Raw genomic sequence first — 143527 nt, 5'->3', positions numbered from 1 at the left:
GGCGGAGCCAGAAAAAATTCTCAGTAGCATAAAAGTAACACTAAAATTTTTTATCTACTTTTTTTCTAGTTTTTTAAGCAAAAAAAATATTCACTAACAAGTTAAAATAAAAGCCTTTCTTTTAGCTTGCTTCAAATGGAATTTTATGGTTCACATATTTTTTTAGAATATTAATTCATGAACCAACTTAAAGAATCACGTAATTCTTTTACTTCCTTCATAAAAAAATTCCAGAGACACACTCGAGATTATATCAAAATTCTATGGATACTATCGAAATTTAAGAGAGGCAGTGAGAGCCCATGCCCCCAGTGCCCCCACCTTAAATCCGCCACTGCTCTATAGTACACACACTAGATGCATACATATACAGGTTACATGTTGATCAGGTCACCATTCTTCTCAGGATTTGCTTTGTATTCTAATTCTACTTCTACTTTTCCATTTATTCCCAATAATTCGGATTACAAAGTTTATCCATCAGATACATATCTAAGAATTATCAGTGGCCATGACCAGTGCATTCTAAATTCTAATCACAAACAAAGTAGACAGCCTCCAGCTCCAGGTTAAGACTTAACAGTAGATTGAATATGGTACTCCATATAATTGAAGTTGCCAAAAAAGAGAAAAAAAAAAAGGGGAAAGGTTGATGCTTGAGCATAACGATAATGATAATCCTGTTCATAAGCTTCACTTGGTTACTTTAGATCCTAATAAAAAGAGGCCCCTACCGTGAGGGCTAACCCATTTGCCTAAATTGGTTGCCAGAAGGCCAGGGAAAGAAAGGGATGGAGCACTTTTTTTATTGGACTCTAACAGACAACTCTTGCTAATAACATGGCCCATTCTACCTCTTCTAGTTTCCTCCTAAAGTGGACCTTCCTCGTTGTTATTGATTGGTAGCTAAATTGCGGGATCCTTTTTTTTTTTTTTTCCCAAGCCAGAAATGACTTTTACGGTATTTTACAAACCTAGGTCCACAGGAAATCACAAAAGCCGGTAACTCTTGTGGTTCCTGAGGAGACTTATAAACTACCCCAAAACCCCCCCAACCCTCGATGTGGGATAACAACCTAAGCAGTTGAGCTGCTGCTAAGACCTAAAGAGACCTCACTCAACCCGGTAGAGGCTGTTGTCTTTTTTCCAAAGCTAGAAATGACTTTTACGATATTTTACAAACCTAGGTCCACAGGAAATCACAAAAGCCGAGGAGACTTATAAACTACCCCAAAACCCCCCCAACCCTCGATGTGGGATAACAACCTAAGCAGCTGAGCTGCTGCTAAGACCTAAAGAGACCTCACTCAACCCGGTAGAGGCTGTTGTCTTTTTTCCAAAGCTAGAAATGACTTTTACGGTATTTTACAAACCTAGGTCCACAGGAAACCACAAAAGCCGGCAACTCTTGTGATTCCTGAGGAAACTTATAAACTACCCCAAAACTCCCCCAACCCTTGATGTGGGATAACAACCTAAGCAGGCGAGCTGCTACTAAGACCTAAAGAGACCTCACTCAATCCGGTAGAGGCTGTTGTCTTTTTTCCAAAGCCAGAAATGACTTTTACGGTATTTTACAAACCTAGGTCCACAGGAAACCACAAAAGCCGGCAACTCTTGTGGTTCCTGAGGAGACTTATAAACTACCCCAAAACCCCCCCAACCCTCGATGTAAGATAACAACCTAAGCAGGCGAGCTAAATTGCGGGATCGACTAGCGTAGTTTCTCGTCCGCAATTCCCTACCCTATACCTACCATTGCTATTGGAATAGTTAAATCAAATTTATTAAAATCTTAGTAGTTTTAGAATTAGATTTATTATTTGATACACCTTCCGTCCTATTTTGATAATCTTCTTTTTTCTTTCATCCATCTCAAATTATAATCCACCTTTTAATTAAATTTTAATTTTTAAAATATTTTTATTTAATATATTTCATTATCACTAAATATAACCTACCTTATTGAATACAGTCAACATTTTTACCCATAATTACTTTAATATATATCTTGAATGATGTAATATAACCTTATTATTGCTGTTGAAATAAATGGTTCTAAAAATAGTTAATCCAAACAGAGTCATTACTTTTTTTAAAATAAAATTTAACTAATCTATCTTTCTTAATCTGTGGGACTCATGGAATATCCTGACAGGTGCTCACGAGAAACTAAAATTTTTTTATTTTTATTTTTTGGAAGGACACGAGAAACTAACTTAAAACCAACTTTTGTATTTTGAGGGTAGTTTAATTCCTTGTGCCTTGATGCGATATATAGTTCCGATCCCTATTCTGCACAGAAAACAGAAATGGCGTCCAACAACGTGGCTCCGATTCCCCTCGACACCTACAATCTCGGCTTCATCGGTGCCGGCAAAATGGCGGAGAGCATAGCACGCGGTGTTGTCAAGTCGGGTGTTTTACCCGCTTCCAGGATCCGAACTGCTCATCACCGCCCCCAGCGCAGCTCAGCTTTCGAATCATTTGGGGTCACCGTTTTCGAGCACAATCATCAGGTTCTTCACGTTCTCGTCGGAAAGCTGATCGACTATTTAGTCCCATTTTTCCCGTTTTCTTTAATAAATTATTCTTTGGATTCTGTGTGTAAAAATTTCGTCAATTTTCTTTTTCTTTATTTTGAGTGATTCTAATTGCTGGTTGAGATTCAAGGGAAGCGGAAAGATCAATTTTTGTGTTATTCAATCTGAACCTTTCTAGCCCATTTGCTGAGTGAAATTTTCCTTTTTAAGGTAGAGTTATTACAAGAAATGAAGAACCTTTCTTCCTTTTTGAAAAAAAAAAAAAAATTTCCCTGGTCGATTTTTTATATTTGTTTATTTATTTATTTATCTTTTTTGGACTCTGTCATGTCAAAATTTTGAACTATAGAATTTAATAGAACCTTGTGTGATGTTTCATTGGATTAGCGATACATTCTTGGACTATTTCTGATGTTTCTTACGTTTTCATGTTTACTAAGAGCAGGTAATTCATGACTGTGATGTGGTCGTACTTTCTGTGAAACCTCAAATTGGTAATTCCAGTTCCAGTTTACCTTTTCCGGTTCCAGTTTGCCTTTTCCAATCTGAGCTATGTTCTTGGGTTTTTTTTCCAGAGCTCCTCGCAAGCTGCTACTTGATTTTAAAGCAAATACATTCTTTGGATTAATTTTCGTCTTTAATTCATGATATTGTTTGATGATTTGTTGACAAAGGGCTATTATTTTCTTCTTCCAAGTTAGTTAAGCTGCTGGTTTCTAATCTAAACTAACTATAAGCACAACTTGGCAATCATTTTAGCATTTCAGAATGATGTCTGGTTCTTGAACATTTTTTAATTCTCCATCTTTCCAGGAATATTAGGAAGTTTTGCGGGATTCCAGCATAGCACTTATTTAATGTTTTGCATTAGTCAAATGTCACTGTTCACAATTGATAACTGAACATCCAAAGTTGCTTGTCCAAGTTCTTTATTCAGGCAGGATGAGTAAACATTTTTGTTATGTTGTTTTTAAATTGTTTTGGCATACGTATATTTGAAGTAAGTGAAGTTAACAATTTGACTATCTACAAATTGCAGTTAAGGATGTGGCACTGGAGTTAAAGCCACTTCTTTCTGAGAAGCAGCTTTTGGTTTCAGTAGTTGCAGGAGTTAAGTTGAAGGATCTTCAGGTTTGTCTCGTAGAAGCCTTCTTCTCCCTTATTAAGGCTTCTAACAAATTTAAATAAATCTATCAAGTCCCTAGATTTCAATTTCTAGTGGTCCAAAATATTTGTTCACTGCTACAGGAGACAGGAAAAGAAAAATTAAAAGTAATTGGTGCACTTGATCAAACTTTAACTATTCAGTTGTTTGTTGGTATGGTCTTATAGTGCAGCAGTTTATGCTTCTGTGATTCTTTGGGTGACTTTCTGTATATGTGTTCATTTCATGTCCTTCTGTTTCTTTGACTTCATGTTTACAAGTGATTGTTCTATAAAGATAATGTCACAGAATAATTAATCAAAGCAAGAATAGCAGACGACTTATCTGAAAAATTAGCAAGGAAAACACAGGACAATATTTAGTTTTTAATTTGCTAGTGGCCTACATTACCAGGATTAATACAAACTTTATGACTACTGGTACATTTGGAACATAGGATATCCAATCTCTGTGAGCTTTCGAGCATGTTAAGAGGATCTTGATCAATGACCTTTTTGAGAAATTTTGGAAACATTTTATAAACATAAGGGAAAAATACATGTTGTTTGTAGCAAAAGTGGCTGTTCTCTACTTAATTCGGGGTTGTCTGAAGTAGATTTATGGATGTGTAAATTTATAATCATACAGTTTGCTTTAACAATGTTAATGGTGGTTGGAGAAATCCCTACATTAATTGATTGAAAATCTTGTTTGTTGAGAACTTCAAAGGTTTTCCTTAAATTTGGTGATCATGGGCTGCTTCAGTTATTCTATATTCACTTAGGAACAAGCATAGTATTTGGTTGAGGAAAGAACATAAACGGGCAACAATATCTTTCTTTGCTGATAAATTGAACTGATATGTATGTGTTTAACTTGGTGAGGTTCCTTGCTAGGTGATTTTACTTTCAAACTATTGAAATTACAGATTGTATGAGTTATCTCTTTTCCTTTGCTTATATTCCAAAAAAGAAATAATTTGTTTTTTTTCAACATTATGAAGTATTTCTATAGAGAAATTTCAGATGTTGAAATCATGTTTCTTTTGCTCTTGTAGTTTTTTTTGTTACTACCTGGGAGAGTCTACTAATCATGTCACTGTTACTGTGAATGTGTTTTCTCAATTCTGAATATGTTGAATAACTTGAACAGGAATGGGCTGGCCATACCCGGTTTATAAGAGTAATGCCAAACACTCCAGCTGCCATTGGTCAGGCAGCATCTGGTATAGCATTGTCTTCTGTAGCCTATATTGCATTTCATTCCTTTGAACTTTCTTAATTACTTTGAATAGTAGTTTTGCAGTTTGAGGTGCATATCATCACGATTTTGCTTTTACCCCCCCTCTCTCTCTCTCTCTCTCATTAGCTTTAGCATTCAGCTTCCTCTTGAAACAGATATTCCTTTATGATAAGCATCTTTATCAGATACAGCGATCAAAATCATTTATTTTGAACTTATTTCTCTTTATATAGTTATCAGCCTGGGTGCAACAGCCACAGAGGAGGATGGAGAGTTGGTATCTAGATTATTTGGAGCGATTGGTAAGGTGTGGAGAGCTAATGAGAAGCTTTTTGATGCTATAACTGGCCTTAGGTATGTTGCTTTTCTCTTGGTCCTAACATTGTGTTTGTATTTTTAGATGTGGTCCTAAGAATAATTTGAATGCTTATATTAAGGCTCTAGTGTCAGCAAAGGGGTTAATAGTTCCTGCCTCTATAGTGCTCATAAAGATGCATGCCCTTGCACTGTTTAGTTTATTGGAAAAAGATTTAGTTTCGATTTGTCTAACTAGGAGTTCTGTTTTCTGGATATGTTCAGTGGAAGTGGACCAGCCTATATCTATTTAGCCATAGAAGCTTTAGCTGATGGAGGTGTTGCTGCAGGTCTACCTCGAGAACTAGCGCTTGGTTTAGCTTCTCAAACAGTAAGTGATGTAGTATGTAAGACCTAATATGTACATAGTTGTGTGTCAGAAATATATTCCTCATTTCTAGGATATAATATCTTTAATTTTCAAATGGCTCGATTGTAAGATATCATTGATACTGTAATGTCCACTGCTCCTTTCTGCTAGTTGAGTATGATGTCATTTATCTATCACTAGCTTATATCATGTGATGTTATATTTTTTGTCCTTTTCCTTTGAATTTTTTTCTCATGAAAGTGAAAATTGACATTAAAAATCTCATGGTCATCTCAGATATATGTTTGCAGTTTTTATAAGGATTAATCTTTCCTACACTGACAGTGTATACATTGTCAGGGTTAGATGAATAACAACTATGCAAAATTTGAATTTCAAATTCAACTAAACCGAAATAAACATGCATGTCAGATTTCATGTCAGTTGAACAACTAGAGATGATTCTGTTGCAGGTACTAGGAGCAGCATCGATGGCTATTAATGGAGGGAAGCATCCTGCTCAGCTAAAAGATGATGTTGCGTCACCTGGTGGGACAACCATTGCTGGAATTCATGAGCTGGAGAAGGCTGGATTTCGTGGGATTTTGATGAATGCTGTTGTTGCTGCTGCAAAACGTGGAAAGGAACTTTCACCGAATTAGTTCAATTTGGGATTTGCAAAAGCTAGACTTGTTCAGGGGTAGTTCGAGGGCTTTTTGTTTTCTCCCCTTTTTTGATGTATAGACAGAGGTAGTTCAAGCCACTATATTCGTAGAAGTTTTTGGATGAAGCAAATAAATATAGCGTAGATCTTAGTCCGTTTAATTTAATTATTCGGCTTTTGGATCTTTCCAAGTTGATGCTTTTTTTTTTAACTACCATTTGCCTCTTCCTACATTATTTTGAATTATATAATCCTTATACTTGTCTATGCTGAATTGTTTCAGGATATTAGCCAATTAGTATTTAAGCAGGATTGCAGTCCCTTGTAGCCTTCCTAATTTCAGTTCTTCATGGGATGTATTCAGTTTTATCTTCCCTCATTTCTCTCCTCTTCCAGCATTTCAAAACTTAAAGAAGTGAATGTTCAGGCTACCTCTCCATTGAGTTCCCCTAAGAATCTTCTCAAAATGCTTATTGACCTTACCTTTACTCTGTCGTGGAGAGAGACCATAAGCTTTGCTTGATCAGCTCTCACTTAAGAGCAGAGGGACAGTGGATTTGGTAATTCAATTTTGTAACTGAGAAAAGCAGCGGGAGCTGCAGAATATGGAAAACTCAATGGTCGACGTGTATAAATGTGTTATTGGTGTTGCTCAATCTCCCAGTCTGCTACCAGTAATCATTGCACGAACACTCTCCTCCTTTAAACTGATGGAAACGATTTCTATCCCTAACAACTATTTCTCGGTCATAAACTTTTGAGATTAACTTACTAACCTGGTGACAGTCTTTACAAACTCTTAGATTCTTTGTGATACGAAGAGTTTCCCCTGGTTTGGCCCTTAACAAACCAAAAGCAATAGCCAGTTTCTCGCTATGGTAGTACAGGGGATTCTCCCTTTCTTCCTCGCTGATGTCGTGCAATACTCCGTCAGTAACGGGCACATATCCTACAGATCTTAAGCGATCCAATATTTCATTAACCTTGGCATATATTTCTTTAGCTTCAGGATGAGTCCTTCCTCCTGCAATAAACTCGTTGACAGCGCCTTCCAATTCAATCGCAGAGCAGCCTGGAGCCTTTTTCACTCCCCTGTCGTTCATCAACTTTCTCACATAAGCAACATCTTCCCATCTGCCTGCATTGGCATATAGGTTAGCTAGCAGCACGTAGCGCCCGCTATTGCTAGGCTCTAGTTCTATTACTTGCTTCCCAATTTCCTCTCCTAGCTCAATGTTCCCATGGATTTTGCAAGCCCCCAGAAGAGCCCCTAGTACACCGACATCAGGTCTCATTGGCATCTCATCTATAACCTTTCTTGCTTCCTCCAGCAATCCCGCTCTTCCTAACAAATCAACCATGCATCCGTAATGTTCCATTCCCGGTTCAATGCCATAAACTTCTGTCATATATCTAAAGTAATACTTTCCTTCATCAACTAACCCTGAATGAGCACAAGCACTTAACAAGTTGACAAATGTGATATAATCAGGAGCTAAATTCTTCTCCCTCTCCATCTCCTTCAAAAGCTCAATCGCTGCCACACCTTTACCATTTATTGCCAGTCCTCCAATCATACAATTCCATGAAGAAATCCCTTTACTTTCCAACCTTTTGAACACCTCAAAAGCCTCATCCAAGCATCCACATTTGCAATACATATCAATAACTGTCGTCTGCAATTTTGAGTCAACTTCAATCCCACTCTCTTTTATGTACCTATGTATCCATTTTCCTTGCTCTAAAGCGCCCAGTCCAATACAAGCTGACAACATACTTGCAGCGACAAACTTGTCCATCTTCACATTCTCTAGTCTCATCTTCTCAAACAATTCAAATGCCTCGTGAAATCTACTGCTCTGAACATAAGCTGCAATCATGGCATTCCAAGAAACTGCAGAATTTTTTCTTTTATCAACTGGCATGGACTCGAAAACTTTGTAAGCCTCATCAAGACAGCCCAGTTGAGCATATCCATCGATCAATGTAGTCCAAGAAACATCATCCTTATAGACCAATTTATCAAACACCCTTCTCGCATCCTCCAAGTTGTTGAAATTCACATACATATGAATCAAATTATTTTGCGCAAAACCATCTGATAAAAACCCATATTTAATGACATGGGAGTGAACTTGTTTGCCTTCTTGAATAGCATTATCTACGCAACAAGCTCTTATAAGAGGAGGGAAAGTGAAGTTGTTGGGAATAACTGAATCTTCCAACATTTTTGTATAAAAAGTAATGCAGTTTCTGGGCAAATTTGATTGCAAATAGCCTCTGATAATGGTGTTATATATGAAAGGATCTGGGCTAGGCAATGTATGGAAAACTTTGAGAGCATAGTTCAAGTCCTTGGTTTCAGAAATGGCACAAAATTTGATGACACGGCCTATGGTGTCGTTGTCTGAGGAGAGACCTAACTTGATGATTTGGGCATGGTGTTGCTTGATTTCGGCCATTGTTGAGCACAGGTCTAGACGGGAGGGGGAGTAGGTGGTCTTGGAGATGGGAGGTGGGGTGGAATGTAGGAGCTGTAACGAGGCCATGGACATAACGCTCGATTCATGGAATTATCCTCCCCTTTTATGTAAGAGAAGTGGTGGCCAAATAAGGGTAATTCGAATTTCCCCCGCAAAAAGTAAAGAGTATTTACACTTTATCCTCTCAATCATTCAATTGCATCAATCATTCCCCTTTAAAGTTTTTAGTTCTTCACATTTGCCCAGTTTGCCTACTATACGGTTAATTAGTATCTCAATGGGAGCAAAACTGCTAAATTTTTAATTTTTTTTTGAAAAAAGGTTGTGTACCCTAATATGTGAGTGAAATATGAATATCAATCTTTTTCTATTTGTTGAAAGTGATTTAACATCCATTAAGTTTTTAAGAAATTTGTCATTTTATTTATTCATTAGATTGGTTGGCTTTTTTACCAGTGGTATGCTAGTTATATACGAATTCTAGGTGACTAAAAATTATCTAAACTTCTTGATGTCTGTCATGATTAGTAAAACTTATGATTCTTAATTTGAGTGAAATCTCAAGATTACTATTTTATAACATTAATACTACTAACAACAAAGAAAACAGGAAAAAAAGAAGAAACTACTCACGTAGGGAAAAATATTAGATACACCATGTACATTACTTGACAACGTGCAAGTACCAATCAAGTCACAAAATATTATGATGAGTTATTCCTTATATGTATCTACAAAACAAGGAATGATACGCCATCATTAATCGATGATGGGTGATTAATACTAATACACTATGTAACATATTACGTAACATAATGTAATACACTCAATACTTTTCTCACTTATGTAGTTTACATACTCTATAGTAAGTATGTAGGATTTTTTCTACAAATGACATAATGGGTTGGGGTGTAAATGAATCTAATAAAGCTAAACATCCTGGTATTCAAGTTTGTTTGATTATTTAATGGAGACTAAAATTATGTTCAGACTTTGTTTGTTTATATATTGAACCGAAATCAAACGAATTCTTATCAAGCCGAACTCGAGTTGAGCTCGAGTAACTTGAGTGTTTTTTGCCTATAAATTTCAATTTTATGCAAATCAAATTAAGTTTGTGCTAAACTTGAAAATTTATCGAACGCAAAATACTGTTTAAGTTTGGTTTAATTGGTCGACAAACCAAATTCCAACAAATTCTTACCAAATCAAATTCAATTCGACTTGAGTAGTTTGACTCGTTTTCAATCCTAATGATGAATCAAATAGCCAAACAAAGTAACGTCCATTTATAAGCATTTCTAAAAGAAATGCACTTTTGTACTTGAGGGAAAAAAATGTACTAATTTGAGCAAATTAAAAAGTGAGAGAGGTTTACTGACGCAATCCAACAACTAGGGGATCCTTAAAAGTTATGATGAATTTTGAGGGGGGAATGGGAAAAAAATTTGAGAATCCATCCACAAAGGAAAAATATCCAAGTATCCAACCAATAGTGTTGACCTGAGAAAAATCGGATGGTGTAGCGGACTCGACTGTGTTCGCGTGTCTTGCACGTGCTAATGGCGGGCAGTTCATCAGGCTCAGCTTCGGAAGATTTCTCGGTGCTAGTTTTAGCTTCCGATTTAGGTATAGATGGTCGGCCGTTTTTGTCCCAATCGGACCGCGAAAATCGAGAAGAACAGTGGCATGATTGCCAATCTTATGAACAAGAAGACTTCTCCGATCTCGAAGCCCTTCAATTCTTCCGCCTTGAATCTGGCTCCGACAAATCCGGGAATCGTATCTTTCGTATCGTCGGAAAACACTTCCCTGGTACCTAAAATTAACCAACATAATTTTAGATACAATCGCCCATCAACCTTTATAGTTATTTGTATTAGTATTAATCGTTTAGGTTTGGCTAGTATACTAATTGGGTTTTTTTTTTTTTTGTTCAATTTGAAATTTAGAGTTTTATTTTCTTGATTATTTCTGAGCTGTGGCCAGTGAGTTGTGATTATAGGTCTATCAGTTTTAGCTTGTATTTTTAGGTTTGTATGCTGACTTTTAGTTGTTTTTCTGCTAAAAGTTTTCTTTTTCTTTTGCTTTTGCTTATTAATTTGAGAACTCTTACTTTCTTTTTGCTTTCTTTTTCTTTTCTTTTCTGTTTTCTGGCCTTATGTTTATCTATAGGGAAATCATGAATTTGCTCGAAATTTCACCCTTTTGGAGAACTATGAGCACATGGGTTTTTTCCCCCACTTTTCTTTTTCTTTTTCTTCTTTTTTGGAGTTCTGCTGGTGTGCTTTTAACTGCGGGCGTGCCATACTATAATGGGATGTCATTCTGTTATATTTGCTGTAAGTCTTCTTTGCAGTTCTTAGTTTTGTACTATCGAGGCAAAGCGTTGATTTCAATAATCATCTTTTTGCTTGAACGTTTTGTTGATTTTTAACCTTTTATTTAACATAGATTGTTTCGGAGTAAGTGAAATTAATTGGGTTCGATTTATTTTTCAGCTCCTGTGATTAGTGGAGAACGGCTGAAGAAGTATGTATTCCACAAGATAGCAACTGAGCTGCCAGAAGGGCCTTATTGCATCGTTTACATGCATACTACAGTGCAAAGTGATGACAATTCACCTGGCCTCACCATCTTGAGGTGGATTTATGAAGAGCTACCCTCAGATCACAAGGACAGGCTTCAGGTTGTATACTTCATTCATCCTGGTCTGTGGTCAAGGCTTGTCTTTGCCACGCTGGGAAGGTTCTTCTTAAGTGGAGGGTGAGTTCTTTCTTGAACTTTTCTAATCATTTTGTGTAAAAGATTTAGACTATGTTGCTACATGTGGTGCTATCAAAATCTCTGGAAGCTATATGGTCATTATCTGAGTGCCTATTCATTGTTTATTATGATAGCAGAAAGAAACATTATGCAGAGGCAATTAGTTCATGTCCAGTAATCTAGGTCATATACCTCCAGTAATTAGTCCCTTAACTTCTAATGTTCGATTGATGCTGCAGATCCTGAATTATCTCATATTGGAACAACCCACACTACTTAAAAGACCAAATTTTGAACATAATCCTGTTTAAAGCTGATTTGTCAATTTAACATGCAAACAAATCAGAATGTAGATTATTGGGAGAAGAGAACTGCAAATTAAGTAGCATATGGGACTTGAAATTATTTCTGTGGTCAAGCAGCACAAATGCCTAATTTTACAAACTTGTTGCTGAATCTAATTACTTCTGAATGTTTCCAGATTTTGTTATTGCATGTTTGTTCATGATACCCATTGCCTTCAGCAAATACTGGTGCTGCGTGTAGATTCAACAATTTTGCTGCATTTACTGCCCTTTGGACAAATTATGATGGCTTACTTCTATGAACCTCTTCTGATTCAATTTGGACTAAGGGAGTCTTGTAACTGAAGTTATGACTCAGAAACATGGGTCTCGCTGTGTCATGCATGTTGCTCACTGGTCTTTTCTTTTGTTTGAGTGTAGATTGTATTGGAAAATCAAATATGTAAGCCGCTTGCAGTATCTCTGGGATGACATAAAGAAAGGAGAACTGGAGATCCCCGAATTCGTTCTGCAACACGACAATGTGCTAGAGACTAGGCCTTTAACTGACTATGGAATTGAACCTGATCCTTTTCATGTAACTGAGATTTCGACTATGCCCTACTCATTTGGAAGACATCGGGCAGACTTGCCTTCTAGAGAATACATGTAGTATTTCTGACTGGAAATTATGTGTACAATTTGCAGTCCAATATGCTACAATATCTGTGTAGCATGTTTACAATATCTGTATGCCAAGTTAAGCTTGGTATGATGTTTGAACCCTGCAGGGCATATCTTCGTAATTTCAAGCTAGACGCCCTCTTGTCTTTTTCCCCTCTTTCAAAGTTATGGGGAAACATGTGAGCAGGAGATTTCTTGAATTGGTGATTAATAGTTGCTTTCTCTGTGCAGTTTAGATTCCTTAGTTTTTCGTTCACTTTGTATATGTTCAATCTTTTGGTGCCAAGAAAATTACTTAAAAACAGTCCGGATTCCCAGTGTGCATTAAGAAGATTACGAATATATGCATTCAAGATATAAGGGCATTTATTCGTAATTTCATGCTACATGCCCTCTGTCTTTTTCCCCTCTCGCAAAGTTGTGGGCAAATATAATTATGTGAGCAGGAGGTTTCTTGAATTGGTGCTTAATAGTTGCTTTCTCTGTGCAGTTTAGTTCCTTTAGTTTTTCATGCACTTCAATTTTGTCACCCTTTTGGTGCCAAGAAAAATACTGGAAAGCATTTCAGATTCTCCATGTGCATTTTAAAATTCCTTCAGGACGTTGAAATGCATGTTGGTGTTTGGCTGTTTGCAACATGGTTTTGTCTTGTGTGCTGGTTTTTCTGTTCTTTGGTGAGTTCAATAAATCTTTTGGCCTTTGTTGGTGAAAGAGTAAAAACTTCCATTTTCATTCCCTGAGGCACTATGCAGCCTAGATTAGCGAGTAAAAAGGGTCTGGCGAGGTTTTTTTCAGTGTAACAGGCTTACAGCATTTAGTTCTGGAGGAGAGCTATTTTCGGTGACTGGACAAGCACAATTTTGTTCAAGTTAGCTGTGGCAGGGTCTCTCTGAGTTTTTCTCGCCTGTTTGAATAAATCACTCTTTTTTTTTTGGGGTTTAATTTGAACTTGATTTGTCAGAGAGCAAACGGGTGTTGTCCTTGATCTTACAAGGCTAAACCTGTGTGAATGACCTAATAAAAAAATTGAGAATTATTCTCAAGAACAAAAAGGATAATGGCCAATGAGTGTATGGATTCATTTTAGTTTGGCTGAAAATTTTCAAACATGATACCAGAAATTTATCATGATGTTCCCTTCTTTCGATTCACTCACAATCCTTAAAATGACCGGCAAAACTAAGAATTTCCGCCTAATTGAAAACCCTTTTCTTAAAGGAACATATTGCCTTGTACATCTGTAATTCGGTTCATAATAGTTTAACATGATGCATTTTGGGCGTTATAACCTTGCTCCAGCAGAACTGAATGCGTGCAATATGTCTTCCATTTGCCTAACCAAAACTCTGGCTCGGCAAGATGGTATAGGAATAAGTGCTCATTGGTCAAGTAAATGAAACATCATAAACTCAATTGCATCATTTCATCCTTTGGAAACTAATACTGAATCTTCTCCCCTGCTGTCAGATTTAGAATTTGAATCTTATACTTTGCAGCTAGGAGTTAAAAAGGCGTGAGGAAGAGTGTATATATTAAAAAAAAAAAACTAATACTGTATCTTTGTCAAATTTCTGGTTACCTAACATTTAGGTATCATTAAAACAATTAGGTTCTCATTTTTCCCCCCTGCCCATTCCCTTGTCAATTAGCTGCTAGTAAAACAAAACATTGATCATATGTTAACTAAATATTTCAGTGATCTGCCACGGTAAGGAGACTACAACAAACAACCGCAATTGAGTTTAATATCTCTAATCATTGTCAATCATTAATAGCACTTCTTCTTGTTCTTCAACTTGACACATCTTAATTGACATGGCAATGACGTCTTATACACTTGTGGATCATAATATACGACGAAACAACAATCATGGCCAAGATATGTTCACCTTTACATGACAAAATCTTTAACATTTTGGATTCATTTGTGCATACATTCATCTTACAAGAAGTTCGAATTTATTGGAGACTATGACTGCATGATGCAGTTTTGGGAAAATATTTACCATCCCTTTTGAGTACGGTATCTATAATTCTAATCCACTCATATCTTGTCACATTATTTAGTGATTTAAACTCTTGAAATAATTTAAAAATTGGTATCTCTTCTTCTATACATTTAATCTTATCGATACGATATCCAAAAGGGACAGTAGAACTCTCCACAGTTTTGACCCTCAATAATGTAAGAATGATTTAAATGAGTTTAATCATTTTCTGTTTACTACATTAAATTTCACAAGGTGTTAATACGTTAAATCTAAATAAACTCATAAACTCGTATCCATGGGGTAATTGTATTTATACAAATTTGATTGCACACTATTGATAACATTTGTGCAAGGTTATAGAGTTTTACAAGATTTTTCTAACAAATTTCTCAATCCACACTTATCAGTGGACCTAAATTTCATATAACTTATTATTTGAATGCACAAATTCACGTTTACTACCCCACATGTAAACACTTTTCCCGAATTAAAATCTCACTTTTGCAAAATCCAACTATAAAAAACAAACATCATCTGCTATAGCCACTTGATCATTCTCTTTTGCCATTTCCATGTTCTCTTCTTATGTCTTCTCATCAGCTCCAGCAAGTGTGTACTAAAACCACTCATAAACCCCACATCTTAACAATTGTTTAGGGGAAAAAAAAATAGAAAAAAGAATCCAAATGCTTCGAACTCTTCATCTAAAACGCTCTCTCCAATCGCTCCTCCACCACCACCCGACCACCCTTAAATCCCCCAACACAGCCCTCCTCCGCCATTGCTCCACCGCTTCCACTCCTCCTCCTCCTCCACCTCCATCACCACCTCCGCCACTGCCTTCCTCAGCCACTGATGCTGAAATCCGGAAGTACCTCGGCTACACGCTCCTCGTCCTCGGCTGCGGTGCCGCCACCTACTACTCCTTCCCATTTCCCGAGGACGCCAAGCACAAAAAAGCCCAACTCTTCCGGTACGCTGCGTTACCGGAAGACCTCCACACGGTCTCCAATTGGAGCGGGACCCACGAGGTCCAAACCCGGACATTCCTCCAGCCCGAATCGTTGGAGCAGCTGGAGGAGATTGTGAAGAAAGCCCATGAGAAGAAGCAGAAGATTCGGCCTGTAGGCTCGGGATTGTCTCCGAATGGGATCGGGTTGACCCGCTCAGGAATGGTGAATCTGGCATTGATGGATAAGATTTTGGAAGTGGATAAGGAGAAGAAAAGAGTTAGAGTCCAAGCAGGGATAAGGGTTCAGCAGCTTGTTGACGGGATTAAAGATTACGGGCTTACTTTGCAGAATTTTGCATCAATCAGGGAACAGCAAGTTGGTGGTATTGTTCAGGTGGCCTTCTGCATTTTTTCTAAGGCTATTTGCGCTCATATTTTGTTGGGTTTTGAGTAGATTTTTGTGGGTTTATGTTATGATTGAAGTAGATTATTGGCTTCGTTTAAAATTGCCTGCCCAAAGTCTAATTGCTCATTTTAGCTGAATTCCAGAATGTGTTAATTAAAAAAGAGTTCTTTTTTTGGGGGCCCATTTGATTTTGAAGTGTGTGTTCTAACTCACATAGTACTGTGTAATGAAATTAGACTATCAACGGTTAGAGTTGGACTGATCTATATCTCATCAAAAGTTCAAAATAATTTCTTTCTTTTTTTTGGGGGGGGGGGGGGGGTGTGGGGTTGCTAAATTCAAGGACCAAGCTGTAAATTGATGAAGGGGCAATGCGGATTTACTGGGAAGTTTGAAGTTTTACTTACATTTAGCTGAATTCTTTGATGTCATGCCAAGTTAATTTTTCATGGTGTCTTCCAAGTGGAATTTTTGGCTCGCTATTCTGCCATTCAGTTTGACAAACTAGATAATATCATTAGTTCATTTTGTGTAAATTTTGAGAATTAAGGGTGCAAAGAATTGCAGACCTGGGAATATGCTTCTTTATAGTTCACTTAATTGGATAGTTTATTTTGCTCTTTACAGTCAAGATAAGCTACCTGCTTAATAGCATTATGAGACTCTGGAAATTCTCTCTCTCTCTCTCTCTCTCTCTCCAAGTGCAATGTTTCTCCTGCCAAGCACTTTGATCAAATTAATTCTCAAGTTCAAGTGAAAACAAACAAGTGCTTTGGCCAGCTCATCATCTATTTTGCTTCTTTAATATACTGCTTTAGGCAACTGCAACATTAAAGTGAAAAACTTGCCTTCCACATTAAGGCCTTAGCGATACTTTCATTATCTGAAGTTTTTTGTCATTGCAAATTTTTAGGTTGGTGCACATGGTACTGGTGCAAGGTTGCCTCCCATCGATGAGCAGGTTATCAGCATGAAATTGGTTACTCCTGCAAAGGGAACCATTGAAATTTCAAAAGAAAATGATCCAGAGCTCTTTTATCTGGCACGTTGTGGACTTGGGGGCCTTGGAGTGGTTGCTGAAGTCACTCTTCAGTGTGTTGAGAGACAGGAGCTTGTAGAACACACATTTGTCTCTAATCTGAAAGATATCAAGAAAAATCACAAGTAAATATTTTCAATTATTTGATAATGAAATTTCAATCTCTGGAGTAAACTGTCATACTTAACATATTACTGATGATGACATATGGAATCTGCATGCATAATTAACTTCTCATATCATGAAATTAACTAGATAAAATAGAGGGCAATGGCAGCAGATATATCAGCATGCTTCATTGAGTGGATGCTTGTATTGAATATTATACGTGTATTCAAATGAATGAAGTGCAGACCTACTTATGCTTTGCACCAAGGACAGCCTTTAAACTGGATTTGCCTTTTATCCGCTTGTGGTTTAGTCTAATCACTATATTCAGTTTTACTCGCGACAAGCCTCATTCTCATTCATCGTAGTCTTTTGAATGTCTATCTTGCTGAAACACTGACCTTTGTTCTCGTTGTGAATTCTGGATATTTAAGCCGCCAGAGCAGGCTGAAACCAATCTAATATTAATGGTGTTTACCTTCTGCAAATTTAGTGCAAATGCCTGCTGCTAGACCTGTGTTGAGTGAAACTGAAAAACATGACATTTTGACTGGGAAATGGGAGCACCTTATGCCACTCTCTTTATTTGCTCTTGCTAATTGTTCCAATAGCTTTCGCAGATTTCACTATAAGTTATATATATATTTTTTATTTTTCTGACCGCTCATCGTAATTTTCTTTTGCAGGAAATTTTTATCAGAGAACAAGCATGTGAAGTACTTGCATATACCATACACGGACACGGTTGTAGTTGTGACTTGTAATCCTGTTTCTAAATGGAAAGGTCCACCGAAGTTCAAGCCTCAGTTTAGCCAGGAAGAAGCTATACAACCTTTTCGAGATCTCTACAGAGAGTCTCTAAGGGAGTACAGGTAAAAAATGCATTGTTGACTCTTTTAAATCAGAAATTGCCTACGTCATTATTCCCACTGAATTGTGGTTTGGGCAGATCATTCTCGTTTGCATGGTTATGTCATCTGCTGCTATTTCTTTCCTATTTGGTGCTCTTTGTTTAGTCTTCAATAGGATATGCTTGACTGGTAAACAATTGGTGCCATTACTTGAACTTTCCTCAAAGAATGAAGTATTTGCACAAGAAAGAAATGAGAAAGACTCGTACAATCATTTCCTCAAAAAGTTGAACTACTGATTTTATCCTTGTCAATTTGGTCTTTGTGTCTAGTTTAGCCAATGAGTTTCTATCTTTTTCGCAGAGTTGGAGTAAATGCCACTGCAACTTCAAGTGAAAATGAACCAGACATAGATGAGCTCTCCTTTACAGAACTTAGAGATAAATTACTGGCTTTAGATCCCCTCAACAAAAACCATGTCATAAAAATCAACCAAGCTGAGGCCGAGTTCTGGAGGAAGTCAGAGGGATACCGAATAGGCTGGAGTGACGAAATTTTGGGCTTTGATTGTGGTGGGCAGCAGTGGGTCTCAGAAATCTGTTTTCCCACAGGAACACTATCCAAACCTAGCATGAGTGACTTGGGATACATAGAAGAATTAACTCAACTCATAGAGAGGGAAAATGTACCTGCTCCTGCACCCATAGAGCAGCGATGGACAGCTTGCAGCAAAAGCTTCATGAGTCCTGCTCATAGTCCAGTGGAGGATGATATTTTCTCATGGGTAATGTCACTATCCTCTCTCGCTGTCTTTTTGACCTGCCATTGGGACCTAGTATTCCTTGTATTTGCTAATTTGCATGAGTAATATGCTACTGTAAGTTTTTAAGAAATCCCTTTCAACCATAGATGCCAATATCAAATCATTTTCTTCTTAAGCTGGGGATTTTTCCTGCTTGTCTTCAGTTATTCCTGGTCTATTTGGATTAGGATTCAATCTGATGTGCTGTTTAGTTTTAGTAAAGATTGATGATTGGCGGCAAAAGGAGTATTACAGGAAGAAACATGGTCCAACAAAAGAGATACTGACAGAGTTAGTATCAAGTAATGGTGATGGTTGAACAAAGATGGAGAGGAGAATGATTGAGTTGGGTAGTAGTATCTTGCATTTTCTTTCTTCATTTCCTGTTTCCTATTCAGTTTTATTTTATTTGCTGCACATAGTTGATATAAATCTTTGCCTTAACTATAATAAGTAGAAGCAACTATCCATGTTGCTGAATCACATATAGTGTCATGTGCTATTCATCAATTGGTTGGACCTGAGGGGCTGTATCTGACTCCATATTCTGAAAATATGGAGTAAACTTTTTTTAGCCTCCATTTATAGTTGTTAAATAGTTTAAATATGCTAAGGCCTTGTTTGATAACGCAATTCAGCACTTAAACTTAATATATTTAGATCTTAATATATTCAGACGCGTTTGATAATTAAAATTTGAACATCTGAATTAATTAAGTGCCACTGAATTTCTTAGGCAAAACTTGCTCTCAAAAATAAGTGATAAACTATTCACTTATCATTGAATATGACATACACTCAAATGTATTTGATTTAATACTTAACAATTCAATAACTTAATGGATTCAGATTTCAGATTTCAGTTTTCAGACTTCAGTTTTATCAAACACACCCTAAGTTGACTTAGCTGATCTGTATCTATTCAGTTGTATCTTTAGAGACTAGATTTTTCAACTATATCATATTCTATAAAAGGCTCAAAATGGATGAGAAATCGGAAATGCCTGGGATGTTTGGTACACAGCTTATGTTAATTGTTTTAAAAATTTAGGGGAGAATGACATGAGTGTATCGTGGAAGCAGCAGAGCCAACTGCATGGAAAGTTTAATGGAGCCCACTAATCTACCTTGTAATACTAAAAGTTTCTTATCCTCTCATATGTTCATTTCTTCACCATTTCATGTTTTATTTTTATGTGCATTCGCATTCTAAGTTCTTATGCATAACTTGTAGTGGAGGTGTAGACACTAACCCTGAAAAGGCAGGATTTACTCTCTGTGTCCCTATGTCATATAAAATAGCCTCTTTGGATGCTAGGCTGAATGTATTTGGCATTCACAGATCTAACAGTTTTAGGAGTCTTGCCCATCCTGCATAACCTTTGTTATCCATACATTTTCCTTATTACTCCTTTATGGATGACTGATGGAATATTTAGTTTATAATTATATTAGACATGATTGTTTCTTATTTTAATGTATTTGTGTAGACTTTTAATTTATGTTACATGCCCAAAACATAAGCCCACAGGTATATGTTTGCTGTACACAAGTCTCAGGCTCCATATTGCTTCTTCAACATACATTTCACTGCATAACTGTTTAACCCATCTGGTCACAAGTTGAAGCAGTAAAGTTTGTTGTTTACATGAGCTGCAGGTCTCACCAAGATCCCCTAATGATATAGCCTCAGCTTAGTAATTTTCTGGATTGGATACCTTAAGGAAGTTGCTTCAGTAACCTTCCTTTTTGTTTTCTCTGTCTTCTCATATTATTAATAACTTATCGCGCTCACTAGAAAAACCAAACTGAAGGAGAACACCAGGAGTGGGAGACTGGAAGGATAAAAAAACATCTTGAATTCTCTTTTTAAAACTGACATTGGCAGAATAATTAGATTTGCTCACTTTTCTTGAATATTGTTATCAATAGAAGTGCTTTCAATCTGTTTGATTATCGCCGGTCATAGATATTGAAGTGCAATTTCAGCTCTCTCTATTTGCAAGGAAAATAAAAATTCTCCTCTCTATTTTCCAGAAATGCCTTTTCTACTACTCCCTCCATCTCATTAAAAGTGTCATAATTGGAAAGAAAAGCACAAATATCACAATCACAACTGCTATTGTTAAAAAGTTGGATTTCCCAAACATGACTAAATAATTGGGACAGAGGGAGTATTATTCGTTGCATTAGTTATAGTGGGACTGGTGAATAAGCATTAGCATGCATCACTATAGTGGTATTTTTTTTTAAATCTTCTCATCCAGTTCATTTTTCTATTACCAGGTTGGAATAATTATGTATCTTCCTACCACTGATGCTCGACAGAGAAAACAAATAACAGAAGAATTCTTCCACTACAGGCATCTTACATACAAACAATTATGGGATCGTTATTCTGCTTATGAACATTGGGCCAAGATTGAGGTATGAATTGAAGGCTAGAAAGTTCTTTTTAATTTCGTGTTCGGATAGAGGTTGTATAAAATTGAGGACTTGAACATGGAGGTATATATATGTAATTGCAGATTTCCCACTTTTGCTTGGTTACATATTTATTCTAATTTTGATCCTACTTTATGGCTTGTAAGTACATGCTTATTCCAGTCTGCAACTTTCCAGTAATGTTACTCTTAAAAATGGGAACAGAGCTAAGAATAGATGGGTTTTGGGTAGGAAAAGGGAAGAATTTGGGAGGAGCTTGGCAACAGAGGTGTGTGCATATTTTTAGCCTTCAGCAGATGTGAGGAATTTGTTATGACAAACTCAACGTCCCTATTTGATATTTCAAAAGTAAAATCTTTGAGGTCCTGTTATAACAGATACAGAAGACTATTCATCTTATTGTTAGCGATTATATATGTGGGAAAGTGCTACCTGTTATACAACCATAGAGACTTCTCTGCTGCATAAGAGGCTAAATTTGAGACTTGAGGACAAAATGTACTATATAACTTTGTAAGAACTAAGAACAGAGCAGCATATGTACAATTCAGCCACAACGATAGCTGTTGACCTTTAAATGAGTCCATAAACTCCATTGGTCATATATTTTACGTGTATTCTTTTACCAGTAAAAGCTAGTAATCCAAGTGGATGGTGATATTCCATTTTATGCTTCTTGTTATCTATCTAAGGGTCCCATTCTTGACAATTGGGTGTTTGTTTGGAGTTCATTGTGATTGTTGACATTTTTGGTGCGTGCAGGTGCCGAAGGACAAGGAAGAACTTGCAGCTTTGCAAGCAAGGCTAAGAAAGCGGTTTCCAGTGGATGAATACAATAAAGCACGGAAAGAGCTGGATCCTAACAGAATTCTTTCTAATAACATGCTGGAGAAGTTGTTTCCTTCATCGGACACGGTTTGATGATTGTTGAAAGCTTCCTGGTTACTTAGAACTTGTGTACTTCTGCAGATATCTGATATAAGAAAATCATCATATTGACCCCCTCTCTCTGTTTTTGCTTTGAGCTGCACATGTTTAGCCGTTGCATGTGGTTTGTACATGATATGGTAAGACACTCGATCAAAAAGTATATTTTGCCTTGGCCTCTCAATGCTGGTGCTCACTCAGTTCTCAAACGCTTAAACTTGCGCTTTTAAGTTCAAAGAATTGAGGCTTGTAACTTCGTTTTGCTGCTGTTATATGGTTCAAAGACTATTTGATTTACCAAATGAAGGGAACTTTTAGAACAACAGATTCAACACATCAGGTAAAGAGTAAACAGTAAGGTATATGGGGAGAAATGGCTGAAACCGGTTTTGGGTCATCAGTTAAAACTAGGTTAATTTGGCCACTTTTAGATGGATACATGCCTGGATCACTAGTTGTGAAACTGGAAAAGTGGGGCAATCAACTTTTGAGGAAGAGAAACACAATATTTATTGATCGTATGATAAATCACACACACAAAATTTTACAGTAATAAATCGTCAGAATACATGATTACATAACTCAGCAAATACACTAAAACACGAAGAAAAAGTAACGCAGATGTAGCGCCAATCCCATCATAACATTTTAGTCACAACACATTTCACAGATCCAGCAGCAACACAGCGTAAAAAGACTGCACCCATAAACAACGAAACACTGATCAGACTTCCAAGGTGAATATGCAATTAAAAGCACATTTCACAAATCCAGCAGCAACAGAGGGCAAACAGGCTGCAAAAATGGTGAACAAACACTCGTGAAAGTTAGCAATAATAACAGGCCAAATCTTAATCCGTATCTCTTGTTTTTTTTCTTGTGGTTCTGTTACTAATCTTTATTGTTCTTGGATATGAAGATAAAAAGGTGTGTATAGACTTACCATCCTTCAATAAATCCCCTTTCTCCTTTTGGTTTGGATTGTGGCCAACACCTCTTCTTCTTCTTCTTCCCCATCGTAGGATTCTCAGTTGGATAACCTTCAAGCAGAAAGTAAAAGACAAAATCAAGAAAGCTTCTTGAACCCAAACAAAGCTAAGAAAAGAACAAAAAGACGCCCATAAAAAGATCTTTCCAGTTCCATCCCCTCCCCTCTTACTGGAGAGTAGTGGGGAACAGGGAAGGAATCGCCCTGTCGAAGGGGACGTGGGGGGAGAGTATCAGTAGGAGGGGCAGAGGAACTAACCCGGAGGAACCTGGTTTTCTGTCCTGTCCATTTTGGAAGAAGAAACAGTACAAGCAAAGAAGAATCAAAGGGTGTATGTATATATATATATGTGTCAAATGCGCAACGATGTACTATTGAGTGTCTCTGTGGTTGTCATTTGGCCTCTAAACCAGGCTGAAGCATATATATATATACCATTTCACTCTCCATGGATAAGGGTACAATTAAACCGAACCCGTGTTTACTCAGCTGATTTGTTGTATTCTATTAAAATGATGCACCGTCCAGACTTTTCTAGGATAAAAGAATAATACAGGTATGAGAGATAAAGAAACACGTAATTATGCACCGTTGAAAAGGAGAAAGGAAAACAGAAGGGACGTAATCTGAGCACTACTCTCGGTTTCCTGCTTTATAAAGTCTATGAATGAATGAAAGAGTTGTCAAAAGCCACTAGTTTTAAGCAACCAGGGTGTAATATTCCAATCATCTGCCTTTGCATATTTTGCTTTTTTCACCCCTCAATAGATTCTTTGCTTCATGCAGGCACAATCAAAAAAGCAGAGAGTATCCCAAAATGAAACCAAAAGCTGTGAGAATACTTGGAAGTTTTTCACACTGGTTTGGATACTTTTATTCACCAAAAAAAAAATCCCTAAAAGGAAAAATATTAAACTCTTGGGGATATATTCCCTGGAAGTGTGAAAAGAAAAGTAAAAGGCAAAGATAAACACGGTTTGCCCACGGGATTATGTCAGGGGACAAGAAAATAGAAGGCAAGAAAAGGAGGGAATGATCAGGGTTGTGACAAATGGTTCTCATTTGGGATTCTTTAATTAATTGAGATTGGTATAAGATTTGAATTGTGATTACTTAAGAAAGAATTAAATTGCTGAATGAGTTTGACATAATTGTGGTGAAAACTACTGCTCCTTTCTCAAAGTCATGAGGATTTCTAGTTGTCGGATAAATATTGGGTAGGAGTCATTTTCATGAGCTCTTTGTTTGCCTTGTGGCGATTTGAGGTGTCACCACCCATTTTTCGATAAGATTAGTGGCCCAAGGAAGAAATTTGGTCAAGGATTGTGATAATTCAGTTCAACATTTAAATTTAATGGATTCAGATATTAATATATTCAGACCATTTGATAACTAAAAATTGAACATCTGAATTAATTAAGTGGTACTACATTTTTTAGGCAAAACTTGCTCATAAAATTAAGTGATAAACTATTCACTTATGACTGAATGTGATATGCACTCAAATGTATTAGATTTAATACATAACAATTTAATAATTTAATGAATTTAGATTTCAAACTTCAGTTTTCATAATTCAGTTTTATCAAACGCACTCTTAGCGTTCATGAAAATAAACTGTTCCTTAATTAATTAATTAATCATGGGAGTTGTAATTTTATTAACTTCTATTGATGGAAGTCATATTGTATATTGACACACTTTCCAGGTTTTCAATTGCATTGACTTCTTGATATTCCTTTCACACTATATACATCTTCTTTAAGAAAGTATTATTGCTTCTTAGGCTTTTGTATGGAGTAATAGTGGAAAAAAAAAAAAAAAAAAGAGATGGTAACTTTATAAAGCTATCCTGATTGGGAAGATCAAATAAATAAATAAATAAAAACACAATTAAGGATTATCCCCAAAAAGGGAAAGTCCTATCAAGAATTTCCTTCCTCCTCTATTTCCGTTTTAAATGTTTAGAGTCTCCTTTTGAATCAAAATGAAAAACAAAAATGAAAATGCAGTTAGTGAAAAATGATGATTCTTGCTGGAAACTTTCATCAGCAAATGTTTTATTATAAATGACACGTAGGGTAAATTGCCAAAAGTCCCTCTTATATTTGGATGATCTCATTTTAGTCCCTCAGATCAGATGTGAAATCTTAAGAAATTGTTGAAAAGCAGTCCACGATCGTCTTTGTCATCTTGTGAAATCTTAAGAAATTGTTGAAAAGCAGTCCACGATCGTCTTTGTCATCTCGTGATGAAGTAATACAAACGTTCTTTTTTCTATTAATAGGTAGGAAATAAGTATGTGAATTCTAATTTGCTTCCTTTATTTTATGCCTTTCAATTATTAGCAAGTACGTCCTCGACATGTTTCATGATATTTCGAAGGAAAAGCCAAAAACCCTAAATTTTTCCAAACCTATTTTTTTATATTTGCTTACTGTACATGCTTGTTGTTAATCAAGACTATAGACCCCCATAAAAAAATTTTTTTAAAAAAAAACTAGACTATAGAAGGTCAAAGGTGTACAAGAAACTTTCTTTTTTATATATATATAAAACAGGAACCAATATTATTGCTAAATTAGTTGAAAACCGTCTAGCACGAGTTGTTTGATAAAGAAAATCATATTAATGATAAAAAATACATACACACAGATATATTTGATCTGAAAAATCATCAGATCATCGCGTGAAAAACAATCAAATATCAGTTCAAAGACAAATGAGGTAAGACATTTTAGACATTTGCCTGTACACTAACGAATTAAACAAGTACTAATCCTTCTTGTCAAGGGAACGAGGACTCCAACAGGATCTGAAATGGAAAAGTGTTTTGCTGGCTAATTCAAATTATTCAATGGGCTGCCCCCAGGTGTTGTTAATCGACAAAGCTACGTGTATAGTCTCTTTCTTTATGATCGCTACGTGTACAGTCTCAAATTTTCCGCAATCCAATGCCTGAGTGAGCCGTAGAAAACCAAGACAAAGGTCAAAACCGCGTAACTTCGTGCGGACAACACAGCCTGAAATGAGCAAAGAGGAATATAGGCTAGGATAACGGAGATTGAAATAAGCTATAAATTAAGAGAATAATTTATTTTTAAGAATTTTTATAAAAAAATATATTATAACAATTTGATGCACGTGAAATCATTCATAAATATGTTTACCAAAAATGTAAAATTTTCCTGCAGAAAATCACAATCCAAACAAAACTTGATTGAATTTCGAAAACACTCTTCACCCGTGTGTGTGTGTGTGTTTTTATGTGTGTTTTTTTCCGGTTTAGTAAGACTCATTTCTCAATACACTAACTTGATAAATGGGATTATAAATTGTGGAATTCTTGATTACGAAGAAATAGCACTAGTACGTGGTTTAAATATTGAGGTGGGTGCAAAATCTTGAGCGCCTCCTGCTTTTCATTTTTGTCTGTTTGGTGGGGTTAAGCCTTGAATTTGAATTGAAATGACCCATTTGAAGTTGAGTGCCTTGAAAGGGATTACAAAGAACCCAATAATTTAAGCAGTGGTTCAATATAGTAAATTGAGGATTTAAGCATCAATGCTGATTTTTCAGGCCTCTATACAGTGCAGGATAAGTGTGTGTCTGCTTGAGTATAATTCACCATCATCTTCCACTAGATATTTATTCAAGATGGTCTTCTAAATTTGGAAGATTCAACCATTTGAGCAAATATTGACTTGGAAACATGGGTGAATGCAATAGTTTAAAAAATTAGGGGCTTTGTTAATGGGTGTCCATTGGGCACTAGTTAACGCATCTAAATACCACGTAAACTTCATATATATGGACATACTAATAACTAATACTCTCTCTTATATTTACATATTTTTCCTAATTAATTTTATCTTTCTACAAATCTCATACCTAAAGTGCAGTCTAATAAGCATCCATTGGACACCTATTAGACGAATTCTTCTATTAATTAAATTGACCAAAAAAAAAATCAAGGGATCGATTCCTCTAACCAAGCAATGAGGAAGGGCTTTAATTCCCTTCCCGTGGCTACAAACCCAAGAGCTGGTGTATGTCTCGATTTAATTCTCACTAAAATGGGAATCATAATATTACCTTATGTGTTAGTTTTCATCCCCACCAATTATGGGTTAGATTATGATATTGCTGAATTGTTGAGTTGTAATCCTCTAGAATTAATCCCACCGTGAGGGTTGATTATACTCTTAACAGAAAACTACAAATGATATGTAGATCCCTAGCAGAGTAGTTGATTACCAAGAGAGATTTAAAGTTCTACTTGGGTGTAGATCATGAGATCAAATTCCTTGATCTGCATTCTAATATTCAGGTATTCCTGAAAATATTGTGCCAACGAATGCATAGATATCCATCTAGACCGGTGGTGATTCACCGGATTCTTCTTAATCTCTTTAGGTCCCCTCCTTCCCCTCTAATGTAGAATAAGAGTATGAGTAATTGTAGCATAAAAAAAAAAAAAAAAAAAAAGATACGATCCCTGGCCCAGTTTCTTTTAGGTCACGTTTGGGCCTGCTTGGAGTCATTTAAATCCCAGTCCGAGAGATCGCTACCTGGATTTCAGCATTGTAGTTGCATGCGTCATTTGTTTACAAATGAGAGGCCACACTTTTTGGGCCCAATCCTTCCCGACAAGCATAGTGGTTGAGCGGCAAACATTGGGCTCATTGAATCCTAAAACAAATTTTTTCATGGGTCTGGGTCGAGGACTCATTAACAAGTCCATGTTATCGAATCCTCAGTTATAATCTGTTTGTGATGATTAAATTCAAGGTTAAAAACCCCTTCAGAGAGCTGGGGGAAAAAAAGTGAGGAGTAAAATGTAAAATTAATGTTTATATTAGTTTTTTTAATTTTTTTAATAGTTCAGGCGCGGAAATTAGAAGTCTTGATCTCAAGTCTCAAAATTATGAGTTAAGCTGTAATTGATAAGAGTTAATCACTAAGGTTAGTCCAGTGGCTAAGAAAACACTCTTAAAGCTCCCTTTACTTATCAGATTTAGGATTCGAATCATGAATCTGGCAATTGGAGATAGGAAGGGTGTGAGGAGAGGGTGGAAAGGTAAAAGGAAAAAAACAAGATTTAGTTATAAATTATAATCGATTATGGATTAGTTGTAAGTAGTTGTAGTATTCCACAAGCGTGGTTTCGTGTAATGTATTGGAAGAAAAAAAATATTAAACTCAGAATCCTCCAACTTTGCTTTGCTGGGCATATTTCTTCCGGGCCCTGAATTGAATCAACATGCTCTTTAATAATTTATTTTCCAAATCTTTACAGACAAATGGGAATGTTACAGGCCCTTCACAAGAATTTTCAAGTTTTATATATGTTTGTGATGCTATTAGAATCCATCTTTTTTAAGTTCACAAGAATCACAAAAATGTAAGTACCATGCCATTTTAAAAACAAAATGAATCAATTTAACCCTTTGTCAAGCTTCCTTTTTTTACTAATTTTCCCTCTTGTAGTTATTGTTTCCATAAAGTAATGAACAGATTGTTGAATTTCCCATGCATGCTGATACAATGGCTGCAGACGGTTTTTGTGTAAACGGTTTTCCATTTTTTTTTGGGGTCAATTGGATATCTTTTGGTGTCTACATCTTCTTTTAATTGATGAAGAGAAAAAGCAACATATCTTATCATCTTTTGGCTCGATGAGGTGCCGAAAAAAGACCGTTTCAAATCATTTGTCCGGATTTTGTCTCTGTCCCGTCTATTACGTTTTTGTTTAACTACCACGTGATTGCATGACTTATCTGAAACAGATGGGACAGACGATTGCAAGCGAAAAAAAGACACCAAAAGAGTAAAACAAAAACAAAAGGGAAAAACATTCTCATTTCTTTACTTCTTTTGCATTTATGGCCTACGAGTAAAATCGGTCCAATTTTGCTACCTCTCATGTAAGTTCGTATGCTGAGAAACCTTTTATACACGACTGAAAGTATGGGTAAATGAAGTCTCAAATACACTAATCTTAGAAGCTTCCACGTTATTAGTTCAAATAAGTGATCTACATTTGTTTTCTGTTTCCTTGCCATCACTGGTATATACTGAATGCTACATGGGAACCTTAATGAGTGACTAAATTCCCACTTAAATCACTCATTTGTTTTTGTCATTAAATTTACCCCAGAACATACATTACGTGATAACTTCACAAATTATGATGATTGTTCGCTTTGTAAGACGTTTTACTATTCCTCCTCCTCCTTCTTCTTCTTTTTTTCTTTATTCAATAAGAGAAGATTTCAAACATTACAAAGGAAAAGACTTGAGAATCGAATCAAAGACATTATAATCATCAGACTAACATTTCTACCAGTTAAACTGAATATTGCGAGCTACTACTTGTTGGTCAAGTAGATGAGGAAGCCAAACTCACCAAGTCTCTTTATCTACATAATTCTGTTAATAACTTCTCTCAACGTTACAAGAATAAATATTTTGTTAACCATTTGTGCTATTCGCTCTAAGCACAGCGGTAACTAAAAGTTTACCTTGTGTGTGCGGTTGTTTTTTTTTGGTTTGCGGCTGCCTTTGCCTTATAACCTTTTATCTATGCATTATGTAAATCACTATGGTGATTCAAGTTCGCTATGCCTACTTAGCACAGTTACACCAATTCAGAGCATTCCCATTAATAAGTTCACCAATTGGGTAGTATTACACTGCACTCTTGTAGAGTTTACTGTGTTTTTACACTTATTATCATTATTTTTTTTAAGTGAAAAGTCAGGATCCCCTACTTACAAGGTTTAGAAACTCTTTATTATAATTTTTTTCCACTTTATCACCTAACTCAACCATAAAAGCACAGTTCACTTAAATCTTCTTCTGAATACTCCCAAAATTAACTTATGGGTTAAAATAAAAAAATCCTATGTGGTATATCTAATATATAAAAAAGCCTCACGTAGTTTCAAAACATACAAAACGACACCTTATGTTTTGAACTAAATTGTAAATTAACAGAATTTCTTAAATTTAAAGAAAACGACGGTTTTGACTGTTAAATTTATAGAATTCCGTTAAGTTTACCGAATTCCGTTAAATTTTTCATTAAATTTATTAGATTCCGTTAAATTTAACAAATTCTGTTAGTTTACAATTTAATTCAAAACATGAGGTGTCGTTTTGTTTATTTGGAAACCAAGAAGAGTTTTTCTGTGTATTAGATAGATCACATGGGACTTTTTTATTTTTAACCCTTAACTTATACAAGGAGTTTGGCATCAGTATGATCTTGCAAATCAAAGGAAAAGTAATAGAATCATACTAAATCTCAATAGAGATCGTCCTAATTCACCATATTCTATCTGTCTCTATCTTCACATAACTCGAGATCTTATTAAAAAAAAAAATTATAAAGGTCTTTTTTCATTTTTCACTTTTTCTGAGTTGATTTTGCAAATCTAACTGGCAAAAATTACTGAACCAACCAACCAGCAGGAGATTAAGAATTTGTCATTGCCCCGTCACTTCAGAATATGTTGGCCACTTATTTCTTTGTGATCCAAAACATACGTCAAGAGAAATTTTTAATAGAAATGACTTGGAAATCAAGCCTACTCTAGATTCCATTTCTCTAGTTGCAACAACGTCAACCAACTTTCCCATGAAAATTTCTGCCAGGATCACATAGCCCTTTCTTACTCTCTCTCTCTCTCTCTGTTTTTTTTTTTTTGGGGTATATCATATCCTACTGTTTTTCACCTTTTGCCCAAAAGCGTACGGACGATGGCTGCAGTAAAGAGCACAACAAGAACAGAAGTGACTTCACCTTTTAAGTTTCGTTTAAAATAAGACTAATGACATACAACAAGTTGATAAAGTTTCTTTTGACTTTGAGCTTCAAGAATTGTGAAGTAAATTAAATATGGTAAAGGGTTCACGAGATTTATATCACTATCTTGACGACACTGGAATTATTGCTCAATTCAACTATTACTTGTGCACAAGTGATGACCAAGAAACATCTTTCATTGGTACTAAGACCATGAAGATCTGATGATTGTTGAGACACTGTTGTCAAAAGTTCTCCTTAAAATACTTTAAATAGATGGTTATTTCATAATGTTGAAAGTGTTGGGTATATTTTTTTTTTGGGTATTTTTTCGTTCGGAAAATCTTATACAAGTCCACCTACAAAAAATGATGAAAAAGCATAACGTTCCTAGATGACACAGACACAAATGCAAACATGGACATACTTAAATCAAGGATGTAAATCAGCTTGTTTCTCTAGCTCAAATCGCTCAGTATAGAATTTTCTTTAGCAAATTTCATATTTGTATCTGCCGTTTAAGAATGCTATGATATTGGATCGCTTTTTACAGGTGAACTCTTCTAATTATCCTTAATTTGCAATAAAAGAACGAACTAAAATAAAGTTACATAGCCGTGGTTTCTATTAGTTACATTATGACTAAATTATTTGCTTAATATCTCAAACTTAATCATATTTCTTTCCCTCAGTCCTCCAACTCTGACAAGATTGCACCCCAGCGACCATCTAAAATATCTTGCATCAAAAAATAGTAACAGTTCGAATATAAGCTTGTGTCTATGACTTCCAATATGGCATCTCCTGCTACCAAAGACCATTTGCATATTTTTCTGGCAATATATATATATATATATATATAACATATTTCTATTTTGGACCTTGAAGGCACAGTAGAAGCATATCAAAAAAGAGTAGAAGTTTAGTATAAAATTCTAACCTTCCTATCCACCCTGAACTGCCTATACCTAAGGGTCAAAAATTTGCAAATAAGATGACACCAGCCCCAGACATAACAGATTAACCCATAAATATACAGTAGAAAAAGTCTTATTGCTACATATGGCTTGGCCGACATCTCAAAATTTTTGTGCTTTCCCCGACATCTCAAAATCCTTTATGTGGATGAACTCACATTTGTGCTTTCCCCGAGATGGTAAATAGTTCTCAGCTGCAGAAATTTTTTAGTTGATAAAATAGCCCTTTGTTAATTACCTGCCATAGATTCCCTAGCCGTTTTGGCATAACCTCTTGCAATACAACGTCCAGTTTCAATTTGGGGGGTTTCGTTTACTGGAATTGGTCTTTACCAATTTTTCTGTTACATTTGTGGGGAGTCATGGGACCGATAACTATACTCAAAACTTTATTATATCATGAACACTAGAGAAAATAAGGTTAATGATATTCACACACAGTCTTGTCATGCATTTGGTCAACTATATATACATAGTTGTCATCTGGTCTTGAAAAAACGTTCAAAAGAAGTGCAAGAAACTGGTGGAAATGTGTAAATATCAAATTAATTTGGTTACGAAGTAACTTATTTTCTCACAGTAATATAAAGATACTTCTATTTGTTGGGATGTTGGGCCAAATACTAATAGCAACCAAATTCAAGGTAACTGCCTGAAAAATGATTTTGCAATCGCGTGACAATTAAAGTGAGAACCTGAAATCTGAAAATAATAGACATGATCACTAGTAAATTCCTTAAGACTGCTAAGCCAGTGGGAGGGAATCAAGAAAGTCTTGGTCTAGTGGTTAAAATTGAAACTCTAGGATTTAGAGTTCATGAGCTCTAATTCTCCTTCCCCTTTTTTATTTTTTAAATTTCATCCCTCCTTGCTATATATATATATATATATATATAGAGAGAGAGAGAGAGAGAGAGAGAGAGAGAATTTAACAAAGAGACACTCTATAATTTTGCTGCCCTAAATTTGAAATACTTGACGTTAATTGCACACCCCAAAAACTATACTATACTTTGACGTTAGCATGTAGGCAATATTATGATCTTTATAAATGTTGCTAAGAAAAGTGGTATCATGACCGAGCTCAAAACCAAATTGCCTTGACTTCCCACTCCCATATATATGAGGCTTTTGTGAATTTTTTCCACCAGAGTAAAACTCATAAACATGATTGATTTAGACATGTTTCATAATTTTTCATTCTTCAGTTGTTTCCCAACTATTGTAGATCTTTTCCGATTGACAAAAGGCCCCTTCAAGATTTTGCGCCATGTGCATCCAAGACATAATCTACCGCTTTTCTTTTCAAAATCAGTTCGTTTAAGCAGTAAAGGCACCATATTTTTTGGTTTTTGTTAGGAAAAAGACGCTATGAGATTTTGTTTCAAGCAAGAGATATCAAAGTCGTGTAATTATCTTGATCCTCAACTTTTGACATTTCTTGGAACATTTTCTGTCCAGGATTTCTTAGAACATTTCTGGAGGCCGTTTAATTCCTCCAAGATTCTCAATGGTTTAGTTGGATACATCTCTATTTCCTTCTCTCTCTCCTTAATATAGGACCAATTATAAAAATATTATTGTACTTGAAAAGAAAATAAATTGCATACCTAAGTACAAGACACAGTTATCGGGTCTACCACTTTTTTTTTTTTTTTTTTAATTTGTGTTGATTTGTTCTATTTCATATTTGAGAAACTAAATGGGATTGCATTTAAGAGGATCAAGAGATAAACTGAAAAAAGTTATACCTCGTTTCTAATTAACACGAGAGGCAAACCCTAATTATTTTGTACTTTACATGGATCCTTCTAACAAAAGCATTCACCACCATTATGATTCGAGAATATAATTAAGTTGTAGAGATACTAATCGCATCTAAATGCTATATTCAAATTGAGAAATGTATACATTTCATACATTTCAGATCGCATGAGATATTCAATACCAGTTTCCAGTAACAATTCAGTACCACTTCTATATTTATGTCAAGTATTCTATTTATTTTAATTGTCATGTATCGTATATTTAAGTTTCCTTTCTCATCACGTGATGGGACCGACACTGAATTTGGCACCCGATAGTGGCACATAGATCCTAACTGATTCAAACATCTCTAAAATAACAAAGACTGATAAGATATTTAGATATCTTAAATGACTGCAGAAATTAATTATGTACTTAAAAATTTGTCTCCCCATTTATTTTGCCCATCTTACCCCTAAATAATTAAGGATTTGATGTCTCTCTTTTTCATCTCTTGTTTCAAAGAACTTCTAATTTGTAAGGCTTATAATTGTCTATCAGTTCATAACCAACTGCGATAGATAAATGGGTTAAAACTAAGAAAAGAAATGAAAAAAACACATAATGTTAATACAATTATTTCATCTAAAACTGATTTCCATCAATTCTCTTTTACAAAAAGAAGAAGAAGAATTATCAGTGGAAGTTCAATACTAGTTCAAACATCAACCTGTTGCCTCCACAAAATCTACAAGTCTTAAGTGCCTAAATTGGATTTCAGAGGGGCAAAAAAATTAAACAAAGGATGAAATTAACAACATATGCACAATGCCAGCAAACTAATCAAATGAAGGATGGATCTAAGATAATTATGCAGAATATGGCAGGTCTAAAATGTGCAATTTATTGACGGTTCAGTGCCGCAAATCATGCATGGGAAGTAAGCCATGGTTAAACAACAAATGTTTCTTTCGAGACAAGCAAGGCTTGAGTTGACAATCCTGCATATTTCGATAGCTTTATCCGACAATTAACTTAAAGAACAGGTTTGGGAAAACTACATTTTATCTAAGCTAGTCCATGTTGCTCATATAAGTACATTTCTTTTGAGAAGAATGTCAAATTGTAATTGGAATGAGGAGATTATTAATGACATTTTATGTTTCCATAGGATTACTTCAGAAACCAAATAGAGAATACTAGTAAATTGTAGTAGATGACATGGTCATATAACTGCTCAAATCGCAGTTTTTTCCATTCCACCTCTTCATGTTGATAAGAAAATTGTTAACAATCATCATTATACAAAACTGCAGGCTAACCACATAGGTTTTTCTTTCATTTTTCTTCTTTTTCTTTCGGGGTGGTAAAGGGGGATTCGGACATCGCATTATATGTTCAAAAAGCGCATTAACTCCTCAAGGAAGAAACAAAAGCAAGCATTTAAAGGCAGAACTTATTGGATTTCTTGTTTTTAAGGGACGTGACAAGACAATGAAAAAGGAGTCCGTACTAAAACAGAAACTGATGATATATACACAAGGGTTAAATACTTAGACCCCAAGCTGGACAAGAAGAATTGCAAAGATGATAAATGATTGTCAAGAAGGAGAGACAAGAATGGATTTTGAGCAACTCTCTGAGATGTTACTTGGAATCATGCTAATCTGTATGCTATTTCTCAAATTAATGAAGGTCTAGTTATAATCTTAAGTTATGAGTCCACAATTACATTATATACTACCTCCTAATCACGACAAATTATTCCTTTATTGAACTCGATAATTCAATTACTATTAGATGTATACTATAGCCAAAAAGATAATTAGAAATCACATCTGAGAAATGCTATGTCATATTATACTGCAATTTGATTGTTTTTTCCCTCAATTTTTAATGTCAAAATGACTCGCAGAAGCGACTGTTTCTTGATATTTCCGTGAAAATTAACCAAAGTTATTTTCCTTGTACCACTTCATAGTATAAGGTAGCTATATTCTTGTACCCAAAAGAGTAAGACCATGTATCTTATTGTAACTTGTACCAATGAAAGAATCCACAGCGTTCAAGAACATGACCCTTGCCCCCCCACCACCGTCCCTATTCCTTTTCCCCCAACACAAAATCCCGTTTCCGATGCTCTTTATCTAGGGACTTAGAAATGGCCTAGAGAATGGGTGGGGTAAAAGAAAATGTACAGAAGCTTCAACTATCCTCAACGAGAATTTAGTGGTTAAATTAAGCAAGAGGATGTTCAATTCCTAGGGTTTCATCTCTTTATTAAGTTTTTCAATAAGTTAGAAAGCTCAAAAAGGAAGGAGGAGGAGACAAAAAAGAGGATTATGGAAAGAATCCGGCATTAGATATACCAAAAAAATTGAGCTGTCGTGTGGTCACATTCAATGTTACCTTCATGCAAGACAGCCAATCAATTTGTCCCAATCCGACCGATGTCTTTAAAAATATCTAATTAGACACAATTAAAGCCAATCAAGTTTCTCCCAACCCCCATGAAGGCATTAGGGAAAGAAAAAAAGAGTAAAAGCAGAAAGACAGCTCATTTCCCTCATTTGCATTATTAATTGTCCCAATGTCCAAACAAAGCCCTCAATGAACTAAAGCCCCACCACCACAAGAAATCAAACATCCATTTAACTTATCATATCAGAGTGTGCATATGTATACTTCTAATTTTTTACCATATAGCCAATTCATTATGGTGCTATATTTACATAATATAAATTGTAGATAAAAATATTAATACTAAATGGCAATAATAATGAATATATGCTTCGACATCTAATAGTTATTCTATAGTATTATGAGAGGTTGGCACTTGGGTGAGGAGACTAGAAAAGTAATACTAATAGATCATTGAAAATTGTCCATGACATTAGATGTACCAATAAAAACAAAAGGAGTTGACAGGCCGGGGATTGAAAAGATTGATGACCTGCGTCCTCTCCATCACTCAGCAAAACTTGGATTCTCCTTGTCCCATCTGGTGAGAAAAATTCCATCCATCCCTAATTGCCACCACATGCACTGCGCATCGTTTATCATTGGAAAGACCTAGAAAATATTTAAAAAAAAAACCCACCACAGAGAAATAATAGAAAAACCCAAAACCAAAAAGAAAAAAGAAAAAAAAAATTAACCAAGACAGAAGAGTAAAAGTAGCGAGAAGAGAGTTTTTTTTTTTTTTTTTTAATATAGAGAACCTAAACAAAAGCAGACCGAAAAACTGACAAAAGATTATATGTTGACTCAAAATATAAAATAAATCTTCATGGGTTTTGATCAACCTTTTTGTGCTTGTCCGTCCATCCCACTTCTGAAGGCTGGCCAATAAATCAAGAAAGATAGGTTCAAGAAGAGGAAGAGAGAGATAGAGAAAGATCTAGAGAGGGTTCTTCCACTTCCTCGACAGTTGATGAAGCTAAATTACTAATAATCATGAGAATGATGGTGATAAATCGATGGATCACAACCACCTTGGGAACCATGGCGACTCAAAGCTTCTCTTTGGCTACCGTGGCTACTGTGATGTTCATCTCCGTCAGTCATCTTGCACCCCATTTGGCCAGCTGATGCAGCTGCACCAAGATTCAGATAAACCATTCTCGAATCAAGATTCAAGTTGGCCATGTTGCCACTGCTACTACTACTCGTATGCTCCTCGCTCATTGGAGGGTAGATTGTAGCCGAAGCTGGCGCATTTGCATTGCCTTCCTCCCGAGAGATCACCATAGCAGCTGATTGAACTAGCTCCAGACAAAGCCTGAGCTTGTTTGGTTCGATATGAGTTAGCCCCGGGACAGCACCCTTGAATAGAAAATCAGAAGTTAGGGTTCGAAGGATGTCTAACGGAGTGATCCCATCGACAGTTCGGACATTTGGGTCGGCATGGTGGTCAAGAAGGACCGCCACCATGTCTGGGGACACCATTTCGGCTGCAATGTGAAGTGGGGTTTTGCCTGCTGGCCCAGCTGGGTAGTTAACATCAGCAGCTCCAAGCTCAAGCAACGCTTTTACCACCTCTCGGCTACAATTCTCAACTGCATAATGTAGGGCCAATGCATCATCCAAATTAAGCCCTTCTCCCATTACCATAAGCTTGACAAGTTCGACGTCAGACGAGTCGAGTGCCCGTCTCATTCGGCGAATTTTCTGGCCCTCGAGCTCAGCTGCAGCACTGATATCATGGTTGTGGTGGTGGTGGTGAGGCATCAGAGATCCTCGAACAAGCGATGTTTTGAGGCGGAGCTCTTCAATCTTGGCTACTACATCGATGGGAAGGTGTTTAGCAAGGACTTCTGGTGGTAGGCCAGATTTTGCTACCAAATGTGAACAAGTAGTCCAGAGTTGGTGCATGTCTTGTTTTCTTGAAGCTATTAACACTTTCATGACATCATCAATTGAGGCCTTCTCAACCATGCTGGCCAATTGCTTCTGAAATATGTACCAAAAATAAATGTGGTCTGAGTTAAGTACTAACAAAATAACAAATTAGTGGCTAGCTAGTCATTTCATAGATTTGACATGTTATGCAGAAGAAGTTGCAGAATTGGTTAAAAAAAAAAATTGCAGAATTGGTTGAGTTGAGAAGCCATGTGTTTGTGCGGAAAGGTGATGCTGTAGGGTGGGCTAATATATTGTTCATTTTTGCACTCTACCTAAAAATCCAAATGAGGAAAGTAAAAGAGTTGTTTGGGAAAGATTTGGTTTAATCACTGTTGAAAGACAAGACTAGAAATCAAAGACGCAAATTTGGAAAGTAATGGGTTTGGAACATAATGGAGAAAGCCCAATTCAAGAAACTACTAGTACTACAAGTGTAACTACATGAAATCAAGACCAAACTTATTATCAAGTGAAAAATACAATGAAACCGCCTTATTTTACTCAAACTCAGAGTTTTCACAAAAAAAGGAAGAAAAACAACAGACAAGAAAATGATGCTTCATGCTTGCTTATACATCAGCTCGTCTCAGATGCATAAGCATGAAAGACGGCATAATCGAAAGAAAACGAAGACAAGTAGTAGTTTGATCTGATCATCATCAGTGCTGGCTGCCACACAACTGATGAAAGAAATCTAGTACTCACTGACAAAATAAAAGAACTACTAACTAGATTTCTCAGACAAGGAAACAACAAAAAAAAACAAAAACCACTAATAAACACAAACAATTTCCACCCAAGTATCTATATTATACTACACAACTATTCTGCCACCCCCCCAAAAAAACACAAAAAAAAATTGAAAAAAAATGAAAAATCAAGAATCCCGTTAACCCGAAATCTTCCAACAGTTAGGCAACCTTTGGGTGTTTTTTTTTTAAAAAAAAAAAAGAGTTTGTAGGAAAAAGTATTGGAAGAGAGAGTGACACGGGGGGTGTGTGGTTGTGAAGAAATTAAAATTAACCTGAGTGAGCAATGCGAGCTGTTCAACACCAAAAGATCTAGCGGCAGCGAGAGTATCAAGAGCAAGATCAACGGCTGAGGTGCAATGTGTGTGCCAACATCCTCTCTCACCACAATTAGGCCTTGGCTCATGTTTCTGAGGCACAATTGAGACTTGTCCACTATACAAAAACTGAAGCATCAGCAAGAAAACTTCATACCCAACCGAGTTCACTGGTATCACCTGCGAGTTTGACCCTCTCGGGGACGATGCCAAGGCGCCGGCCGGGCCGCCCATCCTCGACCCCGATGGGTCCAGACCCGCCGGCGTGTCCGGCCCACAAAAGAATTTCCTAAAGAATAAGCTCCTGGCTGCAAGAATACACCTGTGAGCATGGACTAAACGACCCTCTACGCTGAAGGTTACATCGCTGAAAGCTTGACCGTTGATCAGCAGATTCAGATAGTCTAAGGATAAAGATCTTAAGGAGTCCTCTAGGGACATTTTTCTTTCTTCTTTTTTTGTTTTGCTTTCTTGTTTCGCTTCTCAGTTGCTGGTAAATGAACTAAATAGTTGTTTTCTTGTAGGCGATAGATAGGACGAAGAGGAGGAGAAGAAGAGAGGAGGAGAAAAAGAGAGAGCGATAGCTTAGCTTTAGCTTTACTTAATCATTCATCTTTTTTCTTCTTCCCTACTTCTTGGTTCTATTCTAGTACTTGTCTATTTTGATGAAGGGAAGTACTGATAAGATGAGTGAATATTTCACACTACTATTTCTTGTGGATGGTCAGATATTTTTGGGAGAGAAATAGGAAGAGAGAGAGAGAGAGAAGGAGGGGGTGGGGGATGTGAGGCAACTGAGCAATATGGATGGCTGTTCTGGGCGGCTGTTATATTTTTTTTTAAACACGGGAAAAAAATAAATGAGTAGTAGTAGAAGATTACAAGTTAGTGGGGTTTTTAATTGTTTGACAAATATGTAGATTAATTTTAAATAATGGTTTTTAAAATGTAAGATTGGAGAGTTGAGAGGGAGGATTTAGAGGATAATTAAATTAAGTCTGATAAGATATAGTAGCTCTCATGTTGCTTCTGCCTAATTAGACAAAAGAGAGAAAAAAGAATGGTATAAAGTTCATGTTGTTTCTTTGGAGAGGATGAACAGAGAAGAGAAGCACATGGAGTTTGGAGTTTTATAGTAGTGTAAATCTTGCGGTTATAAATTAATACTCGTCCAAAATTGTGGTATATGTAGTGCATTAGATTTTGCTAATTTATTCATTTTGGCAGAGAAGAGTAGTGCTTTTTATTTTTTTTCCTAATAATTCGTTTATTTACAAAAGCATCTTATATAATTCGAGGGAATATATTTACTGCATTATAGTGCACTTCTCTTAAATTTTTCCCTTGACAAATTGTCGGTAGAAAAGACTTGACTTTGCTCACCGTGGTTAAAGGTTTTCTAGAATAGTATGTGACTATCATCTCATAACCAGTTATGGCCACCTCAACTAGTTTTCCTTACAAAAAAGGTTTTGTGCTTATGGCCATCAGAAAAATCGCCAATCTTTTTCTAAAGCAGGGATATATCGATCCACTTATTGCTTGAAAAGTAGTAGTAATTCTTTGTGTATATCTTGATAACATGTACGTGTTTATGTCCTCTGACTTATTAGTAGTAATTTGAACCTAATACCTCTAATTTATGGAATCTCAATCTGACGACTAAGATAATAAATAACTTTATGATATTATATACACATTTTTTTTTTGTATGAATGATGAAAAGAAACGAATACTACCACTTTATATTACATGATCCACATAATTTGTAATTTGTATATCCTAGTAATCAGGGTACACTCCTTTTTTTTTTTTTTAACAAATCATAACATAGCATCGTTTATTGAGAAGAATTATTTTCATAAGATAGCATTTCCTACTGAATAGAAAGTGCAAATATGTATACTTCTGCCAAAGCAATTTGTTTTACTATTGATATGCGGAAGAAACCACAAATATGGAAATTATCATGCGGCTCTGTTTGGATTGTAAATTATTTGAGATATTTTTACTGTAGCACTTTTTGTGATGTGATGTATGTGAGATAAAAAGTTAATTGGGAAGGTAAAAAGGTGTATTGGAAATTGTAATGATGATATAAGCAAATATATTTGACCAAATAAATTGTTGTCCAAACAAACCTACGTATGAATTTTTAAATAATACCTTACAAGTATTAAATTTAAAATTCTGGCAAAGACTACCCGGAACATGAGCTGAGCATGTATTTTTAAATTGGTTTGCAGTTTGCACTAAATTGGTTTTCAAACGAGATAAATCAATCTGTCACCCAACTTTATCAATATATTCTCTTTCATGGGCTGATTAAGGTAAATCACTAAATCTGGCAGTACCAGTAGCATTTCCCTTACATACAACCTCTTGTTTATTTGAATGTCAAAAACTGGAGGTCACTTCACAGTTTTTGCCCAACAAGAAGATATGCCTAGTCTTGTCTATCATTCTTTCTCTTCTTTATTGAGGTCAAGTCAGGTCAGTTACATGGATTTGTTATTCTAGAATGCAGGCTTTTTACTTATTGTTCAGAATTGGCTTTTTAAGAATGAAACCTTCGTTGTTCTAGAAATATTAAACCTTATGGACCATAAAATTGGTTGCCAGTAAGTTTAAATTAACCTTCATAAATTTTTTTTTTTTTTACTGTCAATAATTGCTATACATGAGAAACCCATCTTTTGTCAATGAGATCTTGACCGTTCTCTATGTCTCTCTTTTACACTTCCACTTCTCTTTACATGTTTTCTATTTCTAAAATCTAGACCTTGAACTTAACAACAAAGAGAACTCTAAGAGTCACGTCGTCCTTACCATCCAGTCAACTCCAGTGATTCTTATAAGTATCTAAACGCTTCAACAAATTTGTTTTCCCTCATTGAATAAAGGGTTAAAAAAAAAAATTCCTCTATGGTATATGTAATATACAGAAAAGTCCTCCATGATTTCAAAACATACAAAACGACACCTCGTGTTTTGAACTAAATTATAAATTAACAGAATTCGTTAAACTTAACGGAATTCGATAAACTTAACAGAAAATTTAACAGAATCCGGTAAATTTAACGGCAAACTTAACGGAATCCGATAAGTTTAACGGCTGAAACCGTCATTTTCGTTAAATTTAACGAATTCTGTTAGTTTACAATTTAATTCAAAACATAAGGTGTTGTTTTATATATTTTGAAACCACATGGGGCTTTTCTGTATTTCGGTATATCACAGGAGGCTTTTTTGTTTTTAACCCTAGCTTGAATAAATACTTAAACGAACCAAATGCCTGAAGAAATTTGTTAATGGTTATCTTCAAATGCCCTGAGGTTAGCTCAGATTAAATTTATCAGCTTGAAATCTAAGCATCCGTTACTTTAGAAAGTCAAACATCACGCAAGGGGAGTATCTAGGATAATGATGAGAACTAGGTCTCATGCCCTCAATAAGCAAGTTATTTGTTCATAAAATAACTTGTTTAAGTCAAAACAACAGACTTATGGAGAGTAAAGATACATCTTGCGAAGAAATAACAAATGTATAAATTTCTCTATTTTATGTGAAATTCCATTTTTCTTTTAATTGCTCAATAATTAAGTTTTTGGATAAAGAGAATCCCTTCAGTTGAATTAAGAAAGGATATTTTCATGGTTAAGACACTTGTTGGCTCCCTTAATTGACACACATATATAGACAATGAACAAAATTTTGATTAGGTGCTTTACCATAGAGTTAACTTCTGTAAAATCAAACCAACTATGTGTTCAAAGGGTGATTGAGGAGATTTGTCGTTATGTAGTACACTGGTAGAATGTGTCAAACACAAAAGACAACTGGATTCTTAGCCTAAATCAGGATTTCCCTGAGACTTTTTTTTTTTTTTGGAAAATAGAAATCATAGAATTAGTAAATAGTTACTTGGATATAGTTACTTGGAAATCATAGAATTAGTAAATAGTTGCTTGCATACAACACTTCTAAAAAGGCAAATTTTCTGCTCTTGTATACATTCAAGCTATACTCAATAGAATGATATTTTACGCAATAGATCAAAACAAGATGGAAAATTGGATTTTCACAAACTTAAAAGTGCAGGAGGAAAATTGCATCTGAAAATAGAATTCCCTTCAGTGTTTTCTTTATCTTTTGAATTGAAGATTACTTGGACAATTTTTTTTAGATTCATACTGTAACACCTTTTTATGCTGTAATATGTATGTTGGACAACAAGATGGTTAAGAAAACAAAATAGTGCGTGGACAACTTGTTTAGTGTAGAATAAAAGAATTTTTGTCAAATAATTAATTATCTAACCAAACAGAGTAATTATTATACTTTATCTCATTTTCTTGTTTCTTTTTCTTTCAATCGTACATTTCTATATGAACAATGTGTTGTCAATGTCAGAGCAATGAGATAAATGACTGCAACCCTACACTAAAACTAATCCAAAGATAACTTTGTCCCCATAAAACAATACGAAGGAAATGCCAATAGATTAGAGGTTGAGGGAGTTTAAGCTCCAAAGTCCAAACAAACAAAGCCCCACAACAAAAGCCCCTTATCCTTCTCAACAGTGCTTTGCTGAACCATTTGTGCAGATTCTACGGGGAACGGCTACCTCAATGAAAGCATCCACAGGAAATTGAAATGCCAGCAATACCGAAAAAAAAAATGCATCCAATAAAAAAATTGTTCTTACTTGATCAAGCATGTGATCTCCATTTGGTCAAAAAAAAAATTAATGTGATCTTTATTACTAACATTTAATTATTTACATGTGGCCAAAAGAAACTGTGACAATAATCTGGAGAGAATTGCACGTCTATTGATTGTTACCAGGAAAAAGTGGGGAAATGGTACTCAATTCTTTACAAACTGTGTACTTTCTGTTGGTTGATACAGCCATTTTCAAAAGAAAAATTGCTACGTTTTTCGTGAACATATTTTCCAATCACCTTTTTAACTCACATATATCAAATCGCTACAGTAATTTTTCTACAAAAAATCTAGAAAAATGCAATCCAAACACAACCGAAAATTTTGTGATAATAGTCTGGAGAGAATTGCTTGCCAATAAGCTGATTAATGCTTGTCTATTAATTGTTACAAGCAAGAGAGAAGGTAAATGGTACTCAATTCTTTACAAACTATATGTACTTTCTGTTAGTTGATACAGTATGATATATGGATGTCTTGAAGTAGAGGGTCCCTATTCCTCAAAATAAATAAATGAATAAATGAAGGGACAGGGTCCAAGAAGACATTAAGAAACCAGTGTCCCTCCCAAAAAAAAAAAAAAGGCTTCTGCAATTGCAATAATGTAATTCCAAAATCAAGTTTTGTGGCTTAGATCTAGCCACATTAAGTAGCTTCAATCTGAGCTATTCATTGCAAATTCATTTATGAAAAAAACATTTGCGTCCCCTTTCATTACTATTGAATAAAGATAAAAGAGGAAATGAAAGACAGAGAAAGATCGAAAGACTGGAAGTAATGGAAAAGTTTGCTAAAATTTAATGCTTTAAAAGAAATGCTTAGAAAGTGCAAAGTTGAAATATCCCGTTTATTGCACATATTGGAAAAATTTTGAAATATCATGTTATAAGGAAAAAATTTAAAATTAATTATGAGATATTGTAATTTGTAATGGTCGATCAAATAAAAGTATTGTGGATCACTTTTATTTTTTGTCTAAAAAGAATAATATACCAAAATTTTGTTCAATACAGGAGTACAAATTCTGAAATTCTATTTTTGTCGTCCCCAAATTACAAAAGAAAACAAAACATCACTTCCCAGTAAATTTTGAATTTCTTTTTCCAACACTATTAGTACCACTTTTATTTTCTTGCCTGCAACAACACGCAAATTAAATATAAAAAATAACCAGAAGAAACATATTGGTGGTGATTATATACTTATTGTGCAGTACAGAATATATATAATTTTGTTTGATGTATTATCCTAGGGGAAAATTACAAAAACCATACCTTTGTTTTACTCGTAGTACAGAAAAAAAAAAAATTAAATACTACCAAAAGAAACGAGAGAAAGAAAAAGAAAATGGAAAAAATGGGAAATTGAGGCGTCTAGGGGAGCTAGGGTGTGGGGTACAGGGGAGGTTGGGGCATAGGGAACCGTGTCGGCCGGGTCTCGGGGGTCATATTGGGACCGCTGCCAAGAACTTGTAGTTAAATCCGGGTTTAGGACTGTCATGCACGTGCGACATGACCTGACACGTGCTAAAAGTTTTTCTTGAAAATTAAGCCAAAAATAAATGAGTAATTAAACAAGGTGCTGGCAATAATTCCCAGCAAGCTTTACTTTTTATTTGGATTGCTATTTTTTAAAGTTTTTATAGAAAAATATACTGTAATGATTTGATATATATTAGATAAAAATGTGATGTATATTAGAAAATTGCAAAAAAAATTTTAAAGAAAAAAAAATCCAAACGAGTCCGTGAGACTTTTTAAAATTTATTTTCTCCTAAACACATTCTGTGAGGGTGAATTTTGAAAAGTGAGACTTTTTAAAATTAATTTCTAAATGACGAAAAGCATATTTAGCGAATGTAATTTTTTCGTAAAAGACGCATTCGCTTAATGCTTTTTAAAAATTGTATAATTATGTATTTCTTAAACAACGCATGCAGTGAATGCATTATTCACAATATGCATTTATTACATATGGTTTTTTTTTTAACTTTTACTATTTGACAACTCTTATAAAACATAAACACGATTTGGGAATTTCTTCCATTTCTTGATCATCTTTTTTATTTTATATACATCAAATTAAATAAAAATTTCACAGTAAATAATGCAATTTTAAAAAATATTTGTCAATCCAAACCAATTTGTTTCTTTTTCCGTTTTTGGTGTTTATACTTTCACTACTACTCATACAACAACTTAAAAAAAGCAAAAAAAAAATGTTTGGCCAAAAAAAAAGTATGGTTAAGAAAGCTTGTGGGATGTGTTGTTTTTTACTCTCACAAACAAAAGAAATCCATTGGATTGACAACACATTACTGACTGTCTTATGATATGAAGTCGTCCGATTTGACATTTGACTTGTCATTTCAAGGTCCCCCATCCCACCCATCTCTCCTGCTGCCCCTGTCTTGTACCTGTATTTGGTATGTATTATACTATATGCACGTACGATGCACATATACGTATTTTATGATATGTCTTTCGTGTATAATGTTTAACCTAAATCATTTATCTTTTTTTTCTATTACTTTTTAAGTGTTGTTGTAAATTTGCCCCATTCATTTGACAAATTTCAACTTGACATCTTAAATAGAAAAACATGTACTTTTACCACTGGCCTTAGACAGATCAGAAAATTTTTTGCATGTTTAGACCAAAGAATTTTGAGAGTTGACAAGTGAAGGCTTCTTCTGATTAGCAACAATCTTATGATTTTAAAGGCCAAAATTAAGCTACGCCAATCTAGGGAACTCTTTTATGAAGGATGAAGATTGCTGCTTTTCTCTAGGTAGCTTTTCCAACTACAAATGTTCAGGTTACCGTTTGGATGCCATAAATTGGGAAAAAAATTTTAAATATTTTTTTTGCTTAGATCATATATACAATTTTCGACTATCTTTTTATATCACATATATTATATTATAAAAAGTGCTACCGTATTATTCCAACTAATTTTTTTCAAACAATCTCGTATTCAAACACACCTAAATACATGAAACAAAAGTTTCTAACATTAAGCAGTGAAACACTCCCAGCCAATGAATTCGTCTTACAACACTATTTTTCCTTTGCTAGTTTTCAAGAAGAATGAACAGAAAAATAAGGAACAAAAAAACAAGTATGTTAGACTACCATACTTTGTATAGTAGTAAGATGTGAACTTGTTAAGGCAAATTATTTCTAATGACAACCAACATTTGTATTGAACTTTTCTGGATTGATCAATTAGACCCCTTGGATAGTAACGGGCCCGTTTGGCAAGTGAGTTTTTTAGGTGTTTGTAAAAAACTTTACTGTAACTTACTGTAAAAGTTTTTTAAAATTTTTTTGAAGTGTGTAAATTTTTGAATATTTTGTAGTGTATAGTTTAAAAACTTTAAGAAATTTTTGGAGGTTACTGTAGCTAAATTGTAACAGACAAACTTGGCAAAAAATTCAAGTGCCAAACAGGGCCGTTGATATATAAGTTTGACCCCACATCTTTAACTCATATCACTAATAATCTGAAGAAAAGACATGCATATTTTTGTGATTCAAGAGACCAATGGCATATAAGATGAGATCACTTCTAACTTGTTTTTTTTTTTTTTTTTTTTTGTTTTCCAAACGATACTTCTAACTTGTTTAAGTTGGGGAGTTTTTAGATAGTTTTCTGGTGCATAATTAATTGTTATTGTTTTCTTAATATATGATGTGAAAAATGAAAACGACGTTATTTTATTTAGATTGTTTCTTTTTTGTTCAAATATCTAATACAGCTACTTAACAGTATGGATATGTTCTGCTCCTCATAGGATCCAGATACTAAACTTAGCAATTGTATGAGAATTAGGTGTTTAAAAAAAAATGAGAATCAGGCCAAGTTACAGTTGAAGACTTAACCGCTTGAATTGTGGAAACTCCAAAGATGGAGTTGGGTCAAATTTGCATGTTTAATAACAATTGAGGGACCTTCGCTCCTGTTTGGATTGTTATTTTTTTTTGAAATTTTTATAAAAAAAAATATATTGTTGTAATTTGACATATATAAGGATAAAAAGTAATTGAAAAATATATTCATATAAAATGTAAAAAAATTTTCTTGAAAGGGTGATTGTATTTGTTAATTACTTCCTTTGTGCTTGTAGTACAATACTGATATTTTCAAACATTGTAAAGATATTGGGCTTCAGACTGTAGTAAAACGAATAACGTCCTAACACGAAGAGGGCAAACGTGGGTCAAATGAAGATATCACTGCATGCTTGATTTTTTGAAATTGAAAAGAAAACAATTCATATAGAATTATCATAGTAATGTTTGAATATGAATGAATGGCTATACTCATCTTTAACTTTTCTAAGTTTTGTGCCTCAGTTTTGTGGATTATATTATTAACTATTTATTTTAGCTTGTATTTGCTTTCATCTTTAATGAACACAAACAAACACAAGCCATTGCATTTTACATGATTGATGAGGAGCATGTTCTTGATTTTATTATGCAAGCCCATAAATCATTTGAGAGCTAGGAGACAAGGGTCAATTTCTCATGGCTTTACCTCAAGCACATTGACCCTTATAGGCATCTAGTCAACGGATTATTTTGGACATTTTCTCCCTGGATTGTTGTGTGCTGGTGATTTGATGTTGGTGAGCTGTGATTAGATATTGGAAAAAGGATTGAAGTTCCATTTAGGGGAAGTGGGTGAAAATTTCAAAATATTCTCTACTTGTGGTGAGTTAAGGGTCAAAATAGTTAGAATTGGTTTTCCATATATACAAAGGAGCTAGGGGGGGTACTAGTGGGTTTTAGTCAGCTCAAGGCCTTCCCATTCATTTGGGAATCATCAAATTGCACATTCCACCAATGAAGTCTCTTTGAAATCTCTCATGATGGCCCTCAACCTTAGAGTTTTGGAGGAGACACAATTGTATTGTATATTTCAATTGGAAGGTCGGCCAGCTTTGACTTAGTGAAATGATGTGCCAAAAGCAGCATATAAAACGTATAGGTTTGACAAAAATATATATTTGGTACGCAAAATAATTACAGATGGTACACTTATACAAATGCTTGTCCCTTCTTGGTCTTGGTGGATATAATTGCTCAATAGACTCCATAGGATCCCAATCTAATGGCGGTGCAACACAAGAAACATTTTATTCCAAACATCCACTCAAAAAGGAAATATAAAGTATAAAAATGATCAAAATAAAGAGTTAGGTACCATGGCATAGAACAAAATACTTTTAACGTATCATTGGCCTTGTTTCGAAGGCAAGTTTTTTGTCAAGTTTGTTTGCTACAAGTTTTTTAAAAACTTTAGCTACAGTAATCTCAAAAAACTTTTCAAAATTTTTAAACTATACATTTCAAAATATTCAAAAATTTACATATTTCAAAAATTTTTTAAAAAACTTCTACAGTAATCTACAGTAAAGTTTTAGACAAATACCCAAAAAACTCACTTGTCAAACGGGGCCATTGTGTTCTTAAAAAACAGGCATTGCCCGGATTCTAAAAGGACAACAACTTTTGCAACTTGAGCCTTTTAAATGTCTTGTGTAGCACAAAGTGCTTTTTTTTTTTTTAATACATTATGGTAGGCATTCTTATGTAGAGAAAATTCAAATATCCACATGTAATTCATTCATGTAAAGTCCATAAATTTAAAATCAGGTGGCGTTTTGGAATGCTTAAGAACTTAGTGGTACAAGAAATCAAAAGATCTCAAGTCATTGATATTACCTGCACTTTGTAAAAGTGTCATATCTCATGCTGCTTTCATCTTAAACAAAAGCTACTTCTTCTCTAATACTTTTGAAAATAGTTCTTTTGAAAATGGATTAACCATTATGCATCCACTGTATTATCATAGAAGGCTAAAGCGTGTCAAGGTTTTGGCTAATTTAATCTGTAGAGTTAGTAAAGATTAAACTAGAACAAAGATAGATTAGTCGTTTGTAGTCCCCAGGTTTCGACAAGTTGGGACAGAATCATTAAGATAATGTATTTATTAGTGATTAGCTTGCCCCATAGGTTTCCTAATAAGGGAAAAAGTTGCATAATAATTGTACGGATATATTATTCTTAGAACTCAGAAATGAACTGTTGATTCCACTCCTAAAACAACAAGAAATGATGGGAGATAGATATTTTAAAGTGTTCAGAAGTTGGTGAATACTATATTATGATTTAGGAGATAAAAGTGAGAGCAACACAACTGTTCTTATGAATAGAAAAGCCTTCCAAAAAAAAAAAAAAATAGAACTGCTGGATCATAATATGATATTTGAGTTTTTTTGATAATTTGGGATCAAATGCTGAAACCCCAGCGGAGCATCTTTTATAGTGTTAAAGGTTAGGCCCCCATGTAACCAAACTATTACAAATGTTTAACCAAATACAAATATACACTATTGAACTAATAATATATGATTTAACTAGCCCAAAATATATACTCCTCTGTCCCATAAAGATAAGATCATTTTTTTTATGTCTGTCCCAAATTATAGGATTATTTCTTTTCTTTTTTAAAAAAAGTAGTTAGTTTGTTATATTTTACTAACATATCCATATTTAATGTACATAGTTATTAGAAATTTTTACAAAAAAAAAAAAATTAGTTGCCTTCTAATGGCTTCAAATTGAAAATTTTGATTGTTTGGCAATTTTATTCTTGCTATTCACTTTAGTCATACATGTAACATTAATTAGATTGATTCTTGCATTGAAAAGCTAAAGTACTCTAAGTTTTGAGAACAATATAGTAATATGTGTCTCTTACTTTGAATGAATGATCTGATATTAATAAGGGATATTTGAGGAAAGTATGAACAAAAAATAATTATTGTAGCTGTATTAACTAATTTTTTTAATTTGTGTGAAAAAAGAAATAGACCTATTTTTATGGGACGGAGGGAGTATATATATATATATACACACATAATTTCTGTTTATTACTTGTCTATTGTACATTTGTTAGATGTAAAGTACTCTGTAAACTAAAAGATTTTACCAAAATCTGAAGTTGTCTATAAGGAATTGAATCTGAGTAAAATAGGGACAGCTGAAGGGACTAAATCTACATTTTTTACATTCTAAATTATACCTTTCATGCTATTAGCACTAATATTTATGCAAAGTGGGAATTTAAAATAATGTAAGTTCGGAGTTTGAACTTAGTCCCTCCAACAGCATTCTGGCACATGTTTTTGTATTGATTATCGTGGGTCGGAGTGGCTTGAATCGGTGGGTACACAGCCTTGCTTATATCCATGGTTCTATGATTAATTTCCAAAAATGGAAAGGATCTACAGATGAGATGTAATGATTCATTCCTTGCTTTATTGGGGAAATTTTAAAACAAGTATATTAAACTTGTTTACTTTGAGAAAGGGGCCATAAAAGGAGGCAACAACTGTAAAAAAGAAAATGGCAAGTGGATCCAACTTCAAGAATTAAAAAATACTATAAGGTGAAACTGTTAAAGTGGTGACTTTTAAAGTTTTATAATGATTAAGGTCCCTACAATACCAAAAAAGAAAAACAAGATTGATTTAATTAATTGCTTCGAATTGAAATGTAGTCGGCCATTCCAAAGAATCGATTCTTGATTTTCCATTTCCATTGGGTAGTACTACATATTAACAGGGTAAGGGATATTGTTTATGTTATCCCAATTGACTCATATTAATATTATATTACCAACACTAATATTATATATATATATATGCTTCTACAATCTCGTTTAGATGTATACGAAGAAATCTTTGTTACTTGTTAGTAGAACAAATTAAGAAGCCAAGGCACCGTTTGGTTTGAAGGAAAGGAAAGGAAAGGATATTGATGAAAAAGAAAGGAAAGAAAAGTAGAGGAGAGTAGTTTCCACCTATCCTATTTAAATTAAGGATGGAAGGAAAATAAAGGATACACTGAATTTTTGTTTGGATTGAAGAAGGGAAAAAAGGAAAAAGAAAAAGTCAAGTGTTAATTTACGAAAAAGACAGAGAAAAAATGATCTTTTTTTTCTAAAAGAAATTAAGTTATTTTAATTAGTTTAGTTTTATTTCTCTCCGTTTTCGCCCACTTTTAGACAGAAACTATAATTCAATATAACAACTAGACACTTTCCCTTCCTATCATTTACTCTCCCTCCTCAAAAATCAACCAAACAATGAAAACCAAATCCTTCAAACTCCTCTCTTTTACTTTCCCTCCCACTTCCTTAATCCAATTTGTGCCTAAGATAAATGATACTTCCAACTTGTAAGCCAATGTCATCTAGGTAGAAAACAAGGGTGAATGGTACATATTCTTATATAGCTTGACACAAAAGTGTCAAGGGCCTTAGTCATCTTGTTTGCTTTTAGGAGAACATATCTCGTAAATGCAAAAGCAAAGGGCAACTTACCAAAATCCACTTTCTTTGACTTCCTCTACTGTTCAAGCAGCCCTGCCATCACACCACATGAAGTGCACGTAATTGATTACAAGTTAGATTGTCATTGTGGCCTCTGATAATTGTGGAGAAGAAAAGATTTTGCTATGGCCTCTTCTTCTCTTACACGCACCACACATACTCATATGATCTCTCTTTGATCAATCCACAAAGAAAAACACAAACACACGCAAATTGACTCATAGTATGTTGTCACTTGTCACGAAACCATCTTTACCTTTCAACAATCTCTTCATACAGCTTAATGATACAATGGGACAAGATCGACATATTTTTTTTAAAAAGAAAGAGAAAAAAGTCAAGGGCAATCAAGAAGAATGAGGTTCAATTCAACCTAAAAATGTATACATTGATGGAGCTGGGCATTCTAAAGAGGGAGGCAAGAGAAGAATTGTAAAAGAGACCATTGATGAAACTGAAACTAAACTGATGGGGACCTACACCTTTATCTTAAGTACATATTGAAAAGACTCCATAAGGACCAATAGTTAATGGGCAAATATCTCATGGCTTAATTTCGAAATTTTCTCTAGAAATTTGGAGTTGGACATTCAAAAATTTTTTTTTTTTTTTTTTGGCATAGTATCAGAGTTTAAGTAGTGGACTAATTGATTTGATTTCATATCAAATTTCGGACATGTACATACATAGCAAGGCATCTTGATGAGCTCATTCATAACTCTACAAAACTCTTTTAAGTATTTGCTGTGTAGTAATTGTGAATCTAATGATCAAGTGCATCGATAGAATTAATCATGAGCGTACAAGATAACTTAACACGAATCTCAAGTACTTTGCCCGATTGAATCAATGAATAGGCCCCTTCATAATTTCCTACAATAAGCACACAAATCTGGCATATTCAGTTTGGAATTAATAGAATTAAAAACAAAAAAAAAAGGATTTAGTAGCTCCAGATGCTCATGATCATGAAGCTTTGGCTTAACAAAGAAAGAAGATCGGTAAACCCTTTTCAACATGACTACGTATTTACAGTCTATAATCCACCATAGAAGCCAGTTTTTGTTAAGGATGCCCAGTGAAGTGTTCAACACTGTAGACTTTACAAGCTTGTCTGGGACAAAAGATATGATCAAGCTATGAAAATTCATGTTTAGAAAGGCAGTCCTACGGCAATATTTTCAAATTCATCCAATCCCTCTTAGCTTTTTCATTTATTGCATTGATCAGCTGGCCGGATATGTATTTGACTCGATCAAAGGCTTAGCTGCAGGAACAGTGAATTTTAGTTGCTGGTCTCATCACTTTTTTCCTCCTAGTATATCGTGAGATTTGAACCAGAAGCACCATTTTCTTGCTTAGATCTTTTGATTGTGAAATCCACTGATAAAGTAAACCCTGACAATTGCCATGATTTCTAAGCCATAGTGAGTAGAAAACCTCACTAAATAACCGGCAACGAGTGCTTTTTGGGATGATTTTTGTCACTTCTGATTTTCTTCTTCTTTATTATTATTATTTTTATCTTCTTGACATTCATAAGTCTTTTATCTCAAGAAAAGAAAAAAAAAAAGAAAAAAGAAATGGCAAAGGTCGAAGAGGACTTAAATAATCCTGCAACCTTTTATTTCAACGAGTATTAAAAGTCTTTAATTCTTTGCTAAATAGCAGCATCCATGCAATGATAGTTGAAACAGCCAGGTAAAGATATCTCCTTTCATTATATTCCTGGTAGACAACCCTCCTATGTTTTTCTTTTTTGCTGTAGAAGCCCAAAATGAAGCTTGGCTTAATTACTTAAAAATTAGCTTGGCTTAATTAAGCTTAATGGACCATAACCTAATTTTTTTTCCTAATGGACCATAACCTAATTACCCAAACGAATCTTGGACATACATGGGAGCATCTGACAATGACTACTAGAGGGGCAATATAGTGGAGTGTACACGTACCTTAGGTCATGACAGAGAAATTATAGCCTTTTGCACTTCACCATCCATATTCCAGGACCTTGTCAAAAGATATATTAGGGGAATAAATCTGTTGTAGTTTCCACTAATTATCCACTTGGGCTGGATTCAAAGCCTCAATAATTATAGGGTAAGCACAGTAGAAAATATATTGCACAATTACAGACCTTATTCCTGATATTGGAGAACTAGTAATGGTTATTGGACCATTATTGCTGAGATTTATTATAATCTCCCCTGGATTTTTACAATTTCCTAACCTCCTCTGTCGTTTTTCTAATCCGAAAATTATCCCTACGAAGTACTAATAGAGAAAGAAGAAGGAGATAAATTTAACAGATAAGTCTAGAAATTTTCTTCCATCCTAGCATAATAGGGGAGTCTAAAGCTAATTTGGATAAAATAGGAGAGTATTCAACAGATTCAACGAATTCAAGAAAAGTTTGCAGGAGTACCATTTGCTGATGATGAAATGAAAAATGCATAACTACTTTCAAGGCAAGAGCTATATTTTTCCTGAGAATGGGCAATTTGTCCCTCAACTTTCCAGAGTTTCAAGAATAGGTTTGAAAATATGCCCTTCTCCTTTGACATTGTCCCTCCCCTCCCTGTATTTCGAAACATCCTCATTTACCCTCACATTGGCTCGCTAGACAATCAATTTGTTTTAAACATCTTTCCTATGGTACCAAATGTTTTAAAGTCACAAAACTGATTACTACATGAATGAAAAATAATTTACATGTTCTTTCTTTGCATAGTTATAACATCATTTTGGGATAGAATACGGCCACCAATAGTTACAAATCCTAGTTTAGCCACTATGTACTTTGTTTTGCATTTGGCATAAGGCCTTCCACTTACAATAATCTAGTAAATTAAATTATTAGACTTGTGGAGCTCGAAATTTGGTCGAGTGAGCTTGTTCTAGAGTTAGATTCAATTTTACTTTTTGATGACGATATAAAATTATAGAGTAATTCCCAGTGTGAGTGTGTTGGATAGGAGATTATTTGGAATAATACTATAGCAGTTTTTATGATATGTTGTATGTGAGATAAAAAGATAATTAATGATATAAAAAAAAGTGACTGAAAACATATTTATAATATAAGTAAAATACATTTTGAAAAATTTTGGGTGTCCAAATAATGATAATAAATCCATAAATAGACAAAGTCATTTTGGTTACTAATTTATTCTCTGTCTACTAAGTTTCGATTCGATTTTCCTATTGTCAAAGTGATCATTATGTTTAAATTCTATAACATCCTTATATTTCTTGATGTTATAATTTAAAATTGATGATAGGTTTAAAAGATGCAAACTTCTTTCTTTTATTTAGAGAAACTCAATCTTTTTGCTTGTATATCATCATCAAAATTCATGGATTTAGTGCCTCTGAACATTGGCCTGCTTTTAAATTATAGTTATCAATACTCAAAAGAAAAAAGAGGAATAAAATCTCTGAATTTTCTCTTCGGTGAACAATTTCCATTATATTGTTGGTGATTCATTCAAAACCTAATTACTTCTTAATCAAGAGAAGGAATTTCCAGTCTATTACTCTACCAATTAGTGAGAGAAGATTGGCTCCTTCCATCAGAATAAGAACGGTTATTTCTCGTTGCACTTGAAGGAAACAAATATATACAAGACCCTCAAAAAAGAATAATTCAAACGTGTCCACGAACATCACTAGATGAGTAACCCTCGATATAATTCGTGTACATAAAAACATGGAAAGCAGTTTCTTTTTCTGTTTGGCAATGAAAAGAATAATTTACTTAACAACAATTATTAGTACTAGCACTATACTTGTTTTTGCCTTGTATAAGTTTTCTTTTTTTGGGATAATTTCACAAATCTCCCTTAAGTTTATGACAATTGTAGATAGTACACTTCACGTTTAAAAAATTATACCTGCCTCCCTTCATGGTGTAAAATGACAAATTAACCTTCATGAATTACTCAATTTAACATCTCCATGAAGGAATTTTATTTCTATGGAGAAAAAGCACCCAGGGGTAATATAGGATAATCGACAGAGATATTTTGCTTATATCAGCAAAGTGAGCCCCAAACTACGTCTAAAGTATGTTTATGTAATTTTTTAAGCTTAGAGAGTACTTCTTGAAATCGACATAAATCTAAGGGGAGGTTTGTAAAATTATCCCTATTTTTAGGTCTACCAATAGCATACTTGATGATTAAAGGTCATTTCTATCCATTTATAACTCACCAAAGAGTTAATTTGAATTGGAAGTGTGAGCAAATAACACTTCAAAATTCCATCTGCCACATTCAAGATTTTGTTAAGTACTACATGCATATACGTCAAATTTGCAAACTATCCCAAAGTCGAATTGTATTGGTATTGTAATGGAACATACCATAACATGGTCTCAATCGAGTAAGTTAAAAACTGCGATCTTCCCAAGAAAAAATTAGAGGGAAAAGAGGGGGCGCCCAAAGGAGTCGTCGTGGAGTCGTGGTCATAGTGATTCCAGATGATGTGACAATACCATAAATGCATGTGAGAGTGATGGAAAAACCAAGAAGTAGTATGATTTTGACTCATGACCCAGACCTCTCCCTGTCAGTTTCATTCATCAGCCATCATCACCCTTTCTTTCCACCCTTCCTTCCCTTCCTTCCCTCTTTTCTCACCATGCCCTCTCCAATTGGGAGTCAGTTGGTCAGTCCTCAGTCTTCTTCACCAACGGCTATCATCAACCGTACGATCAAAGTTACATATAAAATCGACACGTATCACCAACCCATGATCTCTCATTCGCCTCTGATAGCCCCTTCAACAACAGTTGCAGACCTTGTACTACTCGACCGGACTGGACTTCTGAACAAGCCTTCCTTTCTTCTTCATCTTTTCTTGATTTACTATTTTTCTTTTTTAACTAGAATAGATTTTTAGTGGCTTGAATAATTATTACTAATTGTATATATTTATGGGCTGGCACTGACTTTAACGTGCAAAATCTTAAATGAGGTATGACTAGTTCTACTGGTAGTAATAATAATAATAATGCTAGCTAGTGCTACTAAGTCTAAGGGCTAGCTGAGGTAGATATGGACACCGACGTCCAATCAATCGGTTTTTTTTTTTCGATTTTGTTATTAGAAAAAGAAGAGGAAAAAGAAGAAGAAGAGGAACGAGTGTATAACTGAACAAGTAATAATTGTGTCAAGCCTTTATTTCATTCCTTTTGCCTCTCTTTCTTGCCTCATTGATCAATCTTTCTCTCTGAGTCGTCTGTTGTTTCCTGTGGATTCTGCTGGCCTAAAAGGAAGGAAAGGGAACTGCAGTAGTGGCCTTCTGCAGCGCCTTGTGCACAGCAGATCACTGCAGTACAGTTTACTATTAAAAATGATCTTCCTTGTTGATGTGTCTATCGAGCGTGTGCATGTGTGTCCTAAAATTCGGCATTCTCCTTCTATTGATTGTTTTTCTCCTTCAGCCAATGAGAATACATGAGAATATATATACATATATATATACATATGTATATACATATGTATGTGTGAGTGTGTGTGAAGTTCCTGTACTATAGAAAGGGGTTTGTTGACTGTTATCATTACAAACAACACATGTTGACTTTGCATGATTGTCCTCAGTAAAAGATTAATTCAAACTAGTTGTGTAATTGAACTAGTAATATGACGCTCATTTTTATGCAACATTGAGTCATCTAGGCCACTCAGGTCAGTTTAATTAATCCATTACGGTTTGGTAATAAGCTGAGGAAAGTGTAATTTTAGAGAATTTTTAATTCTGTTCTTAGCAGACATGTGGAAGACTTTTTCCTTACAACATTTTTTGATATGTTACAAAAGATATTCTCTACAGATGTAATTCAGAAGAGAGGGGGGCGGGGGGGGAATCAGTGATGAGCCTTTAATCTTTTAGGTATGGGTTAGATGTAAGTGATGATGCGCCTTTTCAACTTGGCAGACCATCAAGTGGCATATAGAGAAATGTCTATCTTTCGGACGAGATGAATGTTATAAATTAAGGCCAGTTTTACTAGTTGAATATAACCATTTAGTAAATGAATTGTTTGGACAGTGAAATTATTTTAAATAATATTTTACTTGCATTATAAACATATTTTCTAATTCATTTTTTTATATTTTCAATCACCTTTTTATCTCACATAAATCACATCACAAAAAATATTACAGTAATTATTTCAAATAATAATCTATCCAAACAACGATTTTGAGCACACTGTTTATTATATGTATGGAATTGTACTTTATTGTACATATGGATTGTGGTGGACCTTGGAAAAAAGCATCAATAAATAAAATCTTAAGATCCTTGATTATACTTCAATGGAGTTACCCTATAAATGACCAATAAACATGTAATGCAAGAGAATGTCCTCAAATTGCAAAGGATTTAGTAATCAGGTATCAAATAGGTCTAATTCTTGAGCTCATAAATCTAGGGAAAAAATGGGATAGACAGCTATGTTGGTGTACTTCATCACAGGACCTGTATATACTTGAAAGGCAGCAGCATTAACCAGCAGAGGGCAGAATGGTGCATGTGGTGACAAAATGCCTTGGTAGAGTCAGACCTAAGAAAGTTGCAACTTAGTTTTATTATGACTTGTATAGTTTCAGAGATTATATTTTGCATGTAGTTCTGAAGTTCTGTGGGTGCCCATTTGTTGATCTCTTTTGTGTTATATTAGTTGAAAATTATTAGAGGATAGGACAAGAATTTTAGACCTGTGGATATTAGAAGATGGGCTCTTTTAATATATATATTTATTTAACACTAGTTATTTAAAATCCCCATGTTTCAAGATGTTTTAGACTGCCTATAAATTGTGGTTTGTTTAACAGATTTGATTCTTATACCTTTCATGCTTATTCTACTTGTTTGAAAACTGAATTAAGAGGGAAGCAAAAAAAAAGTGCCAAAACCATCTTCCAAACTAGCCAAAAATTAAAACCTAATAAAGTGCCAAAACCATTTTCCATACTTCTAATCAAACAACAGAATATATACACAAAATTCATGCATTTCCTGTTCATGCAAAAAATAATTAATGGAAATTATGTGTATACATATGTCGATAAAAGGGTGTTAAGTAGCAACCTTAAAAACGTGAAAAAAGAGTTGAGTACAATAGGAGAAGCAGCCAAGGGGGAAAACCACTGGTTCTCGTGCTGGCAGCAGCTGCAATGACTTTTACATATGGCAGGTTTTGAGGAGGAATTCCGCCACTGCTGCTGCTGCTGTTGCTGTTGGCATGGCCCTATAAGTACAAAGGGAAGATGGGGGAAGCTGCTAAATGCTAAGGCAAACCCGACAAGCGTGGGGTTGTCTTGTCATGTCAACCCTTCATTAAATTTAGTGGTCTTTTCTGATCTGCACCTTATTTTTGGCATATTAATACTAGTCGACAAGAGAAAAAAGCAAAATTCGCATTCATTGCTTTCCTCTGTGTTGAGACATACTTGTAGTACTACTTAGTAACGCAATTTCATTGACCACAATAACTTAATTTGAATGTGTATATAAGTCCTCCTGATCAGTATGCATGTCTATTTGGCCATATTCGTATATTTGAATATTCATTTTTGCACCAAAAAGGAATAAATATAGTACATGGAATTCGTGCACATCTTCAAAAATATGTATATGCACATATCATATGTTCGTGGGATTTGGGGCAACAGGGTTATATATATATATATGCAAGATAAAATTTGGATAAATTTGATTCTGATCATCGTTACGTATATGACACGCTCCCGAGACAAGCTGTGTAATTATTGGACGGTTGATATTGAAAAGAAATCTCAAGATAATTCAATATTCACACTATATGCAAGATACACACCAATAAAGTTATATGAAATCTACATCTACAACAGTGCATGTGGTTCCATATATGTAGAAACATTTTCATATTTTGTCGTGGTTATAAGATGGATCTCAACTGTTTCACTGGGAAAATTCCAAAATGGATTTGCAAAGTATATATGAGCATGTTTCACGTATTTCACTCCAAGAAGATCAGTTCTGCTGCAAAGACAAAATCTTTACAATTTATGATTCAATTTCAAGGGCTACGGATAGATACTCAACAGTGGTGGGATACTTGATAATCAATCCCAAGTACAAATATTTATGAATTCCAGGCTTCCATCAAAGTTTCTTGCAGACTCATCTCTTTTTAAGCACTGTTTGATAAATGTAACAGTAGGGTTGATCATATTATGGTTTACCTAACTTCAGCATATACGTACGTGTTCAAGTGAAATGTCATCGTTCTTGATCAGGCTTACAATTTCGAATTAGTTTCTGTTTGAACAACCTAACATAGAACGAAAAGTAAACTCCTTGCCTTGATGAAAGTCATTCCCAGCCAATCAAAAATCTTTTTTTGGGGCACAGAGACAAAAAGTAAGGTCCATTCGGTGCTTCTTGATAGAATGGGGTAATGTACCTAAAGGAGCAACCTGGCACTTTGCACGTCAATTTCAATATTAGGACTTTTATCTTTACATGGTAGACAGGAAACTTAGCAATAGTTATTCCACATTCAATGGATTATTGCTTTTCTACTTTAGTGAGCCTAGAATTGGAGAGTTGACAAAGTGCGAAGAGAGAAGCACAAGTTCAAATCCTGTTGATGGTAGTTCGGTACAAGGATTCTAGTAGAATCTATAATTTTGTAAATTTGCAGACATATAAAGAACTCTCTCTCAATCATTAGTGGCATCGTTTGAGATTTTAAATATTCACGAAAGTGTCTATAATCAAAAGATGAAAATAACTATAATATAGAGATAAAGAGGTAGGATAATAACAGATTTAAGAAGATTGGTGCTTGAGATTGATGAAAGTTAACTTGCTTGTCACATTTGTAATAGGGGTTGAGGTTTTGATATTCAAAGAAACAAGAGGCCTTTTGAATAATTAAAACTATTAAGATGCTTGAATAATTTTATTTTAGGATTAATTCCAATAAACCCCCTTGAAAAATACTTCTTCCTCACACTGCCCCCTGAATGTTTAATTGGATAAATTCAATTCATGTGCTATTACAATTTTCCTAATTTGGTACAAACAATTGGGTCAAACAATCCAATTTCAAGATGAATTTAGCATGTTCAACGCACACGATATTGTGAATTGACCAAATTACCCTTGAATTTTTAATCCCTTGCTCTTCATGAAAATTTTTTCAAAAGAATCTAGATTTGTTTTGGTACAAAACGACCTAGAGAGTTATTCCCCATATGGCTAAAAATTCTAATTAGTGAAACTCTTGGTTAATCATAATTGAATTTAATTTTATGATATATTAATTAGCTTATGGCTACTATCTTTGATATCTTTATTATAATTGCAAAATATATTTTAAAAATGTAATTAAGTGCACCTTATATTTCATTTCGTAGGTTCAAAAGCTTTACAATGAGTTTGACATTCATAGTACGTTTTGACTCATTTAATTAGTTCAAAAGTCTTTGTGTGAAATGTTATATAGAGTGGAAAGAGTATGTTGCTCAGGTTACGGAACCATGTGCGTTGTACATGCCAAATTTAGGCCAAATTCGGCTATTTGACCTAATTGTACCTGGTTGAGAGATTTGTAATATCACAAGGTATGAATTGAATCAATTAGACATTCGATACGACAACGTGAGAAAGAGACATTTTTTGAGGGGTGTTATTGGAATTTTCTGAACCCTCTTGGTGAGCCCCACAAGTAAAAATTCAGGGGGGATTTTCCTTTTTGTGAGAGATGGTCCAAATGGACCCGGTTCTCATAGGGTCCAATTGTACCTTGGGGACCCAATACTTGCTCCAACTCTATTCGCTCACATTCAGATCCCATGGGACGACATCAAACGACAGTCCACACCCAAAATGATGCATAAATCACAAATGGGCTTTATATTTCTTGGTTTGGTGATCCCATCTGAATGATATCTTGGGCTGTAGGTCTTCTAAATGGGTTCTTTTGTTTGTTCTCGGGTCTAGTGTCATTTACTCTTTCCGTCCCCTATTGAATGTATCATACTTTCTATTTCGAGATGTCCCAAAGCAATTGTTATGTTAGAAAAGTTAAAACACCTTTTAACCACTCTTTCCAATATAACTCTTCTTTCTTATCATATACATTCTTATCATATACATATTAGCATTCAAACTTAAATTGAATTTGTAGACGTAAAATTGAAAAGAAAAACACAAATATCACAATCAAACCACCATTCGTAAAACCAACTTCCTTTAGTGGAGTTGGCCACCACATTAATTGTGGGGTGGGAAGTCAAGGGTTCAAACCTTGCCTCCCATCAATGTCCCTCAATATGAGGTTTGTTCTAAATCCATACGGGTGTGTGGTGCACCCATCTGGTCTAATGGTGGTTCAGTCCCCATCAGGTTCCCCCTGGCTCAGTTGGGCCACCCCATAGAGTAGGTTTCCCCTCCCTTTAGGAGTAGGAGTAGGCTAAGTTAGGCTAGATGTGCCGTTAAGCTAAAAAAAAAAAAAAAAAAACCACCATTCGTAAAAAGTTGGATTCTCCAAACATGACTAAATAAATGGGACGGAAGGAGTATATACAATAAATTCTCCTTTACGTTTAAATGCTCCAAGCATCAAACAAGAAGAAAAAGCAGCATGAATGAACAATGAACAAAATTGTTTGGATACTACACAGGCTTCTAACCACAGAATTCATTCGAAAGTTACAATTCTGTTGAAAAAAACAGAGATTTCTGTATCTTCCTCCCGGTGCCATGAAAAAAGAGCTGCACCTAAGAATTTACAAAATCAATCTACTAATGATCAATAAACAGTCTATTCTGACGATAACTTTTACCTAAAAAAGTCTGGTCTGACTTTTTCTATAGTACAGGAATCGATCTGTATGTAGTTACAACAGAACAACAACCGGCTACGAAGCTCTGCAACTTAAACAATGGCCCAAAACTTTTTCCGGCAGAATAAAACTGGTTCTGGTCTTTTCTGATCATCTTCCAAAAGATGCACTTCAATGTCCCAAAGAAACTTCGGGGCAAGATCTTTTACTTGTGATATAATTGGTTCTTCATCTCTAATAATAATGATACCCTGAAAGCAAAACATTAACCAATCTTTACCATCACCTGGAATAAATCAAGCAATGCAAAGATCACGGTAGTCCAGAAGGCAAGTTAGTGGATTAACATACGCAGCTGCAGTAGTGGTGAAGCTACCAGAAGTCCTTTAGTTACATTACACATAACCTTATAGTGAAGAGGTCTACTGCTGGTACACTAAGCCCAAATTTCGATGACCAAAAACAAAATATAAATCAAGAGAGGCAGGTTCTCCAAGGCAAATGACGGATATGATATCCGAAAAACAACTAAGATGCTGGTTCAGATACACACCGTACATGGTGTAGACACAGCAGAAGGAAATTAATGACAGTTCAATATTGGAGGTTGAGCAGAAAATTCAATGGTAGAGCGATAGTTACTGGAGCATGTCCATCACACATGCTAGAGGAGACTATAATCACTGTGGCATCTTAAAGAGAGAGAGGTTCAGTTTCTGCTCTAAAAGGTGCTATACTGCTCCACAGAAGCAGCAAGATAACACAACAAAATTCGGATATTACTGTCAGTTACTATTGACTAGGACCAGCAATTTCTTAACTTAATGACTCTCCAAGACTTTAAAAAAGTTGACAAAAATAGGCACTGCATGGCAGAATCAGATAAACACAACAGGAAAAGAAACAACGTGATGCTACATAAATGGCCCAACATGTTATTTCTCTCACAAGAAATCAAGCATAAAAGATACAATGAGATACCAGCACCACCAAGTTCATTTATTTCATGCAATTTGCCAATAATAGTCCTTCCTAACACAAAGTTTTCCAATACCAGGTATGCTTGTGTGATTGCTCTGAACGTACTCGTCCAAACACTCGATATGTAAAAGATTTCCACCTATAGCCCTGATATCTGACTGGTAAATATTCCCTCCACCTTAAAGCAAGTGTATTATTTTTGCTTTTCAAGACACATCAGATTGATCCTTAATAAATTTCATAAGCCCCATCTAGTTCTTCATAGATCTTGGCTGGAGAGGATCCATATCCATTATGTTGGTACATGCAAGGGCAAATCATAGTAATAAATCTGTCTGAAAGTCTTAATTTAGTTTAATCTCTCTCTCTCTCTCTCGATTGCGCGCAGACATCATACACAAACACGCATGCAGAGACAACATATGGTGAAGATTACATAATAATTTTCCTCATTTTCCATGAAGCAGAACAATAATCCATGTCAAAGCTTTATTCAATCGTCAAAGGAATATTTGGATTCTGATTAGAGGTGTAGACCTTCTTTTCTTTATCATTGTTTGACTTGCATCATGAAAAGCCTTGGATTATGATTTCACACCCCATGTAAAATACGCACGCACCAATTGCTCTCTCTCTCTCTCTCTCTCTGTCCATAACACTAACATGCACATACACAATCCTTTTGTATCACAACTTCTTTTTTTTTTTTTTTCATTTTCTAAAAATGTCTGCACAGGTAACCTTACTGAGCACTAAGTCGACCTGACTGTTTGATTGTGCAGTTATGAAAGAAAGAAGTGAATCACCAAAAACTTGTTTACCTCAGGTCGTACAATGCGGTCCATCTCTAGTATGATGTCCTCAACTAAGCAACCTTCTCCACTACTTTGGTAGTGAGACAAAAGACGGTTGGCATGCAAGAGGTCATATGAACGGGGATAGGTTGAAAATGGCTCACACCTAGGAATTCCAATGCAAGATTTTATCATGAGTGTTACGTGAAGTTGAGTGAGGATAGTCATGTTCAACAATTTGAAACCAGCATACCAGTCATGGAAAGCACCAATTAGACCACGGTCATAAATAGCAGGCAAGGTATTCTTCATGCTTGAAGGAACAATATTCATCACCCAGATTGGCCATGTACTCATAGCAACTGCGAATCCACCAAGAAAAGCACTCGTGTCCATGGCATTGCGTATTTTGTTCTCTTCAATATTCATCAATCTCCAATACTGTCGAACTTGATCTTGCCAATATAGTGTGTCTGCTAAAAACTTTCCTTGATCAATGCCTGCAGAAAATAGTTACACAAACAATGATTCCTTTAGGAAGTGATGTCATAATCAACTAGCAATCTCTCAAATGTAGGGTAAGTTGACCAGAATTGGTCGATATGATTACTTAAACAGCAACACTATACAATATTACTTCAACAACCAATTTGTGTTTAGATATAGATAGAAAACAAGAAACACAGATGCATAAGAAATTGACACAGTAAGTGGACACCCATTCTCAATTAGGATAAGCCCAACTAACCCAGAGAGCATCTTCCATGCAAGGTGTCTCTCCTGAACTTGTACAATTTGCTTTAATTTGCTAACCTTGTGGCTAAAGACTGACAGTAACTTTAATCAGGCTAAAAATAAATATCTTTAGGTCATATAAACTTTTAAATTCGGACTGAAAAAAAATAATTATTTTGGGATCTCCAGATATTAGTGATATATCTGTTTACAAATTGTATTTCTTATACTTCTATAATAAAATCAGCACCATAAATTTTCACAACATAAACATATCTATTTAGATTCTTCACATCTCAAATTTGAAGTAAAGATGGGGCACAAAATTATTTAAATTAGAAGAACTTCTAATGCTTGCTACATGTCTTTATTCATGTGCACAATCATATACCCCTACATAACAAAAGCAAGCCTTTGTCAAACATCTATTTATCCGATAAATTAAACGAAGGTGGTTTTGCTAGTCAACTGGGTGACCAGTACTTGCATTACATCCTAAAGCAATAAGTATAAGAGCCATACCAGTAGGTAAAGAAATACAATATGTCGCACACATATGTAAAGTGGACAAAATTGACTCGCCCCAAAAGGAAAAAAGGAAGTGGGCAACATTGTTGTTTGCAAAACCACACTTCCATTAGCAGCAAAGCAGTAGGTTGTTCTTGATGATGAACTTTGTTGTCAGCATATAAGTTATTAAACGAGGCACATATATAGTATTATCTTGTTTGAATGCAGTAGCAATATGTGTGCTTCAGAACTGGGGACATTCATGCAAGGCATAAAACTGAAGATCGTCTTCTGATGTCAAATGATTGACGAACATTTCACTTCCCAAGCTTACTGAAGAATCTACACAAAGCACGCAGAAAAATGATAATAAAAATAAAAATGAAAAAAGAAACCAAGAAGGAAAAAGGTGCCACTTCCAAGATACATTTAAACTCTCTAATTTGATTTTGCATGCCTATCAAGAGGCCTTATCTCTTGAGACAAAAATTTACTGTAATGAGATGCATTTTGTTTGTTATTCTTTTAGATAAGTTTCAATCGAGAAGCAGTCCAAGAGACACCATTACATGAAGATAACACATATTCACTCACTTTAGTAGACATACAGCATTTAAACTTAATGTCAAGAAGCAGAAAGGATCAGCAGCAAAAAAATTTAGTAGGCTATAAAAGAAGAGGACCAACAAACCTATCCCACTAAGAGTTTGAGAATATTGTGAAAGGCGTTGTGGCAAAGGAGGAAGTTTCTGCGCTCTGTTAGTCAGGCTTATACAGTTCCTCAGAGGTGTATTCCAAGATGGTTTAGAAGCATCCTCGAGATCGCAAATGTCAACAAGCTTCAGCTGTGCATTGTGCTGGAGGCATGAATCATTATCTGGTTTCATCCAGATTGCCGTCTGTACTTCCCTAGCAATGAGCTTCCAGCACATTGCAGAAGTCAGATTAACCAACTTATCCCAAATCACTGGAAAATCCTTATCCTTTCTATAAGCTGGAGGAGCTGAATAGACAAAATATCCATTTGATCTCAACAGGCGATTTACCTCTTTGATTAGAATACCATCTGCAGACAAGCAAATGAAAGTTTTCAAAAGATGAAAGGAATGTGAGGAAGCAATTTAAGACTAGACACATATTTCAGAGGTTGAAATATGTTGACAAAAACATTAGAAAAAGTTTTGAAGGTCATGCTCTAACATAAACACCACTTATCTCTTATCTTCAGATTCTAAAAATCACTTGATCAACTATGCATAAGGATAATAATAGTTAAAAACACATTGATCAACAAGAAAAAGTGTTCGCATTCTCAATTTATTCCATCTAGACTCCATGCTTATAAAATTTGGTCTTTTAGTAGAAAGGCCACATGCCCGTGCAGGGGACTGATGATTAAATTACAAATTGCACACTAAGAATTGAAAAACTGCTGTTTGTGTCTTTTTTTTTTCCTCAGCTGAATTGCATCTCAATTCTATACTTGACATAAATGCTAACACATCAATTTCTACACCATATGCATGCTAACAAAAGTTTCACAGTCATGGTTTCATCATCAAAGTACTTCAGCAAAGCCAGATACTCCAAGTAAAGGTTTAACTGCAAAATGCTGATTGACCCTAAACAAGATATTTGGCATTAAATCCAGCACAAATTTTATTATCTAATTTCTGCTTTTGGAATTTTGATCTCTGAATGACACGGAAATGTCAAACTACTATCAACAAATAATCATTTGGTCAGTTAAATTGCATTAACTTTAAAGCTAAATACTGCAGAAATCATACGTGTTCTACGACATCTTCATGTACTTGTGATTTTATATGACTCAAAATTTACCATTCTCGTGCCAATCAACCCGGCATCTAGAACAGTGAATCATTTCAAAAGAGCTAGTGGGATATGGTAGCTGTTTTGTGGATAAAGAAGATATCATTGCACCGATTCCTCGTTCCAACGCAAACTGGATCTGATTTTCATGGCCATCTTTGGGAGCAAAGGACATGGTTTGTATATTTAAGGGCAGAAGATAGGCAGAAAAGCTAGCCACACCACAGCCAACATCCAGTACCTGATATACTCCTGCAGAACGCAGGTCACCTGTGTAATTTGTAGTCATATTTCCCAACCTGCATGAACGACATAATAATGAAAAGAGAAATGCTTTTCAGATATGAATTAAGGTAATTGCCTGCCAGGACAAAAGCCTAAGAAGTTTGACATGATCAAGTACAACAAACTTAGATGAGGGATCAATGTTTCAGGGTCAGCCATGACTAAGCTTCCCAAAGTGTATAGCCTCACATATATACTTTAGGGGGTGGGGGGGGGGAAGCGGAACCATTTGATAAAGTGCAGATAAAAGTGTAACAATAGTACATCATACAGTTCTCCTACGCTTATAGATGGAACTACGTTTGAAGCTAGCATCTAATTTTCCTCTTTGCCTATGAAGTGGGGGATTGCTAAATACAAATGTTGTGAATATGGGGAATAAAACTTGAAAGGCAGAAGTAAATGCAGTTTAACAAAGTAAAACGGCATTAACCTCTGTATGTACTCAGAAGCCCCATGCTTAAAATGAGTACCACCACCTGGAAACCACCAAAATTGATCCTTCTCATGCACCCAGTTCTGTCCCCCTTTCACCTCAGCAAGATGAGTATGATTCACATTACTTCGCCAAACATAGTCCCTACTGGTTGGCCACCTTATGGGTTGCTTGTAATCAGCAGGAGGAGGCACCAAACAAAACAAGCGCCTATTAAGTGGAGGGCAATGCCTTTCCAGCTCTTCTCTCCTTGACAGATCTAATTTTGGCAACAATTCCTCAACATATGCTGGATCATGGCAGGGAATGTACTCATTGAATGTTATTGGGCAGACATTTATCCCGGTTTCTGGGATGGTAAGTGGTATTGTGCGATAAGAAAGAGTTACTTTATTTGTGAACTCAGGCCCTCCTGCAAGCACAGAAATAAAGTATTGGAAGTACATTGATAGATCTCCAGAAGCAGTCAAAGACAATTCATTTGGTTTCTAGCACAATGATTACACATCCTTGATATGTCACTTTTTTCTCATAGCAAATTCTTTACTTTATTTTCCAATAAAGACAGGATATTTATATCAGAGAGATCCAATCTGTCTGAATCATAGAGATATGAAAGGATATACAAGCAAGAATAGAACTTCATATCTACCCACCTAATCCACCTCAGCATTCCCACCCTCTGACAAACCAATGCAACAGAGTCAATTACATAAGCTATGCTCAAAATAGTTGAACTCTAAGCACTGATTCGGTAGCAGGATTTCATACCGAAATAATCCCCCAACAATCACATTGACTTCAAAATTGGATCTTTTGCTTTTCTATTTGTTTCCTGAATTTCACTTCAAACTTCCCCTTTTCTCAATTAAAATTCTACCATCAAGTAGCCCTCCAAATAAATAAATTCGACTAAACTGCCACTATCTCACTTAACAACCACAGCCCTCTAAAATGGCTATCTATTTCTTGTACCCCCATTGCACTAACTGCACTCCCCCAGAATCTAAATCAAGAATCCAGCTCTGCCAAATCGGGGTCCAACAAAATCTAAGCTAAAAGAAACCTATACACAAACTTCTTAATTAACGTAATGGATAATCCCCCAAACAAATAAGTACAACCTTGCTTGAGTTAGAATAGATAAAGAAAAATCTAGAAAGTTCTACCACTAACCAGAGGATGGCAGCAATGCTGTAGTATTGGAAGATTGAAGCTGCTCTTCAAGTGGGACATCGTTGAAATTGACATTGCCCCCGCTGCCCGCGTTGCTGCTCCGGCCGAAAAGGGTGCCGGTGTAAAATGAACCTATCATCACTAAAAGGGTCACCATTATCATCTGCCCAACCTTCCAATCAAAGGCCCTTATATTCATGCTCATATGCCCCGGACTCTGGCCATGACCCGCCATCTTTCTAACCTCTTTCTCCTTTCAAAACGTGGGCTTGGAGTCAAATTTGAGCAGAGAATTTAGCCAACGTAGTCTGTCTCCGAAAACACGGTTGAGATCGAGAAAGAAAAGAAAGAGATCTCACCAGCCGTGTTACTGAACCTCTGTCAAATTACGAGATTACCCCCATACTCTTTCAAGATTTGTCCCACATCGGAAAAAGTCATAATAAATGCACATCACTAATAAGAAAAGCTGAAGGACACATGGCACGACCTTACTTGAACAGGATCTGTTCTATAGGCTCGTACCTCTGTGTCCTTGAGTTCTAAGGAGACAGGAAACCAAGTCTGGTGGATGAACTATGACTGCTTGACCAGAGCGTGATTAACAGCTCTTGCAGCCTGGTTGTTGGGCCACAAGTGCGGTAGAGGATCGTTCCTAGCTCTTGCTTTGCCATGGACTAGGGTGGTCTTGCAGTTGTCTGACAGACTCCTCTCCCTCCCTTTTTGTTCGTTTGAATTATTGGTGTTTCAAGCATTTCTTTTTGTTGGTATGAATTATGGTTCAGATTTGCTTGTTAGTAGCTTTTAGTGTGTCAAACTTTTGATCAGATATTCAATACTAATTAATGATGGTTTGGTGGACTATGAATCAGATTTGCAGCTTGGAGGGAGTAACGAAGTATTTGTATCCAACAAGCATTGCAAGCAACAGAAGTGGAATGGAAGTTTATTTCTTTCATTATGAGAAGCATCAACTCAGCTGTACATGTTTGTAGCCTACATAAGCACATCTTGCATGGTTCTGTTCAAGATTTCTAACGTCTGCTGGATGCAATCCGCATAAGGATGTGATCTGTCTCCTGAGACAAAACCGTGAAGAAACCCCTTTGCTTCTATGCAGCTCCAACCAGGTAGCTTCATCAAATCTTTGGATTTTATTGTGCTCCTGAAATCTTCAACTTCAAACCACTTCTCTGCACTTGCTTTTATATTGCTGATAAGGGTGTGGTATCCAGCATTATCAGGTTCTAATTCCAGGAGCCTATTTGCTGCATAGTCAGCAACTTTTTTGTCCATGTAAACTCTAGAGGCGGCTAGAAGTGCACCAAAAATCCGACTATCTGGAAAAGGAACCAATTTAAAAATGAGAGCCAGGCCTTCTTTTATCATTCCAGACCGACCTAACATATCGATAATGCAGGTGTAATGGTTCAAATTAGGTTCAACAGAAAATTTTGATCTCATGCAATATAAAATCTGGCAGCCTTCACTTAATAGGCCGGAATGGCTACAAGCAGATAGTATGCTTAAGAAGGTCATGTCATTTGGATTTAATCCTTCCTCCACCATTTTCTGAAATAGTTCTAATGCTTGAACACCCAATCCATGCATTCCATAGCCCTCAATCATTGATGTCCATGCCACAAGGTCTTTACCAACCATTCTGTCAAAGCAAACGCCTGCAGCAGAAAGACTTCCACATCTAAGATACATATTTACGATAGAAGTTTCCAAGGCTGTTGTAGCAGCAACAGAGTCAACAAATGACTTCCTTATAATGTATCCATGTATCCCTTTGCCCAATTGTACTGCCCCCATGTGGGTATAAGCAAGAATAAGAGTTCTCAGTATTTCAGCGCCTGGCCGAACACCTACAAGTAGCATTTGCTTAAACAATGCAATACACTCTTTAAACAGCCCATTTTCAATAAACCCCAGCATCATAGTATTCCAAGTGATAGAGTTTCTGTAATGAACTTCTTGAAATAGCTTAGCAGATATATCCACCTCCCGATGCTTTGCATAGAAATCCAACAAACAAGCCCTCAATTTATCATCAAAAAGTCCCTTCTTCAAAGCTAGACAATGTATTTGTCTACCTTCAAACAGATATCCACATTCTGCTAACCCTGAAACAAACACAGTCAACGTCTCGCAGCTAGGATCTACTTCACCAGACATTTGTCGAAAACAACCAATCATCCTCGTAATATCTCCTTTATAAGTGTACAATGACAACATTATATTCCAAGTAACTACATCCCTTTTATCCATTTCTCCAAAAAGAATTTCAGCATCAGAAACACTATCAACGTGAATATACATATTCAACAGCGAATTTTCCACAGAGCGATCAAGCAATAACCCATTTTTAATGATATATCCATGAAGTTGTCTCCCTTCGACCATACTAGGACATCCTTGCAGCAGGCCTAACATTGTCACTGCATTGGGTTCCACCTCATTTTGCATTTTCCCAAACAATCTGAAAGCCCCGAAAAAATTGTCTTCACGAACGTAAGCCGAAATCATTGCTGTCCAAGAAACAATATCTCTGTCAGGCATTTCATGAAACAACTTGCAAGCATCTCCAAAACGCCCACTTTTACTATAAACCGCAATCATCGTATTACAAAAGTAAACATCACATCCGAAACCCATTTGCATAGCTAAGCCATGAATCGTTTTCCCCAGCCAAAAAGCTTCGAAATCCACCAAGAAAACTGCTTTGTTCATTATTGGAAATGTATAACTGTCATGTTCAACTCCCATTTCTCTCATTTGCTTATAAACCCAAATTGCAAATTCACTAAGTCCTGAATTAACAAGAGATTTCAGAGCCATATTCCACAGAAGAGTAGAATTGGGTCTTTTTATAGACTTTAATATTGCCAATAAACTATCAAAATCATCGAAGTTAGTGTATAAAGAAATCAACTTTGCAGCAATTTCGTAGTCGGGTTCATCACAAACAATCCCATTTGAGACTATTAGAGAAGAATGGATTTGTTTTAGGCTTTTAAGGTCTTTACATGAAACAAATTGTGAGGAGAGCGGGATTGTCAGGTGGTGATAATGGCGAAGTTTTAAGAGATTGGTGGGAAGTAAAAGCTCAGAACTTTTATGGGCTGAATGGAGTGGAACTTTGGGATGTGGAAAACAGCATAAATGAAGCGAAAGGATTCCATTAACACGAAAAGGACGAATCTTGGATGAATTGTGGACAAGCTGTGATTACAATTAGAAGTTGGTTTGACAGTTTTATCTGTCTTTTGAAACCAAAAAAAAGGCGCCTTCTTGATCTTGAATACAACTATATATATGCAAGCAACTGAAGCAAGGTCGAAAAAGAGATGATCTAAAATAGAGTGGGGCTTTTCCACTTGTCAGCTTTAATGTTTTATATATGAGGCTATTTCTTGAGTGCTATGATTCTAGTTATAAGCAAAAATACAACTTAAAAGAGGCCAAATCAAGAAAATAAGCATCATGGAAAAGCAGAACAGTTTATTGTAAAAAGGAAAGGAAAAAAATAAAGAAATAAAACTGAACTAATAGGAAACGTGAATCAAGGAAAAAGTTTATTATCCTGAAATGGAATATTAAAACGGAACTTGTTGAAAGAGGTCAAGTCAGAGTTCTCTATCAAGATATATAATTGACAAATCATACTATATTTCTTCAGTAAATAAGAGAGGCAAATTTTATATTTCATAACATGTACCACTACACCTTTTCATCTGGCTAAGCAATTTCCTAGTATTTCATCTATACCCTATGGTACTTTTGATGCTAACATCTTTTCTCAAATATTTAACTAGGCTAACGCTCCTTCCACTGATTTGGCAGTCCTAATGAACAGTGTGTTGAGACTTGAGAGGGATGTAAAGTCCATATATATATATATATTTTTTGAGGGTATGTAAAGTCTAAATTCATTGTAGTGTTGCGTACCTGAACTTGTCTTAATTCGAACTATAATTAAATGTTAATTGGGGAATCATATTATCCCTACAATCGAAAAAAGGGAATTAGGGGTGAAGATAGGATCAACAATGTCATCAGATGGACAAAATTGTGTTTTTTTGTGCACATTCCATTGCGTTTAATTTCCTGAATTGTGAACAAGAATGAACTTTATCTGTGTCCTTGAGTTGTAAGGAGACAGGAAGCCAAGTCCGGTGGATAAAATATGACCCCTTGACAGGAGCATCCTGCAATCATGGTTCAAAGTTACAGTCGTAGTCGTGGCTCAAACCGTTTCACATCGATCTCGATATATCGGTCGCGGTTTTGGTGAGATGCAAATTTTTGAAATATTTAATATTCTAAAAATTATTTAAAAAATATGACAAACAAAAATAATAAAATAAATTAGCAAAAATAATAAAATTTCGAGTTGACTCGGAATGACTCGGGGCGATTTGATCATTTCTATCCATCTCGGAGATATCTCGACCGAGTTCTCAATTACTCGATCCAGTTCTCGACGATTCATTATGTCGAAATCATTTTGTCCCGGTATTGGATCGGAAAGTCCCGTTCCGGTGACGACTTGGCCGAGTATTTGAACCATGCCTGCAATTCGATTTCCAGGCTGCTGGGGCAGTAGAGGATCGATTGTTCCCGGCCTTTGCTTCGGCATCTGCTGGGGTGGTCTGGCGGTTGTCTGACAGACTTCCCCCATTTCTTTACTTTGCAAGTTTCTTTCTGGGTCATCATCGAAGGTAGGAGAAGGCAGGCATTTCCCACAGAAAGCTTACCTTGCAGACTTGCAACAATTTTTGTCCAGGTATTCTTATTAGAAGGCCAAAATAAAATATGTGAATTCCCAACTGCAATTAGGCATTAGCAGGGTTCAACAGCCAACCATAAATTCCTTCTTTACCGAGCTTGCAACATTTCCCCATTAGTGGCTAGTTTTTGGCAAGTGAAAAAAGTGGAAATTTTGGCAAATATACTTACAAGATTGTAAGCATTATCAAGTTACTGGTCATTTCCCAGGCTGTCTGCTGGGAAAATCAACAGCATAGTGAACTCTGGAGATGTTAGCTAACTGTTGTAGGAAATTTAGACAAGCATTAGTAGCTATATAGTTAGGTATGCATCATTGGTTAATGAACCTGTAACAGAGATAATATCCCACCTAAATAGTAGCAAGCATTTTGACTCACTAATGGGGATTTTAGATGCTAGTAAAATCCATCAGTATGTTCAAAAAGTCTACAATCTATTCTCTAAAAGATGACAGAAGAACACTTTCTGAGATTCTTTTAGAAAATGACGAATCAGTATAGAAACAGCTGTATTTGCCGGCAAATGCAAACTGTTTCATAATGCTGAAGATTTTTGCTCTTCAGTTTCAGAAACTTCTTTTGTTTGTTTGATTTTTCCTGAAGAAAGTTTTGATACCAGACATGACGAGAATCTCTACAAAAGATGCATATCTCCATGTTGCATTCTGTGACCGCTTCTGTTCAGTAGGGATTTAGATTTCAGTCCATGCAGTTGCTGAGTCCAATTTCTCAGAAAAAGAAAGAAAAAGTTCTTGAATTGCTCACATGAGCAGGGGAGGCAAAATGAAAAAGTATACCAAACATGAGAAAATCAAAGCTTGTGGTCAAAACATCTGAGTTTAGCTAATATTACGGATATTTTGACCTGGCTTAAACAATCAAGCTTTGGATGACCAAAGGTAATCAATTCAATCGGCAACAAAAGAAGTACAATCAATGTCTTGCAGTGTTAGTCTACCCATATATAACTCGCTTATATGTTCAGAGCAAAGGGGAATGCATTTCCTATTCAGACTATCATGAATTGAGCCAATCCCTGAATGACAATTTTTTCCATCCATTGCTCTCTCGTTGAGATGGTTTTGCAATAACCGAATCCGGTAGACAGTTGTCTCTGTTCTATCACAGAAATGAGCCACACAACGGTACGGAGGCTCATCAGAAGCCAGTTTAATCAAAGCTGTTGTCAAGGGGCCGTCCACAGGCCAAGGATCCGAGAGATTCTTATCTCCCATCATCTTCACCTCTCTTTCTGTAGGGAAATGAATTTCTTCAGCTCCATCAAGGTCAGACACTTTCAGATCCTTAGTGTAATGCCTCATAGCTTCACGTTTAGTAGATTCATGCTTCTCTGCTAAGGTCAAGATACATGAGAACCTCAGATGGTAAGTTACAACAGTTTTTAGCATCTTGAAGTTGTGACAGCAGCAAAAGAAATCAAGCCATCTTCTTCCAATGCCAGCATACCACTTGATGATATCAGTATCTTGAAGAACCATGAGTAAGCTAATTGGCCTAGGACGACCCATATGATTGGTAAAACCAGCCATCTTAACAGCTTTCCTAATCAGTTCTATGGGTGCATCAACTTTAACCCGTAGCGTTGTCAAATCCTTGATAGTTCTTTCAGCATATTTTTGTTCCTCTTCTTCCTCTGCTCTCCTTTCTTCTTCCTCCAATGCTTTCTTCGCTTTCACTGGCTTCAAATACTTGTCGACCTGCTCCTGAAAGTTGTCATAAGCATCCACAAGTTCTTGGGGCAATTGGTCTCTAATCCTTTTCAAGGAGAGGAAATCACCAGCTGACAGCATACGGTGCCATTCCCATCTTTCATCCACAGATTGCAGATACTCTTGCACCACTTCGTCTGCCCAAGTTCTAAAAATCTGGTTTACTTCATTCTCGATCTGAAACTCGAATTTGAACCCATCACTATGTTTTAACTTCTTGTACACATGGCTCATTATTTTCATCCCCAACTTTTTCCTATTTCTCTCTTTAGCATTTCTCAATTCCAAAAGTCTCACTTCTTTCTGCCTGAGGTACTTCTTTCGTGCCCTAATGGCCTTTTCTGATGGAGCTGGATGCAAAACTGAAGGCGTGACAGCCTGAAGTTCCATCCCCAAAAAATCAATCTTCTCAGAAACCGCGCTATGAATAACCGTTCTCCCTCTATCAACCTGCAACCCCAAATGCTCCTCCAAATACTTAATAAACCTACTCTTCAAATCCATAGTCAACATTTTTGTCCCCGATGTGATCACCAATATCTCATCCAGATACCTAACGACATAAATCTTCAACGGCTTATAATGAAGGCTGTCAGCTGATCCAGCGACAAGCTCATTAGCCTCAAATTTCGGATTCTCCTTTTTCGTTTTAAGCCGTAATTCTTGAATTTCCTTATCAAAACTATTAAAGTAAATGTTGATCAAAATGCAACTCAATCCACATTCCTGAGGAAACCCTCTACCTAAATAACAACTTCCTAACTCGATCCTAACCACCTTCAATTTAAACAACGTCTTAATCATATCAACCAAATACTCGTCCTTAATTTTCTCCCCTATAATCAGACACAACTTATCAACATGTTTTGCATCAAACATTTCGTTGCTATTAAACGAAACAGTAAACCACCAAGAGGGATTCTCCACAGAGTTCTTTAGATACCGAATCGCGGTATGCCGGCCCATATTCAGGCGGCCACCATAAGAAAATGTAACAAATCTATCATCATATACAGTTTCAAGAACCATTCGAATGGCTTCAATCACAACTTTAAGCTTCAAATTGGGAAGAACAAGTGAGTTACCTTTGTGGGACGATGGAGGGATGGTAAAGCAGCAAGAATCAATCTTGAATTGGTTAGTTTTGAGCTGGGACGAGAGTTCTTCAAGGGAGAAGAAATGGGCTGAGACTGAATCAAGAGTAATAGACTCGGAGGAATTGGGCTTGAGATTCTGACAAGCTCTGAAGAGGACCGAAGGGCATGCGACGACTTTCTGGAGGAGGTTGTGGAAGTTGCCATGGCTGTAATTGGAGAGAACTAGGGAATTCAGGTCTGGTTTCGTGAGGGGTTTTGCGGGGTTTGGGTTATGAGCAAAGGAAGTCGTTGAAAAATGGATTCTTGGAGAGAATGGGAATGGGAATTTAGCAGTGGAGTGACATCTGGTTATGGAGTTCCTGAAGGTCAGGAGCATTGAACAACAGCACGAGGTATAAAACTGTTTGAAGTATTTTCAATAGTTTTCTTGAAAGTGGTTTTTCTGAGGTTTTTAGTCGTTTGGCTTTTGGGGATTATGGCTGGGTAATTGCTGCGTCAGGTAGGCCAAGGTTGGAACAAAATTAGACCTTTTTAAAAAGAAAACAAATCAATTTTCCAGAATACGTTCGACAAAGAGGTCACGATTCTATTTGACAAATAAGTACATAATTAAATTTGGATTAGTTTTTCATACACTAGTTATACAACAATTTTGTTATACTAATTGCTTTAAGTAACATTAATTTCTAGTCAAATTTGAAATTCTTTTATATGTGTGTGTATGTGTGTGTATATATATATATATTGATATATATATATTGGCATGCATCTCTATATTGTTAGTATAAAAAGTAATAAAAGAAAAATGTATTCAGTAGTTTAGGTCCGTTTGCGTTAAAGAACATATACATTGACAATTACTGTCGTCCCTTTCAAATAATTCTACACAATTACACTTCTAACCATGAGTTAAAAATATTTGCAGCTCAAAAACCAAGCTGTGTAGTTTTCATGTAACCAAATTGTTGTTTGAATGGCATACAAAAATTTTGTATTGCTTGAATTTATCTGTAACCTGCTTCAATTTGCACGAAAAGTTAATAGATTGATCTTTTATCCACGACCCGTTAAGGTTTTGAAACCATTTAAAATGACAATCTTAGTAAAATAATAGGTTTAATATTTATTTTCTAGCACTGTGTATTTCGTGTTATATCTTTTTATCTATAGTTTTGCATTTTGGCTTGAGTTATAGTTTTTTCTTCCATCTTTCTCATGTTTTAAGGATGTTTCTTGTAATTTAAAATGATGAATTAACCCTTTTGGACCATGATGTACTACTTGAATAGATAACATTTTTTTTGTTGTCAATTTTTTTTTTTTTTTTACTTTTATGGAGTATTTGGCCATTTAAGATACTTTTTCTTGGCCTTAAGATGAGTCTTAAATTTTAATAATTCAACAAACTTTCTTAAACAATTTAATTAAAAAAAAGTACAAAATGATTACGAGGTAGATACACATATGCCAGAATCACTATAAAATAGGAAGTGACCATCTTTTAGTTTATTTTGATCCGAACACAATAGGATTTTCCTTCTATAATTCAGTTATCCATTTTACGCAGTTTTTCCTCTTCCAATGTATGACTATATTTTTTTGTTTTTTTTTTTGAAGGATTTTTCCCCCAAAAAAAATTCTTTTCAAGTATTGTTTCTACTAAGTGCTACTTTGAAATCATTAATATCTTTTTTGTTAAATTGTTAGTGTTGACCATTGGTCAAGGGAGGAAAGTGCATAAAAACTAAACATTAAGGAAGAAAGTGCAAATGGCACCAAACCTCAGTGCTTTAAACTCTTTCCTTTCCCTTTTTTTTTTTCTTTTCCATTTTTTGGGTTACATTGCTCGTTAGTACTATTTTATTTTCTTTCCAATTTTCTTGCGCTCTTGAGGCTTCTTCGCAGGAATGGTAAAATTCAAAGAAAATACGATGAAATCCATCACCCGAATTTTGACAAAACCCAATCCCTTAATAGCAAACTCTCTGCTTCAAAACCTTTTCTCCAGGAGCCATCCGAAGCACAGTTCCAGTTCCACTTCAATCAGAAGCATATCTTCATCGGCATATAACTACACCCAATTGGAATCAGTACCAAAGGAGAGCGTTGACTGTGTGGTAATAGGTGCAGGCGTAGTGGGCATAGCAGTGGCCAGAGAGCTTTCTTTAAAACATGGCAGAGAGGTTCTGGTGGTAGAATCTGGCCCAACGTTTGGTACGGGCACTAGCTCCCGCAACAGTGAGGTCATCCATGCTGGCATCTATTATCCCTTCAATTCTCTCAAGGTTCAGTTTTTATTATCAGTGTTAGTTTTGCATAGTAATCCCCAGAGATATGTACGCTGTATTTGTATACATGAGGCGTGAAGGTGATTCTTGAACAATAGGTGCTTACGTTATTGATTTTGAACAGGAAGATTCGTAGATGTGTAGCTTTCCAATTTGTTTCTTTTTTTGTGTGATAAGATGGTGGTGGAATAATGAGTATGAGGTAAACTACACTTTGCTATCCTCACATTCCTGGAGTAATTTTTTTTTTTTTAAATTTGTATCTTGAACGATTAAACGCGATGGAGTTACTGGTTAAGGAAATTAGACGTATATTACGAGCACTAATTCATCAAATTTGCATTTGTTTCTCTGATTCGGTCTCTTGATTGATTTTCAAAGCCACATGCTTTTAGAAGTCTGTGGAAGCTTCTCAAGCTATTGGTGGTCTTTCATCATATTAACACCTGCTGCTTCAATCAAATTTGTAGTTTCTGGAAATGTAGAAGAATTTTCTTGTTATTGTTACTTGCTGTGATCAAGAAGATGGAAAAAGTTTAGGATGTAATAGATGTCAGAGAATTTTATGAGAATTTTGAAATAAATTGGTAAAAAGAGCAGCTTGTAGCTCTGAAACAAGCGTTCCAATAGCAGGAACGAGTTTCTGGCAAATAAAATTGGAAAATTGTATAGTTAAATTTCTATAATGATCCCTAGAGGTTTATATGAATAAAAGATTGTAGTCAAAGCATGTTTATAGCAGAGGAGTCTGTAAACAACGTATGTAGTCCTTTTCAAGGAGAATTTTCTTATATATATGGTATCTATCATGTGAATAAGATTCATTATTTTTGTTAAAGCTTTTCTGCTGCTGGATCCCTTAAAAAGTGAAAAAGAAAAAAAAAAAGGTTATCTTGGAAACTTGAGAGTAATTTGAGCTTTTGTTCAGTTTGTGTAACTTAAAGTCAGTTTCATCATTATCATGTCATTTGATATTTTGAAGAAAGAAGCATAGCAGTTGAAGCATGAAAAGGAAGTGAAAGGTGAAATGTATCAGGAAGTAATTAGGCTGCCATATCATCCTTTAAGTTTATCTTTTGGTGCATGAACTTCTTGCCAAATATGCAAGTTTTCAGATCTTCCTGACTATAAGCTAGCATGTTTTCCTGATAAATTGATCTCAGGGTGCCGTTGCATAGACATACATATGGCTAACTGTAATGCATATCTTGTAGGCACTTTTTTGTGTGAGAGGAAGGAAATTACTTTATAGATATTGCAAAGAACATGAAATTCCTCACGAACAGGTGGGCAAGCTTATAGTTGCTACTAGGTCCTCTGAGATTCCAAAATTGGATGCTTTGCTGAATCGAGGAATTGAGAATGGTGTTGATGGTCTAAGGTTGATGGAAGGGTATGAGGCTATGAAACTGGAGCCAGAGTTGCATTGTGTAAAAGCTTTGTTATCTCCTGCTTCAGGAATAATTGATACTCATTCGCTTATGCTATCCTTAGTGGTATGACATTCTATGTTCTTCCTCTACATTTATTAGAACTCAGATGGATAACAAGATTAATTAGAGATATATTATGTTCATACCTTGTTAGACTAATATTTTGTGGATCCTCTATGTACCTGTTTCGGAGAGTGTAATTTTGTTGTTTCTCTGGTTTACCATTCCAGAGTTATATATATATAGTGACAGGGATCTCATCTCGACTTGGGTTCAGGGGGAAGCTGAAAGTCATGGAACAACTTTCTCTTACAATGCTTCAGTTATTGGTGGTCATCGTGAAGGAAATAAAATCCAACTTCATATTTCTGAAAGCAGTGCTCTTAAGAGTTGGGATGCAAGTAGTCCATTGCATCCAGAGCTTATTCTTAATCCTAAGCTTGTAGTGAACTCTGCTGGCTTGAGTGCCCCAAGTCTTGCAAGACAATTCTGTGGCCTAGATAGTGGGGTTATCCCTACTCCTTACTATGCTCGTGGTTGCTATTTCACCCTATCAAATGTTAAAACTCCACTTTTCCACCACTTGATTTATCCTATGCCTGAGGATGGTGGCCTAGGAGTACATGTTACTCTAGATTTAAATGGCCAAGTCAAATTTGGTCCCGACGTGGAATGGATAGATTGCATAGATGATATTTCAAGCTTCCTGAATTTGTGAGCAATCCTTTTAAGCATATTCTTTCACTCTGTTTATATGGTTGAATTGTTCCTCTATCTCATTGATGACTGGTCACCTATAATTGTGCAGTGTGCTATATAGTTTTAAGAAGTTTCTGAATCATTAATTATAAGTTTTCACTGCAAAAAGAACACTGTCTTGAATACTGAACATCTTCTTTAACATAATACTCTTGAATTATTTGGCATAGCTGGCATGTTCCTTTTTTGAGCATATGGAGCCATGATTTGTATGGAAAATTGGCATGATCTAGTATGTGAAAGTGGAAACGTGTGTTCAACTAGAATGGAAGATATAATAGCCCTTCATAATTTGCGATGAATAGGCATTTAGTTGGTGAATGACATGTTTTCTAGCCGTAGGGAAGACAAGAATTTAGTTTGTGAATGACATGTTTTCTAGCGATTACATGTCCAGAGTTGTTTCCAACCACACAGGTCTTATTCAAATTGATCAGTCTTTTAGCATTTATGAAAATATATGCTAAATGATTTTCAAGTTAAAATCTGCTGTTGTGGTTACTGATGTATAGACACTATTACTCCACATCCAAGTTACTCTTTTTTTGAGCAACCATTTTAGGAAAAGTTTCCTCACCTTAATGGGTTGGGTATCAACCAAGTTTCTTTCTTTTCTTTCTTGTTTTAGCTTTTCCAAAAGATAAGGCTTTTGTGTCTGTGGTCCACAGGCAATGGCAATTTAGTTTTGGATAAAACCTTCTGCCATATGGATGTCTAGAAATGAAACGTAGAAAATAAACCCTACAAGATGAGAACCATGTCCAGAAGCTGAATGAGAAAGTAGGCTAAACTCATTTTGATGGATATCAAAGTGATTGAAATCTCTAAAATTTATAAATCCTTAAGTAGGATCTTACACTGGAAATTGTCCATTTAACAAAGAAACTAGCAGTGCCTTTTATTTGTACCGCTGACATACTGATTCAGCCTTTTCAATTTAGAGTTTTAAGAATGTCATAAGTCAATACAACACGAGCCAAAGCACTTTTTTAGTGGTCAAATATAGGAATTTCTAGTGCGATTTTAATTGTTCAAGTTGCTGCTTGTCAATAAGGATCTTAGTTACCATGTTTGGTCATTATATACATGTTTTGCAGGTTTGATTACTCTGTTTGTAAAGATCGGTCAAAGCAGTTCTACCCAGAAATAAGAAAATACTACCCAAACCTCAAGGATGGATCTCTGGAGCCAGGTTATTCTGGTATCCGACCTAAAGTTTCTGGTCCCAAACAGGTCCCTGCTGATTTTTTAGTACAGGTAATTTCATACTTGTTGCTTTGTGTGTCTAGCTCTACTTTATATTGTCTACTGAACCCTCCTGTATCGGATTAGATGTTATAGAAACATGTTGCTTGGTTGGTCAACTGAAAAAGACTAAGACCTTTGGTGATCCCAATTGGCATGAACTTTGGGATTCGTGTGCTGGGGATTCCTATTTGTCTGCATAGTGCCTGAGTTTTGTTCATTACAAAGTTGTCACAATCTGGAGCAAAAGAAAACAAGAAAAATCTCATTCTCCTAAATTTCATTCTATTTACTGCAAAAAAGTTAGTGTAACGTAACTCTTTTGTTATCTGCAAGATTGTTAGCCATGTAACACTGTATTGTCTCCAAATTTTAAGTTCTTTTTCGTACTTAAATTTGTTTGAACAAGCACTTTTGCAGGGGGAGGACATTCATGGCATCACTGGTCTGGTAAACTTGTTTGGTATTGAGTCTCCTGGACTTACTGCAAGCATGGCTATTGCAGAGGATGTTGCTGCCAAATTGATAACAAACTAAGAGAAGCCTCACTTCAGTGTCAGATATACCACTTTGTGCATACCATGATTTTGGAACCAGCAGAGTTTGTTTTTACCATGATAATCAAGGGTATACTTAGATATGTGCGACTTCTCGCACACATTTAGGTTTATCCGACTTTGTAATATCAAAGACTAATTAATCTGCTGCTCTAAATTCGATTGAAAGTAACGGTCATGTTGGCAGGCTTGTTCGTCTCGCAGAAAACAGGCATATCATTCTTATCAGTGGATTTATGGTCCATCACGGATGGTTGCTGAGCAGGTTTGGCTTGTCATATCCACCAAAAGTGTCCTTTTCCTTTTTGGTCTTGTTCTTGATAGCTTTAGATTTTATAAAATCTAATTATAGAAACTGATTGTGGACAATAATCAAAATCAGCAACAGAATACAAAAGCAATTGAGAACATCATAAAAATTGATTATTCAAAATCAGAATCTATAATCAGGTAAAATAATCAATTGAGAACAAGCCCTTGACTGATTCTACTCAAGAAGCACTAAGATGAATGAAGAAAAAACTTAGATTATTTAATTTTGGTTTATGACACTTTTTCCTCAAGAATGGGTATGTTTACTAAAGGACAATGGACGGAGGAAGCACTTGCCAATTTCTAAATTCACGTATAAGCCCCTCAAGCAGCTTACTACAATACGTGGAAATATAGTTGCAAAGAACTTTTGAGCTTCTAATAATTAGCATAACACATTTACTCAATATAACAAGAACGACAATAATGGCAAGACAACTTGGCAATTCAAAATTACCCATGTTAAACCCAGCAGACACAGCCCCAGACTTTCCAAAAATTGTTGAGGACAACTCCAATGGCCAAATAAAATTGTTGAGGACAACTCCAATGGCCAAAACATTTGCCAGTGCAATATTTTTTCGGCAGTCTGTAAAACTGTTACGGAGGAGTTAATTCTAATCCTCTTCAACTAGGCTTTTTGTCTGAGCGCTATAATCCCGAACATATAAATCCTAATAGAAGATAAAAAGACAAAAGACCAAAAAAAAAAGGACCGAATACCAAACATTAACAAGTTTTTAAAGACTCAGGTCATTGAGCATAGATATGGTGGAGCTTTATCAGTAGCAATTTTTTGATACAGCACAGAACAAAGTATGCTCTTAAAAGACCAATTGATAATACACAAAAGATCCTGAAAAGCTGGATGATTTCTACACCACCTTTAAACATCCAATCAAGCAGCCAAATATCCTCACTCATTCATTAACCTTATGTAAGCATTTGCATGTCTAAGCAGCAGCTGGAAAGAACAGAATTGCAAACTGCAATAATGAACAACATCTCGCAAAACTGCAGGTCTGTCAGAAGTACTCACATCCAGAATGATTTGTACAGCCTGGCTAAACAGCTCTTTGACAGGGTCATCATCATCAGTCCTAATTTCATGAGATATACAAGCTTGGCCTCTTCAGCGTTTTCTTTCAGCACGCCACTTGTACACTGGTTTGCTGGTTGGACAGACTATCTCATCTTCACGAAGTTTCCGCTTCCTACCCTTTTTCTGCTCAAACATTAGGATTGGTCTCACAATAAAGCAGAAAAGGACAAAAACAGTAAGAGGAACCAAATGCAAGGTTATAAGACCATACCTGTAATTCCTTTTTCAAGGCCATGTCCATGTACAATTTCTCTAAATCATTAACTCTGCTTTTTCTTGCCTCCAATTCCCGATAAGAAGCAGCTGTCTTCCTGCATACCAAGAATGTCAATAGGGAGAAATTATCAGAGAAAACACAATCATGGACTAACTTCTTGAAATACAGATTGAGCTAGAAGATAAAGCAATTCATATAATAGACCAAGCAGCGAACTCCCCCAATTGAAATATTTAAAGATGGAGTGGCAGCAAAGACAATGATTCTAGAAACGAGAAATTGCAGTACTTCCTGCCTTCAATCCCAGTAAAAAAGTCCAAAATTTAACAAACAAAGCAACAATATCTCAACCAACTCAATGGCCCAATACATGATGCTTAATGAGCAACCAGTCATCAACAGTGAGACTCAAAGCCCATGTATAACTTAAAAATCTCTAAAACTGACTATTTATACTGCACCAAAGATCAGAATGAGATGACTAACACAATAGAAAGGCTCTTAGACCGACTATTGCACAGGGAAGGCATTGTTGAGGAAGAAGCCAATTTCCGTTGTGTAAATGTCTCAGTTGGAGAAGCTATCTTCCAGGCTTTCACTCTTTTAGACTTCATGCATCTCCTTCCCAACAACAGGTAGGCCTTTTCTGTTTTCTTTACTCCCACCCAGCAAATTTACCCAATTATTTTTTCAGGAAAACTACTTTTGATAAGTTAATACTCTACCTCTAATATGAAAAAAGCGCGTGATCAAATCCATGGCAATGTGGCAGCTCATGTCCAACGCGCCTTTAAATTCTCTTTATTAAACGAAAAAATAACTCATTTTCCCAACTAGCTCACTACTTTAAACTCTATCAGATTATCGGTAGTCAACGTCACTGACGCAACTCGCACCTAATTTAGCAAAGGGCTTAAATAAATAATTCAATTTAGGGGCTTATTTATAAATTTTTCACACTAAGAGATCAAAAGTTTATTCTAAGCAAAGTTTAGCCTCGCAAGAAGACACTCAATTTGTTGTTCTAGAAGGAAGCAAATCCAATTGAATTATAATATTTACAAAAAGCAGATGAACTGCAGGCAGAAATAATAATCTGAAGAAATCAGCTTGATAAAATATTTTACCGCTTCACATGATCGGGCAAATTCTCATCAATAGACACTTGTGTATGTGCAGACTTTTTCAACTGCAACTCATTTGCCTCTTCCCTGTCAAAGAAAGAAAGCCCCAAGACATTGGAATTCATGTTTTAAAGAAAGTTTACTTGCATATACATTTTCTTTTACACATTCATGTAAATTGCATTAAAATCACCTACAGCACTAGCCGGAGAAGCATAGATAGAAGAGCAATTGCTAACCTATCTTCAGCATAGTACACATGACCCTTTGATGACCGATTATCCAGCGAATGTAATATTGCGGCGTGTTTTTCAATTTTCTGCACCAAAAATTCAACTTTTTCAATACATGCAATGCATAAGCACAAGAGCACTATGAACAAATAAAATTTCACCATTAAAATACGAAACCTTTTTCTCACTCTGAATTTTCTGCATAATGTAGCCCATATCTTGGGTTTTCATCAACAGAAGCTCCTCAAGAGTATACTTATTAGCCTCGCTCCTTCAAAAGCCATTTACAAGTCAAATTTTGTCACACACAAAGAATCCCCAAAAAAAATTGTACTAATGATAATAAATGTACAATCAGTGGAGTCAATGCATCACTTACTCAGTCCTATGAACTCCACCAACAGTTCTTGTTTTGACCATCTTAAAGTAGAATTCATCTGGGTTCCTAAATGCTGCTTTTTCTTTGAGTTTCTGTTATTCCAGAAAGGAAAAGAAAAGAAAAACAAAACCACCTCAGATCATAAAGCTACAAAGTCACTCAATCGTCCAATGCTCAATCAGCAATAACCAAACACACAATTCCATTTCACCCACGTTTAAAATGTCAAATTTGTGTAATAAACATATATATATATATATATATATATATAGAATGGCTGTTGGAGTCTACATATGCAGCTTCCATACACCTAAGATTTAGGACCAACGTCCAAATCCTGTAAAATGGTACACAAGGACACTGTTCTTGTACACCTTTAACTGAATCATGTAGGCAAATTCTTCCACAATTTGACAACTCAAATGGTAAAGCCACAAATTGCAAACCAGATTCCATACAATCTGAAGTTGTATACCTGTAAAGCTTGCTCCTTTTTATGGTAAGCCTTGGCTCGAACAACATAATCCTTGTGCTTTTCAAGAAGCCCAAATTTTTTCCTAGCTTCCCTGCAACATATTCATAAACATTACTCCGCAAATTACACAATCATAAGAAAATCCCAAAAAAAAAGAACGAAAAAATTAGCACCGAAATAGGATTGAAAGTACTTACGGCTGGGCCCGTTCTTTGTGAGCTCTCCGCGGAAGCGCATTCCTCAGAGACGACATCTTTAATTGCTAATTAAGAATAAAAAATATTGGATGAAACCCTAATTTGTTAGCTCGTGCCTTACTTAATTGCTGGCTTCAATCGAATTCGACAAGTAAAACCCTAATTCGATATTTTAGGGTTTTTGTTTTACTTCCACCTAGCCTGAATGAAGCGAAGCTGCAGCTCCTATGGCGGTGATTGGAAGTTTGGAGAGTGTCTCATTCATTGGGCTTAACCTCTTAGTTATTGGGCTGGTTAGTTGGGCTTCATTATTTTTTGTGGTGCATTTTGTTAATACATCAGGAGTTTTTTTTATACCTCTCTGTTTTTTTTTTTTTTCGCAAGTTAAAGGTTTTAAATTTGATACCTCTTAGTTATAATTTTTTCCATTTTACCAACAAACGTCCCCCCCCCCCAACATATCAAGAGTTTTCTTTCCTATTATTCCGGCTTTTTTTTAATTAATTGAGTAGAGGATGTATATGATGTTAATCAATAGGAAACTTTTTGAAGGATGATAGTGTCTCAAATTTGATAATCAATGTTAATTTAATTATTTAGACAGAGTCAGAACTCAATTTAATTAAAGTTATCATATAGTACGGTGATGGTTTTATTAAGGAGATTAAATTTTAATAATTGATTGATTTAATAGGTAATATTCTAAAAAAATCATCATTTCCATTTTTTTTTTTTTTGTTGATAAGAAAATCTACAACCACTACCCGAGAGTACGCACTAGGTAAATAAACAAAAAAAATCCAAAATTTCATATTTGTGGTGATCTGCTCCTTTTCTTTAGGCCCGGATCTAATAGTTTTGATGAGCTTATTTATTCTTATTTATTTCTATACTCCTCTGGGCAGCAATGATACTTGAAATCTGATTAATAGGCACAAGACAACTATTACGAATTTGAAAATTCTATTCACGAAGATGACAAGCAAACGAGTTCAATGGTAAAAAAAAAAAAGGTTCACAGTTTAAAACTTATATTCATCAATTTGCAAGTTGCAGCATCAATATGGTTGGCGGTCTAAAACCATACTTGAGCCCAAGTTAAAAGATGAATGCGGGCCTGCATCATAATTTGAAATCCAATTAAAGCAATATTTGGAATAAAGGGGATTCAATCCAAACCCTTCAATTTTAAATCCATGCCTTTGATGATGATGATGATTTATTTGAAATATTATTTGGAATAAATAATTACTGTAACACTTTTTGTGATGTAATGTATATAAAATAAAAAGGTGAGTTGAAAAACGTGTTTATAATACAAGCGAAATATTATTTGAAATAACTCAACTATCTAAACAGGCATGAATTTAGAATGGCCTGATGTCGTCTTTTAACGATAATAAGTGTGTTAAGATTTAACTTCAAAATACAAGAAAAGAGTAACATTTTGTTCAACTGTGTTGTTTGTTCTTTTATTTTTTTTATTTTCTTCTGCCTGTGAAATTAAGGAGGATATTGCGTTTCAAGGGATTACCATTTCTCAAGATTTTAAGAGGAGCAATATTAACACGATTAGAGTTTAGGGTTTAGGGTTTAGGGACACGTTATGCTAACTAGTGCTTTAGTCTTTTTGACACAAGTCCAGTACATAATCTTCTCTACAAACTACAAGAATCATAACACTTTGAATCATAACTACCCATCACTTCCATCAGTTGGTCTGAGAAAATGCACTGCATTGGGATTCTAATTCTAGCTAGTTCAATTTATTTTCGATACTACTACTATAACAGAGAACCAAAAATAGAGAACCTTGTTTAATCATTGATCTCATGATTTCCTCAAGTGGGAATGAATTCATATATAGCTCAAAAAAGTCTTTGAATCGCTTTGAATTCATCTATATGATTATCTAATCATATTAAAAAGCCACATATTGGCTTTTTCCAACGACAGAAACTTGACTTCTTGGTAGTAAGTCTTTTTACTGGTACCTGTTCAAAATTTTACCAGCTGGGCAAGCAGGATTTCAATCAATATAAAACCTAAACTTGTCTGCCAATCCACCCTGCCAAATGCATAAACTTGTTAGTGGTGGCAGGGTGGATTGGCTTCTGTTTGACGTTGCCTGTGGTCCTTATGATTTTGTACACTCCAGGGTCGGCCAAACTTTTATTCTTTTCAATTAGAGACAATAATTAAACACCCTACATGTGATCAACATTACCCAATAAATGAGAGTAGATTGCCTAACATTAGGCTCAATCTACAAGTCGAAAAGGTTTTGATCTGATAGCTAAGGTTGAAACCCTATAAATTAAAGTTTTCAGGCTCAAATCACCTGTTTCTCTCTTCATTTCTTAAATTTCACCTCTCCTCTGATAGAGAAAAAAAAATTAGATTCAAACTACTAAATAAGGAAATTGCCTCAAACTTGAACCCAAAAGTTGCCACATAATAGTATAGAAACTTTTACATTATTAGGATTGATTAAATGTGCCCTAAATTTGCTTGTGCTCGTTCATGCATTTTCTCAGGCAACACTTCAACCGCAGGATAAGCAGCATAACAATTGAACTTGATGATGAAGATATGGTATATGCACTATCCAGCTTTATAGAATATAGAAGTGCATTCTTTGATTTTGTGATTCACTACAAAGCACCAGATACATCCGCAGAGGTAATTACAACAGTTATGATTAGTAGCTCTCAGAATAGGAAAATAAGAAATGTTCCAGACGCTATGACTTTGAAAGTTATGTTAGCTACTAATTTTCCGAGTCTATGTCATTTCATCTCCTTATTCATATCTCGAATGATACAAAAGAATGATTGAATGAGAGAGTTTTAGGTATTCCCACTGTCAAATTTTTGGATACTTTCATGATTCTTTAAAATTCTAAAAAGACGTAAAGTAACGACTGAGAGATTTCTAAATATATAAATATATAAACACACATTGATAATGTATATACTATTACGATTGAATACATGGTATATATGTAAAATTTAGGCTTTAATTTCAAATTCAGACTATGTATTATGTATCCAATAATAATAGTGTATCCACTGTCAGTATATAGAAGATTAATCATAACTTAAATTCAAAAGAAAAGAAGTTTCAAAAAGAAAAGAAGTTTCAAGTGAAGTCCCTGTTGTCCATGGAGAAAAGATCGAATGCCAGTCAAAATACTATCAAAACACCACACATTGGAATAAACGCCTCTTTGGAGAGTTTTCATTTGTGAAAAACAGTGGACTTGTTCATATTTTTTCTAGACAAGATTGCAAAAAATTGAATCAAAAACTCTCCAGTTTACGCACATAGCCAAAAATTTTAAAGACCCCTTTGTTTTTTTCCAATCAAGATCTGTTGGTTTCTGTTCAAGTATTTGTTATAATAGTGGAGACATGTTAACATCAAATTATGCAAATAGCCCAAACAAAAACAACACTTCACCATCACTTCACGCCAGACTGCCCAAATGCTTCTCCACGGAAAAAGCGTCCAAAATGGTCCAGATTGAGTGATGTATTATTGGTTAATTTTTGTCCAGAGCGACAGGCATTTGGATTATTGATCTGAGAGGACGGATGACTTGCACAAATTTAACAGTTGTTTTTGTTTTGGCTTTTGTTGTGAATAGGATAAGATGAACACGCAATTCTCAATTGATTTAGACAGAGGATATAATGAAACACAAAGGGTTTTCTCTAAGAATTTGAAAAATGCTGAGCCACATTCTAGGGATAATTTCAGAAATGTTCAAGGTTCTAAGAATTTCACTTGGCACTTTCGGGATTTTGAACGTTACACTTACCTCTCTTATTTGAGTTTTGATGCAACAAATTCTGCCCACCTATATACACAAAAGAACCATATAAAATGTGAAAAACTTTTTCATCCCGAATATCGTTGCATGGCTCGTTACAAATTTTTCATAACAAAAATCACTAAAATTTTACTTGAAAATGAAGAAGAAGAATATGGTCATTTGGTTGCAAAATGGATCTAGAAGGTTGATTAGGTTACAGGAAGCTAGACAAGTTATAAGCAAGCCATTGAGAAAATTATATATAATTATTGATGCTTGAAAATATTTAGGCCAACAAGAAGTTGAAATAGCGAGTTTAAAATTAGAAAACAACTTTATATTGTTAAAGAAAAAAGGAGAAAAATTAATCTTCATTGCCAATAATGTGCCAAGTCACACAATCATATTCCGGAACCTCAGATCAGACTTCATAGCATGTAAAAAATATTGTAATGTCTTTGTCCATGTAAAATGTGGTATTTTTATTAAGTATTTCAAGACACAAGATTCAAAATTGTAACCCTCTAAATAATGACCCTCATCTAAACTCTTTGCAATAAAAAATCAGTAATTTCTCAAGACAATCTTCTCTCCTCTTTTTTCAGCATTTCAAATCATTTTTTGTTTGAAATTTGTTATATTGATTTTTAATGAGTTATGTGAGGGCAAATTGGAAAAATAACACATTTTAGATTTTACACTAACGTATATATGTAAATGATTCAAGTTTGTTACATTGAAAATCAAGAGGGGAGGCTAGTGTAATATTAGAAACCTCATAAGTGCCAAGTTCAAATGTCTGAAATTTTAGAGGAGGTTTATAAAATCATTCCTAATTATTGCAGTACTAGAAATGAAGATTAATGAAATTGACCTATATCAAGAAATCAAGAATCGTATCTCTCTTGCATCAGCGCTTGGCTCCAATAAAATCCTCATACTATCCTCCTCATGATGTGGTAATAGCAAGGTTTGTAAAATCGGGATCCTACGTAGGATCGATTTTAGTTTCACAGGATCGGATCGTAGGATCGGATCGTAGAATCGTAATATCCTACCAAAAGCTCCTAATTGCAATTAAAGGTTGCAATTCTTTGATAAATTACAAATTAAATATACCACAAATATTTTCATTTACTTGCAAAATGGAGCTTCGTATTTCACAAATTTACAAAAAAATTGTAGGATCATACGATCCTACCGATCCTACGATCCTGCTACGATTCTATGCGATCCTACAGAGATTAATATGATTTGCGACTCTGAATACGATCCGGAACGATTTTGGTTATCCGGATCGTAGTATCGTACGATCCTACGATCCGGATCGCGATTTTGACAACTATGGGTAATAGTGAGGAAATTACGGTAGATGACGAGTAAAATAATTTGTTGGCAAATTAGCCTACAAGCTACAAACGATATCTTCCACCTGAAAAAAGGAAAAAAAAAAAAAAAAAAAAAAAAAAGGTTGTAACCAGTATCCATCAAGTTGCAAAATTGCAAGTTGCGGCGTCCAACTTGCCGATCCATAGCCTTGTGGGCCTAGGACGCTTATAGAAAGTGTTCATGGGCCTCATATCGAACTTGTTGTCCTTTTCACTTCTAGTTAGAGCTGGCAATTATACCCAAAACCCAACAACCCACCCAACCCACCCACTAATTTAAGAGGTTGGGTTGGGTAAGTTGGGTATTGGGTAAATTTTGGGTTGGGTAATAAAAACCCATATATATTTTGGGCGGTTTGGGTATTTGTGTTGGGCACCCATTACCCAACTTTTCCCTCTTTGTATGTTTTTTATGCAAGTATAACACATCCTGTTGACACATGAAAAAAGACATTCTTGTGTACAAAAGTGTTACCACCACCACCTCCCCCCCCCCCCAAAAAAACCCCGGGGCAAAAAAAAAAAGTGTTAATTTTTGGAGTAAGTTCCCTGTATTTTGGTTGGACTTTTTGATGGTTTAGTAAGGGGGTTAGCAATTATCATTTAAACGTAATTTGACCTCTGCTATTGTAGAGCAAGAATCATCAGCCTATGACTAGTTGACCGAGAGTCGTCCCTATGGCAAATATATATCAATAAACATTTCTGAGACAAGTGTTGTAAAAATTCGTTTATGGAGCGATTAAATATTGAAGTAATAGCCAAATTTTTGTTAATCCTTTCACTAAAGATTTTTATGCTAAATGTTGAAATTATAAAGATATGGTTTATTGAAAGCTAATTATTTGACAAGAGATTCTTTGTTATAATTTTTTCCGTTACACTCGTTACATTATTTAGTTGATTGACATGTGTCCCATGCAATAATAAATAAGAATTTGAGTTTTAAAATATCTCTTAGTTTGGACCAAGGCTATACCCAGTTTGAAAATCCTTACTTGTATAAAAAATAGAGAGTTCATCCAAGTAGTTTAAATAGTTAGTATGTGTGTGTATTTGTGAAAGTATATTAGTGTGTATTGTAATGTGTTTGTATGTGTAAAAATAACATATTTCAAAATAGCTTAAGAAGTGAGTATATTTTTGTGTCTATGAGTGTTTTAGTGTGTAAAATTATGTGTATCTATGTGAAAATGTGTTTATGTGTGTGAATTTTTTTTTTTTTGTATGTAAAAATGTATTTGAGAGAGTTTATGTATCAAAATCTATTAATTAATATATTGGGTCATATTTGGGTCATGGGTTTGAGATGACCCAATATGACCCAACCCAAAATTAACCCACTATAAAGTTGGGCGGGTTGGGTGTAACCCATTTAAATGAAAACCCAACATTAACCCGCGCCAAAATCCGCCCAACCCGCCCAATTGCCAGGTATACTTCTAGTGGCTGTGGAACTAAAAGAGGAATTTACGCTTCCAGTGATACAAAAGATTAATTTTTTGTATAATGCTACGGTCCCTTTTGCAGTACGGCACCCATGATTTTAATCCATTCACATCTTTTCATATCATTTAGTAATTTAAACTTTTGAAATAATTCAAGAGTTGATAACTCTTATTCTATGACCGACGGTGAACTTAATCTCATCAGTACAGTACCATAAAGGGACTGTAGAACTCCCTTAATTTTTTTTTAGCTAATATTCAAGATTAATTTAGCCATTGAAGCAATTTTAGAGGGACAGCATTAACTTATGCATAAACCTTTCCTACGTGACCGTGGACCGTGTATAAACTAGTTAGTTTAGATGTATGTCACACATGCAAAATTTATGATTCAAATTCAATTTCAGCACATTTGTCATGTATTGAGATTCAACCATATATATATACTAACAGTGTGTTTACACATGGACATATCAAATCTTAACATAATGAATTAATCTTTTTCTATATTAACAGTGTATATATCAGCAGATCTGAATGCATGATAAATGTATAAATTTTGAATTCAAACTTTAAGTTTTAAATATAATAGCATGCATCTAGAATTGCTAGTGTATCCAATATCAATGTTGGAAAATTTATTCTAGCATAATTAGACTTAACTGCTTCAATTCAAGATCTCATTTGCTTGCGAATCAACGCGATGACACTGAAGATTAGGCTTTGATTTCAAGTATCCCTCAATTTGTGGAACTACAACCTGTGCATGCTTTTGTGTTTGTCTTCACTTTAAATATTTCGATTCTGTTTTTCTAAGGCTTCAAATTCTGTCACTTCATGTCTCCCATCACTTCGATCTGTTAGTCTGAAAACTACATAACCATGGGATTGTGATTCTTAGCTAGTTCAGTTTTCAATGTTGATGGAGAACCAAAATAACCTTGTTAACACATTATTGATCTCACGATTTCTTTAAGTGGGAATTAGTTCATCGATCAGAAAAGCCATTCAATCTCTCCAAAGCTCATTGGAAGGTACATTTCCTATTCCTACAATGGCAACTTGACTTCTTGGTCGAAGTCCTTTCCTACAATAGTATCTGTTCAAATTTTACCAACTTGGCAAGTTGGATTCCAATTGATAGAATGAATACCAGTTAAACACCAAAACAACAAGTGGTGATAGGGTGGACTGGCATTTGTTTGACGTTGTCTGTAGTCCTTACAATTTTTTACACTCTAAGGTCGGCCAAATGAACTTCCAACCTTTATTTCAATTGAATTTGGTCCTTCAACTCGTGCTGCATGCCAAAATTTGCTTGTGCATGTTCATGCATGTAGTCAGCCAACACTTCACCCACAGGATAAGCAGTATCGCAATCGAACTAGATCACGAGCATATGAGATTTGCAGTATCCACCTTTTTGAATATAGAAGGGCATCTTTTGATTTTTGTGATTTTGTACAACAAAGCATGTACATCTGCAGAGATTTTTTTTTTGTATTACTTAAAATTTTCCTTTAGCAAGGAGAGGATAAAATTTAGAAAGTGTGGAGGGAGAATGGGGATTTCAACCGCACCTACAGAGATTGTTACAGCATTTATCTTAATATTTGTGACAATATAAATTAGTAGCTCTAAGAATTATGCTATTACTTTGATTTGATACATAATGGTCATTAATTCACTCCCATTAATGTTTTTCATATGCATAAAAGAAAATGTGAAAAACAAAGTTAAAAAATTGTGCATCTGCTCAAGAGCTTAGGATAGAAAATAGAGGAAACACTATACAATAGCATTAATTATTTCTAGAAGTTAATTACCTGTTAATTTAAACTTATCAAACATATGTGTAGCTAGCAACTTTTCATCACTAAAGTTCACTTTGCCTTTGTCAAAATTTGGTGCCGAAAGGATCTGATTTCTTGCATTTCTGTTCTTTTCTACTCCCTCCATCCCACTTTGATAGTCCAGTTTTCCTTTTTCGTCTGTCCCAAATTGTAGTCCACTTTCCAATTGAAGAATGTAGTTATTTTTTAATTTTTCTAAAAGACCCTTATTCAATATAGGTTGTTATTAGTATAAACTACTTCCTCCGTCCCACTTTGATAGTCCTGTTTCCTTTTTCGTCTATCCCAAATTGTAGTCCACTTTCCAATTGAAGAATGTAGTTGTATTTTAATTTTTCTAAAATACTCTTTTTCAATGTAAGTTGTTGTTACTATAAACCTACCCCATTTAATGAGAGTTGAATCTTTTTTTACCATCAATTCAAGTTCCCATAAAGTTGTATTCTAATTAATGTGAGGGTGTTTTAGGAAAATAGCTACCTAAATTGTTGTTCCAACAAAATTAACTACTTTTTCTTAAACTGTATGAAAAAAAATCCAGGACTATCAAAGTGAGACGGAGGGAATATTTTATTTAATATAGACTGTTAATCTCATTTAATATATTTAAATTTTCCAAAACATATTGATATACTCCATCCGTCCCACTTTAATAGTTCTGGTTTTTTTTTCACATAGTTTAAGACAAAGTAGTTAACTTTGTTAGAACAATCAATTTAGATAACTATTTTTCTAAAATACCCTCACATTAATTAGAGTACAACTTTATGGGAACTTGAATTGATGGTAAAAAAAGAATCAACTCTCATTAAATGAGGTAGGTTTATAGTAATGACAACTTACATTAAATAAGGGTATTTTAGGAAAATTAAAATATAATTACATTTTTCAATTGAAAAGTGGACTACAATTTGGGACAGACGAAAAAGGAAAGCAGGACTATCAAAGTAGAACGGAGGGAGTATGAAAAGCCAGCTTTGTTATTCTTTCAAGAGAAAATGTAAAACAATGTAAAATGAGGATTGATTCTTTCTTGATCATCAATTCAAGTTTTCATAAATAATTAATATAAAGTTGTACTCTATTTAATATAAGAATAATTTAAAAAAATAGTAATTTAAATTTATTATTTTAACAAAGTTAATTTTTTTTTTTAAATTATGTGAAAAAAATTAAAACTATTAAAATGGGAGGGACGGAGTACTTCTCAAGACCCACGAGCCAGGGAAAAGTGCCCTTTTCTCACCAATTTTCTCCATCCCAAGGTGTTTACAGTCTTGTTTTACTTTTAAAACTACCACCGCCTCCTTTCCCCGTGGGAAAATGTGGCCGTTCGGCCTATTTGAACGGCCACATTTTCCAAATGGTCACTGTTAGGCGTATTTCCAAAGAGTTCATTTCACATCTCATTTCCCGGAAGTCCAAAAAAGAGACGCCCTTATCCCATGCCCAAGTCACCAAAGGAGAAAGTGTCAGCAGACAATTTTTTCTGTCCCCTCATACAATTAATATAACTGTCATCCAAATCCAAAAGAAGTTTCAAGGAAAGTGAAGTTCCTCTTAAATTTTCTAGGTAGAAAAGATCAAATGCCAGCAAACCTATCAAGACAGCACACGTTGGAATAGACGCCTCCTTTGCAGAGAAACTGATGAGTTTTCTTCTTGTCCAAACAGTGGACTTGTCCACGTTTTTTTTATCTAGACACAATTGTATAAAATTGAATTAAAAGCTGTGTCATATATATTCTTAAAAATAATATTTCTATATCTTATTCTAGAGAAGGAGAGCCTAACAGATGGATGGAAGCATCACAAATAGTGACTGATAGAATGCAAGATTTGAATCTTTTATTTCCCATTCACAATCAAGACTTGAAGTTTTGAATCAAGACTAAAAGTTTTGAGATGATCAAGAGATCAAATGACTGTTGGCTTGTATTAGTCGTGGACACGTTAACATCATATTGTACAAATGGTCCAAAGAAAACAAAACGTTTCACCATCACTTCACGCCAAACCGCCCAATTGCTACGACTTTTCTAACTTCTCCAACTGAGACGGAATAAGCGTGGAAAGGGGTCCAGAGAAATGTATTATTTTTTGATCTTTGTACGAAAGTACAGACCTTTGGACTCTGATCAGAGGGAGCAGAGACCACTGGCCAATGGCTCAGTGGTCATCAGGGAGGGATTTAAGTCTCTCTTTGGACTGTAGGTGAGGATTAAAATCTTATCTACAGCGAAAAAACTTTAAGAATTATGTCATAACACTCTCTTGATCTAGTTGGATTTGTATATCCACTAACCCCTTATCACAGCCTCCTTAGACTCCCCCTTCCTCCTAGATTAGGATAGAGTAGGTTATACGAGTATATCATTGCTGACAAAAAAAAAAAAGATCAGAAGGGGCGGAGGACTTGAAGAAATTGAAAGCTCATTCTCCAATGTGTTTTACTTGTTTCTGTTTTGGCTTTTATTATATGGCCTTTCACATGCCCCAAGTATTTAAGAAAAAAAAATGAAGGTGGGAGTCACCAGAAAAGTTTGATACCATGCACAAGAAATCTTCAGTTGCATTTCAGGGATAACTAAGAGTCAGTTTTTATACATTGTTAGTGTACACTTTTTTTTATATATATTAACAGGTTTAAATTGTATTACATAATATGAATTTAATTTTAGAATTCAAATTATGCATATGTGGCATATATTTATAGCAGTTAGTGTTAAAAAATTACTACACTGTCGGTATATAAAAAGTTAATCCATAACGAAACTGGCTTTTATTTGACGTGTTATGTACAGGAATTATAAATGATTAGAAGTAATTTAAATTTCAGAATAAAGTAGGAATTTAGACATTTAAATATATGTTCCATGCTATATAAGTATTTAGACATTTACACTTATGCCCGTGCTATGTTTTGAACTTTAACCAATACATAATCATTGGATCATCAAAAATTTATTAACGAAAAAAATAAATGCAATAATCTTAGAAAATGATACATGTCAAGGATTAGAAACCTTCTAGAAGATATAAACTCATGAATAGGTATATAGAAATAGATTTCACAAATGTTTCATGAGGTCTATGACAAATTTATATGTTTCATAAGGTCTATGACAAATTTACTTTGCACCTTTGATATTTGATAAATCTTAATGCTTGGAAATATATAGACCCACAAGAAATTCAGATAACAAAATTAAAATCAAAGAAGTGCTTGATGTTACACTTCAAAGCCTCTAAAATAGGTAAGAATATTGCATCATTTTGAAATGAATGTCTTTGGTACTTTTATTAGGTATTTCTAAATATCAAAGATTCATATGTTTAATTCTTCCCTTGTTCTAATAGCTAAGGTTAGAGTCCCAAAACTTAAAGGTCTTGATTTCTAATCCCTCTTCTCTTTTTTCGCTCCTTAAATCCCACCATTCCCTTGTTAAAACAAAATTTTAAAAAGCTTTTTAACGTGCAAATTGCCTTATCAAAAGTCATTGCAACTTGCTATGAGTTTTTTCTCAAGATAAATATTTCTCTTTTTTTCTGCATCTCCGAGTCTTTTTGTTTTTATTGTAATGTGTTATATGAAAATTTAATGACTTATGTAAGGGCAATTTGGAAAAGTAATGCATTTTAGATTTTACATGAACATCTATGTTGATGAGTTGAGTTTGTTGTATTGAAACTCAAAATAGGAGATGTCATCTTAATACTAGAACAGTCGAACTTCATCAGCATAGTTATTGAAACCGGTACCAATCTGACGGTTCAACCGGTCTGGCCATAAACCAACTACTACTTCGTCAGGATGGGTTAGTAACTGGACTATACAAGGAAGGAACGTGTTTACTAAACTAACAAAAGGAAAAAAAATAAAAATCAGTTCAATCACCAATTCGATAATTATATTTCTTTTATTAATTCAAGTCTATTGTTTTATTACATTATATAACCACCGGTTCAACCGGTAAACCATTGGTGATCAGTAACCTATTGAACCAGTGATCTTGCTAGGTTGATGCTTGGGCCAGGTTTAATAGTAATGCTCAGAGGCGCCAAGTTGAATTGTCTCAAAGATCAGAGGAGGTTTGTAAAATTACCTTAATTATAAGACTCAACACTAATGAATCTACCTCTATTGATATTTTATTTTGACAATCTAGGGCCTTGTTCGGATTGCCATTTTGTGGAGAAAATTCTTTTCATTTTTCGTAAATATTTCTCTTATATATTTTTAATTATATTTTTATCTCACATATATCACATCTTAAAAAAAAGTGTTACAGTAATTTAATACTCTAAGCTTAGAAATCACAGTAGTTTTGTATGTCGTGTGGTCCAAAATGCCTAGTTATGGCAATCTAGTGATGTCACTAAATGTTACTACCTATAGTTGTATGATCCAACGAATAGTATCCCATTAATCCATCTTCTAAATAAAAGCTTATATTGTGCTTCTTCTACTCTATCTCCATAACCCAAGATTTTCCTATACATCAGCAACAGAGTATCATAGAGCTGCGGAATTTTTTGGAAAGCAATTTCATTCAACAGTCTAAATATCTATTTTTAGGTAATTTTGTCTATCTTTCTAATTTCTTTCACACAATCATTCCCTTTTAGCTATTTTTATCACCTTCCTCAGAAATTCCTTTTCCGCACGTAATTTTGAGTGAATCATTAGGTTTCTGATTATTTACGATGACCTCTCACCAGATAGTACTAACTAACGTCCATGTTATAGTACTAACTAAGCCTTCTAGTAATCAATTGTACCAACTATTTAGCTTGAAAAAAAAAAAATCAAGAGTAACCTCACCTGCAAACTTTGCCTTTGGTATCTACCATGAATAGTCATTTGCAAATCTCTTTGCTATAACATATTGAAATCAAACACAAGTGATAAAATACTTATATTAGAGTTGATATTGTGGCCTTAGGAGAATTGAGATCCAAGAAACTATAATAGTGTCTCAACAAATACATAAGGAATCGAAATAATAAAAATTAACTTTTTATGCATTGACAGTATACTGATTTTTTGCATCAGCGGCTAAAACGTTTGTCATATGTGCATAATTTGAATTTTAAGTTTCAATTTCAAATTTAAATTTATGTTATGTACTATTAATTTAAATATGCTAATGTGAAAAAATTACCCGCTGATTGTGTATAAAAAAAAATTATGCAAGCAAGAACTCATACAAAGATTAAGGAAACTATTCATTTTTTTTATCCTACTTTTTGACGGTCACATCACATGCAAGCCAAAGGATTGGTAGCTTAGCCACATGGAAGAGGTACAACAAGCTCGTACTTATTTATACAAAAAAAGTTTGTGAAGTTTATGACTAAATTAATCTATTTTCTTTTTGAAGTTTATGTCATGTCGTACGTACTAATTCAATTAAGTACAACAAATGAATCCAAAACATTCTTGCATACATTCCCTTAAATTGGTCAATTACTTTGATTAAGTTAAACAAATTAAACAACAAAAGTATGTTGTCAATTCTCGAACTACGAGCCTACAATGAATTTTATAATGCTAAGTAATGTGAAGGCCATGAGCCCTCCATCTATTTATTTTGATATTTAGTTTAACTTTGAATTATTTCTTATACTTAATTAACCTGTTTTCACAGCTAGGCCAAGGAATGAATTTCAAGAATCACATGGAGATCAATATAAAATTAAATCTCCTACTTTAATGCTGTTGCTTCAACATACCTTCTTAACCAAAATAACTGTAAATGTGTATCAAAGCACATGAAACCATGTGAGGAAATTAAGCAATCCAAAATGAGAATCAAGAATGATTGTTTTGACCAAGAAGCATGTGGGTTCAGTACTGAATTAAAGCTCCTTGCATATGGTTGTACAAAATTAAGGACCCTTATAATGATCTTGGGTGGAAATATAATTGATCTATCTACTTACTTATTTAATATGTAATTAAACCCACATATAGCAGAGTAAGGCTATAACCCAATTCAGTACTTAAATTTGATGGATTCAGATCTTAACATATTCAGACCGTTTGATAACAAAAAATTTGAACATTTGAATTAATTAAGTGGCATTGAATTTCTTAGGCAAAACTTGCTCCCAAAATTAAGTGATAAGTTGTTCACTTATCATTGAATATGATATGTATTCAAATGTATTATATTTAATATTTAATAATTTAATGGATTCAGACTTCAGTTTGCAGACTTCAATTTTATCAAACACACCGTAAGTATTATATAAAATAATTTAGAAGGGTAAGAGCAGGTCGAAAAGGACAAGGAACTTTTGACTGTTGTAAAATGAGAAGGCGCTGCCCTTTATCAAAATGTTCAATCTGGTTATGAGCAGACAGGAAAAAATGTGTTTTAGATAGCAAAAGACCAGAAACAAAAGTTTTTGGTAACAACGCAATATCTTCTGAAAATTAATCATAAAGCACACCTACTTAGGTGAATCTTTCCATAAAAATCGTATACATCCACTTACATATGTACAGATACTCAAAATATATATGTATATATATATTTGTATGTATGTTTTATATATAAAAACATATACATTTAGTGTATAAAATATTAATCCTATATATATACACGTGTGTATGTATACCTAGAAAAGAAAAAAAAGCAAGTGTTACACGACTGTTTACGCTGCATTTTTTTTTTCTTTTTCTTAGCTTCAGCATTTTATTACTGAATTGGTTACCTTACCTTTTCAATAATACAAATACAAATTCTGATATACAGTATGCAAATGCTGAAAGTATCACATATGAAATGTTCTTTCATCAATTTATACAAGTCTCTTTCCACTCGAAAATGCGTGTCACCTAAAGATCACTATCACATAATTAGTGCAAGCAAGGTTGATTAAATCATCTTTATCTAGCGCTAGAAACAGTCATAGTGTCATCTCTACAATCAATTCGATAACAAACTTCCATAAACCGATTTGGTTTATAAGAAGAATTTCTGAACCCAAGAAATCAATGCTGGTTGGTCAATTCCCTTGACACATCTTCAATGGATTGTTATACTAACCAAGTACCCAAGTCTTCTTTCCTTTTTTTTTTTCCTTTTTCTTTTTTTGTTTGTTGTTGTTGGGGGGGGGGGGGGGGGGGGAAGGGGGGTTGGTGGTTAAGTACACCAAGTCAATTTCATCTCAGAAAATATCTTAACTAGATGTTTCCAAGCACAACCTGTAAGTCTTTAGTCAAACAATAAAAAGAAAGATCAAGTTGAAGACTTTGAGATTAAGAGCTCCTTCTTCCTTTGTCAGATTTTTTGGAGTTCAGATTCTGTATACATCTTTGTGTTTAGGACTTTTGAAAAGCAAAGATTTACGTCTAAAACTTCCTCGAAGGTGTCTTTCCTGGAATGAGCTTTTCTTTTTCTTTTTTCAGGTTAACTTAATCTAGAAGTATAGAGAATAGCTATAATGTTTTGGGTGAAATTTTCTCTTATCAGATTTTTTTTTTTCATCGGTTCAAAGCTCAACTTTTCAAATGATGAGTATCCGTTTTTCTATTTGGTAACTACAACCTCATGATACCTTACTTCACATTATGCAACTCCACTAACTTTAAAATATTTTGTCTATTCCTCAAAATTCAAGTAATGGCATTTACCACTCAAAATTTGGGAGTAATTAGTAAGGCTTCAGAACATTCAACGACAAAATTCAACTTGGAAAATTATTTAATATTGGAGGTAAGGCACATAGGCTATATACAGAGAAAGTCATTAACCATTTATTTGCATATATACATTAACTGCTGATTATATAAATGGTGAAACAAATTAAGCTTCTTTCCCCAAAATTCTTGTTTGGATTGTAATTTTTCTCTATACTTCACACACACAGAGACATATATATATATACTCCCTCCCTTTTTTTATAACTGACGTTTAAGAAATTTGCTCTAGTGTACTTTTATATGTCGTTTTATTATCCCCATACAGTATTAATTATTTTTTCACAATTTTACCCTTTTATCTCTCATTTCCAATACAGGGTTCTTAATTACTACTCCTAGTAATTATTGCATTGCTTTTGGTCTAGTCAAACAATACCATTTAGTACTCTAGTGAGAGAAAACATGGGTGAATTGGACAATTAATGAGGGTACAAAAGGAAAGTAGTGTACAGATTTAAGCAATGAAAAACTTTTCTTAATTGATGTGCAAAACCTTAAACGTCAGTTATAAAAAAAGGGAGGGAGTATATATATATCAAATCACTATAACACATTTTTTTTTTTTACAAAAACTCCAGAAAATAGCAGTCCAAACTATTGATGCTAAATAAATCAATAAAACTTGTATAAAGAAAGATATTTGCAGAATCGAGAAGTTGTTAGTACCTTTAAGGTTGGAAGAAATTGTTCGAACCATTCCTAATTTGAGAGCTTAATTATTGAAATTAATCAGGAAAGATTCAATTTGTGACATAGATTCAATTTGTTGGTTGTTTTGACTTTGTAGTGTTCTAGAGGAATAGATGACCAAGGTGTGTGAACTAGTGAAGCGTACAGCATCTAGAGAAAGTAACTTAATGGCTTTTGAAAGGGTTAATTTCACTTTATCCCCCCAAACTTTGGATTATTACCCACTTCAGTCCCTAAACTTCAAAATGGGACACTTAAGTCCCTAAACTTATAAATACCTCCTACTTAAGTCCCTAAACTTATAAAATGGGACACTTAAATCCCTAAACCCTTATAAAATGGGACACTTCAACCATCAACGGCATTCAGGATTTGTTAACAATTTTCCTTAAATGGGAGGTATTTATAAGTTTAGGGACTTAAGTGTCCCATTTTGAAGTTTAGGGACTGAAGTGGGTAATCGTCCAAAGTTTGGGGGGACAAAATGGTATTAACCCCTTTTGAAATGTGTTGCAACTTTTGACATGATCGAAGTCTTTCCTTCCGTCTAAAAAACTGCCGGTTTTGGCTTTGTTTATTTTGCCGTACTCGAACTCCTCTTTTGAATTTCTTCTCTAACTTTTCCATACATTTGCCTTTTCACTTTCCATTTCTTGTTTGAAGTTTCTTGGAAGTTTAACGAGAAAAGACATTTCAATTGTTAAGTGCCCTAAACTTTCCGTTGACATACATGCATTCATACCATCTTTTAGCACGATAGCTACCTTAACTAATTGTTAGAATTTAGAAGCGACAAGAAAAGATGACAAAAAAGAGAGTAATGACTTCCTAACCCTAATTTCTGTCAAAATAAAACAACACCAAAAAGAATAATCCTATTTTGTTAATGTTTACCAAAAAATTTGGACACTCTCATAAGGACAAAAGTTAAGAATAAATGCATCATTTTGGGATTTAATTTAAGGCCTCAAATAACGAGAATAAATAATTTTGTGTTCATGAATGTTGAATCTAAGCTTGTATCTTTCAATTGAAAGAAGATTATGTAAGATTATATCTATACAAAAAATAGCTATAGTTATTGCCCCCTCCACTTTTTGTTAATAAAACTCAATTTTTCTCATATACTTTTACACAAAAAAAAAATACAAAGAAGATGGAATGTTAATAATAACAGTGCTCTATCACTAAATCTCAACAATCTATGTGATGATTATTGAGGCTCCAAAGCTATAAATACACAAATAAGATGCTATTAGAAAAACAAAAATGATGCATCAAGTATGTAATTTTCCATGATATTCTCATATAATAGCAGTATTTATTTTATTACGGGTTTTCGAGATATTCACATATAATTGCAATATTAAATTTTTTTTTCCATTTATGATTTTCCCGCCAATTACCGGATTAATTACTTCTTTAATTGGCCCTAATTCATTAGGATGACAACAATCTTAGAAAACAAAAGTTTTGCTCATATAATTCTTGATGAATCACTTCCTGTATCTAGTGGCATCCAAGACAAATTTGATTACTAATGCAGATGTCTACAACGTGTATAGAATAAGACTCAATTAGTGGTCAATTTTACGTTTATGAATTATGCCCACCACAACTACACAATAATGTGAAACTCATTCCTTGACCAAAGATAAACTGCAGATCCATGGCATATAAGATGCACGAGTCCTTGCTTGGAAAGCCATTTTTTATCAAAAAAAAAAAAAATTTACGTCTCTTGTGACCGTGTTTTTCAATCACGTTTTTATTTCATATATATTAAATTAATATAATATATTTTTTTATAAAAAAAATTAGAGAATTGCAATCCAAAGAGGATGGGAATCACTACCTGTGATGATTAATGATCTTTATACTTGGGCACTGCCAAAGGAATTAATTCCCACAAACTTTTTCAAGCAACAAGAATGAGGGCCCTATAGCCAAAGTATAAATGTGCTGGACTAATCAGTAACCACCGACCAACGCATTCAAACACAACTGTTACCTGTGTAAAGATCACTTCCTGAGTTAATGTTTCATCTCTCCGCTAATCCTGGAAAATGAAGACCAAAAAAAAAAAAATTAAAGATTTGCTATAACCTATAAAGTTAAACTACCATTCAATGCAGCAGTACTATTTTACAAGAAGAAAACAGGCCTGCTTTGACCATTTCACATCGGTAATATCATCAATACCCGGCCTTCATATATAATTGTCTTTCAGGGCTTTTTTTTTTTTTTTTTTGGCAGAGGGATAAACGTAAATAGGGATGGTAATTAGATCTATTTTTTGTTACATGAGTGTTTGGATATCAAATTTTTTTCAAATAATATTTTACTTGTGTTATAAACACATTTTTTAATTCATATTTATATTCTTAATTATTTTTTTATCTCACATACATCATATCACAAAAAATGTTACAATAATTATTTCAAATAATATTCGATCCTAACAATGTCATCTCTAGAAAATTGACACGTGAGTTTTACCAAAATTAATTCCAACACAATTACATAGAGTGAAGCACTGACTTTTAAACTTGATCAGGAAGAGATCGTTTGAAATGTTATTTTTAGAAGTTTTTGTTAAAAAAATTTATCATAACTATTTGACATATTTGAAATAAAAAATATATGATCACATAAGAATTTTTTAAAGAAAAATTATTAACATTTTATAATTTTTAAAATTTTTCATTCAACAAGATACTTCAAACTTTATAAGATTCAAAAGAAATCATTAAGGTCACTTAACTTGGTGCAAGCTAAGGCCTGGAGCGGAGGAAGGAGACACGGATGAGTCGGCGGTACGAGAAAAAGAGTACAAGTAATAGATTTCAAATTCAAGACTTCTTACTTATACAAAAAAGAGAGAGAGAGAAGGAAAGCTTGAGATCCTAAAAAATGAGAGATTTCGAATTCAAGACTTTTAAATTTTTTTAAAAAAAGTCTTAGGCCAAAATAATAAAATTGCACTTCTCAAATATGTTTTAGAAGATGTGGTAAGATGATTAAGCACTCTAAGTTGCATGTTTTAGTTATTCAATTAATAACTCAAACTCTTAAATGAGGATTGATCCAATGACATTACACCAGATGTCCCGTTGAATCGGTCACACATCTATTATTTCGGCTAAATCACAAGCATAAAAGGCAATCAAAATGAAGACCACAAAATCAACTAAATCGCCAAAAAATCTCGAGGGCAGAAGATTCTAGACCCTTCGCTCGCCCAATAATACACCACTCCTTATCTAAATTATCTTATCATCAAGCATCTCCCTTCTCCATGTTTTCTTGCTTATCAAATCACGTTAATTGCCAGATTCATCAAGTGGATCCCTAAACCAAAGGTTCAGAAATAACAATTAACAATAAAATAAAACTAATTATCCAAACGACAATTAATTTGAGAAATTCACACTAAACCAATCAACAAATACAAATACAAAACATAATCATATGCATGATACAATTAGTAAACCAGAATAAAACCACTGCAGTCGGCTCAGTGGTTGGTCAGGGAGGACTAGAGTCTTCCCTTCCCTACCACTGGAAGTTATGATAATTAGTGAACCAGAATAAAACCACTGCAGTCGACTTAGTGGCTTAGAGTCTTCTCCACTGTCGAAATGATTAGTAAACTGTGCTATCAACTCAAGTCTTCTCTTAACCACCAGCTCTTGGGCCACCACCAAGCCCTTAAGGCTTTGGTGGGGTGGGAGGTAAGGGTTCAAATTCAGATCTTGTCTCTCATTAAAATGTCATTCTTGTGGCTCTGCTATTCAGACAGGTGTGTTATGCACCCGTCTGATTCGGTAGTGATTCTGTTCCCATCGATCCTCCATAGGCTCAATTAAAATGTCATTCTTGTGGCTCTGCTATTCAGACAGGTGTGTTATGCACCCGTCTGATTCGGTAGTGATTCTGTTCCCATCGATCCTCCATAGTCTCAATTGAGCCTTCCCTGTAGTTAGAGTAGGTGTAAAAATAGGAATGATAATTAACAAAAAAAAAAAAAAAAAAAAAAAAAACCGTGAACTTGGCTCTCAACTTGACACCTAACTGTAGCTCCCTCCGATGAAAATTTTCTATTTTTCCGTCGACTGCCGTGCTTTTAAATTATTCTAGTCCTTAACATGACACCTAACTATAGTTTCCTCCGATGAAAAATTTCTATTTTTCCGTCGACTCCCGCCCTTTTAAATTATTCTAGTTCGTCGACTCTCGTTTTTTTAAATTAAATTAGAATAAATTATATAAATATTATTGCTACTTTTAAATTAAACTAAACCGATAAAAAAAAATTCCTTAGATTGTGTTTGAATTACATTTTTCGTCATTTTTCATGAAAAAATTATTGTAACGATTTAGTATATGTAAGGAAAAAAGGTAAAAGAAAAATGTGATCACGAAAAACGACAATATTTTTCAACGTAAACAAGCAAAGCATGGCCTTAAAGTTTTCTCAGTGTTAGATTCTAGAAACGTGGAGAGGGACGAGAAGGTAAAGATAATAATAAATATAAATATTAAGAAAAAAATAAACAGAATAACATCTGCTATCTGAAGCATATGATGGAGTCCACACAATAGATATTTGAAGATTAAACCTTTTTCTTTTGCTCAATTTTCTTTTTATATACCGCAACATGAAAGTTGAAACAACTACTTCGAGAAAGAGAGATCAATCCCAGCCGTCCAATTGCTCAATGGTTTTCTGGCCCTCCTCGGATCTAAATCCCTAATCAGTAATCCCAACCCCTTGATTGAATTAACAAAAACATTTAAAAAAAAAAAAAGAGATACACCCACCTATTTATCCCGATTAATACACGGAAAATTCGAAGAAAATTAGTAAAAGGAGAGAGAAAGATGATCGAATTACAGCAGACTTTGAACATTTTCTTCCTTCCCCGAAAACCAGGACCAGAATTAAGATCACGATTGATTATTTATTCTTTTCCATAAAAAAAAAAAGAAACAAATTAACCAGTCATCTATGGAGCTGCATCATCATTCGGGAAAAGTCCTCGAAGCAGACGAACCCAACCCCATTTTTATCTACTCCGCTTATCATGCGCTGGCACTCATCTAACGTGCACTGCCCGTCCCCAATCACTCTAAAAACGTTGTACAACTCCTCGGCGGTAATCCTCCCGTCGTGGTCGGTGTCGAAGAAGTCAAAGGCGTCCCTCATCTCGGAGTCGCAAGACGGCGGCCCAAAAGCCGAGCCGATCGCTTCAAACTCCTCCAAACTAATACACCCATCTCCATCCCTATCGACTTCACTCAACAACATGTTCAGCTCCTCCGCGCTGGGCGGCTCGGCTCCCACCCGGCTCAACAGGGCCTCGAGCTCCTCCCGAGTGATTTTCCCGTCCCCGTCCTTGTCAATCATCTTGAACGCCTCCTTCACGTCTTCGTAAACGCCGCCCGAAATCTCCGACCACTCGTCGGCGGTGATTTCGCTCGACAGCGTCGGCGGGAGTACGCTCGTCGGCGTTGGGGGGGAGCCTTTGCTGGTCCTGAGCTTTTTCTTGACGGATTTCGAGTTGGATAAAGAGGAAGTGGAGGAGGAGGAATCGGAAGACGACGAGGTGCCGGATGAACTGAAGGAGTTCAGCAGGTCATCGGATCTCGAAACGGATCGAGACTGGGATCTTTTGTACTTGTTCAGCAGCTTTCGCGGGACGATCTTGGCCAGTTTCATGGTGGCTGGAACGGTAAAGCAGCAGAAGAAATGATTTCTTCCTTGTTGTTGCGGAAAGGGCAAGGGAAATGCTGAGAAGAAAGAAGGCGAGTGTGCGGGGAAAGAGAAAGGAAGCGGGGGAGGTTAAATGGGAATTTGGGTAGAGCCATGAGTGAGCTTCGAGGAAGTTTCGTAGAGAGAGAGTGGGAATTTCAAGAGAGAGAGAGAGAGGAGGTTGATGAATAGTAGAGGAGTTGGATTCGGTTTTAAATACGTTGGTTAGGGACTTAGAGTTTAGACTTTAATATTTGGGTTGCTTTTGGTTGGTTTGGATATTGGAAAAGATTTTCTAAAGACATTTAAATTTCACCTAACTTATCAAATCAATACACACCATATTATATTTAGGGTAAATTATCCAATTGACCCTTTAACTCTTTGTCTAGGTAAAATTAAGCCCCTCACCTATTTTTTGCTGACTTTAAACCCTTGAACTTGTAAAAGTGGGAAACCGTGGCCCTTTTAGCCAGTTTCTCCGGTTTTGCAACCGGATGACCAATTCACACGAATGCAAGTGTGCTTCTTCAAAGGGCATTTTTGTCTGCATATTCTAAGTAAAAAGGGCACAACTCCTCCACCTTCCTTCCATTTTCCTAACCCAACCCAACTGCTAGTCGAAATTTCACAGCAACAATGGAAGCAACAATGGAGTGGCAAGAGAAAATCTTTCCTACAAGGAGTTTCGACTTGTTGCTAAATTCTTTCTCTTGCCACTCCATTGTTGCTTTTCGTCTACAGCAAATTTAAGAATGCTCAACAAGATTTCAGAATGATTCCAAATATTCTCGCTTTTCGTGCAAGTATCAAATGATCTAAAGACAATACCGCAATACACCAATTTTGGCAACATTATGAACTACCAGTCGCAAGATCTCAGACAAAACTAAAGATGAGAGAAAAGGAGGCGGTTAGTAAAATTCTCTCTTTTTTTTGATAAATAAATATGGGCAAATTCTATAAGATAATTTGTACAGAACATCATTTGAAAAAGCACACCGGAACCCCACCGCCGGCGGCTGCATCGGTCGAGGCTCCGGTGACCGATGCACCTGCCAGTTCGAGGAGGAGAGGCGGAGGACAGAAGAGAAAAGCAAGCACCACCGGCAGCGGCAGCAGTTCGACTCCTCAAACAACCTCGTCCAAGCGCCAGGCTCGTGAGAAGCCGCCGCCCGTACCTTTCCCTCCGATCCACAATGGTCTGTAAACCAGAGCTCGACAGCAGTCGAATAATGGGGCCGCTTTTGTACCTTCGCCTTCCGGTGTGAAGAATGAGTTGGACGAGGTGGCTAAGAGAGAGGCTGGAGGCGGATAAGTTTTGAAGGGGGACGAACCAATTTAGGAAAGATTTTTCTCCAACTCCATGGATTCTGTCTCCAATCTCAAGAAAATCTTTCTCTTGCCACTCCATTGTTGCTGTGAAGTTTCGGCTAGCAGTTGGGTTGGGTTAGGAAAATGGAGGGAGGGAGGAGTTGTGCCCTTTTTGCTTAGAATATGCGGACAAAAATGCCCTTTGAAGAAGCACACTTGCATTCGTGTGAATTGGTCCTCCGGTTGCAAAACCGGAGAAACTGGCTAAAAGGGCCACGGTTTCCCACTTTTACAAGTTCAAGTGCTTAAAGTCAGCAAAAAATAGGTGAGGGGCTTAATTTTACCTAGACAAAGAGTTAAAGGGCCAATTGGATAATTTGCCCTTATATTTATCACACCTCTTACACTAGAACACTTTTGTCCAAATAAATATATTTGAGCCCATCTATCTCAACGAGTGTGATATATTTATTTTAGGTGTCATATTCTTAAAAATATAAGATTAATTAAAAAATATATATAAATATGAAGGAAGATAATAATTATTAGTCTGTGCATATATATATATATGATAAGTTAGATAAATTTTTAATGTGTTAACGAGTATCTAATGGATATCTGTTTAAGAAAAAAATTCAATATATTTTTACTAAAAAATTAACAACTGAACCCATCTTAACGAGGGAAAAAAAAAATGAGCTCCTCTTGGTGAGTGGATCGAGAGCGCTGGTTAGCAAAGCCCTAATAAAAGTAAGAATGATTTAAAGGGACGTTCCCTGATTATTGGACCAAAGCCAAGTGGTTGCGTTTGGACTTGAAAAAAAAAGTAGGAAAATTTGGTTCAGTCTGGTAACATATTCCATTTTGACTGTGCGACGTGCGTACTTGTATTGGTACGGTTTTCTATTCTTCTTAGAGAATATTTTAGAAATAAAGCTGTTAGTATTAGAAATATTTTAATTAATTTCTAAATTTTTTTTGAATTAATATTTTTTGAATTAATTTATGTTATTAGAAATATTTTGGGGGGCAACTGGAATTAGAATAGCCGTTTTGTTTATTATTAGCATTTAGAATCTCGAATCTTTCAATTTTATGAGTAATTTTTTATTCTACTAATAAATTACTCCAATGACTGACTTTCGTTTGATTAGGGATTTTCTTTATTACCTTTTGTGGATCAGTTTTTCACGGAATACTAGCAGATAAAGTCGCAAAATCAACTTTCTTGATTTGCATGAGACTAAAGATGGAAAGGAAACTTCGTAGAAATGCTAGGTGAAATTTCGTGAGACATGCTCTTGATTTTCGTATAACCGAAAGAGAATTAATCTTATAGGAGGATCTCAATTTCATCAATTATTACTTTCTTATTTCTTTTTTTCCCCTTTCTTGGGCGTTGCATCTAGAAAGTTTGATGTAAATTTCTGTTTTAAATATTTGTTATGTTGATTGTTGACCTACTTGACGATTTTCCAGTAATTCGTTGAAGAAGATAAGGGGCACGGTTACTAGAGACCTGTTCATGAACTAAGATTTTGCCGAGGCAAAAATACCAATTGAATGGTAATAGTAATTTTTTTTTTGGTAAATAGGAGGTTTTGAATTTAAAGCGTCCTACTTACAATCTCTCTTTTTTTACCACGTTGAAGAAGATAAGGGGCACGGTTACTAGAGACCTATTCATGAACTAGATTTTGCCAAGGCAAAAATACCAATTGAATGGTAATAACATTTTTTTTTTGTAAATAGGAGGTTTTGAATTCAAAACGTCCTACTTACAATCTCTTATTTTTTTACCACCTAACCGAACCCTTCTGGAATATTATCGAATTATACTTTCTAAAATGAGCAATACTAGGTTTTTACATCATTGTTACAAAAAAAAAAAAAAAATAGATGTTGATTGTAATGAATTTAATATAATTTAGTTAAAAACGTATACGCTATTTAGGTAAGGTTACCTCAAGCTCCATTTATAGCTCTCTTTACTTTTAATTACTGTTTCGATTTGGCGTTACTACTTTTCTAAAAAATTAATACTTGGAGTCTTTAAAGAATGCTCACTATTTACATAAACCATATTTTTGTTAGTATTAGGATATCAGAATCCACTGATCAAAACTTTAACAACCAACTTACTTGGGACATTTACTATTCAAACTCGTTGACAATTTCTCATTTCGCTCCATTACAATTTCTAAAATCATAAAACAATACGTCTCATTTAAATGGAAAAAGAGACAAAAAGAAAAAGTACCTATGAAATGCTTTTAAGTGAAGAGTAACCGTAAAAAGTTAATGTTGCAATTGTTTTTTTTTTTTTTCCATTTGCAATGTGTATGTTGATTTTCATGCAAAATTGGTGTGTTTGGATTGCAATTTTTCTTTGAAAAATTGTTACGTTTTTCATGGACATATTTTCTAATCACCTTTTTACTTCATATATATCAAATCGTTACAGTAATTTTTCTACAAAAAGTCCAGGAAAATGCAATCCAAACAAAGTTAGTTCACTGATGTTATTGACTCTCAACCTTAAAAGGTTTTGATGTATTTTCAAGAGTTGCAATATACATCAAGGAAAAAAAAAAAGATGCAGCATGAAAGCTAATTTATGCACTTGAAAAACACATTTGTGAAATTATTTTTTGTCCCAAAAAAAGGGAATTTGCTTCCCTTCTTCTTTAATTAGTGTGGAATGGGTTCTCCTAAATGTGTGATTTTGATTTGGGCAAATTTGTCCTTTTAATTATTTTCCCAAGTGATGGAGAAGAAGGTGATTGGATTCCAAATCTGATACCTATGATGTATACAAGTACAACGGTGGCTTTTATCATCATTGGGAGAGTGATTATCAGAGGAAAATTTAAACGCAAGATAACTACCATTTAAGCTAGATGAAGACAATTATCACTTTATTTAAAAATCATTGTTGAATGATTTTGTCACCCGGTCTTTTTTTTTTTTATTTGGTATAAATGAGAATGACAATTTTATTGGTTTAAGAAACTACATTGTTGGCAGCCATGGAGGAATTTGTTACTTTGGTCTTTGGTATGAGGTGGTTATAGTGGGGTATGAATGGTTCGATTACTTTTCCAATTTTGAACCAGACGTCTATGGTTTGTTTAGATTTCCCATTGGACTACTGATTTTTCAGTTCCTTGAACTTGGGAGGAGGCTGGAAGCCGTCACACTTATCTATTTGCCATATTTTATTCCAAGGTAAAGTGGGATTTTTTTTTTAAAGATTAAGAATTCATTTGGATTGCTATTTTTTGAAATTTTTGTAGAAAAATGATACTAATTCACTTTTGGACAGTAATCAAATTAAGAAAAATTACATCTATTCCCTCTTTTTTCTTTTTTTTCCCCAAGTAAGTTAGCCAAAAGCAAAAGATTTTGTTGACAAGATTGTTGGGGTAAAAAGGGGTTTGTATTAATTCATCCCACTCTTTTGTGACCGATTAGTACGCATTAGAAGCTCCTATGTACGATGATGTTTATTTGACAAGATTGGTAGGGCAAACCAAAAAAGAACCTCCCAGTAGATTATTGGTACGCATTATTTTGAGTGCATTGTCAAATTTATTGGACATTTATACGGAGCAGGATAAGAACACACGATCTTTTGTAAGGCAGTGATCCGATCTTATCAACTAAGACAACTTATATTGGTATACAATTGCAGATGCTAGTGATTGTGTTGTAATATTGAGCCTTCATCATCACGACCCTATTTCAATCTTTTTTTTTTTTTTTTACCCCTAGCTATATCCTTCCCACCCTCAATTGTCAAGTTCAGAATTTGAAACTAAACCTTTTGATTAGTGATAAACAAATTTTCGTATAATATCAGTAAATAAATCCGAAGTTTGTCACATAGTAACAAAATATAATTATAATGTAGGGTGATGAGAATTTCTTCCTCTATCAAGGTATCTTTATTTAAGGGGGGAAAAAAATTATACTGTACAAAATAATTCCAAATTGTAAAGGGGTTGAAAATCATTTGAAAGTTTATCATACTTTTTCTTTGATAATGATTTTCTTTTGTAACGGTTATCCCACAGTGGGACTATGGGATAAGACATGATGATTGAATTTTGACAAGCCTTGCTTGCTCCTTCCGCGAAAACTGAGAGAGAACCCAAAATAGAAGATGGCCGAGTTGGGTCCATTCAACCTTAATCAAGATTCAAGATTTTTTGATGAGGGAAATTTTCTTTTCAACTCTCAATAATTGAAATGATGACATCAAAGCCACATTACTAGTGGAAAATATATCAAACAAATGCAAGAGATAGAAGAATATCTTTCAAATTTGAAGAATTAAAAGACAACATTTATAGAACTCCATAATTTCCTACAAATATTTATGCAAGCAATTAATAGAAAAGTCTAGTGTATACCAATTCCAAATCCCAAGAACGAATAACCATTAATGGTCACAGGGCACGAAGTTTATTTGAACGAACATGGACCATTCTCTTGGTTTGAGTAATTTTATTATCAAGTTAAAATTTCTCGAATTTAACAAATTTGTAATCTTTTCCCCCTTGAGCCAAGTTCATGTCTTACCACTGTAAAAATTGATATTCTACTTTGCAGCTTTTCTTGTGCTTTTATGGCTTTAAATGCTTTTAACCAAAAGTTTTTTCATTTCGTTGAATTTCAATTACAAAAGATTTTTCAAATTTGTTGCAAAAACAGAATTTCGATATTCGAATTTATATTTTCTTTTCTAAGTTACACTGAGATCCACAAATTTCATTGCCAAAACTATTTTTCATAATAATAATAATAATAATAATAATAATATAAAAGGACAATCAAGATCAATGAATTCATCATTTTATCATTCCTTTTCTCTTCCGCATGCCCACAATTATTATGTTACTATGTTCTAACAGTGAAAATCAGCACGTTTTGGTGTCTGACCGCTAATTAAAACGGTGTGCTAGATGAGAAATTTGAGCCGATACCGCACATTGGACTTTATGGGAGAAGTTCCTCATCTGAAAAGATGAAGAAGGGCAAAAAATAAAATAAAATTGCAGAGGGCTCCCAATACCTTTTCTTTCTTTCTTTTTTTCCTTTTTTTGAGCTGATCAAGAATTTATTGTGCAAATGATCAAGGTCATCTTTGTACAAATGGATCAAAGAAGCAGATATTAAGTGTACGTTTGATAAAACTGAAATCTGAATCTAAAATCTGAACTCTGAATCTATTAAATTATTGAATTGTTAAATATTAAATTTAATACATTTGAGTGCATATTATATTTAGTGATAAGTGAATAGATTATCACTTAATTTTGGAAGCAAGTTTTACTTAAAAAATTCAGTGTCACTTAATTAATTTAGATGTTCAATTTTTGGTTATCAAATGATTTGAATATATTAATATCTGAATGCATTAAATTTAAGTGCTAAATTGGATTATCAATCAAGACTAAGTATTATCATTATATCAACACTAGTACAAACCGTGTGCTGTCGGCTGATGATAAGACTATGTTGTTTAGTTATCATATCTGTCCAAGAAAACCCTGAAATTTCTCCGAACATGGAGGAGCCCAACTTTGTGAACCCCCCTCTTGCACTCTAGCTTTTCCATGTACCATAAGAATTGGCTCGTTCAAAACAGCTGGCTGATAGTGAAATGATTTAACCTGTTATGAAGCTTCTTCCTGTAAGCATATTCATTTTCCGGGCATTCGTTATAAAAATTCTAAAATTAATATGAGAGAAAAAAGAAGCAAGTTTCAGTTTGGAAAACTCTCATATTTCCTGAGATGAAATTGGAGCACCTAATTAATAATTATCATGCCAAGGGCATGTTCAGGAGGCTCTTTGTTATTGGGATAAATAATCAATCCAAATGGCATGTATTAGAGGTCACTAGCTAAAGCTGTTTCGATGAAGACTTTTAATTTGTGGATAAAGTTGCAACGCAGAATGATAAGTTGAAGAGTGTAAAGACTAACTACTAGTACTTCTTTACATCTAACTATTTCCACACACACCGAAAAGAATGGAGAAAAAAAAAAAAACGAAGCAATGAGAAAGGATTGTGAAAGATTGATCTCTATGGTTTAAGCCCCTTATACAAGGTTAAGCCATTAAAAGTGTCAGATTCATGCACCCTAGGATAAAAGTCTAGCCATAAGGAAAGGAAGGATAATTTCAGAAACCTCCCTTGAGGCTACTAACAATTTCACTATTCTCTCCTGAGATTTGTAAAATTATACTAACCTCCCTTAAGATTTATGATTTGATAACAAAATCAGACCATCTTTGAAAAAGTATGATTAAAAAATTACTTCCAGGAGAGAGATGAAAATTTTGTCTCACAAATGGCCTTTATGCATTTCAGTCAAGTTGTATTAGTAAGAAGAATTATCAGTCAAGATGTATTGCAGTTATAATTGTCTCAAAAAATGTCATGATTTTCAACTAAGATTATACTTTTCAAATATTAAACTGAGAATAGTAGAGATCATTTATCTGACTTAGGGTATGCCTTTTGTGATTTTGCACTGAAAAAAACTTCCAATATTGTCTTTTCTTTACCTCCTTTCTCAGCCACTTCCATGAAATTACCTTGATACAAACGCCATCTCTTTAATTTCTAAATTAAGGGAAAAATCCTCAAGAACAAACTTGTTTTTATATTTCTTTTCTCGGTACTTCCTTTGTTCTATGTGAACCTTTCTTGTATACGATTGAAATGTGGTCATGTCAAGTCCTATCAATCACAAAATGGCGCCAATTGATGTAGCAAATTGGCGCTATTTTGTATCTTCCACGCTATTGTTCATGCTGTTAACAAATAATTCTGTTAATTAGTTGATTTGTATCATAATTACTTAATTCTTAGATTTGAGTTTCTAATCTCAAATAATGTATTGGGGTATATGAGTAATTTCATCCAAGATGAGCGCCCCTTATTCTACTAGGAGAGATCAGTGTAATTTCCCAAACCTCAGGTGAGGTCACTGAAATTCTCAAAAATCTCAAGGAGGTTTTTGAAATTATCCTGAAATTATAATGCCACTCAAGGAATCAAATCAACAAGTCAATGTCAATCTAGGTTAAGCTGCTGGCAAATCAAACGCAAACCATAGTTTACTGCGTGTGTGTGTGTCTGTGAGAGAGAGAGAGAGAGAAATTTTTTAGTTGGATAAACAGAAAGAATTAAGGTGGAAATAGAGCTGGAGGTGGGGTGTATAGTTCCATGATCTCACAGAGCTCAAAGCTGCGGACTGACCTAACCTAACAAGCTTTCCGGCAGCACGCGGAAATCTACTGGCAATATGGGCTGAACACAGTTAAGCAATATTGCATGCTCAAAAGGTAAGTAACCAAAAGATAATCGTTCTTGCACGCCGCACACGGTTTAGCCACGCCTTCTACAGCTTTTCCACGCGACGAAAGGGTAGATTTTAGCTTTAATTAGTAGTATTCTTTAGGGTAGTACACTTTGTAAACAAATGGGCTCATGATTAAGGGTGCATTCATCCTCCCAATCAAATTTTCAATACATTGAAACCCTCCCCCTCGAGGAGCAAGGGCCTTTAAATAATTATCTCGAGGAATGTAAGGGAGTCATTGATAAAAGCGTACGAGGGTTGGAAATGGATATGAGTGTGTGTTTGGATAGCAAATTATTCTAAATAAAATTTTGTTTGTATTGTAAATACATTTTTCAACATTTTTTTATATTTTTAATTATTTTTTTATCTCACATATATCACATCATAAAAAGTACTACAGTAATTATTTCAAATAATACTCTATCCAAACAGATATTATACTTATTGTTGGGCAGATTACTATAAAAAGTATTCTATGAGAATGAAAAAGTTGTTATTATATTTTGGGAAAATGACCTGTTTCATCCCTTACATTTCACAAAAATATTCTTTTCGTCCATCACTTTTAAAACGAAGCAATTTGGTCCCTGACATTTAAAAATTAAACCTATTACATCCCTGAATCTAATTATCAATCTAAATCAAACCATCCAATAACCCAGTGATAAATTTCGGAAATAGAATTGATAGATCATTCCGTCAACTCCATCATATTCACATGACATTTATTGAACCAAAAAAAATAAAAAGTATAAGATCACAAAAGGTCATTCTTTGTCTTGAAATAATAGAGTTTTTTTTTTTTGGAAAATCTTTTCATGTACCGTTAGTATATACGCTTGCGAGTCTAGATGTATATCACAAATACAAAATGTGGCGTTTAAATTTAAATTGAAATGATGTGGCAGGTACATAAACCCATCAGTGTATACAATGACATTGTAAGAAAGATTAATTCTTCTTTTAGATGTTATAATTTTTTATTTTTTATTTTTGGGTTCATTAAACTTCACGTGAATATCAAGTTGAGTTAGTCAAGTGATCTACAAATTATACCCCCCAAAATTTGTAATTAAGTTGATAGATGGTTTGATTCAGATTGATAATTGGGTTCAAGGATGTAATAGGTTTAATTATTAAATGTCAGGGACCAAATTGCTTCGTTTTAAAAGTGAGGGACGAAAAGAATATTTTTGTGAAATGTAAGGGATGAAACCGGTCATTTTCCCTTATATTTTACCCTTTATTGTTCGACTTGAGTTTCATAGTGGTTAACTCATTAGTAGAATGAAAATCCATAGTTAAGGAAGAAAGATGAAAATTCATGCTTATGGTTGGGGACAGAACTAGGGAGGCGCAGGACTGAGCCACTGCTCCTCCAAGTTCTAAAAAACTAGCCTTTTCTCCCTTAAAAAAAATTAAAGAGTCCAAAAAAAAAAAATCTAAGTAAATTGAAACTTTTCATATACCAAAGTTTTAGATATGTTAAAGTTTGTTCCCGCAAAATATATTTTTTTGGTTCCGTCTGTCTATGCCTCTATGCCTATGGTGGGATTTGTGGATCCGATTCTGATCTTATTCTGTAATCCCAACCCAACGCCTTCAAAATATTTACAGAGTTTATCTACTAGGAACCCAACAATGATAGATTCTTTTGTAAGTGTCTAAGCTTTTTTGATTAAGTAACAAATCTTGTCCTTTTTTTTTTTTAATTGAAACGTACAATCATTAAGTCATTCTGATTGTGAATTGTGTGGTGGAATCCAAACTGTCCTTCCCAAATAATTGAGCATATATCACGGGTCTACTTGATACCTTCTGAAGCTCTGATAAATAATTTGGTGATCCTACATATATATATATATAGCAAATTTTGTCCTATATATCCCCTGTTGATGGTTAACTCCCCACTGAAACATTTTGTTTGTATTTGACACCTTTTGGCATAAGGTTAAGGGACTTGATGTTGGAATGAGAAATATTTAGTACTGGGATGTGTGTGAAAGTTTTGAATACTGATTTGAGCACACATCTAAGTCCTTTTTATAACGAGTATTCATGCCATATTAACCAAAAAAAATAGTGTGATGGGACACTGATCCAGGCCATAATTGCAATTAGTGGTTTGATTGGCTAGTAATGGCCTGGCCGGTAATAAGGAATGAACCCTCCTACCTCCATATCCCAATTCCCAACAACACTTTCCTTAATCTTATTCACTAAAAGTCTCATAATCTAAGCAATTACAGCTTGTTGCTCCCATGAATCAAATAAAAATCAACGAGTCGTGTTTCCCATTATGTGACTCTAAAAGGAGATTTTTGCTCCATTATAGGAGTATATCTTAGGGTAAAAGAGGTTTTATACATGAAACCCGGCCAACTGCTTTTGTACCCAATTTCATGCCCTAGATACATTAGTTTTTCATATCTCTTTTTTTTTTTTTTTTTTTACAATATTAGGTATTACTACTATAAAGTATGAAAGTACTTCTCAAGAATTGATGCTGTGTCTCCTTGAAAATCAACTTCAGTGAGCAGCAATTCTTGCTGGCCAAATGGAAGTTTTTAGCTGAACCCATTATGGGCTGGAAATTTTTTGTTATATGAGAAAACATAAGTACATTGTCTACAAGATAACAAGGAGTAAGCCTTTTAACTCTGATATCGTAACCAATACTACTAATTGATTGAAGTGATTTGCTAGAATAAGATAAATGGCGAATGGTAAAGAATAATGTTGTTGCTAATAAGTCTCAGTATCTTACGTAACAGATTCTTTCACTTTAAACAAAAAGATCAAAAAATAAAAAGCCATTCAGTCTTTACAAAATATAAAATGGCTATTTAAAGTTATTTATAGGGATAATTTCAAAAACCTCCCTTGAGGTTTCCAGCAATTATAGAGAGCTCCCCTCAAGTTTCAAAAATTACACCTACTTCCCTCGCTTTTAAGGTTTACGTAACAATATAGACTCAATAGCCTATATTTTTTCACAAATATCCTAAAATACCCTTCTTCTAGAGAATAAGACAAAACAAAAACAAGGTTTTAATCTTTAACTTCTTATACGTAGCATACTCACAAAAGCAAACAAAGTCCAACGACCCCAATTCTTCTCAAAATTCATTACTTGCTAATTCTTCCTAATATAACTCACTACCACAACTACCAATACTGACAGGCGTCAAACCTGTGCAATAATAAATACCTGCTTAAATAAAATATAAATTCTGTATATAGCGGTAAGCAGAGTCGAATCCACAGGGACTGGGGATAATTTAATTTCTTCTCAAGTTCCAGATATGGGGGGTTTTGAAAATGATAGTAACTAAATTACTTGGAATAAATTAATTAAAATAAAATAACTACAACTCAAATAACTAATTATCACAATAAAAATAATAATGGACGAACTCTAGCCAAGAGACAACTTCGGAGATGGTTCACTTAATTCGATCACAGATGCAAGGATTATTCCAGTTACTATCTGATAAATTAGTTATAGTTGTCATACACGCGATAAACAACCAACTCTTCCTCAATTTGTCGATAGCCAAGGTACGACCGTTGACTATTGCTCTAATCAGGAAATAACCCTAGGTACGACCATAGAAGTTCAATTCCCTAATTGCATGAATAATTAGAAGAGCCTAATTCTAACCAATCAACACGCTACGAGGGTCTCTTTAAGTTAGCCTGTCTATCTCCCTGACACAAACCCAATCATGCCAGTTGCCACCAGTTTAGAATAATTAAACAATTACGGATTTAACTACCCTAATTGGCTTCAGGTTATTGAATTAATCTAGAATCCGGGCCCTGGATAATCGAATAATAAAACAACCATATGAACATAAAGCAGAAGATAGACAAATACCAGTGAATAATGAAAATAAATAAAAACTAATTCGATCTCACAAATTTAGTAGAACCAAATCCTTCGTTGTTCTTGGCCAGACAAACTTAGCCACGCCTCATGAGAAAATCTTCAAGTAATTTCATTGAGGTCCAGGCCATCAAAAGAGCCAAGAAAGAAACGAAACTAAAACTATGCTAAAAACTGTCTAAACTAAAACTATTGATTGATAAGCTTTCTCTGCACGTTTGTCTCCCTTTTTAAAGCCAAAAGGAAGTCTAATGCTATCTATAGTGGTCCCCACACCAAATTCAAAGTCTTGTACGTTTCTTTTCCTAGAGTCCAAATGACTCATGCTTCTTATCCGTGGTCCCCGCACATGTGGACAAAGCCTCCCAAGTACTTGTTGTTCCAAGTCTCTCTACGTTGCTTTTTTTGAAAAGCCCAAATGACTAAATGCCTTGCACTAGCTTGTGGTCCCCACCAATTCAAGGACCTAAAGGTTGAAGCCCTTAGAAGTCTGCATTTTTCCATACAAGTCCCTCCTTTTTGGTAATTTTCTGCTTCACTCCTGAAATTGATTCCAAATACCAAATATGAGTAAATATCAGCAATTAACACAATATTTGTCAGGGATAGAAAGGGAAATCAATAATAAATTTACTAACAAATTATACCCTATCAATTCCCCCCACACCTGAATCATGCTTGCCCTCAAGCATGGGGAAAGTATACAGACACCAAAATTTGATAATGGTCATTGCTCTATCTACCAAATTGCCAAGATATTCAAGAGAGAATCATATATCGGGCATTAGTAATTAAAATCCAAGAAGCATCCCCCCAGTTAGCTTCCCAACCACCAACTTTTCCAATTTAAAGCAAACTAATCTAAGAAAAAGGAATGGTTGCTCACATTTATCAGTAAATGGTCCAGCTATTAACCAAAATCTCGACACTAAGATCACAAACCGGCAAGCTGACTTATTCACATACTAACACAATCTTTACTTCACTTTTTTTTTTTTTTTTTACCAGTGACAAAAGACTTAGTCTATAGCCCTTAGAGCCTTTTGACGCGAACTCCAACATTTGACAGATGGAGGAGCCCGGTTACTCAGCTCCAATCGCTACAGGACCACGCACTCATAGCAACTACTACCTTTTGACGCGAAAATCGACACTTTAGGTGAAGATTCCCGATTACTCAGTAGTAATCACTAGCGGAGTACAGTCAACTCTTATTTACAACCATACAGCACAATAACTAAAAATAAAAAATAACAGCAGCCAGCCTCAAATTTCCAAATATGGAGAACCAAAATTAATAACTGGATCAATTCACATGAAAAATGCCAACTATCATTCTTTATGCCTAGAAAAGTTAACCAAAAATTAGAAAAGTCAAGCAATTACTGATATTCACCAGAGGGATGTTCCTGAACTCAACCACATCAACTTGATACCTTTTTATTAATAAACTTGGCAATAGCAGAATTAGAGACAACAATCCAGTGTCAAACTTGGTATTCATATGAAGACTGACCACTAGAAAAAGAAAAGAAAAGAAAACAAACGAACAAGGAGATAAATATCAAACTAAAACAAAGGAAAAACCTCTAGAAACTAAAAACAAAAATACTAGCACCCCAACTGATCCCCCCACACCTAATTCACACATTGCCCTCAATGTGATAAATAAACAATAATAGTAAGCAAAAGAGCAACGGTACTTCCCTGAAATCACGGGGACCATGGCGGGGCCACAGCAGTGAGGGAGGCGGGGAATGGTTGAGTTGGGTTGGAGTAGGCTAAGGTCAAGAGATTCTGGACCTAGAAGAGAACCTTGATCTCACTATTGCCGCTAACAAGTAACCCAATCAATAGAAACAAAATTGCCAACATATAGAGGAACAAGTAAATGCAGATCAGTAGAAATCCATATCCTCTAATGAAGTCAACAATCAACCCAATAAGCACAGGTAGCTCCCAATTCAAAAGGGTAGTGCATAATAAATGGCTCACCAAATTAGCAATTTAAAGCCCTGAGCAATTTAAACCCAACAAGTCAATCAGTACCAAAAAACCACTCCAAACAATGTAACAGTTAAACTCCACAGGCAAAGGACGTCCAACCAAGTTCACTCAAGCAAACTAGGAGCAATGCGACTGATTAAACAAAGCAACGAATTTCAGCAAATGGACTCATAGCCACCCAAAATCCCAACAAATGCCCTAAAGATTTAGCAATTGAAATCAATAGGTAAAATACTCCAGCAAGTCAATTAGACGCCACCAACAGCAATAATCAATGGAAGTGGCACAGTAGCCTTCCAATTCAACAAACAAATGAAGAAAATACCCAACCAAAGGCACTTCAAGGGACGCAAGACAGAAATCAGCAAAGTAGAACTCAAGTGATACCAAAAATAACCTCGACAAAGCAGTGAATTCAACCAATTTGAATACGTAGAATACGGTCAGAAATGCCTCCCAAAGATCAACCGAGAGCGACAAAAAATTGCCCACCCAAAATCTGTCCAAATGGTTCCAATTGGATAAGAAATTACACAACTCAACCAACCGAAATTAGCAAATGAGCCAAGAAACCGTCAAAACCAGCAATAGTAGTTCAAATTTTGGACTACAACTAAATCAAAACGCTTGGCAGTTTTCGATCAAGTAGCCCACCAACTAGAACCAAGTGGCAACAAATGTAGTTATAATACCCCAACCAGTACCACTGGTGCATCCCACAGATAATGAAGCAACATAAACGGCCACCCCAATCAAGAAAATGGAAACTTCAAGCACCTAAGGACTAGGCGAAAGTCTCAACAAAGCAACTATTACAAACAATAAGCAGTGGTGGTCCGAATATTAGTCAATGCAGAAATCATGCAACTCAAAATCTCGGCAAGTACTCCAATGAGCTTAGCAATTGAAATCACAAAACCGAATACTCCCCAAACAAGGTACTTAGAGTCAACCAATGGCAATACTAATTCAACAAACCAACCCAGAAAATTACCCAACTAAGGGTGCAATAGGGATCTCCGAACACAGCTCCAAACACCAACAATTGAACAAATAGAAACTAAACAGCCCAAAAATCAATTAAGTAGATAAACACATAAAAACTTCACTCAAAACCTAATTAAACATGGAAACAATGAAATTTCCCCAAATTACTTCAGATTCCACCCCAAAATTGGACAAATAGTGTCAACCAACCACAGATGATATCACAGCACTCAAATCAACCACAAAAATGTCTGGCCTCAGCTAACAATTTAAAAATCTGTCCTCAGCTAATTAGAACTAATAATCTGGCTTCAGCTAATTAGTGACAGTAAATTAAAGAAAGAGATCACCGGAGGTTTTGACTGGCAGTGGGTGAAGTAGAGAGCCGGGGTGACAACAGAGGGAGAGGAAAGCGCGTGGCGAGCACGCGCGTTGGAGATGGCGGCTGCTGCTGGGAGTTGCGCCAAGAGCAGGGTGGGCGCTGACGGAGGAGGAGCTCGGGTGCGCACTGCTGCTCTGGTGCAGGAGGCGTGGCGCGCAGAGGTTGCTGATGGCAGCTGCGCGATGGTGGTCCGCGCACGAAGGCTGCGCGATGGAGCTGGTGGAGGCTGTCCTGGTCGCGCGCAGGGGCGTGCTTGAGCTGCAAGTGGCGGCGCGCAGATGCTGTGCGCCTGACTGCTTGGTGCGCAGGTGGCGAGCTGCTGGCGTGCGAGGCAGCCGTGAGCTCTGCAGGATGGCCGCTTCTGGGCCGCTCTGGACTGCTGCTGCTGGAGCTGGAGCTGGACGCGGAGGAGGCTGGTGAGCGGAGGGGTTGCCTGCGAGGGGGGATCGCGCGAGGTGTTGGGCGGCGCGCGCGCGGTCTGCGCGCACGGGCTGCGATCCGTGACTGCGGCTGAGTTGCGCAGAAGGCGGCGCGCAACTGATGGTTCGCGCGCACGGCAGCGCGCAAAAGCTGCGCGCGGCGGCGTGGAGATCGCGCAGCTTCCTGAGCTGGCGGCTGCTGCTGGCAGCTGGTGCTCTGGCCGCTCGACTGGGGTGGCGTGCGGCGCGATGTGGAGCGGCGGCGGACAGCAAGCGAGAAGCGGCGGCCCAGGGAGCAAGGAAGAAGAAGAAAGAAAAGAAGGAAGAAGAAGAAAGAAAAAGAAAAAGAAAAAGAAAAAAAAGAATAGGTCAACCGATGCTTCCCTCTTCATTTTCTCTCTTTTTTTTTTTGTAAACCAAGAGCATTTTCGTCTTTTTCACTCTTTTTTTTTTTTTTTTTTTTAGCGTGACCAGTCTAGCGTGGGCACGCTCAACTGCCATAGAGTCCGCAGAACCTGAACGAAAATTCCTTCCATCAGGCGTGACCACTTGGCGTGGGCACGCCTAACTACTAATTTCCTGCCACCAAACATCAAACTATTAATTGACACTAACACTTAACTAAAACTTCAAAAATGCATGAAAACTGAAACAAATAGTCTTGGGTTGCCTCCCAAGTAGCGCCTTTCTTTAACGTCTTTGGCTAGACATACTATGCTTGCTCACGGAGGATAAAATCTTGTAGCTCGCTTCAATACTTCATCTTCAATATGATCCTGGTAACCCTCGTAAATAGAGTAATCCTTGAGTTCACAAGCTACGGTCTTCCCTGGACTAGTAAATGGCATCAAACAAGTCGATGATAATTTGCATTCTCCATTCACTCCTCCCTCACTTGCATTTATTGGTACAAGATATCTTGCCATCGCCACTCTTAATTTATTCCTGTCATGAAATTCAAAATCGTCTGGTATAATAAAATCAATCTGACTAACAGGAATTAAAAAATAAGAGTCAGGAAAATATTGATCAAGGAATGGAGGAGATTTCACCGCATTTGGAGATAGTTCACTGGATTCATTCACTTGAACCATTTGATGTTGGGGTCTCAATTCTTGCTCTTCAACTTTCTTTTCAACTACATCTTTAGATTCTTCTTCTCGAGACTCTTGCAGTACCATGTCATTTGTCAGAATAATTGCACTCTCATCTCCTTCAAGATTGATATTGGTTTGTGAGGGCAATTCTTCAAAGTGAGAAGCTAATCGCTCTATCCTGGATGTCAATTGACGCATTTGATCCGCCAGGTCGCGACGGCTCGCTTGTGTCTCCTGATGAAATCGATTTATATTAGCAATTAGTAATCCCATCATTTCTTCAAGAGACATACCTGACACAGAGGATGATTGCTGAGACTCTTGTTGTTGAAAATCCATTGGCCCAGTCGCATAATCAAAATTGGAATTATCCCACCATCCTTGATCATACCCGTTTGAATAAGGGTCATACTGCGTTTGATATTGGGGTGAAAAATCTCCAAAAGTATCAATTGGAGCGCTTAGATTATCTTGAAATGCGGGGCATGTGTCAGTTGAATAACGTGAATCAAAATAAGTTCCACAATTTGCAACAGCCCATTGATCATTAGGGAAAACATGAGTCTCATAACCCCATTCAGGAACAAAGTCCAGTCTATCATCAAAATATGGAATGTTAGCAGCCATAAAAAAATAATAAAAAAAAGAAAAAAAAATAAGAGAAAAATAAAATTAAAAAAAAATGAAAACAAGATAAACTCAAAAAGAAACAAATTAATCAGGCACCAGTCCCCGGCAACGGCGCCAAAAATTGACAGGCGTCAAACCTGTGCAATAATAAATACCTGCTTAAATAAAATACAAATATGGGGGGATAATTTAATTTCTTCTCAAGTTCCAGATATGGGGGGTTTTGAAAATGATAGTAACTAAATTACTTGGAATAAATTAATTAAAATAAAATAACTACAACTCAAATAACTAATTATCACAATAAAAATAATAATGGACGAACTCTAGCCAAGAGACAATTTCGGAGATGGTTCACTTAATTCGATCACAGATGCAAGGATTATTCCAGTTACTATCTGATAAATTAGTTATAGTTGTCATACACGCGATAAACAACCAACTCTTCCTCAATTTGTCGATAGCCAAGGTACGACCGTTGACTATTTCTCTAATCAGGAAATAACCCTAGGTACGACCATAGAAGTTCAATTCCCTAATTGCATGAATAATTAGAAGAGTCTAATTCTAACCAATCAACACGCTACGAGGGTCTCTTTAAGTTAGCCTGTCTATCTCCCTGACACAAACCCAATCATGCCAGTTGCCACCAGTTTAGAATAATTAAACAATTACGGATTTAACTACCCTAATTGGCTTCAGGTTATTGAATTAATCTAGAATCCGGGCCCTGGATAATCGAATAATAAAACAACCATATGAACATAAAGCAGAAGATAGACAAATACCAGTGAATAATGAAAATAAATAAAAACTAATTCGATCTCACAAATTTAGTAGAACCAAATCCTTCGTTGTTCTTGGCCAGACAAACTTAGCCACGCCTCATGAGAAAATCTTCAAGTAATTTCATTGAGATCCAGGCCATCAAAAGAGCCATGAAAGAAACGAAACTAAAACTATGCTAAAAACTGTCTAAACTAAAACTATTGATTGATAAGCTTTCTCTGCACGTTTGTCTCCCTTTTTAAAGCCAAAAGGAAGTCTAATGCTATCTCTAGTGGTCCCCACACCAAATTCAAAGTCTTGTACGTTTCTTTTCCTAGAGTCCAGATGACTCATGCTTCTTATCCGTGGTCCCCGCACATGTGGACAAAGACTCCCAAGTACTTGTTGTTCCAAGTCTCTCTACGTTGCTTTCTTTGAAAAGCCCAAATGACTAAATGCCTTGCACTAGCTTGTGGTCCCCACCAATTCAAGGACCTAAAGGTTGAAGCCCTTAGAAGTCTGCATTTTTCCATACAAGTCCCTCCTTTTTGGTAATTTTCTGCTTCACTCCTGAAATTGATTCCAAATACCAAATATGAGTAAATATCAGCAATTAACACAATATTTGTCAGGGATAGAAAGGGAAATCAATAATAAATTTACTAACAAATTATACCCTATCAAATACTAAATCAAAAAATGTCCCCATGTCCCTAAGAACAAAATTCATCATTGCTCTAGCACTCTTAGAAATAGAGACATAATCTGCCTTCATAGTAAAACTATAATCAATAAGTAAATAAAAAAGAGAACCAATGAGTTTTTTAATTATTAGACATAATAGTCTATTCTTTATCTTCCAACTCTCAATTTCATTTTTTCCCTATATCACTACGACCTTTTTCATCTTCTACTAATTTGATAATAAAATCCACAGTCTGCACCTTGTTAATCTGGTAACTTCAATTGGCTAACATATGTAAAGAGTAAAGCTTTTTTTTTTTTTTTTTAAAGCAAGGGTCTCAAATTTTATAGTAAGAAAGAGATAGGAAGACAAAAAAGTATAGATAAATTTTAGAGATGATAAAAAATTGATTGCGGTGTGGTTGGTAACAATGGAGTGCGGTATTTGATGAGAGGAAGAAGCGGTTTAGGAGAAAAGAGAGAAGAGTATGAAAGAGAGATGGAGGGAGGGAGGAAAAGATAAAAATTAGAAAATTGATAGGGATGTTCTATAAAATTAAGAAATGGCACGTAGAATAATAAGAAATATTTTTCGGATTTAAATGCCGCTTTATGAATTAACTATTAAGTGGAGGACACCAAAGGAGGTTTATGTAATTATTGAAACCTCGAAGGAGTTGAGTGAAGTTGTTAGAAACCTCAAGGAAGGTTTCTGAAATCATCCCTTATTCATAGAGCAGAACAAATAAAAGAAATAAAAAAGGGGTGAAGAAACATTTTTTCAGATCTGTGATGGAGTATAACATAACTATGTAGAAAATAAGTCTCTTCTCCTTTACCAAAATTTGGAGTCTAGGGACTTGTGAATTTATGTCATACATATATATATATATATATATATATATATATATATATATATATATATATATATATATATATATATATATATATATTCTTTCTTCTCAGAAACAAAACTCTTCTTCCTTGGGAGGAAGACCAATTGGTCTTCGTTCGCCCTATGTTTTTTTTTTTTATTATTATTTGTAATAAAGTCCTTCCTAAGTTTTTCTTCTTTTCTACGGATTCTTAGTAAGAGTTCTGGTTATTTTTATATTTCTTTTATTGATATAAGTTTTTTCCAATTTATATGTTAGATTGGGATTTCTTATATTTATCTCGTCAAATCTCACATTAACACCTAGGGGAAAGCAAGCAGTGCGATTTTTTTTTTTTCGTTTACGAAGCAACAATGAGAATATTAAGTAGCGTGGTTAGAAACATACACAGATGATCTCAGAATTATAAGTGTTTTATCTATTAAGCATTTTTTAAAGTTTCACAATGTAATATTTTCTTGACTTTTCAAATCTATGGTATCTAGTTTTGTTCTTTAAATGTATTTGTATCTATGTATTGTTGATGTAATGTCCGCCATTAGTGTAGATTTAATGAATGATGATATTTTTATTTAAAAAATAAAAACGCTTAGTTCAATCAACTGTTTTCTCTAGTATGCCTAATTAAAGAGAATTAATGAATCAATAGATATTTTAGTTTTATCCATTTTTGCATCTAACTATCCTCTAATCAATTTTACTTATAATTTCTCTCTATTCTAATAACTCCTATCTCTTTTAATAAATTTGAATTATTTTTTATCCATATATGGTGTAACTTTTCTTAGTATGAATTTAATTATTACATTGGTAAGTTTATTAACTTTGATAGAAAATAATAACTCATTCATGTAAAAATAAATTCTGAAATTTTTTGCTTTGTCTTGAGTTCAAAACGAATATGAGTAGTACATGATCATATTCATGAGAGAATTTAAATACTATCCCAAAGAATACCTATTATATAGTAATTTTTTTTGCGCATTATACTATTTAATGAATATTATAATACTCTAAAATATTTATGTATAAAAGTTTCTAAAACTAATATAGGAGTTAAATGTTTGAAACATAATAATTTTTTAAATGTAAATATGACTAATATATATAAAAAAATTGTTTATGCCTTGTATGGATTCATAACTAATCACAATAAAAAATATTTCTTCCTCGAAACAAAAATTCTATTCAGTTTAAATTCTTCCACACATCACGGCCAAACAACTCCACCACCATGTGCCACTTACCAGAACATTGACCAATAGCATGAAACTACGAATGATGGGATGGAGGAATGGGAGGTTTGGCAGCTCAATCATTTTTAATCATTGTCAATTATTCCAAAACAAAGTCATCAGGCATTTATTCCTTCCCATATCTTTGTGTTTCGCAGCACCAAATCTGGCGCCTTGGATTATGCAATACTCCTCAATCATGATCCCTGTATAAGAACCTTTTCTTTACTTTTCTTTTTTTTTTTTTAAGAAAAAAATATGTGAAAATTTTCAACACACAAAAAATGATTAACTCATACTTTTAACAAATTTAAAAATTAACTCATATACATTTTTTTACTACAAGCGGGTTGAATGTATATCACACGTGTGAAAAGATAGAGATATCAATGTAAGTTATGTATCATACCACTATCATGTATTTACGCCTGTCAATGTATAAAACTTTTATATCAATAATATTAAAAAAATTAATCCATAATTTATAAGGAAAACCATACAAATAGTTTATCACATTTCCTTTATTCCTTTTAATTTTTTTCGCACTCAAAATGTACTTCATTTTGTTCTCTCACATCTTCCAAAGTGTTGCATATCTGGCAAAGTCCAGTTTTTGTCTTAAAAGTACATGAACACATCACATGACCAAAATTTTGGAACAAAAATGGAGCACTTCTTTTTCTTTTTCTTTTTCTTTTTTTAAAAAAAAAAAACTGTTTTCTAAACCCATTGAGAATGCTAACTTTTTTCCCTTAATTTGCTTCTTTTTTTTCCCTTATTAAATGTGCATAAAGCGAAAAGCTACATCTCACAGAACCAACAAAAAGGCGAGGAAACAAAAGAAAAAGAGGAGAAAACGTGTAGATGCGTTGATGAAAAAAGAAAAGATGATGGAACAAAATGTGCAGCCGAAAAATGCACAGCTTTTTTAGAGCATCTTATAACAATCAACGAGCATTTCTTGACAGGAGAAGCAAATTGACAGGCTACTTGTCTCCATAAAATCCAAATGACTTATGTCCGATGAAGAAGAAAAGGCACATGAGAGAGAGGAATAAAAGAAAGCAAGGGATAACGCAGCTAGACCTCGTTTGTTTTTATCCAAAATCCAAAAAATGACTGTCCTTGGACAGCAAAAGTGATTGTAATTAGAGGGCTCTAATTGCATATTCTGATATAAAGGATTTAATCTCATGTTTCAAGGAGCTAACTATATATTTTGTACATCGCCAATGTAATCAAACTGCTGACTTTATGACTAGTTATTTCAATAGGGTGGATAAAGTTATTTTTGAGTCAAATTTTCCCCTGATCTTCTTAGAATTGTAGAGGAAGATAAGAGGGAAAAGTTAACGGTTAGACTGTAAATTCTTATTTTTGTTATATAAAACTCGTCAATTCTCCAAAAAAAAAAATCCAAAAAATGACCCCAAATAGGAGTTTAACGAACCAGGCAGCCCCCCATTTGTATGATATGAACCGAGTCTGAACCGGTTCTGGATCTTCTGTTACACTTTCATGTGTTATACCCCGTTACACTATAAATCGCGTAATAGTTGGTATATCTTTTCATTGAGTTGGTGTAAATTAATACTTGGTGTAAATTGTGTTAGAGTTATCACCAACTTGAGAAGTGTAACGAGAGGTTTAACGCCCATTTGTGTAATACTACAGAGTATTGGTGGTTATCTGAACCTAACTCGAGTAGCTTAAACACCCTTAAATAAGCTTGAGTTCAAGAAACGATATGTGAGGTTTGAAAGTTAATCGTAGTACTGTTATTATGCGATGCAAGAAGTGGGATAATATCATATGTTCTAATCATCTGGTTTGATATTTATTCTGATGAATTAATTTGGTTGCTAGTTTCATGGAAATAAGAAGCTCTCTAAGAAGTTAATTAACAAGTTGTAAGACCAATCTTTAAATTTTGTAATTTTATTACTCTGTTTTCCTACATATGAAGTATTCTCTTTTTATATGGACTATCTCATGGATAAATTTACTTATTTGAGAAAAAAAATTACTGGCAGCACAACTTTTGTTGTTCAAAAGCTGCAGAAACGAAATTATCTCTCTCTCTCTATATATATATATATAAAAAGTAGGGGGTTTGAATCAAGAACCTCATCCTTACAATTCTTTCCACCATACTATCCAATCCAACCCAGCCCTCCCCAGTTGTATTCTTTCATATGATTTCTGTCACTAGAGCATGATGAAATTATGATTATTTTATAAAAAAAAAAGCTACAAAAAAGGTTATAAACAAGGAATGTTGGAAAGAATTTCATGTAGAAAGTTACCAGGCAACTAGAATATAACGTCTTAGGTTTAATTACACTCTAAAAATGGATTAATCATTGTTTTTTTTTTTTTTTGAATGAGGAGGATTAAATATAAGATCTTTGCAAGGGAATGGGAATATAAATACACAGACATGAGAGAACAACATATTTCGCTAGAACATTTTTTTTCCTCTAATAGGAGAAGGGTGGAATTTAAAAAGTGGAGAGGGCTGCACGATTTCTAATTCTTGGAACTTCAATCATTCATTGGAACTCTTCTTTAAGAAAGACTTTGTTCTTCCACAAATCACGGGTTGATAACAATAATGTAATTTAACTTAATAAATCATTTTATTGCCCATCTAAGTCTCCTTTTAGCTGGCAGTAAGTATAGGTTTAAAAGTCTAGAATGTGACTTTTTGTGAAGAAAATTCACTAAGTATGCATGTTTTTTATAAGCTTTTAGCTCAAGCTTATGGGGGACAACTTTGCTGCACAATAAATCAAGATAGGGATGTAAAAATTGTTATGCTTTAACGCATTATTTAAAGATTATTCAACAAACTTTGTGCAAATTTTTCTTAAAGCCGACCGGAGGAAATTGCACAACAATTTCTGTAACAGTTAATCCAGACATGGAAAAGCATTATATAAAACCAGCTAAGAGTACACTAGCACAGAAAAGCGCCGTAAAAAAAAAAATATATATTTGTTTCAACTAGTAAACGTCATTTCTGCCCACTTTGGATGCATACTCAGCCCACATATTCGTACATGTTACTTTTTTTTTTTTTTTTTGTTCGTGTCTAAAGATGTAGATAACCTATTAAATTAGAATGAGGTGCCAATCTGAAGAAGGGATTTACACGATTAAAGAAAGTGGACTTAGAAAGAAAAAGTAGCAGATTTTACTGAGTTAAAAATGTGGACTTGGATGAAGAATCATGACTGTATATGACTAAATTAGCATTGCTAGCTATATTAAACGAAACACCAATACGAGATTTCAAAACGAATAATACGGACCCTAATATTAACTTCATTCATAATCATTTTTTTTTTGGTTAGAAAATTGCTTTCTTTAGGAAAAACCGGTATTGGATGAGGGGAAGTGTATTGTGGGGGTCTTTGGAATCGAAAACCTTTTGACCTAGGATAGTGGGGGGAGTGGGACAAAAGCTTTGGGGCCCGACAAGTCAGTCAGCACGCGGAAAACACACGACTTCCATAAAGCGTGGCGACTTCCAAAAAGCGTGACGCAAGTGTTTTACTTCATAAACTAAAGACGTAGCCACGCTAACAGACAGCCCATCAACAGCATGATGCCCAATCTCCTCTGGCTCAGAGTACTACTGGTCACTTTTGTTCATCCATATCTATAAAGCCAAGAAGCCAACAATAAACGTGCAAATCTGCTGCTTTTGGATTTGGACCACCAAAAAATATGGCGAAATGGGGGAGAAGGAGCTGGGAAATAGAGAGAAATTATGATGTTTGACCGATTTGTGTCCATTGCTTTACAATTTTTGATGCTTCATTCAACTTAACGAGTCTTGTGACTTCTCAACCAGAAGGTTATTTGGAGACCGACTGTGGCTCAGACTGGAAGCTTTTGGCAAAAATCTTCCACTTCTACTCGTGAATTATTATTGACAAGACATTATTCAACTTTGGTGGAGGGAGTTGGCAGTTGTGTCATTCCACTACGAGTGATTTCTATGCAAATCAATTGTGGCTTAAATCGTGCTGGCATTATGATGTGGCTGGAGCCCAGACTGTAAATTTCGAAAATAAAAGAATTAAAAATGAACGGCACAGATCAGATCGACCTGACCTGATTTAATCTAATTTGACCGTAAATTAGACTCTGCAATTGCTAATCTTTGTACCGCTTCTCGGTAGCGCCCCCCTCCTCAGCTCCGTTAAATGTAGAGGTGGTAAATTAATCCACCTAACTAAATTTATCCATATCCGTCCATAAATAGATGTGTATGAGTATCTTAAATTTTTGTATATGGGTATAAATGGGTTATCAAACTCAATTAACTCATTTAGAATTCTCTTCCTCCCAAGTCTCTTCTTTTTCCCCACCCATTTTTTAAAAATTTTTTCATTCTATCATGATGTTAACTACTTTTGTTTCATTATTATTATTATTATTATTATTTGTTGGTTTTATCTTATTATTTTATTTTCTCTTAGTTTGTTAACTTGCTCATTTTTCAGCATTACCAATTTATGATAAATTTTAGTCTATTTTCTTATTTTTCTAAAATGAAATTTTAAATTTATATATCAAAAAATTTTAGGGGTTCAAAATTTTTGGATTAAGTTTTTATAGTAATTAGTTCAATTTTTTATATTCTTATTATTCAATTATTAAATAATAGGTAATTTTGTGACATAGAGTATAAATGAAAAAAAAAGGTAATTAGGCTTATTGAACATTATAAGTAAATATTGAAAACTAATGATGGGTACAAAGAGCGGTATAAATTGATAACTTAGTTTGCAAAAATGAATTTAAATGAGTTTACAAAAGGTTAAAATAAATGGGTAATTGGGTTACCCAATTCATTTTTTGACTTACCCATTTATATCTATCTAATTAAATAGGTATAAATGGGTTGACTCACTTATACCCATTACTCATTTTATCTAACCCAAACCCGACCAAGTCACCCATTTTGACACCTCTAGTTAAATGTCAAATTGCTAAAATCTCCTACTTCAAGATCAAGGAGGAGGAATTTATGCTTCTTTCCTTAGGGAACGAGGCATTGCTCATTTTTTTTTTGGTGATAAAATAATTGTAACTGACAATTCTCCTTAGCCAAACATTTTCTAAACAATAGCCACAAATATTTGTTGCTGCTTCTATTGAATTAGCAGGCACATTAGATGCACAAGGTATTATTTTTAAGTTAGGAAATGACAAGATGCAAGTCCACGAACATCCATGGTAAATGTCTAAAAAAAAAGAGTTGGCTTGATCATAGAGAACATTTTATCACATTCTGAAGGCTAAAATTAGACCTTAAAACTAATGTTAGGCACTACTTCCATAATTGTCACCGTCTAGCGCAAATTACCTTCTTGAATTTTATCATTTTCAGGATCAATTTCGAACCCAAAAAAAAAAAAGAAAAAGAAAGAGAGACATTTTTCCTCAAACATGTGCCCTTTATTGATTTTAAACTATTTAAAATGAAACTACAAATTCCCACTTTGGAAGATAGATTGGAAAATTGATGTCAATTTTGCCATGCTACAAATGCCTTCAACGTGGTGAACAACATCCACATGCAATTTCCCAAAGCATGGAACAAGAAGAACTGTTTGATGAAAAGAAATAGACATCCTAGAACCAACATAAACAGCCAGCCTTTGTGCCCAAAAAATAAAAACAGAGGGAAAAAAAACAAGAAAATTAAAGGCCAGTGGCCCCAGTTCTCAATGTCAATGTTGAAAACTTTTCCTGAACAGTTTCCTTAGCCAAATTGTTAAAGTGGACTCTTTCAGACTGCAACAATGCATGGCTGCTGCCTGCAGGTTGAAGCCCAAAGCAATTCCTTCCTAAACGCCCAAATTACCCTAAGCATTTCAGGCCCAAATAAATGGATATAAATTAGGTCCAATCTACATGTTCCCCGCTTGGATTCTGTTCTTATTTAGCAAAATTAATGTCCTTACAACCCAACTTAGTTGGTATCGACATTGATCAAGTGATCATAAGATTCTTAGTTTCGATACAAGAAATTGTAAAATCAATTTTTCTAAACATTTTCTCTCATTTTGCATAAAACTTGTCAAGCATGTTTTGTAATTAGACACCTTTTAATTAATTTTTAATTTGTCAATTACACAATAGATGGAACACTTTACCAGATAGCCTTTTCCGATTGTGATTATCAGAGCTTTTCTTGAAAATGAAGTTTTGAGGGTTAATAATTGCAACCATCTAGCTTCTAGGATAAATTCGATAATAGATAATTCTACATTGACTTGCTTGCCTTCTGCCCAACTAATATTTGGACAAATTTCAAAAATTATATTAAAAAAAAAAAAGGGTTGAGAGGCACTATGAAATCAGAAAAAGTTCATAAACACATTTTCAAAGTTGTCCTCATACTTGACATGGAGAAAGAAGAACTTCTCATACCGGTGGAACAACAAGAGAAACCATTACAACTTTGATTTAGTACAACCAAGCATAAATCCAGATCCTGCTAGTAATTCTATTCACAGTTTTACAGCTTATATACAAGTGCCATCTCATTGGAATAAGCTCTAGCACAATGACAAATGCTGATTCACAAATTTCTATTCTTTTCTGCTTTCATCTGAGTAAGATTCTGCTAAAGTCGAATCTGTAAACTCCAGTATTACATCATCAAGGTAGCTGATACAACTACACCATACTAGCTGTTACCTTGATCTACATTAGGATGATTATCAGGGACACAATCAGCATCGTGTTCGTTTAGATTATTTTCCACTTCACCAGGATCATCATCGGATTCAGATACTGAGCTAGAATCCAGTCCTGTTTCTAGACATTCAAGTTGCACACATTCAGGTAGTGGATCATGCGGTGAATCACGTGGAGAACTAATACTTGATTCACGACTCCTGGTTGTTGGTGTTAGATCTTCTTTCTTCACAATATTGAACATAATTCCATTGCGTATTCTTTCAGGCTGCAACAGGTCACCCTCAGCTACCATAATGCTAGAACCAGTGGTTGGAACTCTGGAACCAAACTCTCTTTGATCAAATTCTGTCTCCAAATTTCTATCTGGAGTCGTTGTCCATGAGACTTGATGTAGTCCATCTCTGCCACCCATCTGGGTCACTGCGCTGCCAGGTTGAACCACCATTCCTCTGTTCAACCTGCTATCAATGTCCAAATTCTGGAGAAAGTCTATAAACTTGTCAGCTGAGGTCGTCCTCATCAAGGGGCCACCAGATCTTGTCCAAGAATTGAGATCAGCACTTTCAGACTCACTATCACTTCCATCGTGTGTGTTTCGGCAGGCTCGCCAATTTCTCCCAGTAGGTCCTGCCGATCCACTGCCACCATGATGAAACGAGGAAGCAACATCAGCAAGTAGATCTTCCTCTAGGGATCCTGCTGAGTTCTCTCGTGCAATACAGTTCCAAGAAGGGATCCTTTTGGATGCATTGAATCTGACTGTGCTGGCCAATCCATGCGAAGCAGCAGCAGCTCTTTCAGCACTCCTTTTGAGCCTTCGCATGTGGTTAAGTATACCAACACTCTCATCAAGAGCTAGCTCAATTCCACAGTTTGCTTTTATTGCTGACAGCTTCTCCCAAGTGCACCTCCTTCCCTGGTTGGCTGACTTCTGAATCTCCACATTAGAGGGATTTTGAATGATTTTTGAATACTGAAAGAATAAAGAAAAGAGTTAACCGCATATGCTCAAGTTTAGTCTTTTTCAAAAGAAAAAAATTAATCTACAAATAATTGATACAGGGTTGCTAATCCAGTAAACTTGATGGTTTTGGATAACTACAACAAAATCTTATCCAGATCACGGATATAAGCACCTCTCGTGCAACGCTCTAAAGAAATTACATTCATATATAATCACAAATCAGCCTAAAAAAGACGAATGACAATTCATGGTCTAAAAGGATTGAAAACAACATTCCCAACTATCTAGAACAGACAAACTAACACCCAGGTGTAGAGAAGTAATGGAATTGAATCACCCAGAAAAAACTATATGGTGTAATGAGCTAGCCGATCAGTTCTTGTAAGCCAGCTACTACCTAGCTGCATTCTTAGGAGAACTACATCTTGAATGAAACACTTAAAACCATTACATGGAGAGGCAAGAATTGGAAAGTGAATATATCTTTTCATCCTGTTTGATGATGGAGTATAATTCTCAAAATTTCTCAATAATGTGTTATTCTGAATAAGCTCCTTGCTTTTGCTGTTGTTGGCAGGTGGGCGGTGGGATTTTTTTTTTTTTTTGGGAAGGGAATTGGGTTTAGTCTCTGGAAGAGTCTTATTCTTCACTCCTGGTAAGAGTAACACTTCCCTAAGTTTAAAGTGGAGAAATATCTTTATGTACCTGAGCTAGAGTTGCTGGCATAACGACAGTCACATCGCCCTCCCAATCCTGAGCAAACAGCTTGGCCAATCCCCCCAGTGGGAAACCAAGTTCCAGTGTTTGATTGCATCTGTGTTTCACCTCCATCTCCACCAGATGAGCAAGCTAGACAGTCATAATTACATTGACATGTCAAGTCGTTGCAGCATAATTGTTAATAAATAAGAAAATGGATAACAGGATAGACCACCTAAAAGTGTAGTAATGATAACTACAGTATCTCTTCTAGAAATTTGAAAAATGGCTTTCATTTGGCCTATCAAAACTGACTGCAAAGCAAATAATAAAGACTGAGACAACAAACCTTTGCAGCAAAATTGCCTCCATAGGCTCTTACTAAGTCCTTAATTCTCAGTAAAGGTGCAATATGAGGATTTGCTTGACTGACAATAAAATGGTTAACATTGAAAAGCTCTTTCAACTGCATCATGGGTAAATCCACCTCCAAACTACCATCCCTCCATCGACGTGCAGATGTACCAGAGCCCTCCTCAGGTCCTAAATGAAATGGTGGATGATAAGGAACGATCTCTCCACTTCTATCTTTCGCCATCAGCTCTTGAGCTTCAAAAAGGCCAGGAAAAGCACAAGAAGCTGTGACTGCACTCCATATAACAACATGAGGTGAAGTCAAGTAGTTGAGGCATCTAGGAGGTTCATGCTTCCTTGGGGAGCAAACTGTAATCCCTAGAATCCTGCCAGTCATATCATAGGCCTCCTGGAAAGTTAGATTGTTCGTAAGATGTCTTAACATCATTTGCAATTGTCTGATGTCATGAACAGCACCTTGGGTCGTTACTCTCTTAAAAACTGTAAATATTCCTCCCATTTGATCAAAGAATTGCAAAGAGTGCCAGGAATCCTCAAAGAAACTCTGGAGCTCAGGCCAAGACCTAGTTGCAACAACAGAACACATAATGGACCCAACGCTGGACCCTGCAATTATCCGTGGCATAAGCTTGTGTTCAACCAATGTTTTGACCACACCTATGTGGAATGCTCCAAGAGAAGCACCCCCACTTAAAAGCAAAGCTGTCCTACCAAAGGCATGCCTCGTCTCATGCATAAAAGCAAGCTTCTCCTCCAATAAAAGCTCCTCTGAATCAGAGTCACAAACCATCCTCAACTGAGTTGAGACTTCATCTATATAGTCCTTTATAAGTCTAGGAACATGAAGCCTACCCTTGTGAAGTTCTGGATTGCACATATTGCCAAGATTCCGAACAAGGTCAGCTCTCATACAAAATACAATGTCCCTGAGAGACCCCTCTTGGCGACGATGCCGAAGCTCTTGAAGTTTATTCCTTACAAGTTCTTCATCATACAGATCAGCTTCATTCATTTTAGTGGTTTCTTTATCCAGCATCTTAGCAGCATGAGCCCATTCCTCATAGGTCAAGGCAGTTCTCATCATATTCCTCCAAAACTTCCTCCTATAAACCATCTCAGCCCTCATTTTCAAGTTAGTGTATCTTTTCAATGAGAAAGCTATTAATGTCACCAATACTAATATCCCTTGTGGGTTCCGCGGATGAAGCCACGAGATCAAAGGGGTCAAGTAGGTATTCAAATACACCTTAGCTTTGTACAAATATACTAACAACATATGAATCAGTTGATGCCTCAATTGTGAGATTGACTTACAAAATAAGACTCTAAAAGCAATGGTCCTTCCCATAATACTTGAAGGTCCAATGGAGAAAGCATCAACACTTGCCTCATTGCTTACATCCATACCTAAGCGGAGAGAAGTTTATCCCGAGAATTTGTTTCTCTATTGGCTTATAAACAATCCAATTCCGATTAAAGAAGCTGAATTTTCTATAATAGAGAGAAGTCTGGCTACTGCTTTTCTAATCAAATTGACAAATTTTGAAGAATAAGGATGGGAATCGATAAACAAATAACCTAAAGTTACGCTAGAACTTAATCAAGCTAAATATGTTGAGGAAAGTCAAAGAAAAAGATTCCAACCTCTTGGGGGCATGCGAATTCGAGAAATTCAGCCTCAAGATATCATCAAATTGCCAAGCCTCAACATATCATCGGCAGCCAAAAGCGTCTTTCAGTTACACCTTGAAGCAATGAAATTCTTCCAGGAACTAGAGCTTTCCAGGAAAACTAATCAAAAACAATGTCCAGATGGAACCCCCAAGATTCAATTTTGAAAACGACCCTTTTATCAATAACCAAATGGGTCCTCGAATCAACTCAATATTTCCAAAAAAAAACTTGTGGGATCAAAATAAAGAAAATTTTCCCAGAAATACAAGTTCCCGGAAAATTGCTGGTGAAAGAAGGTATGAACAGAACAAGAACCTAATTCTTTTTGGTTGCGTATTATAAGAGCCAAGCAAAATTAAGAGCCAAGCAAAATAGAACTAAGAAAAATAAAATATTGGCGGCCAATAAATTTTTTCAAGACGATGGAGATTGAAAATACTAAAGTAATAAAATAACAGGGACGGATTGATGGGGCATCGGGAATCGAAAAGTCTTCAGAAGTTTGGATCAGATAAACGATAATGATAAAGAAATGGTCTCACCGTTAGGTTGACGTGTGGTTGAATCAACAACTAAGGATAATGCATAATAAAAGGCCGGGTGTCGGACTACTATTTATAGGCATCGCCCCGCCATGCATTGAACTGAAGAAAATATTTTAGAATCCTGTCCTGCCAAATTTGAATTGTCCAAAAATGCCAACATCCTCATTTGGACGTATGGGGGAGATTGGAGATAAGAGAGCCACGGCAGTCTCGTCTCTAGCAGTAGTAGTGTATTTCTCCCATTGGTTGTGTAATTTGGCATGCTTTTAAACGTGATGAATGTTAACGTTTTCTTTTTTATTTTCTTTTTCTTTGTATAGGTCATCAATCTACCCATTATTTAAAAAAAAAAAGAAAAAAGAGAGAGACAAAGATAAAAAATCTCTACCTTATAAATTCATATGTACCTAATCTTTTAGCCATTTATTATTAGAGTTAATCTTTTTTTTTTTCTTTTTATTACCCTCTCACCTGTTTTATCACGCCCTTCCACCTTCAGTTGCCAAACATAAGATTTAAACCTTAAACGTGGTAGCG

At 35.1% G+C, this 143527-nt stretch overlaps 13 protein-coding genes and 1 non-coding gene across 16 annotated transcripts; 5 read left to right on the top strand and 9 right to left on the bottom strand.

Moving 5' to 3' along the window:
• The first annotated feature begins 2156 nt into the window (after positions 1-2156).
• On the top strand, positions 2157-6423 carry LOC113694815 (pyrroline-5-carboxylate reductase). Its single transcript, XM_027213700.2, has 7 exons — positions 2157-2519; positions 2989-3037; positions 3583-3674; positions 4840-4912; positions 5163-5283; positions 5509-5614; positions 6067-6423. The coding sequence occupies exons 1-7, from the start codon at positions 2313-2315 to the stop codon at positions 6253-6255; spliced, it is 837 nt and encodes a 278-aa protein (XP_027069501.1). The 5' UTR covers positions 2157-2312; the 3' UTR covers positions 6256-6423.
• A 440-nt stretch (positions 6424-6863) lies between these two features.
• Positions 6864-8909, bottom strand: LOC140009561 (pentatricopeptide repeat-containing protein At5g48910-like). Its single transcript, XM_072055515.1, has one exon. It carries the CDS (start codon positions 8810-8812, stop codon positions 6926-6928), a length of 1887 nt encoding a protein of 628 aa, XP_071911616.1. The 5' UTR covers positions 8813-8909; the 3' UTR covers positions 6864-6925.
• A 1286-nt stretch (positions 8910-10195) lies between these two features.
• Positions 10196-12704, top strand: LOC113697303 (uncharacterized). Its single transcript, XM_027216877.2, has 3 exons — positions 10196-10555; positions 11242-11506; positions 12232-12704. Exons 1-3 carry the CDS (start codon positions 10303-10305, stop codon positions 12461-12463), a joined length of 750 nt encoding a protein of 249 aa, XP_027072678.1. The 5' UTR covers positions 10196-10302; the 3' UTR covers positions 12464-12704.
• Positions 12705-15013: 2309 nt separating this feature from the next.
• Positions 15014-22179, top strand: LOC113695513 (L-galactono-1,4-lactone dehydrogenase, mitochondrial-like). The gene is made up of 6 exons (XM_027214637.2): positions 15014-15811; positions 16737-16987; positions 17657-17842; positions 18185-18605; positions 20910-21050; positions 21831-22179. Exons 1-6 carry the CDS (start codon positions 15152-15154, stop codon positions 21987-21989), a joined length of 1818 nt encoding a protein of 605 aa, XP_027070438.2. The 5' UTR covers positions 15014-15151; the 3' UTR covers positions 21990-22179.
• Positions 22180-22480: 301 nt separating this feature from the next.
• LOC113695514 (protein CYSTEINE-RICH TRANSMEMBRANE MODULE 12) lies at positions 22481-23398 on the bottom strand. Its single transcript, XM_027214638.2, has 3 exons — positions 23242-23398; positions 22939-23035; positions 22481-22790 (listed from the first exon to the last, which is right to left on the bottom strand). The coding sequence occupies exons 1-3, from the start codon at positions 23270-23272 to the stop codon at positions 22745-22747; spliced, it is 174 nt and encodes a 57-aa protein (XP_027070439.1). The 5' UTR covers positions 23273-23398; the 3' UTR covers positions 22481-22744.
• A 12959-nt stretch (positions 23399-36357) lies between these two features.
• Positions 36358-39714, bottom strand: LOC113695112 (BTB/POZ domain and ankyrin repeat-containing protein NBCL-like). The gene is made up of 4 exons (XM_072055514.1): positions 38945-39714; positions 37011-37968; positions 36822-36857; positions 36358-36588 (listed from the first exon to the last, which is right to left on the bottom strand). Exons 1-4 carry the CDS (start codon positions 39425-39427, stop codon positions 36488-36490), a joined length of 1578 nt encoding a protein of 525 aa, XP_071911615.1. The 5' UTR covers positions 39428-39714; the 3' UTR covers positions 36358-36487.
• A 23050-nt stretch (positions 39715-62764) lies between these two features.
• On the bottom strand, positions 62765-70139 carry LOC113697106 (probable methyltransferase PMT7). The gene is made up of 7 exons (XM_027216574.2): positions 69712-70139; positions 68533-68947; positions 67824-68113; positions 66673-67047; positions 64990-65236; positions 64764-64902; positions 62765-63212 (listed from the first exon to the last, which is right to left on the bottom strand). The coding sequence occupies exons 1-7, from the start codon at positions 69944-69946 to the stop codon at positions 63054-63056; spliced, it is 1860 nt and encodes a 619-aa protein (XP_027072375.2). The 5' UTR covers positions 69947-70139; the 3' UTR covers positions 62765-63053.
• Positions 70140-70196: 57 nt separating this feature from the next.
• LOC113697653 (small nucleolar RNA U3) lies at positions 70197-70419 on the top strand. Its single transcript, XR_003449938.1, has one exon. It is a non-coding gene; the product is annotated as a small nucleolar RNA U3 (small nucleolar RNA).
• A 163-nt stretch (positions 70420-70582) lies between these two features.
• LOC113696474 (pentatricopeptide repeat-containing protein At4g35130, chloroplastic-like) lies at positions 70583-72676 on the bottom strand. Its single transcript, XM_027215884.2, has one exon. The coding sequence runs from the start codon at positions 72553-72555 to the stop codon at positions 70708-70710; it is 1848 nt and encodes a 615-aa protein (XP_027071685.1). The 5' UTR covers positions 72556-72676; the 3' UTR covers positions 70583-70707.
• A 2639-nt stretch (positions 72677-75315) lies between these two features.
• LOC113695113 (nuclear intron maturase 3, mitochondrial) lies at positions 75316-77821 on the bottom strand. Its single transcript, XM_027214088.2, has one exon. The coding sequence runs from the start codon at positions 77708-77710 to the stop codon at positions 75416-75418; it is 2295 nt and encodes a 764-aa protein (XP_027069889.1). The 5' UTR covers positions 77711-77821; the 3' UTR covers positions 75316-75415.
• A 1327-nt stretch (positions 77822-79148) lies between these two features.
• Positions 79149-83880, top strand: LOC113696285 (L-2-hydroxyglutarate dehydrogenase, mitochondrial-like). 3 transcript variants are annotated; one of them, XM_072055512.1, is made up of 5 exons: positions 79149-79619; positions 80837-81118; positions 81333-81769; positions 82912-83071; positions 83147-83581. In XM_072055512.1, exons 1-5 carry the CDS (start codon positions 79242-79244, stop codon positions 83153-83155), a joined length of 1266 nt encoding a protein of 421 aa, XP_071911613.1. In that variant the 5' UTR covers positions 79149-79241; the 3' UTR covers positions 83156-83581. The 3 variants fall into 3 exon arrangements, with proteins under 3 accessions (XP_071911613.1, XP_071911612.1, XP_027071520.1); XM_072055511.1 differs by having other exon boundaries at positions 79151-79577; positions 83480-83880; XM_027215719.2 differs by having other exon boundaries at positions 79151-79619; positions 83480-83880.
• A 777-nt stretch (positions 83881-84657) lies between these two features.
• LOC113696286 (probable U3 small nucleolar RNA-associated protein 11) lies at positions 84658-87862 on the bottom strand. The gene is made up of 8 exons (XM_027215720.2): positions 87656-87862; positions 87459-87549; positions 86984-87075; positions 86782-86875; positions 86611-86690; positions 86375-86458; positions 85242-85341; positions 84658-85153 (listed from the first exon to the last, which is right to left on the bottom strand). Exons 1-8 carry the CDS (start codon positions 87709-87711, stop codon positions 85061-85063), a joined length of 690 nt encoding a protein of 229 aa, XP_027071521.1. The 5' UTR covers positions 87712-87862; the 3' UTR covers positions 84658-85060.
• Positions 87863-109450: 21588 nt separating this feature from the next.
• LOC113697050 (probable calcium-binding protein CML36) lies at positions 109451-110521 on the bottom strand. Its single transcript, XM_027216477.2, has one exon. The coding sequence runs from the start codon at positions 110285-110287 to the stop codon at positions 109571-109573; it is 717 nt and encodes a 238-aa protein (XP_027072278.1). The 5' UTR covers positions 110288-110521; the 3' UTR covers positions 109451-109570.
• Positions 110522-138436: 27915 nt separating this feature from the next.
• Positions 138437-143127, bottom strand: LOC113692478 (triacylglycerol lipase SDP1). Its single transcript, XM_027210889.2, has 3 exons — positions 140746-143127; positions 140403-140546; positions 138437-139706 (listed from the first exon to the last, which is right to left on the bottom strand). Exons 1-3 carry the CDS (start codon positions 142174-142176, stop codon positions 138720-138722), a joined length of 2562 nt encoding a protein of 853 aa, XP_027066690.2. The 5' UTR covers positions 142177-143127; the 3' UTR covers positions 138437-138719.
• Positions 143128-143527: the final 400 nt, after the last annotated feature.

The sequence above is a fragment of the Coffea arabica genome, chromosome 6e (assembly GCF_036785885.1).
Source record: "Coffea arabica cultivar ET-39 chromosome 6e, Coffea Arabica ET-39 HiFi, whole genome shotgun sequence".
Taxonomy (NCBI): domain Eukaryota; kingdom Viridiplantae; phylum Streptophyta; class Magnoliopsida; order Gentianales; family Rubiaceae; genus Coffea; species Coffea arabica.
The sequence above is the reverse complement of the archived record's forward strand: the minus strand, read 5'-3'. Positions and strand labels throughout refer to the sequence as shown.

Excerpts from the sequence above, each read along its gene's own strand:
- LOC113697106 (XM_027216574.2), bottom strand. The coding sequence starts at position 69,946 with ATGGCGGGTCATGGCCAGAGTCCGGGGCATATGAGCATGAATATAAGG. Across the intron at positions 68,114-68,532 it reads GCTTCTGAGTACATACAGAG|GTTGGGAAATATGACTACAA; the intron begins GTTAATGCCGTT and ends TCGTTCATGCAG. Across the intron at positions 63,213-64,763 it reads ACCGCATTGTACGACCTGAG|GGTATCATTATTATTAGAGA; the intron begins GTAAACAAGTTT and ends TTTTGCTTTCAG.
- LOC113695513 (XM_027214637.2), top strand. The coding sequence starts at position 15,152 with ATGCTTCGAACTCTTCATCTAAAACGCTCTCTCCAATCGCTCCTCCAC. Across the intron at positions 17,843-18,184 it reads GAGTCTCTAAGGGAGTACAG|AGTTGGAGTAAATGCCACTG; the intron begins GTAAAAAATGCA and ends TCTTTTTCGCAG. Across the intron at positions 21,051-21,830 it reads AACATTGGGCCAAGATTGAG|GTGCCGAAGGACAAGGAAGA; the intron begins GTATGAATTGAA and ends TGGTGCGTGCAG.
- LOC113695113 (XM_027214088.2), bottom strand. The coding sequence starts at position 77,710 with ATGCTCCTGACCTTCAGGAACTCCATAACCAGATGTCACTCCACTGCT.
- LOC113697050 (XM_027216477.2), bottom strand. The coding sequence starts at position 110,287 with ATGAAACTGGCCAAGATCGTCCCGCGAAAGCTGCTGAACAAGTACAAA.
- LOC113696474 (XM_027215884.2), bottom strand. The coding sequence starts at position 72,555 with ATGGCTCTGAAATCTCTTGTTAATTCAGGACTTAGTGAATTTGCAATT.
- LOC113697303 (XM_027216877.2), top strand. The coding sequence starts at position 10,303 with ATGGCGGGCAGTTCATCAGGCTCAGCTTCGGAAGATTTCTCGGTGCTA. Across the intron at positions 10,556-11,241 it reads CGTCGGAAAACACTTCCCTG|CTCCTGTGATTAGTGGAGAA; the intron begins GTACCTAAAATT and ends TTTATTTTTCAG. Across the intron at positions 11,507-12,231 it reads AGGTTCTTCTTAAGTGGAGG|ATTGTATTGGAAAATCAAAT; the intron begins GTGAGTTCTTTC and ends GTTTGAGTGTAG.
- LOC113696285 (XM_027215719.2), top strand. The coding sequence starts at position 79,242 with ATGGTAAAATTCAAAGAAAATACGATGAAATCCATCACCCGAATTTTG. Across the intron at positions 79,620-80,836 it reads ATCCCTTCAATTCTCTCAAG|GCACTTTTTTGTGTGAGAGG; the intron begins GTTCAGTTTTTA and ends CATATCTTGTAG. Across the intron at positions 81,770-82,911 it reads ATTTCAAGCTTCCTGAATTT|GTTTGATTACTCTGTTTGTA; the intron begins GTGAGCAATCCT and ends CATGTTTTGCAG.
- LOC113692478 (XM_027210889.2), bottom strand. The coding sequence starts at position 142,176 with ATGGATGTAAGCAATGAGGCAAGTGTTGATGCTTTCTCCATTGGACCT. Across the intron at positions 140,547-140,745 it reads GAGGCAATTTTGCTGCAAAG|CTTGCTCATCTGGTGGAGAT; the intron begins GTTTGTTGTCTC and ends ATGACTGTCTAG. Across the intron at positions 139,707-140,402 it reads TGCCAGCAACTCTAGCTCAG|TATTCAAAAATCATTCAAAA; the intron begins GTACATAAAGAT and ends TTATTCTTTCAG.
- LOC113696286 (XM_027215720.2), bottom strand. The coding sequence starts at position 87,711 with ATGTCGTCTCTGAGGAATGCGCTTCCGCGGAGAGCTCACAAAGAACGG. Across the intron at positions 86,876-86,983 it reads GGTGGAGTTCATAGGACTGA|GAGCGAGGCTAATAAGTATA; the intron begins GTAAGTGATGCA and ends TGGCTTTTGAAG. Across the intron at positions 85,342-86,374 it reads TTGCCCGATCATGTGAAGCG|GAAGACAGCTGCTTCTTATC; the intron begins GTAAAATATTTT and ends CTTGGTATGCAG.
- LOC113695514 (XM_027214638.2), bottom strand. The coding sequence starts at position 23,272 with ATGGACAGGACAGAAAACCAGGTTCCTCCGG. Across the intron at positions 23,036-23,241 it reads AGAAAACCAGGTTCCTCCGG|GTTATCCAACTGAGAATCCT; the intron begins GTTAGTTCCTCT and ends TTCTGCTTGAAG. Across the intron at positions 22,791-22,938 it reads AGGGGATTTATTGAAGGATG|CCTGTTTGCCCTCTGTTGCT; the intron begins GTAAGTCTATAC and ends CCATTTTTGCAG.
- LOC113695112 (XM_072055514.1), bottom strand. The coding sequence starts at position 39,427 with ATGTCCCTAGAGGACTCCTTAAGATCTTTATCCTTAGACTATCTGAAT. Across the intron at positions 37,969-38,944 it reads AGCTCGCATTGCTCACTCAG|AAGCAATTGGCCAGCATGGT; the intron begins GTTAATTTTAAT and ends TACATATTTCAG. Across the intron at positions 36,589-36,821 it reads GGACGGACAAGCACAAAAAG|GTCTTTCCAATGATAAACGA; the intron begins GTTGATCAAAAC and ends AATATTTTCTAG.
- LOC113694815 (XM_027213700.2), top strand. The coding sequence starts at position 2,313 with ATGGCGTCCAACAACGTGGCTCCGATTCCCCTCGACACCTACAATCTC. Across the intron at positions 2,520-2,988 it reads TTTTCGAGCACAATCATCAG|GTAATTCATGACTGTGATGT; the intron begins GTTCTTCACGTT and ends TACTAAGAGCAG. Across the intron at positions 4,913-5,162 it reads CATTGGTCAGGCAGCATCTG|TTATCAGCCTGGGTGCAACA; the intron begins GTATAGCATTGT and ends CTCTTTATATAG.
- LOC140009561 (XM_072055515.1), bottom strand. The coding sequence starts at position 8,812 with ATGTCCATGGCCTCGTTACAGCTCCTACATTCCACCCCACCTCCCATC.